At 41.0% G+C, this 112613-nt stretch overlaps 3 protein-coding genes across 7 annotated transcripts; 1 reads left to right on the plus strand and 2 right to left on the minus strand.

The window, feature by feature from the left end:
* Positions 1-20772: 20772 nt before the first annotated feature.
* Positions 20773-61308, minus strand: LOC124140897 (acyloxyacyl hydrolase-like). 3 transcript variants are annotated; one of them, XM_048397623.1, is made up of 19 exons: positions 60931-61308; positions 55824-55980; positions 55121-55220; positions 54610-54663; positions 54354-54421; positions 51711-51771; positions 50605-50675; positions 49345-49393; positions 48878-49021; positions 48246-48315; positions 47316-47432; positions 43066-43102; positions 41899-41973; positions 41335-41410; positions 40166-40321; positions 37161-37220; positions 36588-36690; positions 23432-23508; positions 20773-21435 (listed from the first exon to the last, which is right to left on the minus strand). In XM_048397623.1, the coding sequence occupies exons 1-19, from the start codon at positions 61121-61123 to the stop codon at positions 21307-21309; spliced, it is 1797 nt and encodes a 598-aa protein (XP_048253580.1). In that variant the 5' UTR covers positions 61124-61308; the 3' UTR covers positions 20773-21306. The 3 variants fall into 3 exon arrangements, with proteins under 3 accessions (XP_048253580.1, XP_048253578.1, XP_048253579.1); XM_048397621.1 differs by lacking the exon at positions 43066-43102 and adding an exon at positions 43137-43173 and having other exon boundaries at positions 60931-61305; XM_048397622.1 differs by lacking the exons at positions 20773-21435; positions 23432-23508; positions 43066-43102 and adding exons at positions 31015-31660; positions 32300-32376; positions 43137-43173 and having other exon boundaries at positions 60931-61307.
* Positions 61309-64965: 3657 nt separating this feature from the next.
* LOC124140865 (anillin-like) lies at positions 64966-86900 on the plus strand. 3 transcript variants are annotated; one of them, XM_048397626.1, is made up of 18 exons: positions 64966-65088; positions 68793-68937; positions 69786-69920; positions 70200-70356; positions 71067-72396; positions 73392-73476; positions 74796-75700; positions 76363-76439; positions 77126-77270; positions 78192-78330; positions 78837-78992; positions 80155-80327; positions 80790-80865; positions 81691-81800; positions 82358-82444; positions 83147-83254; positions 83652-83824; positions 84854-86900. In XM_048397626.1, the coding sequence occupies exons 1-18, from the start codon at positions 65071-65073 to the stop codon at positions 84984-84986; spliced, it is 4152 nt and encodes a 1383-aa protein (XP_048253583.1). In that variant the 5' UTR covers positions 64966-65070; the 3' UTR covers positions 84987-86900. The 3 variants fall into 3 exon arrangements, with proteins under 3 accessions (XP_048253583.1, XP_046364627.2, XP_048253582.1); XM_046508671.2 differs by lacking the exon at positions 64966-65088 and adding an exon at positions 65180-65727; XM_048397625.1 differs by lacking the exon at positions 64966-65088 and adding an exon at positions 65180-65727 and having other exon boundaries at positions 74838-75700.
* A 6866-nt stretch (positions 86901-93766) lies between these two features.
* LOC124140866 (T-cell activation inhibitor, mitochondrial-like) lies at positions 93767-111635 on the minus strand. Its single transcript, XM_046508672.2, has 9 exons — positions 111503-111635; positions 106058-106196; positions 105204-105327; positions 103596-103830; positions 101967-102190; positions 101433-101524; positions 99870-100114; positions 97763-97894; positions 93767-96110 (listed from the first exon to the last, which is right to left on the minus strand). The coding sequence occupies exons 1-9, from the start codon at positions 111529-111531 to the stop codon at positions 95864-95866; spliced, it is 1467 nt and encodes a 488-aa protein (XP_046364628.1). The 5' UTR covers positions 111532-111635; the 3' UTR covers positions 93767-95863.
* Positions 111636-112613: the final 978 nt, after the last annotated feature.

Consider the following 112613-nt stretch of genomic DNA (forward strand, 5'->3'; position numbering starts at 1 on the left):
AACAAGAGATAGGGTTGATGTACAGTGATTGATGGGTATGGGATTAACACAAGGATTACTAAGAAGGAATGTATGGGAAGCCAGTGGGGAGATAATAGAAGTTATGCGTCCGCATTACCGTACATTGCTGACAAAAGATTCAGTGAATGGTTCGGTGTTTTTTATATCTTTTATGAAAACGTTACAATTCGCTCTAAAAATTTCCCTTCCTTATCAATAGACTACCAGGATTCATTTCCGTCCCTGTGAATCCCAGAATCGCCCTGGTTCTGGTTCTAGGTTTGTCAGCACCGTACCCGTGCTCGTGGGTTTCACCAAAGTGGTAAACGTCCGAGACATGCATCACTTCGGGCTTTCCTGACACTCCGTGATATAACTGGAATACTGTGCGAAGCGGTATTAAACCCAACCACTACAATAACTCACTCAGAATAAAGTGTTGTCTGTAAAAAAGGGTGGACGTTCTTGAAATTATAATCAATAGATATGACTAGGTTTTGTGATTTGGTGGTATTACGCCGCTTTTAGCAATATTCCAGCAATATCACGGCTGGGCAGACCTGAAACTGGCCTCCACACATTGTACCCATTTCGGGAATCGAACCCGGGTCTTAGGCGTGACGAGCGAACGCTTTAACCACTAGGCTACCCGACCGCCCCTAATCGGACAATAGATTCAATAACAGTGAGTGAGTGAGTTGGGTTGGGTTTAACGCCGCTTTGAACAGTTATGTTACGAACAGGTATGGTGCTGCCAAACCTAGAATCATAAACGGGGCGAACGGGGATTTAAACCCACAATCGTAGGTTTATTGTGTGCCCAACGGACGCAACTCTGCCCAGCGAATTATAGGCCATTGGCGACTAGCCACCAGTGACCCAGATTCCATAACACGGCATAATGGGGTTAATGGCAATCCTAATCTGAGGTGTTGATTGCAACAACCAAATACCATGTTCGTGTAGCCTAAGAGATGTGTAGACGTCAAAACCATAAAAATACTCTTTCGTATCAAATACAACACTCAATCAAAGAAAACATCAAGAATATGGCTCGTATTTACATTGCGGCTTTAACTCATAGAGGGGACGAGATTACATGTTATTTCTATGCAAATACACGCCTGCCCTCGCTCCATCTGAAACATGAACGCCGTCAGATGGGGATTCCTCGCGGGTTCCAGGGCACATCGTATCATCAATATAAAGGTTCTTTTTTTCCCCGGAAATTCTAAACTTACGGTTTACTTAATCTTCCTTGTGTCAGACATTTTCCTTTGACATACACATATGACTATGGTGTGAGCTAATCAGTAATGGGTCATCGTACCCCGACGGCATGGAAAGTTCCTCATGTTATTGACCACTGGTTCGAGTTCTGTTGCTTTGCAAACTGGCTTAATACGCTGAATTTAAAAGTGAGTGAGTGAGTTAAAATTAAACGTCGCATCGACATTATTTCAGCCATATAGCGACGAGACCAAGTCAATGTATTCACAATTTAGTTATTTATGCAAAATTATATTTAAAAACAATTTATGAAACATTTTTTATCATGCTATATTTAAAAACAATTTATGAAACATATTTGAGGCTTAATTTAAAAGACGCTCATCAGTTCTGAATTTAAAAGACGCTCATCAGTGCAATGCTGTAACCGCGTTCATTCATACTTTCATTTTTTAGCATTTGTTTGTTGTTAAACGCCGTACTCAGCAATATTCAAGCGATATGACGGCTGTCTGTAAATAATCGAGTCTGGACCATACAATTTAGTGATTGACATCATGCGCAATTGGGATACGATGACATGCATCAACCAAGTCAGTGAGCTGGACCACCCGATCCCGTTAGTCGCCTCTTACAACAAGCATGGGTTGCTGAAGACCAATTCTAACCCGGACCTTCACGTGCCTTAAAGCTCTCAACGCTACTGTCGAACCAGTTCGACAGATTGTGTCACTAGCCGTGTTGCTACTGTCGAACCAGTTTGACAGGCGAATAGCATAAGGACACCCACAGACAAAACTCGCCATATCTATTTACGTCACATTGTTACATTTAAATTTAGTTTTAAAATGTTTCGGCCAAACTTCTCGGCACACAACTACCAGAAACGGCCATTGTTGACTTTTGGCACGTCACGTTGAGCGGCAGGCAGTCCGATATTTTCTTTATAATGTTATCATTTTTCACATTCGATCATAATTTTTTGTTTGCTGACGAAAGGAAAACACTCAAGTTCCTTAATATTCTAAAAATTAGCAATTTTCGATGTAATTAATTATGAACAAAAACAATCTGAATCGTAACATCATCGATTGGATGGAACTTGTACAACCATAGCAACGGCGGTAAACAAACAACTCCACATGCAAAGTGATACCGAAAGACTATTACAATAATTTTGTTACATCTAACTTAATTTTCTAGAGTTATTGACACGCATGTACAAATCTGTGTAAAAAATATCTCATTTTTATAGAGTTTGCAAATGATTTCTTTTGTTAAACTTTCGGACACATTGACAAGCCGACAAACGTCAGTGATACGTTTGGGCGTGGCCTAACTCGCGATTTGTTTAGTTGAACAAAGTCAACAAACACTGCAAATAATGACAAATAATGGATGATACGCAAAATCTGAACTGATATACATTCTAGGTAAACCATTCAATAGCAAAATAATGCAGTTTACGAAAAATAATCAAATACTTACATTTTAGCTATCATTTCTGAAACCGGAAGCACGTACCGCATGACACATCGAAACAAAATATGCAAAAGTTGGAAAGCTATCATCCCAAAAATTCCGAAAAAGATTCAAATTCAAAAGAAAATACACAATTTACTATTTTTTGACAACTGTTTACTATTTATTTATCTGGATAGCAGTCTTCACTCCTGTTTGTTTCATATTAATTCGTGATTGACGCCAGTGCGTAAGTCTAAATCCGAAACCATAAAGGATTCCACGCTCGATGATTTGAAAATTATTCTCTGAAAACGACCGCAGCGGAGAGCGATATAATATATATTGATATGCCATAAAAATAACAACAGGATATTGTTATTGGTCTGTCATTGTTTTTGACAGGATTGTTTTTAAAACGTTTACTCCCCTTCCCAAATCTTCAGAATTGATGGATGTAGATACACTTCAACTGGATGAATGTAGGGCCTATGTGATTTTGTACCCCAAAAATAATTGTACCCAAAATACTTGGTGATTTTGTACCCAAGAAAACTAAACTAAATCTGTACGATTATATTTATTTTTGCATGTTTATTGCAAACAGTGAGCTAAACATTATGTTAAAACATTTCATCAAGTTCAGAATATGACTAACCTAAATGTACCTGGTCCTTGAGTGAAGTCAGTCCACATTGGCACAACTCAAATTGGTTGATTGTGATAGGAAAGTCATAAATTCTTGTCACTGGAGAGGAGGCCAGTAAATTGGTAAGCCATAAGTTAATTGTAGATCTAGTGGGTTTTTTGCAGAAAAGTGATAATAAATTAACTTTTTTAAACAAAATGCCACGCGTAAATTTGAAACTACAAAACAGAAATACAAAAATATTCTGGGCACAAAAGCACATACCTGTTTGGGTACAAACTCTCATGACATTTTAGGTACAGAAAGCACATGTCAAATGGATTTCGTAAAACAATGGGATAAAACAAGATTTCTAATCAGTGGAATTCCATTTCACATTTTAAAACATGTATTTGTTTATGTAACCAAGATCAGGTAGACGGCTCATGTTTTGTCCTAAAAGTAGAAAAGAAATCTGAAAAATATGGACACCTCAGAAATGAGGGCTTTTAAAGTTATAATTCTATCTAACTTGTCAGATGGTTTGACGTTCGTCCATCAAAGAAAAATCCTTATGAAATTTGGAAAATAATAATTTATGACACTGAAAATTTCAAGCACTAAACCTAAGATTATTCAAGGAAGGACAAATGTGGGTTTTTTTATTGCAAATGCATGATGGCACTTTAATACACGCCAACTGAGGAACTTGTGACACACCAGCTGATGAAGTTTGATACTGTGATTGCATATACAAGGGAAATACAGGTTTTGCAGCAGTACACGTATGCGAAAATAAACCATATACATCTGACAAAGGTAATCATGTATACAGGGACATTTCTTTTCACTCCACCCAGAAGGCTGAGACACATAGAACATAAGGACCTACACTGACTGGATATTCAGAAACCCATCAAAATGATCAAGGGTGTCAGATCCTAAGCTGGTGATGATCTGCATTTATTTTGAATTTTTGTACATCATACTGACTGATAGATGGAAACCTGTTGATCACATTTCACAATGGTTCATGTTCCTTTAGGGGACATGCATGTGTGCCACTGTCAAACACACGAGAGCATACTGCAACAAACCCGAAAGTCCTGCCACACTAATTACACATTATTTCATTGGTGAGAACCCTGAAAAAATACATAAGGTAGGATATTTCCATGTACTTTTCTCCAACAGAACGGAACTGCAAGAATTGTCAATGTACGTATATGTGCCCCATTCATTTTTCAAAAGATAGCATTCTCTTATAAATATATATACTGAACAGCATTGAAAACGCACCACCATGAAAATGGATGTATGTTTATCCGGGCTTAAGTCATATGAAAAAATATAAGTGAATGAGTAATATACGACGTACTGGACAAAGCATGAAGAACAGCTCGTCAAAACACATTCCTAAATTTTTTTGAGCGAAATCGCCAAAACGCAACAAATTGCGTGTACATCATGGAAATCGTGTTTTGTTTCACGGGAAGCATGCAGAATAGGGCTATAAAAGACAGATTTTTAAAAGCCACATCACTTGTTGCTGCAGACGTTTAAGGGTACTGACACAAGAAATGCCAAGATTAACAGCAGAGGAACGTGAACGTGCCTTGGGCATGCTTGAAGTTGGTACGTCAAGTAGAGTCGTTGCACAACGGTTTCAATGCCATCATTCAACAGTCCTCAGGCCACTGAGCAGATACCAGCAGACGAGAACCACCAGAGATCGACCACGTCCGGGTCAACGTCGTGTAACTACACCACGTCAGGATCGCCATATTGTTCGTCGGCATCTTCGTGATCGTACACTTCCGGCTACCAGGACTGCAGCAACCGTACTAGGCCGACGGAATTGATCAGTGCTGACACCGTACGTCGACGTCTCCGCTTAGCAGGGCTACGTGCTCGACCTCCATATGTTGGACCCATACTCACTGATCGACATCGAAATGAACGTCTGCGTTGGGTCAAAAAGGCATCGTCATTGGAGATTGCGGCAGTGGCATGGTGTGCTGTTCTCTGATGAGTCCCGTTTTCATTTACGGAATGTTGACGGTCGACTGCGAGTGTGGGTCGAACGTAACCACAATGACTGCGTTGTACAGACAGATCGATGGGGAGGTTGGGGGGGAGGGTGTCATGTTGTGGGGCGGCATGAGTCATAACCACCGAACAGAGCTCCATGTTTGTCGTGGAAGAGTTAATGCCCTTTACTACAGGAAATACATATTGGCAAATCACGTCATCCCATTCTTTCATCAGCACCAGGATATGCACACCTTCTAGCAAGATAATGCAAGAGCGCACACAGGACGTGTTTCAACACAGTACCTAGCGAACAATAATGTGCCTCTGTTCCATGGCCAGCCCTGTCACCCGATCTATCGCCAATTGAACATCTATGGGATTACCTGGGTCAACGCCTCTCACGTCGTCCGCAAGTACAGAACCTGAGAGAACTTGAAGATACACTACGTCAAGAGTGGAATGCCCCAGAACACTATTCGCAGACTTATTCGATCAATGAGAAGACGTTGCATGGCCTGTGTTGCTGTCAATGGCGGACATACCAGATATTGACTTTTCATTTTAACCCTATGTGTCTTCCTTACACCGATGACGTTATTGTAATTACTGTGTGGTATTCCTGTTTCCTTTGTCGTCTTTCTTAATAATCCGTCTATGTCTGTTCTAATCAAAATCGGTCATTGCTCAAGTTGTTTTTGTAATATTTCAAGATTTATTGCTGGTGCGTTTTCAATGCTGTTCAGTATATATGGCTAACTCACCAGCCAACCTGGTTCTTGTGATTAAACAAACAAAGGTATCATGTACTGTTAAAAGAAATTAATGTATCATATTCATATTACAAAAATATTTAAGAATTGTTTTTGGGGGGAAACAAACAACTTCATATACAAGATTAATTCCATATGAGTTGTGTATATAGATCTATAGGTTCATAAGGATTTTATCTATTTCTTTATCTTTCAGGTGAAAGATCACAATTGTTGAATAAAATATGTTTAAACTAAAGATAATAATTAAAGTCTGATCAGTTACACTGTGCTGGTGCATTGACCTGTTGTTTAATATTTAGTATCAATACACATAACCATTGTGGGAAAATATAGCTACTAAAAATAAAAATATAACTTAATATTTTAGAAGCTGTGAACAGATGTTAATAATTAAACATTAACAAATCTATCATCAATACGCAATCATGGCGGTCACTATATTGATGGAATAAATTTTAAGATGTTCCGGGAATTGTAAAATCATGCTACAATCGATAAATGTATTATAAAAGGAAAATATCTTTAACTATCCCACATTTAATTACCAACTAACAATGAAAATATATATATATAGAATTTTGTTGATGTATACATCACGCACCTGCGTATAGCCTATCATATTCGGCATCGCATAAATGCTATTTTGAAACACGTTTTGTCACGCCTATTTTCGCGCACGTGTTGAGGCGGGTGATCATTGGCGATCGACGATTTCTATAGACTTATTGCTTCACACACCTAATTATTATAGTACAACAACGGATGTAAACAAAATCATGAGCATGTACATCGCAGATACATGAATCATATCACTTTATATTCAACGTAACATGGAATGGTGATCTTTACATATATAGTTCAAATAAGAGATACCGAGAAACTTGCATGTGGCGTGTTGATTCATCTTCTCCCGTTTCCGGGCCACGGGAGCATGCAAGGTCAAACGGATTATAAAATACGCCAATTATATCGTGAAAATCACTTTGGAATTTCATATTAGTGGTGTATACTGATAATATGTTGTGATTTGTGTTTATTCTGTATAATACAGGCGAAATATTTCAAAATTGACTGTAAATGTCTTGTTCCAAAACATTATCAGCAGACTAGATCTACCTCTGTCTGTGACATCACATCCGAAATATTGCTGTCAGAATTTACGATCTTTATTTTCGTTTTTCTCTCGTCATATTAACCGGAAAATGACAAATGAAACAATCTTCGATTGAGAAGATCGTCAACTTTCCCCAAAGCATATACATAAAGACAGTGTCAACTTTGTTGATATTAAAATAGCATTTAGGTATGCCGAGGTCGGGCGAAGCGCGCCATGTTTGATGTTCGAACGTCTGCTGGCATCATGACACGGTATTTGTATTTTCGTATATCGTAAATATTCAACGAAACCACTTGAAATTAGGATTGGTGAATATTTATGAGTCATTTATTGTTTCCTGAAAATTTATAACGTAACGTATTAGATTAACTCGAATGTTCGTATTTCTGCAACTGACATGATGACCTCGAAATTTAGTTTTTTTTCTGTTTAACGTTTGAATAAAAAATCTACTGAAATGGAAATGTTCATAATTTACCATCGCGCTGTTATTTACCAATAAAAAACATCAAATATATACCCAGTTAAAATTAAGATATCGGAGATCTGATTATTGAAATCAATTTGCACAAATTTAACGATTTAAAAAAGTTCCTAACATGAAACGCAAACCACCATCAATAACGTAATTCAGGCAAGATCACGAAAATTTACACATTTTGAGTTCGTTTTGGTCTTAACCTTGGTATGATTGAAAAAAATCAGGAATATTTTACGTAGTAATGTGTATTTCTCTATCAGGAATAAATGTGCAAACTATTTCTTCAATTGGACCCTGTATAATGAAGCACCGACTGTTTGAAATCACCCAACCCTCTTCAGAGCGCCTTATGCTAAAATTCATCCAGCAGGCAGGGCTAAGAAGTGTGAAAACAATTCCGCAGGCAAAAGGTTATTATATCGATTTGAAAATCATGGACGACCCAGGTAAACCCGTGTTGACCAAGGTATAACCCAAGGTATAACCCAAGGTAACCTTGTAACCTATGTAATGACATGTCCGGACTGATGCCGATTTATAGTGCTAGCCCACTGAGATTCCATGCCGCAGTTCAACATGAATACCCAACTCAGACACAGTATACTGACTCCGAGCCGACCAGTCCTTGTGTTAGCCCCTTAATTCCGAGCGCCAGACAAAGTAACAACAAGTACCATCTTTTAACGTCTTTTGGTAAGAAGCGGCCGGGTATCGAACCCCGCTCTCCCGGCGGACACTGTACCACTAGACCACGGAGGCGGTCGCCACATGAAGAGAGATGGAATAGCTGAAGAGTGTAAATCCCCCTGATGAGCATGGGGTATGCTGGATGGGTACCTTGAAGTATCAGTGTGCATGATCCGCGGATGGATTCAAGCTGCGAAATGTATACTGAGGAGCCAGCCAACTTGTATGCATGGCTGCTAGGATCGATCAAATTCAGGCCCGACCCGTGAAGATCCGGGGTAGAATAGGTCTTCAGCAACCCATGCTTGCTGTGAAAGGCGACTATGCTTGTCGTAAGAGGCGACTAACGGGATCGGGTGGTCAGGCTCGCTGACTTGGTTGATGCATGTCATCGTATCGTGTCCTCCACCATCTCCTTAGTCAAGAAAGACTGCCTTATGGCATCCATTGACTTAAAAGATGAGTGTTACTCAGTGCCCGTTCACCAAGATCACCAGAAATATTTGAAATTCACGTGGCAAGGACAACTGTATCAGTTTACCGAGCTCCCGAATGGACTTAGTTGTGCCCCCAGATACTTTACCAAGATTCTCAAAGCACCTTACTCATATTTACGGTCGAAAGGTCACATGAATGTTGGTTACATTGACAATTCGTATATCTCGGGTGATGACAAAAGTGAGCGTTTGTGCAAGAAACAGCGGAACTGTTCACACGTCTCGGGTTTATCATACACCCAGTGAAGTCGGTTATGATACCAACGCAGGAGATTGTGTTCTTGGGATTTGTTATCAACTAAGTCACGATGACTTTTTCCCTCACGTGTGCGAAAGCTACCAAAATTCAGTCTTCGTGTATCAGGCTACGGAATAAACAATTCATCACAATATGAGAAATAGCTGAAGTAGTGGGTAATCATCTTGTGGCAAGTTCCCAGGCGTCAGGTTAGGACAGCTCTATTACCGCCAGTTGGATAACACCAAGTCCAGAGCAATGCGGGCGTCAAAAGGCAACTATGATTACGTCATTTCTCTGCCGGACTGTGACAAGTCCGATTTGAATTGGTGGATTAATCATGTTCCCACAGCGTGCAAACCTATTTCCGTTGATCCCCCGTTACTTACCCTCACGTCGGACGCATCAAACAGGGGCCGGGGGGGGGGGGGGTGCATGCAACGGACAGTCCACTGGGGGACACTGGTCACCTGACGAGGCGGACTTACACATCAACTACTTGGAGTTATTAGCAGCTTTCCTCACTCTTCGTACTTACTGTACAAAGATTTCTAATTGCCACATCAAACTGTTGATTGATAATACAACAGCGGTTGCGTACGTGGAAAGAAACCAACTTTGAACAAATAAGCCAGGGACTTATGGGAGTGGTGTTTGTACAAGGACATTTGGCTCAGTGCTGCACATCTTCCTGGTAAGCCTGAACTATAGACTTAAGAAGTATGTTTCTTGGCAACCGGATCCGGATGCATATGCAGTTGACGCATTTTCTATATCATGGAAATCATATTTCATCTATGCATTTCCACCTTTCAGTCTGTTGAACACTGTACTGAAGAAGACAGAAGAAGACAAGAGCAGCGGTATACTGATTGCCCCAGTGTGGTCTACCCAGCCGTGGTTCCCTCGTCTGCTCTGGCTGATCAAGCATCCTCCAGTGATTCTACCTCCAGTACGATAGGTTCTCCTCTTACCACACAACGAAGGCACAACTCATCCCCTAACAAAAATGAAAATGGTAGCCTTTCTCTTGTCCGGAGATCACCCCAGAGGAGAAACGTATCGCAACGAGCTACCGAAATCATTCTCCAGTCCTGGCGAAAATCCACAAGAAGACAGTATGACTCGTACATCAAACGCTGGCTTCTCTTTTGTGGTAAAAGGCAAGTTGATTCACTGTGTCCATCTGTGACGAAAGTGTTAGATTTCCTGTGTGAACTTTATGACGACAACTTAGGGTATAGCGCTCTGAATTCAGCTAGATCAGCGTTATCATCTGTGATTATCTTAGACACTGGTACCCTGGGTTCTCATCCGCTCATAAACAGATTTATGAGAGGTGCGTTTCAGTCACGCCCAGCTCTTCCTAGAAATACTGTTACCTGGGACACTGACACTGTTCTGACATATCTGAAAACAAAGTCACCTGTGAAGGAACTGTGCTTGAAAGACTTGACATTGAAAGCTGCTACTCTTTTGGCTCTATTGTCAGGCCAGCGACTGCAATCTATACATGCTTTAGATATTAGAAATATGACTGTTTCCTCTGCTTGTTGTAAGTTTAGAATAGGTAGTTTAGTTAAGCAGGCTAGACCTGGTACTCATCTAAGTGAAATAACAATTCCGGCCTATGCGCCTGATAGGCGCCTGTGTATTGTGACAGTGATGCGTGAATACCTGGACAGAACACAGCCCTTGCTCATTGATGAAACTAAGTTGTTAATTGGCTACACTAAACCCCACAGGCGTGTAGCAAAGGACACTGTGTCAAGATGGGTGAAACGTGTACTCGAGCTGAGTGGTGTGGACATAAGTATATTCAAACCACACAGCACCAGAATGTCCTCTACAAGTGCTGCTATGAGACAGAATGTGCCTTTGCAAACCACTCTGACACAGCCGGGTGGAGTGGATCCTCCACATTTACCAAGTATTACAACAAACCTGTAAATAATCACTCTGCATTTGCTTTGTCAATTCTCGATAAAAGTTCTTGTTAATGAAAATTGCTCAGTCACATCATTGGAAGCTGTAAATTATATCTGAAATTAATTCAATTTTGTTTATCAGTGACTGTTTGTGGTTTGTTTAAAACCCTGAACACTTTAAACATCTCACGTGATCATGTACTACGACGTGATTGGTTGAAATATAATTGAAAATAAAACGAGACTTACAAGTAAGTTGAAGTTTGATTAAGATTATATGAAACTAATCACAAGTATAGGGATCACGTGCCCACCCTACTACTGCAGTAGCTGTCTCCCACCCTGTGTGGTTACAGGTTTCAAACACTTTAAAGTCTCTGACCTCGCTTTCGCTATCTCACGTGATCCCTATACTTGCGATTAGGTTCATATAAACTAATCAAACTTCAACTTACTTGTAAGTCTCGTTTAATTTTCAAACCTCTATGGCCTCTTGTATAGCAGCGCCGTGATGTTCCGGCTCATTAGCTGCTGTTGGGTGAGAGGATGGGGGTTTGAGTCCACTATGGGGGACGACGTAAGTGGCAGGTCGTCTATAATCGTAAGCTCGTACCCGTGTCAGATGATGTTGGTGACATATGGGTCCCCCAGGATCTCCCAATTCTGCCAGAAGCGACTCAGTCTCACACCTACTGGGGTGTCGACAACCTGGACGGCTGGGGGTGGGAGGTCCCATTCCTTCCTGTCTGGCGATTCACTTGAGGTTCCTGCGGTCGGCGTTAGCTCCCTTTGGGTGGCCGCGGCGGGACTGGTATGCGCCTGAGGACTTTCCTTTCCCCTTGCCTCTGCCCTGAGAGGTTGAGGTGGAGCCCCGCCCCCGAGTCTGGAGGGTGTCGGGTTGTGGCAAGTAGGAGCCAGACTGGGACGCCTTAGCAAAGGCTGGCTGTAACACCCTGGCCAGGGCCTTGAGAACCGTCTCATCACGGGCGAAGGGTGAGACCCGGGAGTGTGTCTTGGATATCTGTCCATTAAAAAGGTCAGAGCCGGACCAACGTTGACGCAAAAGGTCTCTCTTGAACTCTGGGTCCCAATTCGACAAGGCAAGGTACCCAAGGCGTCTAGTGGTAGTGAGTTCCGATCAGAGCGGCGCGCATGTGAGAGCGCATCTGTTCCACTTGTTGTTGGAGGTAGGATACAACCATAGTTAGATGGCCAATCCTATGGGTAAGTCCGATAAGTCCTGCAGTATAGCCCTGGAGGAAGACGCCATCAGTGAGAGAGGTTCAGCGTGTGGCGAATCTCGGTTTCGACGTAGGCGAATTTGCTGTCGGAAACTTGGACTGAGGTGGAGCGGTTCAACCCACTGTTATGGACACATGGTGTAACGCATTCTCGACACTGCTGAACAGTAATGTAAGTGACACGAGTGACGTACGTCATCATGACGTCATCGGTGACTTGTCAACATCGAACTCCACCCATGCATCTGGACTTAACACGGATATATCCATGGAGGAAGTTCACAGTGCTCTAGTTCAAGCAAAGACAGGGAACGCGTGTGGCTTTGATGATATTCCAACAGAGGTCCTTAAAAACGCAGCTAGTATGCAATTTTTATATACACTATTTAACATGTGTTTTAGCTCAGGGAGGATTCCAACATAGTGGGGGAAAGGCATTATTAATCCAATTCCTAAGACATCGACATCTAATCCCAGAGATCTGCTATCATGTCGAGGTATAACTCTGACAAGTGCCTGTTATAAACTGTACTGCAACATCCTCAACAGCAGACTAACTGACCACGTGGAGACGTGTAACTTGCTGGCAGACCAACAAAACGGTTTCAGGAAAAAAAGGTCCACAACTGAACACATATACTCTTTAACTTCACTGATTGAATCCAGAAAGAGTATGAAGAAACAAACTTTTGTTGCTTTTGTGGATTTTAGAAAAGCATATGACTGTGTCGATAGAGCTATTTTATGGAAAAAAATAATACAGAGCGGAATTGAAGGCAATATGAATCATGCTATTGTATCTTTGTATGACTCTGTACGCAGCTGTGTAAGATTGAATGGAGTTTGTACAGAGTGGTTCGAAGTGAAATGCGGGCTTCATCAAGGTTGTTTGCTATCACCCCTCCTTTCTAACATTTTTATCAACGACTTCATCACCCGTATCGATCAGCTTTCACTTGGTGTCCAAATCAATGAAGAATATGTAATTGTTCTTGCCTACGCAGATGACGTCGTCCTTCTAGCCGAGAATGAACTTGATGTTGGACTGTTTAAACTCGTGGTGTTTAGAGAACAAGATGACAGTATATCAAGCCAAATCCAAGGTTATCCACTCCAGGAATCCTGCAACTCCTAAGACAGAATCTACTTTTCTATGTGGGGATATTGAACTGGAAGTATCAGACCGTTACACTTATCTTGGACTCTTTCTGACTAAATTTTTAGACTATAGACAGATGGGAAAGTTGGCAGCAAGTTCAGCAAGCCGAGCACTAGGACTCCTCATATCTAAGTACAAAGTGATGGGAGGAATGAGATACCAGACGTACACTAAACTCTACGATTCTATGGTCTGGTCTATAGATAAGTATGGAGCTGCAATCTGGGGTCAGTACAACGTGCCAGCTGCGCATGCCTTAGATAATCAAGCCATGCGGTTCTATATGGGACTCAACAAATACGAGCCAAATATAGCTCTGGTTGGTGATATGGGATGGATTCCACCATGTGTGAGACAATGGAAAAGTGTTACGAAGTTTTATAAACGTCTAAGTTCCATACACCCTGAACGGTCGTTATCTAAAGTTTTATCTGGAGCAACACCCAAGCAGAACGTCGCAAGCGGAACTGGAACAAACGAATGTGTGATAAGTTGAGGAGAATGAACCTAGAACATTTTATCTCTCTTAGCAATAATTTCCACACCTGTTTTATCACATTTGAAATACGTGCCAAAATCCAGAAGAGTTTTAAAGCCAGCTGGCAAACTGATGTACAGAGAACTCACGGCAGGAGCAGTGTGGGAGGAAACAAGTTCAGGCTGTACAGATTTTTTAAGAGTGGTATTTGTGTTGAACCATATATTTTGAACTCGATTCCCAGGAGTAATAGAAGTGCCTTAGCCAAATTCAGAAGCGGAGTAGCCCCTTTAAACATAGAGAATGGACGATACACAAATACACCGGTGGAGGAGAGAACGTGTTTTTACTGTAGGATGAAGTTGAGGATGAAATCCATATTTTACTACACTGTCCCCTTTATAATGATATACGTTTTACCCTCTTAAGTAAATGTGTGGATAAATGTTGTACCTTTAATGATTTTACAGATGTACAGAAAGTAAGTTTCATCTTAGCCCATCCGGATGTTGTTTTTTTATTCCCCCAAAACCTGCAAACTTTTAATACAGAAGCGGAAACAAGTTATATATTGTAATCGGTAATGGTTTTATTTTGTGTATATTTTATATTTCAATGGTATATTTTTTATGCTTTTAGTTTTTTAGTGATAACCTTTTATATGTATATAGTTTTATGTTTTGTGTAAAAAAAATTAAGTTCATATATTGTCTCTCGTAACCCTTAAAGGGTGGCTCACTTTTTATTGTATTTTGTATAGCATATTTTTACCCTGTAATTGTGAGGTGAGACTTAAATAAATTATCTGTCTGTCTTCGATCCCGTCATGCGGTGCATGTCCTCATCTAAGGAGTGAGCGTGGTCCGCAGCTTGAAGAGAGTGGACTGGGAAGTCATCTCGTCTATAACGTGGGGTCCTGAAGGACGGAGTCAGTGATAGCTTACTGAAGTCCTCATCCAGAGCTGAGATCATGTCTCTCATCAGTGGGTAAGGAGGGATTGAGGTTGGGTCAGCACGGATGGCCGTCTTGCTATCGACCTCTAGGCCGGGCGAGGGAGCGATTGCCTCCAATCTGTCTGCCAGCCAGTCTGCGACTTGGTCAAAACCCAGGTGGGACTCGCCGTCCGTGGGGGTGTCGTCATAGCAAGGGATGAAGACGCCCTCCGAGGAGTCGGATCGATAGCCACTGGAGCGTCTGCGAACCTGGAGCGGCTCCTAGATCTATGATCCTGTCGATAAGATCTGTTGTCTTTCCGACGTGAAGACGTACTTGGGGAAGCCGAGTCCGCGGAGTGACGAGAGGTAGAAGGCGTCTGTGAGGTCGGCCGACGCGGCGGAGGCAGAGGCGCGGGCGTACATAGGCGCCAGCTGAAAGGCCGCTTGGGGAGTCGTCCGCAGAGGCGCTATTGGAGGCGCTTGTAGAGGCGTCTGTAAAGGCTGTCTGGCCTGTAAGAACTGAATGTACTGTAGGAGAGAGGCGTCCATCATGGGCGTCTGTGCCGTAGGCGGGGGCGCCTGTGGGAGACCGAGCGTCTGTCCGGAGGATAGTATAGGCGCCGTCTGGTACGTGAGGTACGGGTGTCAAAGTCGTCGCCGCCGTAAAGATAGACGTTGTTGTGGACGTCAAGGTGCTCTGGGTGGAGACTGCGACCCTGGGGTCCGACATCAAGATAGCAGTTGAGGTCGGGGGGGGGGGGGGGGGGGGGGGTCATCCGAGATGGCCGATCTTGTAGGCGAATTTTCGGAGAGGTCTGACATCGTGCGCCGGTGTTTCCTGGCCTACTGTGTTCTGCGTTTTTTACCTACACGGATATACTGACTGAAGGCTGTGGTGAAAGCTGTAGACAGTCTTTACATCCACGACCCTGGAGGTATTGAGATGTACGATTAAGGCACAGGGAGTGGGGATCCCACGCCGACATATTACGCCGGCACTTTGAGAAGGAGGACATGATATCTGCAATGAAGCAGTGTCAAATCACAATGCGTCCCTGCCCGATTATGCATGCTATAATTTGTTTATCCCACTATGTGGGTTTATGAAACAAATATTTCGACAAACGTAAGAAAACATACAACAAAACAAACAATACTTGCGAGCATACGCCAATCGTGGGGTACCAAGCAAAAAGAATATAGAACGCAAACCAGTTCATTAACTACTGGCCACGTAAAATATTCAAGATGGCTACTTGGAACAACAAGACACCTGGCATTATGTTTTCTTTTGAGAAAACGCCCGTAAGTGTCTAATAACGTTATGCACATGTTTATCAAACATAGAATGTACAAAAAACAAACCGTAGGTACAACACAAAGACAAGAAAACATTAACTCAAATAGCAAACACGTGAGGATTTGAATCAGTTTATGCTACAGTGAAAAACAGGTCTTCACTCATCAAGTGACAAGAGTAATGTGAGGATTCGTGACGTCACTTCTTTGGTCACGAAGAACCAAAGAAGTGATTGGTTGGCCTCTCAGCTAGTCGGAGCAACTTCTTCAAGCAAAGACCTTCACACAGCGTTTACTGCAGGATAAGTAAAAATCCAAGAAAATACTTGCAGATGTATTCGCAAAAAATGTGTGTAACCTATACGTTTACAGGCAAATCATCTACCTACTGACCTGTCGTTCTTAGCTTAGCGAAGATCCGGGAGGAGAATAGATTTTCAATAACCGATGTTTGCCGAAAGAGGCGACTATGTTAGTCGTAAGAATCGACAAACGGGATCGGATGGTCACGTAATAACTTGGAATTTCAAGATACTAAGTTGAAATTTCAAGATACATACTAAGTTGAATCCAATTTCAAGATTATAACTTGAAATTTCAACTTAGCATCTCAGCATTTCAGGATACTAAGTTGAAATTTCAAGTGATTATCTTGAAAATTCAAGATGATTATCTTGAAACCTCATGATGATTATCTTGAAATTTCGCTTAGTATGTATCTTGAAATTTCAAGATCGTATCTTAAAATTTAAGAGAAAAAAACAAAGGGCCCTTTTTTTTATTTTAGCGTCTACCAATTAATAAATTCATAGTTTATATATACAAATGATTATTATTAGAATACTTGCCCAGCAGGTGAGGGAAGCATATGTAAAAATAACAATCGTGACAGGCAAAAGGTGTTTGTCATTCACAGGTTATATTCATAGGCTTAAGCCGAGCCAGGTAGCATATAAAAGAGGGTGGATGCACTTGCCACCGTGAATGCTGAAGGGCCATGCACCTTTGAGCATTTGACATTTTCTGACAAGTAAGATGCCATTCCGAAAGACGGGGAGCAAGAACGGTCTTCATGATGTCTTCACAGTTGCTGTCATCAGTTTGCTGGAAGAAGAATTCAACTCTGCCGTATTCTCCAACATCAGAAATATATTCAGGTACGTGCTAACATGTACGGAAGCCTTTTAGGGCCATTTGGGTTTTTTAAAAACAAATGGCCCTAAAAGGCTTCCTCAAACATAAGACTGAATTGAAACTTATAACTTTTGAAGGAGAACACCTCCTGCATATGATAATATAAAATGTTCTCGTTTAAAAAGCGAATCTTAGCCTCAAACAGTCACCCAACTCACAGAACCTCACCAACTGATCCCCATGTTGTCTGTTTGTTGTTAAACGCCACACACAGCAATATTCAATCTGTAGGACGGCGGTCTGTAAATAATCGAGTCTGGACCACATAATCCAGTGATTGACATCATGAGCATCGATCTACGCAAATGGGATACAATGACATACAGGTAGGAGCCTGACCACCCGTTAGTCGCCTCTTACGACAAGCGTAGTAGCCTTTTACGGCAAGCATGGGTTGCTGAAGACCTATTCTACCCCGAATCTTCACGGGGCCCCCATTTTGTAATCGTATCAGTGACTAATATCTGAACTATAAGCATTAGGTACTGAAGTCAAGTCTGACCCGTAAACCCACAAGCACGGGTATGGTGCTGACAAACCTAGAAACATAATCGGGGCGAACCGGGATTCGAACCCACAATCAAAGAGTAGGGACGCAACTCTGCACAGCGAATCGCGGCGCCTTAGAAGACTGGGTCACCCATGCCCCTCATTGCATGACCGTAAATCTACAACGACCGTTTCATATATATATATATTGGGCTAGAATAGGTCTTCGGCAACCCATGCTTGTCGTAAAAGGCGACTATACTTGTTGTAAGAGGAGACTAAGGGGATCGGGTGGTCAGGCTGGCTAACTTGGTTGATGCATGTCATCGTATCCCAATTTCGAGCGTGGCTCGATGCTCATTGGTTGTCAGACTCAATTATTTGACTGCCGTTATATAGCTGGAATATTGCTGAGCGAGGCGTTAAACAACAAACATCAACATCATCAGATATATATATATACATGTATCTTCAATGTGTTATGGTCATGTGCATACTGTGTTTCTTACCCACAGAGATATATACAGTCAGAAATTGGAGAACATCCTGATGGCTTCTGGCTCCAAAATGGAGGTGAAAATCAAATTCCAGGCCAACAGATACTTAACTGCCAGTCCTGGGGAGATATCCATCAGTGGCCTGACGTCAGAAGATGATGATGCCATTGTCATTTTAACAGACAGCTCTAATGTGCAAGTAGGGAGGGACATTATGAACAAGATAGCGAAAACAAATAAGGTTGGAATCTTGTCTACACAGATGAAGATAATAGATGGTGGACATGGATCGGCCTCAGTCCCATATCCTTGGGAAATTACAAATAGAGATACGGCAAATCTATCGCCTCTCTTCATAAATACTATGACAACGGACGATCAGCCCCAGCAGACAACCAATAACAGAAATACAGATAAGTTTGAAACAGGAAATGACAGAACTTTAGCTGCAGGTGTTCCGTCACCTTCAGTCAGAAGTTCCGGAAGTGAGCTAGATGTTGTCGCCGACAGGTGCTTCCGCCGACGAAACACATTCTCGACACGTAGTGCGGTCAAGCAAAAGAAGAATGGTAGAACTACTGATTCGAGTAGGTCCAAGTCATGTGAGAAGAGTCTTGATGATATCTCCGATGTCTGCTTCAGGCGACCAAACATGTTCTCTCCTCGTAGTGCGGTCAAGCAAAAGACGAATGGTAGAACTACTGATTCGGGTACGTCCAAGTCAAGTGAGCAGAGTCTTGATGATATCTCCGATGGCTGTTTCCGGCGACGAAACACATTCTCTACTCGTAGTGCGGTCAAGCAAAAGAAGAAAGGTAGGACTCCTGATTCGAGTACGTCCAAGTCACATGAGCAATGCGAACTTATTCCTGGTAACATCCCTGAAATACAGAAGAAGGTATATGGTACAGTTAATTCTGGGCTTTTAATTAAGTCACAGCTGGAAAGAAAGTCAGATCACCCTTGCAGACAATCCTTTGATGAATCGAGCTATGTGGACATGATGATGAACCTACACTGTCAATTGGTCCAAAAGACAACGGACATGGATGGGAGATTGGCGAAACTTAGCGATGAGACATCTCGTCTTTTCCCAGTGATGCCAACAAAGCGAAATATGAAGGAACCTGAAAGCACGCTTTCTACACTGAAAGTGTGGAAAGCACCATTCATCGCTTGTGCGCAGGTATTTCATGGGGCTTCAGCGTCCGAGAATAGCAAGACTGAAGTTTGCGAACAGCTGACCAAGGACCAACTCAACGATAAGAAAGAGATTTGTCTTAGCAATGAACGAAAGAGTGATGTGTCTGAAAAATACAATTTTCCAAAGATATTAATGAAAATGCGGCAAGAAGAATCGCAAAATAAGCAACCAAGTATCGAGTGTGCAAACCCTCGATCAAATGCCTCTTTGCCTGGTGTGGGCGTTTCTCTGAACAGTGTTGAGTTTGTGGATATCTTTGAGAATCTCTGTCAAACAGTGCGACAAATGGCCATTTCTCCCATCTCTCGCAGAAGAAATACCGATACTTCTTTGATTAAAAGGCTTTTGAAAAACATTACCAAGAAACGAAAAGTCACGGCATGATTTTATATCCTGAAGTAGTAAAAGATGTAAATTTGTAAAGTGTAGAATTGTTTCCTTATGATCTTTCAGCATGGACTGTACAGTGTAGTTGATGAAATTGTAACTGACTGTAATTCAACTTGTATAGCGTGCGTACACTGTTTTGTAAATAAATGATTGTATTATACATTTACGTCTCTGTGTGTGTGTGTGTGTGTGTGTGTGTGTGTGTGTGTGTGTGTTGTGTAAGGTGGAAGGAAAATCATCCTCCATGACAGTCGTTGACGCTTGCCGCTTTAGTGAGTGAGTTGGGCTTGTGAAACTCACGAGCAATGATAGAAACATAATCGGGGCGGACCTAAGTTGCTGGCGTGCCCAAGGGACGCAACTCTGCACAGCGAATTCCGGTGGCTTATACGACTGGGCCGCCCGTGCCCTTCTTAATGAAACCCATGAACATGGTTTTGGTGTTGACAAACCAAGGATCATAATCGAGGTGAATCTGGTATTAAAACCCATGAGTAGCGCATATCCCTTCACGGGTAAGGGACGTAATTCTGCACAGCGTTTACTGGACCGCCATGTTTCCAAATGGATAAATGAGAGAAACAAATGTTTTAATAAATGTGGGATGACATTTGTAAACTAGTCAAGCGTGTGTTACTATATACGTGTTGCACATGTACCGTCACGCCAATGTAGTATTACACAAGAAAGAAAGAATGACTGAGTATTGTTTTACGCCGCTTTTATCAATACTCAGTGGGAGCAGTGGGATAAAGAAATAATGATTGTCTAATGACAAGAAGTCCTAACAATTAACAACAAAACACAATCATGTTATAAGGAAATATTTTAAATAGAATATTCCGTGAAGTCACGTGTGCACCGGTCAAATGGTCTATCACACATGTTGCATATGAAACGTTATGACATAACAGTATTGCAATAGAAATCACAATTCGTTTTTATTATCAGGGCAAACGAAATTAACGTCTTTCACAATCACGGGTATGGTACTGACAGACCAATGATCATAAACTGGATTCGAACATACGAGTAGCAGATCCACGGAGCTACATAAAGGGACATAAATCTGCTCAACGAGTACCGGCGTCAGCTCAAGGAGCTGCCTATGCCCCTTTATAAAACACATAATCGTTTCTCAAAAGGGCCGATTATATTTTGCTGTCTTGAACAAAAATCTCAGGCTTGTCTTGAAAATAAATAGTCGTTCACTTAATAATGCCCCAAACTGTCAGTAATGATGGTCTTAATGCATACACACACCATCAACCCGTACCCCTTTATCTTAAATATACCATTTAAAGATGGCGGGTTAATGCAACCGGAAGTGACGCCATCTTAACCCTCAATATCCGCCCTGGTTGCCGAATATCCTCTGTATATTGGCGTTGTTGGGGTTGAGCTGGCCCAGCGCTGCAGGACTCGTCTGTTCAATGGCCTCCCAAACCGCGGCGGCTATCAGGGCCTGGCCTTGCTGTCAAGTGAGACAAAATAGTTGGTTATGGTGAGTGAGTGAATTTTCAGCAATAATCAAGCCACTCTTCAAAACGAGCATGGATATGGTCCTGACAAAACTGAAAACTTAAAGGACACGAGATTCGAGCCCCACATCGAGCCAAAGGGATGCTACTCCGCACAACGAATTCCAAGGCCTTAGACGACAGGGCCCCTGTTATTAAAAGGGCAGCGATGAGTTATTTATATACCGTATTCGACGTAATAAGCACCCTGGGCGCTCTCAAAATTAGAAACAGGGGGCTCATATTACAATATTATTTTGGCGAAAAAAAACAGTTGAAAGTTGAAAGATCGTAAATTTCGAGGTTTATGCTGACAGCCTGAAATGTTTATATTTAATTGCCCATAATTACAATCTCATTAAAATCCGATCTAAGTTCTCGCTACCGCTAAACAAAAATCTGATAACATCCTATTACGGGTCACGTCAGAACGACCTTTCGCGAACTTTGACTGACCACTGAAATGACTAACAAGAAGTCGACATGAGCCAATTAGAAAGCAGCTTTCCCGAGCTTTTCGGCACTCGTTTCAACCTGGCGACTTCCATTTCAGACTATGCTTGAAAAATATGTTTCCACAGTTGTCGATTAAAATTTTGAAAACTGAACAAACGAACATTCCGGAATGTCTAATGGAAGGTTGAGATTGCATGGCAGTGTTTCCCACGTACTGTGCAACGCCTCCTCCGTTCAAATGTTTATCCCACGGAAGCGAGAGATAGACGATAATTTTGACGGAATCAGTCGCACAGGCCGAAACTGTCGTTCGGAATACCCCGTGTTAACATTTTCGAGGTTGCATGATTACAAAACACATTCCGACTTACACTTTCATGATCTGGTAAGCGACGCTTTGATTGGTCGGATGAAAGGTCGTTCTGACGTGACCCGTAACGGGATGTCCTCAGATCTTTGTTTAGCGATAGCGTGAACTAGATCTGATTTTAATGAGATTAGCATAATTAAGGGTGCATATAACACACGAGTGCGTATTATACACGAATAAATAAGTATTGTGTACAGTGATCAATCGGAAGGGGTGCTAATTAGGATTGTACACTAGCCAATATATTAGCAAATATCGCTTTGGGCGCTTATAAGAGGGGGCGCTTATTACGTCGAATACGGTAATCGTTTAAACCAAAGCTGTAGACTCTTCAGAAACATGGTACCAACCCGTCCTCGTCAGCATCTCACACATAGTTGAATCAACTCTCACACATGGTTGAATCAACTCTCACACATGGTTGAATCAACTCTCACACATGGTTGAATCAACTCTCACACATGGTTGAATCAACTCTCACACATGGTTGAATCAATTCTCACACATGGTTGAATCAACTGATTGTGTGACAATGAAAATTATTTTGTTTGGTTAGACCGAGAATTAATGTTGTTTAAGGTCGCAGTCGACCATGGCGACCTATAAATAATCGATCCTGGGCCAGACAAACCAGTGATTGATAGCAAGAACAACCATACATGTCGTCAGTGTACGGTGACATACAATCAGACAAGATACACAATGTAACCACACGAACATATATTTTGTCGCCTCTCACCTCAAGGGTACGATGGCTACGATCGATCATATTCAGGCCCGACCCGTGAAGATACAGGGTAGAAAAGGTCTTCAGCAGCCCATGCTTGCCGTAAAAGGCGACTAACGGGATCGGGCGGTCAGGCTCGCTGACTTGGTTGATGCATTTTATCGATGCTCATTATGTCAATCACTGGATTGTCTGGTCCAGACTCGACTATTTTACAGACGGCCGTCATAATAGCTGGAATATAGCCGAGTGCGGCGTTAAACCACAAACAAACAAACATATTCAGGCCCACGTGATATTACTGCTTCGTAAAACAACATTCAAATACTCGGAATAACATAATGGTGTATTCTTTCAACCTTTTCGTTAAACGTTAAGCTAACAAAGGTGTACTTACCTGGTTGGCATGGAAACCATCCACAGGTTCAATAAGTTGCCATGGTTCCCCTCCCTGTTTTTTCCACTGATTCAACACTGTAACAAGACGTGTGGGTGTGGCTGATTCTGTGTAATGGTTCCAGTTTGGTAAAATATTCTTATATTATTTTGACAGTATTCAGTCATATGACGTCATATCCGCTTAAAGCGGAAAGTGTGTGTGTGTGTGGGGGGGGGGGGGGTATTCAGACCAATTTTTTTCTCAGCTAACTGCTGCAAAACCAGATGTTTATTTAATCGAAAGTGTGAGTCAAAATAATGTTTTTATAAAAAGACACAGAGCAAAAAAAGTCATTTTAGTGGAAGCCAAAATATATTTCCAAGAATATGAGGCAAAAGAAAAAATCTTCAAGAATTTTGGGAGATAATTTTTTGTTTTCCAAGGCCGTAGTTAACTTTTCAGGACGGGGTGGGGGGTGGGGGGGGGGGGGGGGGGGGGGGGGGGGGGGTGGTGGTGGTTGAGGCAAATATTTGTACAAGTATCACTTGTCCCCAACTTGATTCAAATAAAACTTTTTACTATAAAAAATCCCCCCCCCCCCCCCCCCCCCCCCACGGATGGCTACGGCACTGTTTTCGATAAATATCAAACGGTCGTTCCCTTAGTCCTTTACAGTACAGACACTCTTCCACAAAGTGATCTTATCGCTACGATTGCCGTACGTCTATGCTAAAGTATGAGGGTAACGTTCATCTTCTACGGTGATCGGTCCGTGGAACGGGCCCGTGATTCACTGTAGTGTTATTAAAGTAATTAAATGCTAAAAAAAAAACAAAAAAAACTTTTTCATATTCATAAGAAAGCAGAGTCGAATGTACGATTCCGACAACATCATAAGCATCTGTTAAGGAATCACTATCCCATAGTAATGAGACCAGGGCAGGGCCCACTTGTACAAAGCGGTCTTAGCGCTAAGACTATCGTAAGCTTATGTTAAAGTATAGGAGTTACGATCATCCTAGCGCTAAGATCGCTTTGTGCAAGTGGGCCAAGAACTGAATCGTCAGCAGAATTTTACCATACACGTTACTAAGACATCATAGTAAGGAGCGACGTCCGAAAGGAAAACTGATTAGCATTTTGGTGAAATGAATTGTCTTGAAATCTTCATGGAACTTTGAAGCGAATGCAAGAATATAACCATGTGAGCAACATATACTCACATTATATCGTTCATGACGTCATGATACTGGCAACTAATACTGTTGTATATTTGTTTGTGTGTTTGTTGTTTGGTGCAAAGGATCATCCGATCAGTGCAACGACAGGCATGGCGGTAGGCCAAAGTGTCGCGTTCATGACAGAATAGTTTAGCATTAAAACTGTTTCGTATTCCGCCTGTCTTGTGTTCATTTTACATATGATTAAATTTGCGTTGTGTTCCTTGTAATTCCTTCATTCTTATAAGCTGAATTGGTCACGTGTTATTGCATTCATTTCCCAGTGAAAGTTTAACATTAAGCCACGCCCACCGAAGTGGACTACTTTTGTTACTACTGAATGTCGGGGAATCCCAGTATTACAGTCGAGGGAAATCCCTTTCTGCTCATGTGTATCGTCATGCACGGGACATGTAGCGAATGCAGGTCTTAGACCGTTACCACTTTGGCACGGGTTTGGTGCTGACAAACCAAGAACCAATAGGGCCGGACCGGGATTTTAACCCCCAAAATTATTGATTTCCGGTTTGTCCAAGGGACGCAACTCTGCACAGCGAAATGCGGCACCATAGACGACTGGGCCAACCTGAACACAATGATCAGCACCGAGTACCCACAGGATATAATAATATAAACTGATTCTTCTCACATGTCTCAATTCTGGTTCATTTATGCCAGATATTGATATATGAGCTGAACATATGATAATCCCAGTTGAGCTTCAGGTTCCAGACATGTTTTGAAGGCTGATATATTATAACTACCACGAACTGCGCCTGAATTCCCATGACACGAAAACGACGCAATCCTTTGAAAGGCATAATTGAAGAGGTGAGGTGAAATGGGGTTAAACGTCGCGTCCAAGATTGTTGCACTTATATAGCGACGTGCATGCACGTGTGTGTGTGGCTGCTTGTACTAGTCCGGACTGATGCCGATTTATAGTGCTAGCACACTGAGATACCATGCCGCAGTTTAACATGAATATCCCACTCAGACACAGTCTACCGACTCCGAGCCGGCTTAAGCCCTTTAATGCCGAGCGCCAGACAGGGTAACAACAAGTACCATCTTTTAATGTCTTGGGTATGACGCGGCCGGGGATCGAACCCCGGACCTTCCGCCTTCCGGGCGGACGCTCTACCACTAGACCACGGAGGCGGTCCACAATTGAAGAGCTCATCGTAGCAAGTGGTCATTGTAATATGCGCGGGCCCAGACCAGCTGTGGTAAAGCACCATGGCCTTTGGTCATTTGTGACTCTTGGAGAGGGACGCTTTAAACTATTCACTAAAAAAAATGATTGTATGAATTGATTTGTTTGTATCAATACTGATCAGTGTTAACAAAAGCTCTTTCCATATTCATAAGTAATCGAGTCGATCGTTCGATTCCGACAATATGGTGAGCATGTGTTTATGAATCACTATCAAATAATGAAGACACCAGGTGTTCGCGGAAAGATGAGCGTATCCTGCCCCACCGGTGGCACCCGTCACAAACACATGCAAAGGTAAGTCAATTGTTCACCTGAAAAACACAGGAACGTGTGGTACAAGTCAAAATAGGGAATTGCATCAGTTATCATTCTTGTCACTGATGCGTCAAATTTGGAAATGTCTTCCACATGCCTATCTTAAAACTTTTGAGAGCTTTACCGAGGCGTTTTCAAACTTGAAAACTGTTTTTGACACAAACATTACACACATTATGAAACCGGTACTAGGCTGAAACACTGCAAACAGTCGCCGAAACACTGCAAACTTGTTTGTTTCATTTTAGCCACCATCAAACATTGGCGTATTCTTTCTTTTGCCCGTTAATGTATTAACAAGGTACATGTACGTAAATAGTTTCTCTCCCCCCACGAACTGATCGAATTCTACTTAATATATGGCTAAAAAATTCTACCTTTCTCTTCTTAGCTCTGATAAAAGAATTAGACCTTTTCGTTCTGGATATAATTTCTTAAACTCCATACGTGCTGAGGACTAGATGCCTTATGACGGCCAGGTGCGTTATATCGTATCATTTCTTAGGGAAGAAAACGTATTTCAATATAGTCCTTGTCGATATCTACCTTTATCTTTATCTACCTATATTCTTTTCTGTCTATTTAATTATTTGTTGTTATGGTGTATTACGTGTTGAAGTAACAAGCACTGTACCATGTTGTGTATCACGTGTTGAAGTAACAACACTGTACCATGTTGTGTATTACGTGTTGAAGTAACAAGCACTGTACCATGCTGTGTATTACGTGTTGAAGTAACAAGCACTGTACCATGCTGTGTATTACGTGTTGAAGTAACAAGCAGTGTACCATGTTGTATATTACGTGTTGAAGTAACAAGCACTGTACCATGTTGTGTATAACGTGTTGAAGTAAACAGGCACTGTACCATGTTGTGTATCACGTGTTGAAGTAACAAGCACTGTACCATGTTGTGTATCACGTGTTGAAGTAGCAAGCACTGTACCATGTTGTGTATCACGTGTTGAAGTAACAAGCACTGTACCATGTTGTGTATAACGTGTTGAAGTAACAAGCACTGTACCATGTTGTGTATCACTTGTTGAAGTAACAAGCACTGTACCATGTTGTGTATAACATGTTGAAGTAACAAACACTGTACCATGTTGTGCATCACGTGTTGAAGTAACAACAAGCACTGTATCATGTTGTGTATCACGTGTTGAAGTAACAACAAGCAGTGTATCATGTTGTGTATCACGTGTTGAAGTGACAAGCACTGTATCATGTTGTGTATCACGTGTTGAAGTAACAACAAGCACTGTATCATGTTGTGTATCACGTGTTGAAGTAACAAGCACTGTATCATGGTGTGTATCACGTGTTGAAGTAACAACAAGCAGTGTATCATGTTGTGTATCACGTGTTGAAGTAACAACAAGCAGCGTATCATGTTGTGTATCACGTGTTGAAGTAACAACAAGCAGTGTATCATGTTGTGTATCACGTGTTGAAGTAACAACAAGCACTGTATCATGTTGTGTATCACGTGTTGAAGTAACAAGCACTGTATCATGTTGTGTATCACGTGTTGAAGTAACAACAAGCAGTGCATCATGTTGTGTATCACGTGTTGAAGTAACAAGCAGTGTATCATGGTTTGTATCACGTGTTGAAGTAACAACAACCAGTGTATCATGTTGTGTATCACGTGTTGAAGTAACAACAAGCACTGTATCATGTTGTGTATCACGTGTTGAAGTAACAAGCACTGTATCATGTTGTGTATCACGTGTTGAAGTAACAACAAGCAGTGCATCATGTTGTGTATCACGTGTTGAAGTAACAAGCAGTGTATCATGTTGTGTATCACGTGTTGAAGTAACAACAAGCAGTGTATCATGTTGTGTATCACTTGTTGAAGTAACAAGCACTGTATTATGTTGTGTATCACGTGTTGAAGTAACAACAATCACAGTATCATGGCGTGTATCACTTGTTGAAGAAACAACAAGCAGTGTATCATGGTGGGTATCACTTGTTGAAGTAACAACAAGCAGTGTATCATGGTGTGTATCACTTGTTCAAGTAACAACACGCACTGAATCATGGTGTGTATCACGTGTTGAAGTAACAACATGCACTGTATCATGTTGTGTATCACGTGTTTAAGTAACAACAAACACTGTATCATGTTGTGTATCACGGTTGAAGTAACAACAAGCACTGTATCATGTTGTGTATCACGTGTTGAAGTAACAACAAGCACTGTATCATGTTGTGTATCACGTGTTGAAGTAACAAGCACTGTATCATGGTGTGTATCACTTGTTGAAGTAACAACAAGCAGTGTACCATGGTGAATCACGTGTTGAAGTAACAACAAGCAGTGTATCATGTTGTGTATCACGTGTTGAAGTTACAACAAGCACTGTTTTATGTTGTGTATCACGTGTTGAAGTAACAACAAGCACTGTATCATGGTGTGTATCACTTGTTGAAGTAACAACAAGCAGTGTATCATGGTGTGTATCACTTGTTGAAGTAACAACAAGCACTGTATCATGGTGTGTATCACTTGTTGAAGTAACAACAAGCAGTGTACCATGGTGTATCACGTGTTGAAGTAACAACAAGCAGTGTATCATGTTGTGTATCACGTGTTGAAGTAACAACAAGCAGTGTATCATGTTGTGTATCATGTAGTTAAGTAACAACAATCACTGTATCATGTTATCATAGATGATTAACTTGACATACGATTCCCTTATACACATATGGTTATCTTGACATAGGATTCCTTCAAATATAGATGGTTAACTTGACATACGATCCCATCATACACAGATGGTTAACTTGACATACGATCCCCTCATACACAGATGGTTATCTTGACATAGGATTCCTTTATACACAAATGGTTAACTGAACATACGATCCCTTCAAACACAGGTGGTTATCTTGAAATACGATCCCCTCAAACACAGATGGTTATCTTGACATACGATCCCCTCAAACACAGATGGTTATCTTGACATACGATCCCCTCATACACATATGGTTATCTTGACATACGATTCCTTCAAACATAGATGGTTATCTTGAAATACGATTTCTTCAAATATAGATGGTTAACTTGACATACGATTCCTTCAAACACAGATGGTTATCTTGACATACGATCCCTTCAAACACAGATGGTTATCTTGACATACGATCCCTTCAAACACAGATGGTTATCTTGACTTACGATCCCTTCAAACACAGAAGGTTATCTTGACATACGATCCCTTCAAACACAGATGGTTATCTTGACATACGATTCCTTCAAATATAGATGGTTAACTTGACATACGATTCCTTCAAACACAGATGGTTATCTTGGCATACGATTCCTTTAGATAAAGATGGTTAACTTGACATACGATTCCTTCAAACATAGATGGTTATCTTGACACACGATTCCTTCAAATATAGATGGTTAACTTGACATACGATTCCTTCAAACACAGATGGTTATCTTGACATACGAATCCTTCAAATATAGATGTTAACTTGACATACGATCCCCTCATACACGGATGGTTAACTTGACATACGATCCCCTCATACAAAGAGGGTTATCTTGACATACGATCCCCTCATACACAGATGGATATCTTGACATAGGATCCCCTCATACACAGATGGTTAACTTGACATACGATCCCCTCATACACAGATGGTTATCTTGACATACGATCCCCTCATACACAGATGGATATCTTGACATAGGATCCCCTCATACACATATGGTTATCTTGACATACGATCCCCTCATACACAGATGGTTATCTTGACATAGGATCCCCTCAAACACATATGGTTATCTTGACATACGATTCCTTCAAATATAGATGTTAACTTGACATACGATCCCCTCATACACGGATGGTTAACTTGACATACGATCCCCTCATACAAAGAGGGTTATCTTGACATACGATCCCCTCATACACAGATGGATATCTTGACATAGGATCCCCTCATACACAGATGGTTAACTTGACATACGATCCCCTCATACACAGATGGTTATCTTGACATACGATCCCCTCATACACAGATGGATATCTTGACATAGGATCCCCTCATACACAGATGGTTATCTTGACATACGATCCCCTCATACACAGATGGTTATCTTGACATATGATCCCCTCAAACACAGATGGTTAACTTGACATACGATCCCCTCATACACAGATGGTTATCTTGACATACGATCCCCTCATACACATATGGTTATTTGACATACGATTCCTTCATACACAAATGGTTATCTTGACATACGATCCCCTCATACACAGATGGTTATCTTGACATATGATCCCCTCAAACACAGATGGTTAACTTGACATACGATCCCCTCATACACAGATGGTTATCTTGACATATGATCCCCTCATACACAGATGGTTATCTTGACATACGATCCCCTCATACACATATGGTTATTTGACATACGATTCCTTCATACACAAATGGTTATCTTGACATACGATCCCTTCAAACACATATGGTTATCTTGACATACGATCCCCTCATTCACAGATGGTTATCTTGACATACGATCCCCTCATACACAGATGGTTAACTTGAGATACGATTCCTTCATACACAAATGATTAACTGAACATACGATCCCCTGAAACACATATGGTTTACGTAGCACACCTTTCCCTGAAACCACAGATAGAAACGTGTTGCGTGTTCCCCGTAAATATAGCGGTGACCTTGGCAGACGATCCCAGTAGGTTAGAAAGAAACGGGCTAACGTTAAGGATCAGTGTATTTCTATGATATGGAGACACCACATGCTGAAAACAGCATCAGCATGCAGGGCTAATAAATACACAAAACAGACATCCATACATCCAACTTGACTTTATATACACGAAAGACAAATATACTAAATTCCATGTACACTATTAAAACCTTGACCCGTCGAGAAGAACTCTATATCACAGTCACGCAGTTCAGACAGAGACCATGCGGAAAAGCGATAATCCAAACGGTACCCTTGCATCGTTTCTGAATTAACGTGCTCCCGGTGTGTGGGTAGACATCGATCGCTCATTCCAATCTCTGGCTTAATCCACAACGAAGCATACATTAGCGTGCTATATTTAGCATCACTGGTGTTTTCAACTCATGTCTCAACTTCAAGCGTTTGGGTATTGGTCGCTGGCTTCCTTGATATTATAATTCAGAATGGTGTATTATTGATTGTCCGTCATGTGGAGTTTCCTGAGAGGTTTGGACTAAAAATTGTCCACTGGAATCAAAGTTTCGCTTATACGTCGACAGCATCTACAGATGTCGTAATTGCCGCGCTGTCGTCGACCCAGATCGCCCACAGCGTATCCTCAACACAGCGAAATCTCAGTATCCGCCCTGGTTGCCGAAGATGTCATGTATCTTGTCGTTGTTAGGGTTAAGAGATCCGATAGCGAACGGAATGTTTTCCTCTACATGTTTCCATATCGCAGCCGCATATAAGGCCTGTCCTATCTGAAATATGTAAGACGAATATGTGTCTGCAAATATCATCGGTATCACAGGCATTCTACGCCGACGTCCAATCATATTAACTGGGCACTGGTGAAGGCATCCTCGATTAAGCTGTGTATTGTCTAAATTATATTATGATATTACTGTTTTTAATTCATCGACGTCAAGAATAGACGAACACCCATTTCCAAAGACGCGGTGACAATTTCAGGAATGGATAATAGAAACAGGTCCCCGAGGAAACATACTCCTTGTATGACTCAATGCATACGACTCTGGTGTATGTTTGTTTGTTTGTTGTTTAATGAAACATTCAGCAATATTCCAGCCATATGACGGCGCTCTGTAAATAATCGTGTCTGGACCAGACAATCCAGTGACTGACATCAAGAGCTTCGATCTACGCAAATGGGATACGATGACATGCATCAACCAAGTCAGCGAGCCTGACCACCCGATCCCGTTAGTCGCCTCTTACCACAAGCATAGTCGCCTTTTACGGCAAGCATGGGTTGCTGAAGAACTATTCTACCCCGGATCTTCACGGGTACTAGAGTGTATGTCTTAGAGTGTATGACACAGAGTATATGAATCTAGAGTTCATGACAAATCTTATATAAGTGAATATCATGTACGTACCTGGTTAACATGGAAACCATCTATCGGTTCAATGAGTTGCCATTCTTCTCCGCCCTGTTTTACCCAATTAGCAAACTCTGAAACCACGTGACAATATGCCGTTATCCAAATAAGGAGCTAACACGTGTTAGATCAAAGGATAGACAATACGAACAGAGAGAACATGCACGTGCGTTAGCAAAGTGTAGCCAGAGTATTAACGAGCGTTTACTCCAATGCATCCATCCAAAGCGTTAGCACAAGCGTTGCTTAATAGAACGATTTTTTATTCAACTAATGCTAAGCTAATCGCCTCACATTGATAATTTACCGAACGCTTCAAGCGACGGCTCATTTCGCACAGTGAGCAGTGAAGCAAAGTGTTGTGAGTGAGTCAGTGAGCGTGTCAGCCTAATGTGGGAGGAAAGCCCGAAGTGATGCAGTTCTCGGTCATTTACCACTTCGATGAAACCCACAGGCACGGGTATGGTGCTTACAAACCTAGAAACATAATCGGGGCGAACCAGGATTCGAACACACGATCATCTGTTTCTGGCGTGCCCAGCCACTTTGTTTGTTTGTTTGTTTGTTTGTTTGTTTGTTTGTTTGTTTGTTTTACGACACACTCAGCACTATTCCAGCTATTTGACGGCGCTCTGAAAATAATCGACTAGACAATCCAGTGATTGACATAATGAGCATCGATCCACACAATCGGGATACGATGACATGCATCAAACATGTCAGCGAACCTGACCACCCGATCACGTTAGACGCTTTTTACGACAAGCATAATCGCCTTTACGGCAAGCATGGGCTGCTGAAGACCTATTTTAACTCCGGATCTTCACGGGTCCAGCCACTTTGTAACATCAGTTGTATGTCAGTACCATTAACATAGTACAATGTCGAAACTAAGCCAGATCAATAAGCCTTACTTTTTAACTGAATAGTAAATGGACTCTCTGCAAATTTCGTTTTAACACTTTATTTTTTTATGATTGAAAGAGAAAGCATTGGTGTCCTAACAATTAGATTTAGCTGTCAAATGTCAAGAATCCGAAATCTTTCTTGTTCCAGTGAAATTCCTATATTATTTGTTGTTTAACGCCGAACTCAGCAATATTTCAGCAATTTGACGGCGGTCTGAAAATCATCGAGTCTGGACCAGACAATCCAGTGATTGACATCATGAGCATCGATCCACACAATGGCATACGATGACATGCATCGAACATAAGAGAAAGCATTGGTGCACTTACAATTAGATTTAGCTGTCAAATGTCAAGAATCCGAAATCTTTCTTGTTCCAGTGAAATTCCTATCGTGGTAAATTAGTATGCTTGCAAGACGACACTCAACATGCGATATTAATGTGCGTGGCGTTTCGCGAAAAAGTACCGTTACCATGGATCCGTATGCGGAGTCAACATGCAGTTGCGGTAAACCGGGGCAAAAGAAAGCATACACCAAGATTTTACCAACATTCAAACGTTATAAAAACGTTACGAGAATGAAAACAGCCGAGACACCGAAACTTTGAGGTCCAAATTACAGCTATGATCCCCTTATCAAATACATCCATATCGAATAAAAAAAAATTAAAAAATGTTTGTTTCATTTTAGCCTCCATGAAATATGGGAGTATACTTTCTTTTGCCCCGAAGTTTAGTTTATTAGAGATACAAGCAGGGCTCCAGATAAGCTGCGCATCTGCGTTAAATACGCATCATAAATGCAGAAATACGCAGTAAAATAAAATCCAAGCGTATCAAATACGCAACGAACATTACAGATTCGCTACAAAAATAAAATGTGTGCGTATCATCAAAATATTGCGAAGTAACCCTGCGTATTCGATTAGCAAATCAGCAATTTATTTTAAAATTATAAACGGACATTCCGTCAACCTTGCCAAACTCCACGATGACAGTTACATCTTGATCATTTGCCATCACACTTTCTTGTGGAAGTATCGTGGTATTTTTTAGACCTATAAAGCTCTCGAACCCACACGACACCAGTTTGCAGGGACGAGATGAATAGTGTTTTTAAATATTTAACTTAAATACCCACGTGTGTAAAAACTAGTGGGTAATAGAAATTTGAATACCCAGATAGAATTACTGATACCAAATGATTTTAAAATGCATGGGTAAAATACCCACAACACCAAAAGCTTATCTGGAGCTCTGTACAAGAAAAGGCACCTAAAAGACAGGGAGGTCACAGTACATGAACTTAATGTATCTATGCGATTGCAAAATCTTTAATAGAGATAAAATTATTTTTTTATTGCACTTCCCATATATCAATTTTATCTTTTATTCTTCTAAGACATTATCTTCATTTTTAAAAATGTCTTCTTTTTTTTATTTTAACCATGGAAATATTTTAGAATAAAGGGCTGAAAATCAATCATTAAGAAAAGAGGTTTTAGTATAAGAGATGCACTGTATGGTATTAAGGCAATAAATGTGACCCTATGTCATTCAGCAAGCTAGAAAAGAAAGGTGGTTTATACCGCTCAACGATTGCTAGAGTCAACTACTATGTATTATTCAAAGAGTTCATGGGATTATATGAATTTCTTTCATACATGTTGAATGGCATATTCGTTTGACTCAAAATGTAAGGAATGTCAAGGTCACAACAAATTTGTTCCATGTAAACTGTCGGGCAAAAGGAAGTACACACTTAAAAATTGGATTTGACCATTAATTTACAAACGTTATCAAAACGGTACTGGGCTGAAAATGGTCGCCGAAAAACGATAAAATGAAGGTCCAAAACACAGCTGTGATTCCCGTATCAAATGCATCACCGTCGAATAACCATTTCTTGTTTCTTTCAATTTTAGCCACCATCAGCCTTGGGGTATATTTACTTTTGCCCGGCAGTGTATATGTGTGCAGTCAGACTAAGAATGTGAATTGATATGATAGACAAGATTTAGATTAATTCAGCAGCAGGTTAGCAGTGTGGTTTAGTACTTCTACTGAACAAACACTCATGCAGCTGTCAGTTATCAGCTTGTCAAAATTGTTCAAAACAAGTTAAGCATCTGTTGTTATGTTTCGGGAGGCTAAAGCATAGGAGTGAGTGAGTGAGTTGGGTTTAACGCCGATTTTAACAGTATTCCAGTTATATCGCGGCGTGTCAGCTTAATGTGGGAGGAAAGCCCGAAGTGATGCAGGTCTCAGACGTTTACCACTTCGGTGAAACCCACGAGCACGGGTATGGTGCTGACAAACCTAGAAACATAATTGGGGCGAACCGGGATTCGAACCCACAATCATAGGTTTCTGGCGTGCCTAAGGGACGCAACTCTGCACAGCGAATGGTGGGACCTTAGACGACTGGGCCACCCGTGCCCCCCTAAAGCATAGGAGCGTCTCCCAGGGGTTAATACTCGACAGCAAGTAAATACCATTCTTCTGTGCACATATACGGTACAGTTAAAGATATTTAAGTTATTTATAGTTTATAAAGTAAAATAAAATAAAATTTTAAATTACGAAGGGCGTTCAATAAGTTTTGCAACTTGGGCATTTGTGTTCACACAAACAATGTCAACTTGTGGCAGGTGTGACACTAGTCATAACATCAGATTGACACGTGTCATAACAAGTTCCAGACACAACAATAAGTTAGACGTGATGGCTTCATTCACCTAAGGGTGGTCACAATCATGGATTCTCTCAAACATGAACAACGCGCTGTAATAAAGTTCCTTATCATGGAGGGATGCAAAGCAAAAGAAATCCATGATCGCATGTGGCTGCCATATGTGAATGTGGATTCGAACAGTTAAATCACCCACCCTACAGCCCAGACTTAGCCCCCAGTGACTATTTCCTGTTCCGGCAAATGAAATCTCCCCGCACGTGGAAGACGCTTCCAGGATGAGGGGGACATAAAGGCTGCCACAGAGGCGTGGTTAGAGGGCCAATCTGCGTAATTCTATAAAAGTGGTATTAAAAGCGTAAAAGACAAATGGAATAAGTGTATTGAGGTGAATGAAGATTATATTGAAAAGTTAAAGTGCAAAAGATATTCTGCGACTTGGTCTTATATGGAAGTTGCAAAACTTATTGAACGCCCCTCGTACATTATAAATGTTAAAAGTGAAATTTAATATCCAACTGTGTACATTTTGAAAAAACTGGATTTTCAGTGCCTACAAAAATACAATACCCCCACCACACAGCACAAAGCACACACCGCACACTGCACACCGCACACCGCACACCACACACCGCACACATTCCTAACCCCACCCCACCTGACCCCACCCCACCACACCTACCTTGCTCAAAGGGGCAGTCCATGTACGTGACGTTGAATGAGGAGAAGGCGGACTTCTCGGTGGTGGCGATGTCCTTCAGGACGTTGCTCAGCTCGGCGGCACGCTAAACGAGAAGACTCACAAGCCTATAGGTGAGGTGACAATAGTTATGTACTTATATAGCAATGTGCATGCACGTCTGTATGTCTGTCTTTTCGCCTTAATAGCGTGCGCCAGGCAGGGTAACATATACCATCTTTTAACGTCTTCGGTATGACGCATACAGATAACAGTATATGCCCCTTTTCGATATTGCTATTTACTATACGCAGTATAGTGGTTTACAGTAAATGTTTGTATACAGTAGTGCGGTTATAGAATCTGCCGGTGTCACGGCATTGACGACATGGCAACAATATAAATAGCCGTGCTATACTGTTGATTGTATCAATAAACGTAAATAACTAAAATAATTTCTAATCACATTTTTAATCCAAAATTCAGAGCAAGTTCATAGGATATATTAAGTTGTATAATTTTAGTATTTTGAAGTAGATGAATATAAACTAAGTTCACTACAAGCAGATTACGCACCACGGCAGTCATATTCCTGATAGTCTCATTCGTCTGTAGCCAGCCCCGACATGGCGATACCTGCAATATAGTATCAAATCAAAATAAGATTACAATTCCACTTTTACAGTATATTCAATCTCAATAAAATCAGATCTTAATTCTCGCTACCGGTAAACAAAGATCTGAGGACATCCTATTAAGGGTCACGTCAGAACGACCTTTCATCCGACCGGATCATGAAAGTCACAGTCGGAATGTGATTTCTCATCATGCATCCTCGAAAACTTTAAAACGGGGTATTCCGAACGATAGTTACGGGCTTAACGACTGAATCCATGCAATCTAGGCCATATGTTAGCCATTCGAGAATGTTCTTTTGGTCAGGTTTCAATTTTTAAGCGAGAATTTGTCAAAATATGTTTCGAAGCGTAGTCGCCAATTTGAAATTAGTGCCGTAAAGCACGAGAAAGCTGCCTTCTGATTGGCTAATGTCGACTTCTTGCCAGTAATTCCATTGGTCGGACAGAGTTCGCAAAAGGTCGGTCTGACGTGACCCGTAATGGGGTGTCCTCAGATCTTTGCTTAGCGGCAGCAAGAACTAAGATCCGATTTTAATGAGATTGACAGTATATATGAACAAGTCAGCACCATCCTACTTATCCGACCTTATCCAGGTATATCAACCATCTAGATCCCTCCGTTCTGCTGACAGACATCTCCTTGGTATACCTGAGACAAAACTGACAAGATCTGGGCAGAGGTCATTTGCCTTCAGTGCTCCAGCTCTGTGGAACCATCTCCCATCACATGTGAAAGAAGCAGAAACTATAACAATTTTCCTGTCCCGTCTCAAGACATTCCTGTTCAGCCTCTTTTATAAAATCTGCCACATTTATTTGTCTTGTATCTATGGCCTTGTATCAGTGGAGTTTTGCCCTCTTTTATGTAGCGCTGTGGACATTCGCCTAGTGTATGGCGTTTAGTTACAAATGTATGGGTGTTAAAGGCAAATAGTGGTGAAAATTATATGAATGGATACCCGAAAATCAGTGATGACACAAGGTGTGCGCGAAAAGGGTAAGCATGTCCTGCGCTACCCTCAACTCACACAATTTGCAATAAAAGTGTTTGTTTGTTTGTTTCTTTGTTTGTTTGTTAACAAGTTAACTACAACACAAACAAATATACATAAGGTCATAACAGAACATAGTCCACAGCAAAACCTGTGAGCACGGGTATTGTGTAGTTTATCTCACAGTCACTAAACCATAGTATGTCCCCTTCCTCCAGCCCTTAATGTAATTCTATACCCTAAGTGAAGCAAGTCTAGATTGTCCACAGGTTCTCACTGGGGCTCCCTTTCAATTTCCATGGAGTTGTTTGTTTCGGTCAACATTCTATATTTTTAGAGACTATGCGTAAGTCAAGTGTATTGTGATGACAGTCTGTGTCATGCTCGGGGCTGATCTGGGACTCAAACCTACGGTAAGTAGATCCTCACACGACTAAGGGACGCAACTCTGCATAACGAGTGGACCACTGTGCTGCACGTGCCTCCCCAAAGACGTGACGTTCCGGATTTAGTTTATGGTGATTTATGTTGTTTATAATGTGAATTATTAATACACGTTTTGGTTAATGGGTATTTTGCTTCTGCGCTAAAAGCATTACAACAGACGAATAAATCACATATAGCCAGGCAAGATCCCCCGGGCGCATGGAGCAAATAATGCCTTGTGTCATATTCTGATAACATATATCAATTCGTTCCCACATACATATCATTAGCGATGCCATTGAATTACTTCCGGTAAATGGACGTCGCTCTCAGTCATGGGTATATAATTCTACCATGAGGAATTTTATTTAAAATATGGCCATTAACGATCATATTGCAAAGGATCAATTTGATTCCTTATAAGTCGCAGAAATTCAATGTTATTGACATGCGAAACAATTCGGAAAAAAAACAGGTTTTCTATTTCTTACCATTAAATTTGATCTGTTGATCTTTGATAGTCACACATCAGCGTCGGTAAACAATTTCGCAACCTACTTTCAGCCATGCATAGAGGTGTGTGAATGAATTGTGTTTTACGCTGCTTTTAGCAATATTGCAGCTATAACAAGGCGGAGGACCTAATCCTGCACGGGAACCGCTTTGTAATGTCACCCATGAAATACGTATGACTCAAAGTCCTAACAAAGATAGTTTAACCGTTTAATAACGCGAACTTTGAACAGTGATATTGAATCGTTACCAATTGAATCTCTTCTGAGTCAAAACAGGTGAGAGTGAGCTTTTCCAGCAATATCACAGCGGGGAACACCAGAATGGACTTTACACATTGTACCCAAGTGGGGAATCAAATCTGGACCGTCGGCACGACGCGATACTAGGCATCCCTCCGCCCAGTAAAAGCAGGAAATATTGCATAGGAAGGATTCATAAATTATCAACATCGTCGTCGTCGTCATCGTCATCGTCATCATAATGACACCATCATCATCATCATCATCATTATTATTATCATGACACCATCATCATCATTATCATCATCACCATCATCGTCATCATCATCATAATGACACTATCATCATCATCATCATTATTATTATCATGACACCATCATCATCATTATCATCATCACCATCATCGTCATCATCATCATCTGCTCGTCGGACATCACAAGGCCGTTAATAGATCTTAAATTGTGCGTGTTGCTTAAAGGCTGACATTGCGACCACCCCAAACATGCCCTTTTCTGAAACCCGGTGGGGAAAATTCCAAGCTTTGAGCATTGCACCATGACAGAACCATTGACGAGGACAAGCAGCGCCTAGGATCATCATGTTCACTCTATGTAGGAGTTCTACAGTAGATGAGATACACAAACGAGGTCGGTTGCATCAGCTACTGTAGGGGAAGTGACACACGTCGTTAAGCGCCAGACGAGGCTTTTAACGTTATTCATCATGATGAACGTGTCTGTTGACTAAACAATCTCACAAAGTGCACTCACGTCAAGGCAGTTGAGGAAGTCGTACAACATGGAGTAGGTGAAGTCGTTGCGATAACGTCCCAGAGGGTGTATGCGGTCGTGGAGGCTGTTGTAGAGGATGCGGGCGTCAGCCAGGCCGATCAGGAGCACGTGGCTGTGCATTGGTAAAACTTTGTCCTGCGGTTAAAGATGAACAGTTTATAATAAAATATTTAAAGTAAGAGTGTATATGATCTGGGGGCACGGGTGGTCCAGGCGACGCCCAAATGTGCAGTACAGAGTTGCGTCCCTTTGGGCACACCAGAAACCTATGATCGTGGGTGTGAATCCCGGTTCGCGCCTATTATGTTTCTAAGTTTGTCGGCACCATACCCGTGCTCGTGGATTTCGCCAAAGTGACAAACGTCCGAGACCTGCATCACTTCGGGCTTTCATCCTACATTAAGCTGACACGCCTTTATGTAACTGGAATACTGTTCAAACTGGCGTTGAAAGCTAACTCACTGTGTATGTTCTATGTGAGTGAATAGTGGTATGAGATATGCCAGTACTAATATGGCGGTCTCCATGAAGAAATGACTCCAAACATTCTACCAACGTTTGAAATCAAACTCGGGCATTGGGCGTGACAAGTGAACGTTACAACCAAGAGGATAATCCACCGCCCCAACAATATATGAAAAAAATAATATTATAATATATATTTAATTATCTAAACAACCAAAATCTTAGACGTTTACAGCTTTGAGGAACCACGCGAGATCAGGTATGGTACTGACAAACCAAATCATAATCTATGCGAGTCTGGGGTTCGAACCCTGCGACTAAAATCGTCAATTTGTGAGGTATATAATCCCCAGCTAGAAACTTCAGCTTAAACCTTCGTCTTGCATCCATTGTATTCTCGCTTCGCTTCTGTTATGATAGATACCCCATTTGTCACTGTAACTTGGTTGGAAGTGACGTCACCGTCGGGTCCCTCTTATCAGCAACTTCCCACATACTTTCTATCGCACGCTATTTGATTGGACGGCTATTTTTAGCTTCGAGTCATTCGAGCCAGACTCAGTGCGAAGCCATTGTAACAGATGGGTACAATGTTTTTAGTATAATAAAATGGAGGCATGATACTCGAGGTAATGAAGGATGTCAAAACTACTGGTTCATCCATTTGTTAATAACAGACTCACGAGGTATGCAAGCGTCGTCATGGTGTGGTTACGCATCTCCGCCGGTGTTGTCATGTCGGCGAATGTGTCCTCGTGACTGGATTGAAAACAGAGAAAAAGAATTGTATTCGTCATCGGTACATACCCATCACTTACGTTACTGACACCTATTGCAAATTTATTAATATGTACCTATCTAAAAAGTCATTGAGGCATCGTCATCATCATCATCATTATTATCATGACACCATCATCATCATCATTATCATCATCACCATCATCATCATCTTTTCGTCGGACAATACAAGGCCGCTAATAGATCTTAAATTGTGCGTGTTGCTTAAAGGCTGACATTGCAACGATCCCATACGTGCCCTTTTCCGTAACCTCGTAGAGAAAATTCCAAGCTTTGATCATTGCACCATGACAGAACCATTGACGAGGACAATCAGCGCACCCTGAGACTAAAATCGTCAGTTTGTGAGGTATATAATTCCCAGCTAGAAATTTCAGCTTAAACCTTACACACAACACCTATTGCAAATTTATTAATATATACGTATCTAAAAAGTCATTGAGACGTACCCGTTGCACACATCGTTTCCCACAAGGGCGTACAGAGTCAGTAGAGGCTGGTCCTTCACAGGATTCCGTGACAGGCTGCAAATATACGACGTACATTATTGTAATGCCAGGTGAGTGAGTGAGTGAATATGGTTTTACGCCGCTTTTAACATTATTCCAGTTATATCACGATGTGTCAGCTTAATGTGGGAGGAAAGCCCGAAGTGATGCAGGTCTAAGACGTTTACCACTTCGGTGAAACCCACGAGCATGGGTATGGAGCTGACAAACCTAGAAACATAATTGGGGCGAACCGGGATTCGAACCCACAATCATAGGTTTCTGGCGTGCCCAGAGGACGCAACTCTGCACAGCGAATCGCGGCGCCTTAGACGACTGGGCCATCCGTGCCCCCTGTAATGCCAGGTAAACACACACTTTGTGTGCTGTATGGGGTAGGGAAGAAGGGAAGGAAAGTTGCTCCAAGGTTTGACAAAACAATGAATTATCCGATTTTGTGGCTGAAACCTACATTTCTCCAATACATCTTACACAACGTACATTTTTTAAATGCAGAAATACATTTGTTCGTTTATGAACAATTCAGTCAAATTCAGTCCTCTTAAACGTCGATAAAATACTATTATTATGTATTATATATTTTTCATACGAATATATGTAATATATTCAGTCAGTATTGAACAACATATATTTAGCAGTTGTAGTTAGTAGTAGCAGCAGTAGTAGTAGTAGTAGTAGCAGTAGTAGTAGTAGTAGTAGTAGTAGTGGTAGTAGTAGTAGTAGTAGCAGTAGTAGTAGTAACAGTAGTAGTAGTAGTAGTAGTGGTGGTGGTAGTAGTAGTAGTAGTAGAAGTAGCAGCAGTAGTAGTAGTAGTAGTAGTAGTGGTAGTGGTAGTAGTAGTAGTAGTAGCAGTAGTAGTAGTAACAGTAGTAGTAGCAGTAGTAGTAGTAGTAGTAGCAGTAGTAGTAGTAGTAGTAGTGGTAGTAGTAGTAGTAGTAGTAGTAGTAGCAGTAGTAGTAGTAGCAGTAGTAGTAGTGGTGGTGGTAGTAGTTGTAGTAGTAGTTGTAGTAGTAGTAGTAGTAGTAGTAGTAGTAGTAGTAGTAGTGGTGGTGGTGGTAGGTAGTTGTAGTAGAAGTTAGTAGTATGTCATGTGGTGTTTACATTCACCTTTTCTGAATACTGAGCATGCCCTCAGAGTCGGCACCTGGAAATACATGACACATCTTTAAAACTGTTACCTTTTTTCAATGTCGATCATCTTACCAGATCTGGCTCCTGAAAATGAAGTGAAAAGAGAAATAGTTTTTTGTGGTAGCCAGTGGTCACTCAAAGGCATTTATCGCCCGTCCATAAGGGGAAAATTCAAAAGATGAAAACAATACAAGCATGTAAAGAATCATATATCAGATATTATCAAAATTAAAGCACAAACTACTTAATAAAGTATATGTTTGCCAGGTAAAATAAAGAAAAACAAATAAATGAAAGATTTGATGTGGGGGCATGACAAGTCCAAGGGTTATCGCCCCTTCCGTTTGTACATTGTGAAGGACATTTACATTGCTGGACTTAGGGAACAGACAAGACACTCAGGAAATAACATCATTTTAAAGTAAACAATGATTAAAGTAAACACCATGAGTAGTTTTTTTACAGACTTATTTATTATGTTAAAAGATGTCGATCTTGATAACTGCCCAACTAGTTCAGTCAATCTACCACTAAAAATGACCCAACCTAGACCAAATTGCAAAAGAAACGAAAGCAATTATTTTCGGATCCGTAATGTGTATTCTACACCATATCAAAAGATTAGACGTATGCAGCTGGTGCAACATATTTTAAAAAGTGTTTCCATGGCAATTGCAACACCCTCTGAAAAGAGTGAAAACTGTGAAAAAAATTGAATCAATCTGAATGTTTGTTCAGTCAAACAACACTTCTAATTTGAAACAAAAGCAAATTTGTCAAGGTTATAATAAGGTGAATTTCAATATCAAAAGCTGGAATTGAAGTATTGTTGTACTTCTGTTTCTGGCATTGATAGGTCCTATTTTTTAATGATACATGATACACAATATGGTCAACCGACTATTTACAAGTGACATGGTCATATCATCTTCCCGAGGCAAGAGAGCTAACTGACTTTAAAAGTCCAGTTTCCACCCTTGCCGAACAAGACTGGAATTCCTTGGCTCGATCGTAGCGCCACCAGTGGCTATTACGAGTAATGTCCTTTCTATGCCTCTCCTATGGACCAATCAGATTCAACCTCTCGTATCACTAGCATTTGCTTCAAACAAAACGGTGGCGCCCAGTCAAGACGATCTGATCGATAATCAAGATCTATATTGTGATCAAACGAGTCTTATATCGCGAAGTGCATCAAATCACGTGAGCACCTTGATTAAAAACATGAAAAGATATAGAAAATATCTGTTGACAACGAGTTAGCGGTGCACAGGCTTTTCAAATCCTGAAGTCGACCGAACTATGCATGACACTTTACGAACCGGATTTCGATTTCGGTGCGCGATTTTGATTGGACTATGCATAGACTCGTTAGTCCAGCCAAAATGTAACTCCATAATACCAGCCTAGTTCGACAAGGGTGGAAAATGGACTTTTATAGTCAGTTGACTCACTTGCCTCGGGAAGATGTGGTCATATATGACAAGACAGGATATTTCATAACAAATTATATTCCTTCAATCGTTAAAACGATTTCTAGTTAAACACTACACCAATGAAAAAAAACATTTCTAGAGAGCCTTCATGTTTCCATTATATATCAATCTTAAATGCCAATGCCAAGGTTAAATATGAAAACAGAAATCTGAAGAAATTTTGATACAAGAAAATGATTGTCAGAAAAAACATAGATATTCCTCATACAATTGTAATACAAATTTAAATGTAACCTGCATGTCTTGTATGACTGGTGGTTCGCCATTGTAGCATACCCCATTTGTTAAGCAAGATCAGGAGTGCGGATTCCGCGGAAGAATTGATCCCCAGTACCCCATGGTTGCTGTAGGAGGAGGCCAAAGAGGATTATTTACAGGTAGCCCTGGTGAAGCTTTAATGTAAATCTCGCACGCACGCATGCACGCACGCACGCACGCACGCACGCACACACTCAATCAGCCATATATGTGTGAAATTCCGTGTCATTTCCCGTAATGATCCCAAGTTAGAATAGGCCTCCAGAAATCGTAAGGGGCGACCACATGGATGGTAGTTTTTTATGTTAAAAGATATTGATCTTAATAACTGCCAAACTAGTCCAGTCAATCTACCACTAAAAATGACCCAACCTAGACCAATTTGCCAAAGAAACGAAAATTATTTTCGGATCCGTAATGTTTATTCTACAACATATCAAAAGATTAGACGTATGCAGCTGGTGCAACATATTTTAAAAAGTTTTTTCATGGCAACACCCTCTGGTCAGACTCGGTGACTCTGTTGGTTGGGTGTTATTGTACCCCAACAGCGTGGGTCGTTCCTCACAATATCGATCACTGGATTATCTGGTCTAGTATACATTGTAAGATAGGTTTTAATACTTTGGCTAAAGGAACCCGAATTCAAGTTGAAAACGATCGCCTAAAATCTTCTGACGGTCAGAAATGATGTATAAAACACGTTTTTTTATGATAGCACGAGATGCATATAGAGGTAAAGAAACCAAGCGGTTGGATCCCAATACATTACAGCTCAAAAAAGCACGTGAGAAGAAATGCAACGTTATTGGCAGAACAGACCGCATGTTGCTAGAGCGCTTGGGCGCAGCGGCCTGACCATTGCTAGGCTATTTGTGCGACACCACCAGCTGGGTATACAAGGGACAGGTCACGAAGTAGTCATCTTACCAAGGCAAATGAGTTAACTGACTGTTTTCACCCTGGCCGAACTAGACTTGAATTATGGAGTTATATTTTGGCTAGACTATCGCGTCTATGGATAGTCCAATCAAAATCGCGTAACAAGATCGACATCCGGTTCGGCCGATTGCAGGATTTGCAAAGCATGTGTACCGCCAAATCTGCGACAACAGATATTCTCAAAATTGTTTCATGTTTTTAATCCATGTGCTCACGTTCTTTGATGCATTTCGCGAAGTAACACCCGTTTTATTACAATACAGATTGTGATTATCGATCAGATCGTCTTGACTGGGCGTCGCCATTTTGTGTGAAGCAAGTTAGCACCCTTGCCGCGAGAAGATGGGAAGTGGTAGATCGCGCGTGGCCACCCAACAGGAGGATCGCCATCTGCACACGTTCCATCTGCGTAACCGCTCCCTACTGGTGACGTCGTCGGCGTTGGCGGTACTGGGACGCCGCATCAGCGAGAACACACTGTCAAGACGATTACGTGCTGCAAGAAATCGGGCCGAGAGGCCCCGTAGCACAATAGCCTTGACCCGTCAACGTCAGCCAAATAGACGTCGGTGGTATCGAACTATGCGACGTGATTGGCCAAGGGTGCTGTTCAGCGACGAGAGCAGGTTCAACTTCTTCCATCCTGATGGTCGGATGCGGGTGAATTGACGGGGTATCCATGGGGTGTCGTGTCTGTCTGGACGCCCGGGGAGGCCACTCAAGATACTGATGCCATTACCAAGGTGCCATGGAAGCGTTCAGAAGCGTTGTTATCAGACTTTGGTCATTTGTTTTTTGTTTGTGAAAAGTGACAGTTATGACCCCAGATGTGGGTACCCCAGTTCCCAAGAGCCATGAAATTGTCTTTTGGCTTGTTGTACCATAAGTGATTGAACTTCAAAATATATTTCGAATTAAATGTGTATACTTTCTCGTTTTCTTTTTATAAGCTGTCCAAGTCGATGTATACTTTCTTTTGCTCAGTAGGATAGTTGCTACGTGTACAACTTTGTATTTGTCTCTCTTTTTTTGTTGTATGTGTCTCATACAGCTGGATTTCATTAAAACCTCATTATAACGCTAATGCGGATTAAATGCAAATGAATTCGCTCTTTCGACATGTCTTAGGCTGATCTTTTTTATATTCCTTCCTAATAGACAACTACAAATAAGATTCCTGTGTTTGTTTCCAAATCTGATGTCTTGAATGGGTGTTCTTTGTTAATGGTTGGCGGCATAGCGAGATCTCTAATGGCCATGTTAACGTAAATAAGCAGGTAACTAATCATTTGGTGATTTGTTTTCAACAACAAAAGCTTAAACGTCAGTTTTCATTCATCCCCAATCGCAGTTTTCCGTTTCATACACGCGGTGTCATTTGGCAAATTCCTCTACTAAAGTTCAGAACACAGAAGCTACTACGAGTTGTGTCCCTTAATTATTCAACTTGAAGAAGGGTTCGTAAAATCCGCAACCTGTTGGAACTGGATTTTATACTAAAAGTCGTGCATAATTAAAGTCAGGACCTACCATTGACGGCGATATTTTGGTAATCTCTATGGTTACATCGGTTCCTGGCTGCAAGTCTCAGATACAGCGAGTCGATTGGTCCTTGGATTACTTCCGGCCAACTGTTGTTACCATGACCTTGAATAACGATACAACAGTGAGATACAGATGGTTAATATGATAATGAGTGAGTTGGGTTTAACGCCGCTTCGAACAGTATTTCAATTATATCACGGTGTGTCAGCTTAATGTGGGAGGAAAGCCCGAAGTGATGCAGGTTTCAGAAGTTTATTACTGTCGTAAAACCGCGAGACCAGGTATGGTGCGGACATACCTATAAATAAAAGAGACGAGGTGGGATTCGAACCCACGATAATAGGTGTCTCTCGTCCCCCAAGGGACGCAACTCTGCACAGTGAATTACGGCGCCTTAGCTGACTGGGTCACTCTTGTCCCAGATGTAATAATAAAAACTAAGACAAAAACAATAGGATGATGCTAACATTCCCAAATTTGATATTCTGTATACATTTTTTTCACTGAAATACAATCTAATAAACCATTATTTTAAACCCAAATCATTGCTGAGTAGTATTTTTTTAATATTGGCTGGTAGTGTGCACAACCACCAGTGTCTAAAGTGATGACGTAAATCCTGATGGGGTATCGTGCTTGAAGCGAGGTTGCCTAGCTCTGGTTGCTGGTGACTCATAGCCCGTGTTTTAAACAGTTGTAGATAATAGTGTTATGCCCAAATATGTCAACTTGTCCTCGCTATATGGCTGAAAAAATGCCGATGCCACATTAAATTTTAACTCACCCACACAATGATAACGCCATATTAGACATTGGAGATTGAGCTTGTTTCTTTACTTTACTTTAACATAGACTTACGACTGCGGTAACTCTACGATGGCTTTGTGGAACGGGACCCAGTATTGTATGTCTTACCTGTGGCCGAGGACATCTGGGGCCAGTCAATCTCGTTCTCCAAGATGAAGGGTAAGTGCTTGAACACATCCTGGGGATATCAACATAACACTGTTTACTACGGAAGCCTTTTAGGGACATTTGGTTTGGTTTGTTTTTTCTTGAAATTTCAAGATTCTATGTTGATTCCCCACATGTTTACACTGTGTGAAGCATATTTGTGGAGTACCCCGCGGTGAAGTTGCGGGAGTATTGCCAAAAGTGTCGTAAAGTCTTATTCACTCACTCACTCACTCACTCACTCACTCACTTATTAAACCATTATGATGTGTTCACGCTAATGCTCATGCAGTTGATGCCAGAAATTCACTTGCCATTCTGAACATCGTTTTTAACACGTAAAACGGACGGAGCTATAGGTCATTATGCAAAATAAGAGAGAAATTGTATATCAATCATAACATAGTGTAGTCGGAGAAATCACTCGAATCTGTTCAGTCCGGAAGTAGAATCAACGAGCTCCGAAGTAAGCACCTCGTTTGATGCTACTTCGGAATTAACAGATTCGAGTCATTTCTCTGTTACATAATTTACAGGCAGCCGTTGTATAACGGCACTATTCCCGACTCGCGAAGATGATCACGTGTACATACAAAGGACAGTTTCCGTGCGTCCATCCACTCCTCCGGGAGGTGAAAGTGAGCGCTAATGGAGTCCCCCAGTACTGCCACGCCCCGCTGTTCCGTTCCCCCACACAACACCTCTTCGTAGGTCTTGCCACTCGTGGGGTCGGATCCCTGAAATAGGAGTCAATCAGATGTTTGTTTGTTTGTTTGGTTATTTGTTGTTTAACGCCGAATAGTTCAGCTATATGACGGCGGTCTTAAATAATCGAGTGATTGACATCATGGGCATCGATCCACGCAATTGGGATAAGATGACATGCATGTCAATCGGCTTATGACCAAAGTCAGTTATACTAGCATGAATATACAGTAATAGGGTAATAAAATGCTTTCTCTAAAACATAGTGTTCATCCAGAAATTGTCAAAGTGAAAGATATGCATCTAATATGATAGCTTAGGGATCATAGACACATGGATTATATATTGTACTTACGTAAATTCCGTTGCAGTTAGAATCAAAGGCGACGTCGTTCATGACTGGTCTGCAGAATAAAAATGTAGTCTATAATTGTTTGCTTGTTTGTCAGTCACCAATAGTCCGGGTGTATCATGGCGATCTTTAAAAAAATCAACTTTGGGTCAGACAAACCAGTGACTGAAAGCATGAGCATCGCCCCACGCTGTTGTTGTTTGTTTGTTGTTTAACGCCCCACTCAGAAATATTCCAGCTATATGACGGCGGTCTGTAAATTATCGAGTCGGGCCCAGACTATCCAGTGATTGATATCATGAGCATCGATCCGAGCAGTTGGGATCGATGACAAACTTCAACCAAGTCAGGGAGCCTGACCACCCGATCCCGTTAGTCGCCTCTTACGACAAGCATAGTCGCCTTTTACGGCAAGCATGGGTTGCTGAAGACCTATTCTACCCCGGATCTTCACGGGTTCCCCGGCAGTAGAAGTATCTTGACAGATCATGTTGTGTTGCTGTACAGAGTTGCGTCCCTTGGGCACGCCAGAAACCTATGATCGTGGGTTCGAGTCCCTGTTCGATTACATTTCTAGGTTTGTCAGTACCATACCCGTACTCGTAAGTTTAGCCAAAGCGGTAAATGTATGAGGCCTGCATCACAACCTCCAACAAGTGTAGTTTTGGCAATAATTCTTTTTTGGCAATAATTCTATTTTAGAATGTCCGAACTTTAGACCTCATAGGACAATGTATGTACATAGTAAATATTACACAAGACCTTAAGACATAAGCTGTGTTTTTGTTCATTATTGCAAAATGAAATGATTGTGTTTTAAGAAAACTGAGCATGTTTTGCAATAATATTATGATAATTTATAAGTCCTGTATTTAACGTATGACCATTTATTAGTTACACATTTATGTCATGTATGTAGTATTTATTTGCCCTGTCGCCTGATTGAAAATGTAATTTTATCTTCATATGCCGTTGTGTACGGCCTGAATATAAATAGAGGTGTGTTCTGTTCTTGTCTATCGGAGACTTTCCCCGTGAAGACGCCGGGGTAGAATAGGTCTTCAGCAACCCATACTTGCCGTAAAAGGTGACTAACGGGATCGGATGGTCAGGCTCGCTGACTTGGTTGATACATGTCATCGATCCCAATCACTGGATTGTCTGGTCCAGACTCGAATATTTACAGACCGCCGTCATAAAGCTGGAATATTGCTGAGTGCGGCGTTAAACAACAAACCAACCAACCAACTATCGGAGACTTACCTGGCGCCTGGATGTCTGTCGCCGTTACTGTCGTCACAATCACGTCCTCTCCACGACGTGCCTCGCAGCGTCTGTAACCAACCGTATGGACATTTAGTGTGAAAACTGAATATACATTTTACTAAACTATGGCGGCTGTCGTATCGTGTTATCGCCATGTCGTGTCGCTCTACCGCTCTGTCATTGCGTGTTATCGCCATGTCGTGTCGCTCTACCGCTCTGTCATTGCGTGTTATCGCCATGTCGTGTCGCTCTACCGCTCTGTCATTGCGTGTTATCGCCATGTCGTGTCGCTCTACCGCTCTGTCATTGCGTGTTATCGCCATGGCGTGTCGCTCTACCGCTCTGTCATTGCGTGTTATCGCCATGTCGTGTCGCTCTACCGCTCTGTCATTGCGTGTTATCGCTATTTCGTTTTGGGCTGTATCGCAATATCATGTCGCGATTTCGCAACATCGTATCGTACCGTCGCTTGGGTGCGATTTCGCGTGGATATCTCAGTGCGGTATGGCGATGGCCCTAATCGGCCACCATACTTACCGTATTTCCTCTATTAGACTCAGGATTCTAATAGAGGCCGGGATCTAATAGACGCCGGGTCCTAATAGACGCCGGCCTCTAATAGAAGCCGGGTCAATTGTATGGCGATGGCCCTAATCGGCCACCATACTTACCGTATTTCCTCTAATAGAAGCCGGGTCAATTGTTCGGTGCAAAAAATAGAAGCCGGGTCTCTAATATACGCCGGGTCGATCAATTGATACAATTAATTATCCCTTTTTGGGACCTAAATTCGTGGTCATAGTGAAATGGGGGTATTAATAGAAGCCGGGTCTCTAATTGACGCCGGGTCAAAGGCTTGTCCGAAATATATAGAAGCCCGGGCGTCTGATAGAGGAAATACGGTAACTGTCGGGCAAAAGAAAGGGAAACCATTCAAAACAGGATTTGACTAAAATATACAGCGTTACAAAGCTGAAAACAGCCGCCGACTGCAAACTTACTCCAAAACACAAGTATGATACCACTACCCAATACATCACCAACGAATATCAGTTTGTTTCTTGTCTGTACGAAATTGTTACAGATACAATGTGAAAACCCACCTCTATTGTACTGAAGCCATCAGTGTCGACATCAACACCTGGATCGTGTTTGTCGAAGATGCTGCAAAATATTCATTGATGTTTTTTTACGGTATAAAAAAAACATGTAAAATAAAAATGGGTTTTCGTGCGTCAGTGCGTGCGTCCGTGGAAACCACATATTATATTCATATCCGTTATTGCATGTGGTCCATATTCTTGTACATATATCAACTCGTTAATACGGACACTTTCATTGTAGACAAATTTGTCCTGAAGAGCAAATCGACGGACGATACATTATATGCATAAAAATACAAATATTTTTTAACAAATAATTTTTTGGTCCGGCTTCTAAAATACGCAACCGCAGAAGAATGTATGGGTATCACCCATGTGATTATAAGACTGAATGAGTGAATATGGTTTTACGCCGCTTTAAAGGGGCACTGATCTAACGGAATTCCCCGGACTGGTTGTTGCCTTTGTTATTGTTTTTTCCCCGTGAGTACCCGGATGATACGCAACGCAACTGAGCGTGACCAGAGACTGGGCTACCGTCTGCAAGGACAGCTAAATAAACTTGGAGGCTGGAGGCAATATTTGTTTTACGCATTTTTGCATAAACAATGATTGGTTAACCGGGATCTATAAAGATTTCGATAAAGGGCGCATGTTAATTAATTTCTTCAACCTAAACAAACAGACAAAAAGAACGGCGGAGCTCATCGGATGTCGTCATTTGGAAATACCCCAGATGGTTATAGTTTAATACTAAAAAAGTATCCATGCAGTGAAAGCATTTTCGGATTTCGGATTGCGTCGATAATACGATATCTACTCCCTTGTTGTCATCCTAGTTTTCTCGTATAACCCCTACACTTGTGTATTTGTCGTCATTCACTTGATGCTCAGTTAATGAATTTATTACAGGTACAATTAGTGGTAGCACCACTTAGATTACCTGACAAAGGTTCCCATTTGGCATTTATTGTGTCTGGGGTAATTATTCAATCTAAATCCAGGTTTGAAGTGAGGTGAAATGTGTGTTATGTAATATGCACGTGGCAGACCAGCAAGAGGTTAATGATCAGTTGATTTACTTTTTTTTGTAAATCAACGGATCGTTCCTAGTCATCAAAGGATTAACAGAAAATACGTTGATTGATTAATCACTGTTATTTTGCACAGTGGATATGTCAAAAGTGAGTGTTTACATGTCTAGGTTTACTAAAACAAAGGGAATACACTCATATCATGGCGTGAAGTGCCGATGTAAAAACAACATACTTTGTTCAAAGGGTTAACTGATAATACGTTGATTGATTGATCATTGTTATCTATCACTCAATGGAATTTTTAGGAACTGTGGACGTTATGAAAATAGTTGTCACGTGGGCTTTCTCAGCTGACCCTTGAGACTTGACACCTATGAGAAACACCTGAAACAATCTACGTGATCAGTTGAGAAACGGACACGGGTTAAAATATCCCCAAACGATATATATTTTTAAAAATATGTGATTGTTACAGAGACACATGACATCGAATAAGTTTCTTTGTACAGCTGCAGACGAGTGGGATATTGTTCCTTTGTGTGGATATTCATGGATACATTGCTCGAACAAGGAAGCTGCCTAAAATTTATACACATAAATTTGGTAGGTTGTAATTATGGTATTTGCATTTTGTTTTCCTTCATTTGCTGTAGCATTGAACCGATTCGTCCTTGTTTCTCTACGTCTTGGTTGGGAAATTCTTCAATGCGCGATAGACGTTGTTTTCACAGACCTTTTCCTTTGTAAGCGTGTATATATTACCGTCAATTTGTAAAACGTGATTCTCTCAGGCAATTTATAAAATGTGTAAATATTTCAGTCATTTTGACTAAAAAATCTGTCCAGATTGATTAAGACGATTAAAAGGGCCTACAAACATCACAACTGATTATTATGTAGGATTAGAAGCCAAACAACATAGAAATGTACTTTTCAACGTAACATTTTCAGTCTCTTGGTGATGACATTAAACATCAAAATGTTTGGAATTCGTTATCATAATAATACAGTCACTTTGTAAAATAACTGAATATTTAGGCGTTTAATAAATTTGAAAATGTTACATATTTTGACAGTAAAAAGATATACACACTATATAAAAGAAATGCTCAGGTGAAATATTTACTTTGTGTTGCAAGTCAAAATAGTGTAAACGAAAATCGCTAAATGTGTCTTATCAAAACTTCGTCACCATTACCGATGCTACCCACAAAGATACCTACATTTCCTTATTATCTCGAAAACTGTATTTCATTTTGTTGATCAATGTGACCATACGCCCTTATTACTACCCATACAAGAGACTAATGCGCTTACGAATGGCGCAGCAGAGGTCGCGAACTAGTCTAGATTTCTGCTATACATCCGGGTACTCACTGGGAAAAAACAATAACAAAGGCAACAACCAGTCCCGGGGAATTGCGTTAGATCAGTGCCCCTTTAAGCAATATTTCAGCAATGTCACGGCGGGGGACACCGGAAAATGGGCTTCACACATTGTACCAAAGGGGAATCGAACCCGGTTCTCCGGCGTGACGAGCGAACGCTTTAACAACTAGGCTACCCCACCGCCCCTTTGATTATAGGAGGAAATATAGGTTCATACTTATCGATGTAGTCGCAGATTTCCTTGATTCCTGGGAGGTTGCAGATGTCGGCTTTTTCAACGGAGAGCTGCAAACGTATTATTTGAGTTTCGGTAAGCTGTTTGAGGGTTCAGATAATACATTACTGCCCATTGAAACCTCCATAGGCCGGACCTCGCCGCATATAGAGGGCCTCACAATGAATCCATTATCACAAAATATGTTTTTTATGATATAAAAATTGAAGTCACTGAAATTGTTTTTAGGTTAACTTACTCCATGCTGTTTCATGACTTCTCGGCGCTTGCGCACACCGAACTCAAATCCTGTCTGAAAAATATAGGTAAATACCATTTAATGTGAAACAGCAGTAGTTTGGGTGGATTATATAAATAATGATCAATAATGCTACACAAGCTCCTCCCATTCTTTTTTCAGTCCGTTAGTGGGCATTGCTAGGTTAGCCTATCAAATGCCACGGAAACACTTGCAGTGTATATATATATGTTCCTAATAGTAACTCACCGCGAATAGCTGCATAATTGAGCAATAATCAGTCACTCACTCCCTAACAGTAACCGTACGTAAAGCTAGGGTTCCGGACTAACAGGGTTCTGACTAACGACGCTTCATCGTATCGCACTTGTAGCATTGATGATGAACCATAAAGTCCAGATTAGCGGGGTTTTCCAGTTTTGGAATTCTATTTAACACTGGAAGTGGTGGGTTTTTTTCATTTTCATATAAACAAAAGGTTCTTGTAAACACTGAACCCTAGTGTTGTTACCGATGGTGAGGGGTAGGCCTGGCAGCGTTGATGGCCGGGGTCCGTGTGGCAGAAGGGGAGGGCGTGGCAGATGGTGTCAGGGTTCTCCTCCTTAGAGATGCTGCAATAGACAACAGCCTCTTTACCACGCCGTGGCTAACACACTCAAACAATGTATCTTTACATCCCAAGTCACAGTGAAAAAAGGGAAAGTCACTTTTTACATATTCGTAATGGCTCAGAGGGGTCTAAAGTTCTAAAATTTGTGGGTTTTTTCTAGTGTCATCTTTTACTTATATGGTGATTGTATAATCGAGTTGGTCCATGCCTACCAGTGACTACAAGCGGTAAAAACGATAACGTCATCGGTGCATGAAGACAAGCAATCATCCAAGTGTGACCAACCTGATCAACATCTTCCAACCTTGAGGATTGTAGAGATGTACATGCATTACCCAAGGGCAGTGTTTTATATACAGTTGAACATGTGGTATACAAGACCAATACTATAATATATACACATGTAAGAGATTCTGGGGCAGAAAATGTCAATTCGTATCGCGGGCTTTCCTCCCACATTAATCTGACACGCCGCGATATAACTGGAATACTGTTAAAAGCGGCGTTAAACCCAACTCACTCACTCACTCACTCGCTCAATTCGTATTGAGGGTCTGCGCATGTCTATACTCCACCGCACATGCGCAGAGCTCAGGTTACGTACAATTCAGGAAGAACAGGTCCAACAAAATCGGCGAAGGCTTTGCAAGCATTCTGGAACTTGGTCGGTAGGAAGGAGCAGAGTCGGTCCAGAGCCTGCACTGTCGTCTCGTTGTAGATCTCCGAGAGCTGCTCCACCAAGGAAATCACGACCGTGCATGCTGGAGGGGGAGACAACTCGAGATTTAAAGGGGCTCGTGTCTCCGATACGTTAGTACATAACATTTGCCGAAATTAACTCTGATTCTAAAGGGGTTTTTTCCTTTGCATAGCCTTATTTCATTAGCTATTTCAATCTTACACAATCAGGATATGATCACTGATACGTAGGATATAAGGGTATTGTTGGGTAGCCTAGTATGTTAAGCGTGGGCTCCTCATGTCAAGATTCGAGTTCGAATCCCAACAATGTGTGAATACAATTCGGTTTTTCATCAGCCGTGACTGTAGTCGAGTGGATGGAGCGTCTGTTCGGAGAGCGGAAGGTCGCAGGTTCTATCCCCGGCCGCGTCATACCAAAATACGTTAAGATTGGTACTTTTTGTTACTCTGCCTGGCTCTCAGAATTAAGATTAAACAAGGCTCGGGTTCAGTAAAGCTGTGTCTGAGTAGGTTAAACTGTGTTGGCACTATAAAACTGACCTTAGTCTGGACAAGTACAATCAAAGGAATACACACACGTCGCTATATGGATGAAATTATGTCGATGCGACGTTATATTTTAACTAACATCTGGTAATGGTAGGGAGCATGAGACAATTAGCACCCCACACCCTGTTTTTGGCTTACAAGCATGTTTGTTCTTGAAGTGCACTAACACCACCTTTTCCAAAATTCTGTATCCGCGCTTGAAAGGCAATGATTGGATACTGCAATTCCACAGGAACCTGATATTTTATCATTTTATCGAGGATTCCCCGCGGTGTCCACGCTCAGTGCGAGGAGCTGGTGAACAGTTGGGATTTGAGGAGGCGTCTAAGGCGCCGCAACGCTCTGTGCAGAGTTGCCTCCCTTGGTCACACCAGAAACCTATGATCGTGGGTTCGAATCCCGGTTCGCCCCGATTACCATACCCATACATGTCAGTACCATACCCGTGCTCGTGGGTTTCACCAAAGTGGTAAACCTCTGAGACCTGCATGACGACGACTATCCTCCCACATCTAGCTGACACGCCGTGATATAACTGGAATACTGTTCAAATCAGCATAAACCACACTCAATCAAGCAAGCACTTAAATATACTCATAAACGACCATTCACATCTTCTGCCAGTCTTCAAATCCAAATCAAATCTAATTTAATTTAATAGTTGGTTCGTTTGTTGTTTTACGCCGCACACAGCAATATTCCAGCTATATGACGGCGGTCTGTAAATAATTGAGTCTGGACCAGACAATCCAGTGATTATAATCATGTGCATCGATCCACGCAATTGGGATCGATGACATGCATCAACCAAGTCAGCGATCCTGACCACCCGATCCCGTTAGTCGCCTTTTACGACAAGCATAGTCGCCTTTTACGGCAAGCATGGGTTGCTGAAGACCTATTTTACCCCGGATCTTCACGGGTCTTTTTAATTTAATGAACGTCTGGGTGGGTGAATAAATGATCGATTCGGATGAATGAATGGGTAGACGAATGAATGAATCCGGGTTGGTATGTATAGTCTGATTTATTGACTCAAGAAAAAGACCTGCACTCTAAACTTGTGTGCTCTCATATTGAAAACTGGACGCGTCCATACGCGAAAACGACTGTTCTGTTGAGGATAGCACGTGTTCTATTGCTGAAGGCCCGTGATCTGGTGTAGAACACGGGCGTGTTTTGATGGAGTCAAGCTACATGGCATCTTCTTGGTGAGAGATACAGTTTATTAGACCCGTGAAGATCCGTGTTAGAATAGGTCTTCAGCAACCCATGCTTGCCGTAAAAGGCGACTATGTTGTCGTAAGAGGCGACAAATGGGATCGGGTGATCAGGCTGGTGGATGCATGTCATCAATCCCAGTTGCATGGATCGATGCTCGTGATGTCAGTCACTGGATTGTCTGGTCCAGATTCGATTATTTACAGACCGCCGTCATATAGCTGGAATATTTCTGAGTGCGGCGTTAAACAACAAACAACAACAACAACAACAACCATTTATTACATATTTGTCATGGAGGTTTTTTTAAGCATGCTATAGTCATGGCGGTGCTATAAAACCATCCTTCTTGGGGAGATTTACCCAGAAGAAACACCCGCGGAGTACAGACCTCTCACTTTTTTTATTCTTAACTGGATTAAAAGATATATTATAATAAGTAGGCTGATAATCTATTTTCTGTCAAATTATTTAATACTACCATTTTTCATTGCAATATTTGTTAACTTTCTATTTCCTTCATTTTCCCGCGTTTTCATGGCCTCGCTTTGAGAATGGCAAATGTGATGCCTTAAACTGGCCGATTAGAGAGATAAGCACTCTCGTCAATGAGATATAGCTCAACTGCCCCAGGAAGGCAGAGAATAACACACAAACATGGTATCCTGCTATGTTTGCTTAATTATTTACATGTTAGTTCATTCGTTAAAGAATAACCCCAAAAGAATATGCTTCAATATCTTTTGAATGTAATTGTCACATTTAGATTGAAACGTTATGCTAGAGATTATCACATTTAGAATGAAATGTTATGTTAGGGATAACAGATTGTTTATGTAACATTTTGTAAATATGCTTTTAAATGCACAAGGATACCATGTATGAACAACAATGTGATACAACTTTTACAAACTGTAAATATCACAGATATTGTTTTCATGCATTTAGAAAGATGTTCTTATGTTACAGTTCTATTAACTTCAAGAGACATGTTCAGTGATAAAAGAGGAAATAGAGGTTATTTACTGTGGATCATTAGCATGTTGAAGCGTTTCCAATATTTATTCGAAGCAGTTTTCCGAGACGGTAGTGTTCTGCATATTGTCCTGGGTACCGTTGTACAAAGCTAACGTTAAGGTGATCGTAACAGCCATACTTTAAAATAGACTTACGACTCTTGTAGCGCTAATGTTGTTTTGTACAACGGCACCCTGGAACACTTTAAACGTGTTCTAAAAGTGTTCTAAAAGTGTTATATCTTCAGTGACATTCATGTGTTCAATCTAGTGTTCAGAGTGAGTGAGTTGGGTTTAACGCCGCTTTGAACACTATTCCAGTTATATCACGATGTGTCAGCTTAATGTGGCAAGAAAGCCCGAAGTGATGCAGGTTTCAGACGTTCATCACTGTGGAAAAACCGCGAGAACGGGTATGGGGCTGACATACCTAAAAATAAAAGAGACTCGAATTCGAGTCCACGACCATTGGTTTCTCTCGTCCCCAAGGGACGCAACTCTGCACAGCGAATTGCGGCGCCTTAGCTGACTGGGTCACCCTTGCCCCAGTTGTGATAATAAAAACAATAGGATGATGCTAACATTGCCGGTGCACGGTGTTTCAGCTTACTTTGGGAGATAAGCCCCAAGTGATGCAGGTCTCAGACATCTACCACTTTTGTGAAACACATAGGTTTAGAGTGTCGGTCTTTGTCTTGAATCAATAAATCAGACTACATACCAACCCCGATCCATTCATCAAACCACCAATTCATTCATTATTATTGATTGATCTATACTGGATGACTTGCAGAATACCTGAGCGAACGTTTATGGGTATATTTTATTCCTTACTTGGTGAGTGAGTGAGTTGGGTTTAACGCCGCTTTTAACAGTATTCTAGTTATATCACCGCGTGTCAGCTTATTGTGGGAGGAAAGCCCGAAGTGATACAGGTCTCAGACGTTTACCACTTCGGTGAAGCCAACGAGCACGGGTATGGTGCTGACAAACCTAGAAACATAATCGGGACGAACCTGGCTATTGTTCAGAGGAAAACCACTTGGCTTCAGAGTGTGAATTTACATATGTTCTTGTGGTGAGATACAACCAAGGCATCATAATCACCCCATCAATTTTGAGCAATACATGGTCCACATTAACATGGATGGGCGTAATGTGTCCATTTTCTCACAAAGGTTATTGGGTTATTGGGTTATCAATTATCACACGTGCTTAAATAAGTTATCACTGTTTATCTGTTGTCATGAAACCAACACAAGCCAAGGTTTGTGATTATTGTGTATCTCGGATTCTGTATTTTGTATGTACTCTGCCCCGCTTGCCCTCTTAATCAGTAAGATTGAAAATACATGACACTTGTTCTATCTGTATATGCACGTGTATTATTTTTGTGAGGAGCACAATATAGTTATTATTTCTGTATTTAGTTATGGATTTGATTGTTTGGTTTGTTTGTTGTTTAACGCCGCACTCAGCAATATTCCAGCTGTATGACGGCGGTCTGTAAATAATCGAGTCTGGACCAGACAATCCAGTGATTGACATCATGAGCATCGATTCACGCAACTGCGATACGATGACATGCATCATCCAAGTCAGCGACCCTGACCACCCGATCCTGTTAGTCGCCTTTTACGGCAAGCATGGGTTGCTGAAGATCATTTCTATCCCGGATCTTCACAGTTCATTTAGTTATGGAAAAACACTTTTTTTCTGAATATACACTTTTTGACAGAACTTACTTTCAGTCTAAATGGCACTTTCGTTTTCAGAATAATAAATAGAACGTTTGTCTTTTCTTGAAAAAAGTCAAATCCTCAATTTCTTTTTATAGTTTGACGAAAGACATCCAGTCCTTTCTAAAGGAGCTACTGGTGTAGGATAGTGGTTTAAACGTTCGCATGTCATGGGTCGATTCCGCGTGTGGGTGCAAAGTATGAATAATATTGGTGAAAACGATTTAAAACTCTTCCTAACACTCTTATTTCGGTTTTTTGAAGTGGTAAACGTCTAAGACCTGCATCACTTCCGGCTTTCCTCCCACATTAAGCTGACAATACCATAGAAAGTCCACTCGTTTCGAAAAAATGGTATTTAACGAGGATGAGTGTAGTATTCTCTATTTATACACCGTTCGGAATAAATAGGTTTCACTGCATGTATTTCCTCGAAATAAATGAAAAGTTAACTGTAGGAATGTGATGGAGTAGTCTATATTACCTGCACAGTTAGACCCTCCGTTGATGGACCGATATCCCGGCCCCCGAGCCCCCGAGGCCGCACCCCCAGACAGACAGCAGAGTACCCCCAGGACGACAACGCACACCGTCAGCTCTCGGCCCATCTTGGCGATGTTCTGTTCGATATAACTACCATGGATACTGATAGAGGGTCCAGTACAGCGCGTGGTCATATGATAACGCGTGACTTGAGTCAGCTGGACCTGTCTGTAATAATGATTTTGAAAAATGAAAGTCCTATTGAATCGTATTTGTGTGAATATAGGATTTTCCCCTTGTAGTGACGTGTGCGTTCCTGCATGTCTGTGTTCAATGGCAAAGTTTACGAACAAGGAAGACTTAAAGTTGTAGACGGAAGCAGTGTGACGCGTCACTGCATACCCTGTACACTGACACATTTTCCGGACACGGTATGTGGGTAACGGGGTCAACTGGCACCGATACTAGAATGCGCAATCGCCCGATTACAACTGTTTTGTTGAACCTACGTCAAAACAAGAACGTTATGACAGTGTCACATCGCAGCCATGATATGTATATATATATATATATATATATATATATATATATATATATATATATATATATATATACATACATACATACATACATACATACATACATACATATATATATATATATATATATATATATATATATATATATATATATATATATATGTTGTATGCAAGGACAGCGTTCCATTATAAGACCACTGGCATTCAAAGCTGCCCTTGTCCGTCAACCAAACCCTTCTGTGAGAAAACGTGTGTGGCGCATTTTGTGCTTTAATTAATATTATCTGACGCTATCTGTGGTAATAAGAACCCATCTAGGGATAATTTTGTATCCTTTACGCTGAGTCATGTTTCCGTAATAAAACCATAATTATGATGATCACATAAGAAGTAATAACTGATAAAACGAACGAAACCCTTGAACATCCGGGGTAGAATTGGTCTTCAGCAACCCATGCTTGCCGTAAAAGGCGACTATGCTTGTCGTAAGAGGCGACTAACGGGATCGGGTGGTCAGGCTCGCTGACTTGGTTGATGCATGTCATCGAACCCAATTGCGTGGATCGATGCTTGTGCTATCAATCACTGGATTGTCTGGTCCAGACTCGATTATTTACAGCAGTATTCAAGCTATATGACGGCGGTCTGTAAATGTTCAAGTCTGGACCAGACAATCCAGTGATTGACATCACGCAATTGGTATACGATGGCATGCATCAACCAAGTCAGCGAGCCTGACCACCCGATCCCGTTAGTCGCCTCTTAAAACAAGCATAGTCGCCTTTTACGGCATGCATAAGTTACTGAAGGCGTATTCTACCCCAATCTCATTAAAATCAGATCTAAGCTAAACAAAGCGATAGCGAGAACTAAGATCATCTGATTTTAATGAGATTGATTCTACCCTGGATCTTCACGGGTCGGGTCGTGTAAGTATGTACTGAACCTGAAGAGGTAAACCTATACCTACACAAAACATATCTTTGGCTCTTTATGTGTAATATTTTAGAGAAACAGACTCGCGTTGGTTTTTCGTTTCGATTACAGGATGCATAGCAACTGATCAATATCATAGAAAGCCGATTCGTTAAATCTGGACATATAACCCGTGATTCCCCGTAGCCAGTCGGTTATTCTCTAATTGTTCTAATTCTCAATGTATTATGTTTGTTTGTTTGTTTGTTTGTTTGTTTGTTTAATGCCGCACTCAGCAATATTCAAGCTATATGACGGCGGTCTGTAAATATTCAAGTCTGGACCAGACAATCCAGTTATTGACATCACGCAACTGGGATACGATGACATGCATCAACCAAGTCAGCGAGCCTGACCACCCGATCCCGTTAGTCGTCTCTGAAAACAAGCATATAGTCGCCTTTTACGTCAAGCATGGGTTGCTGAAGACGTATTCTACCCCGGATCTTCACGGGTCGTGTAAGTATGTACTGAACCTGAAGAACTAAACCTATACCTACACAAAACATACTTTTGGCTCTTTATGTGAAATATGTTAGAGAAACAGGCTCGCGTTGGTTTTTCGTTTCGATTACAGGATGCATAGCAACTGATCAATATCATAGATTCGTTATCGGTTATTCTCTAATTGTTCTACTTCCCAATGTATTATTTAATATCAACGAGTGTGATAAATATATGACTGTGAAAAAATGTTTCGTGCTGTAGGATGTTGTGGAGTCTGACATTACGACTGCCTTGATGAGTAAAGTCTTGGAATCCAACCGAATCATTCTTTTTATCATGGCTCGAACTGCCGGACAAAAGAAAGTATTAACTTGAAATTGAATTTACAATTACTATAGGCTGAAGATAGTCGCGGAAACACTGCAAACTCAAGGTCCAAAGCACAACTATAATACCTGTGTCAAATACATCCCCATCGAAAAAAACAGTTCTTGTTCGTTTTATTTTCAGCCACCATCAAATGGGCGTATACTTCCTTCTGCCCGGCAGGTTACTACTGCGGCGGTAGGTTTGCTGTGTTCCGCGGCGACTGTTTTCATCCAGTGACGTTTTGATAACATTTGTAATTTTGGGTCAAATCCAATCCGACTGTTTAGTAGGATATATTTATAGTATTCATGAAACAGTCTGTAAAGCATCAATAGCATAAACTTCTCTTGTTTTGTTTACAAATCAAGTCCTGTCACGTGATGTGCAAATAAACTTGTTTACACGACAGTGGCGTCATGCTAAGTCCTTCCTGTGCCGGAGTGTGAGACTCCCCGAATATAATTATCCCGATATCCATGGCCCTGAGGGTAACTTTATGCAATAATCAACACCTGAGCCCTGAAGTAGTATAATTAGAGCACCGGTGTGCTTCCGGGCACATGTGTTCATTGTCATACAATACTAGTATATATAATAGAAAACATACTTGACTTCTTTTCTAATATTGGAAAATAAATGAGTTTGTATACAGGCGATTCAATTAGAAAAGTATAAAACAGGGTGTTTTTGTACGTACATGATCGGAGTCATCTGTATGCGAACACTTAACAGCGCAAGCAGATGTCAATGTTTCTTTTATTTCATTCGCCAAAATTTTCAACAGCCTGTTATTATTTAAAGGAATGTTATTTATGACAGGGATAATTTAAATAATCTCAACCTCCAAAGGGTAGAAATATTTTAAAAACATTCTTTACAATTTTACCGAGTGTACGACAACATTAATGTTTCACGTATCAATCGAACTATGGTGTCAATTTCCATGACGTCACACTTGACAACATTCACAATCACGCAGTCTCTGCATCGGAAGAGTTTGTCCGAGGCCAATGTCGTTTTGTCACAAAGGCGGATGTAGGAACAAAACGGACTTTAAATAGATTTTTTAGTGTTAGTAAAATTAACTTTCCCACTGATGCGTCATATTGTCTTTCGCATTCCAACCCCAATTTTAATGTATCAATGTATAATTTCCTAATTTACTGACTATCTGCATGCTTACTGTACCGTATGTCGCAAACTCGTGCGACTGCGTAATAGATATTCTAAATATATGTGTCATTTTGGTTTCTTATCCTTTTTTCATATCACGTTTTATTCTTCGTGGTGTCAGGTTACTTTGATTTTTAAACGAAAGAGAATATAAAATTCTCCTATCAACCTACTGTAAACAACAAATTTATTTTATATGGCACATATTGAGCTAATTTACGCGATTCCTTAGCTGCGACTGATAGCCGTGCTTTTAAATCGGTTATTAAATTTACTTCTATGTACATGTACTTCCCTACTTTGTCAAATACCTCAGTATCTATTAAAAGCCTGGGGTTACGGAAGTGATACTATTATAAGTCACGTGGATTTGTTATTATATGTGTTATTATGAACTTTTAAAGTTTTCTCGGTTTTGATTGGTTAATCCTTGGTTAGGATGACTTGGCATGTCCAATGAGATTTGAAACTTTCGCAACTTGTTCCGGATTGCATACGGTTCCGGTTTGACTCATCGCGAGACTGCACGAGATAGAACGTGACTTTAACCGCCAATTTCAAAATCAAGCTGGGAAGCTGAAAGTCCGAGCTTCTTGTTCGAAACTGCTCGGGACGCCGATGTTTACAAACAAAAGACAATGGATCCTTACACCGAGGTAAGTTTTTCACGTGCATGTATATGACTTCTAAGCTCGTGCAATTACGCACATACATGTAAGCTCCAGACAAAATGAGCCTTTCAACTTCAAGTGGTGACGATCATTTTTGCGACTGGGGCATACGACGAAATACCATGGCCACCTTTTGAGAATTTTTACTTGCTTGCAGCCCGGTCGGCTCTTTGTGTTGCTGGGCACATTTGTAGACTGTGGTCTTATCATTATTGGGGTCTGAGTATTCCTTGACATATTTTACCGTTGTCCTTGAAAGATTCAGTTTGAAAACTAAGAACTTTAGATTTGATTCGCGACGATCGGGAAAATTGAAAACGCTCATAAACCTCTGTCGTTTGGAACACTGTGATTTTTCGTTTTTGCTGATTGTTTGAATCTCAAGGCTGGAAAATCTCTTACACACCTGTCAAGCAATCAGAAGAGATAAGCCCCGGGGCATGTAGATTTATTTGAATGTAGACAACCCGTTGAAAAAGGCTGAACTTGTTTGCATAGCATTGATTAAAATATCAATGAATCATGGAGGAAATGGATTGTCAGACTAGTTTTGATACTAATGTTGAAATAGACATCAAAGTAACAGTGATTGATGGAGATGACAGGAGGGATGGGGACTTGATGGTAAGTATCAGGTAACAGGAGATACAATAACACATACACAATAGTCCGTCCATGTTAGATTTCTATCACAATCACTAATCTTTGTATTGTGCCAGTCCATGCATTTGTTGTAGATAATATTCATAAATTGTCTTCGTGTGTGTTCCTTTCGTTAATTCATGAAATTCAAGGTTTGACATGTTTGGTTAAAACTGACACTATGACAGACTCGAATGCTAGTTAATCGTGTGTTTTGTAAATACTGTGGTGGTAAATGGGAAGTGTTTTTTTGTAGAGGGCATACCAGTCGAATACTAATATATGCAGGTTTGAAAATATCTTTTTAATTTGAACATGTTGGATACTGTGGTACAGGGTTAGACACAGCTGGTCTTATCTAATTAGACTGCGGGTCATTTAGCATGTTTTAGGACCAGTAGCCTAAATTATTTATGGACCTGCGAAGATTTGGGGCAGAATAGGTCTTCAGCAAACCATGCTTGTTGTAAGAGGCGACTAACGAGATCGGGTTGTCAGGCTTGCTAACTTGATTGATGCTCATAATGTCAATCATTGGATTGTCTGATCCAGACTCTATTGTTTACAGACCACCGTCATATAGCTGGAATATCGCTGAGTGCGGCGTAAGCAACAAACAAACTAAATTATTGCTGTAATATGACTACATTTGATGTGATAACTAGTCCCTAATTTTTTCACTGTTCTTGGCCTAACAGACATGTGGCTGTGTAACAATACCCTGGAAAGAATCGGTATTCACCGCTATCTGGTATTAGTAAATTATGGCCTCAGAATTGATCATTATGTATGTTTCAAACAAATCCAATAAACATGGAAAAGGTTGTATTCCAGTACACATGAACATGTGTTGACCAGTGAGTAAATTGCTGACTGTGTAAATATTAAAAGGTTGGTAAGACTTCCGCCCGTATCCCCCCTCAAAAGTATATATTATTAAAAGGATTGAGCAGCAATGCATACATTTATAACCTTTTGAACAGGGATACATGCTGAAGGCAGAGGTTTCTATGTATGCTATTGTCAAAATTCAAATATTTACCTCACTAACATTTGTTTCCCCCATCCAAAAATATACAGGGAAGTGCCCCTGTTTAGTATTACCTTATAATGAAATAGGTGCAGAATTGAATGGTAATCTTTCCGCCCAAACTCAATACATATGTATTGACAAACTCAGTCAGCTCTGCACAAAAAAAAGATAATTCAAACACCACAACATTAAGCAGCGATCAGATCACATACATTGTTGTAACTCAACTTTCAATTAAGGCAGTTACTAAGTTTAACCATGATACAACTGTCAAAAGTTTTATTTATTTATATATATATGTGTATATGTATACACACACACATTATATATATATATATATATACACACACACACACACACATTATATATATTATATATCATGTATATACTAATAGACAGATTATCGCAAGGTCAGCAAGTTAAGATAATAATCATGATCAAACTGTGCAGTCTCACTATTATAATATATTTCAGTTATTGTTTACAAAACATTTTTATGACATTTATCATGTTTATCAAGTTGATAATTGTCATCTAATTGTAAATTGAGCAACCTTTAGATTAAACATGTTTTAAATTTTGCTTGATAGAAAGTAATACATGATCCTTGATTATCTGGGGTATGAAGCATAATAAAATGTGAAATATGATACACTGGATACATTAGCATGGTCCATGATGGACAGAGGCCTGTCACTGCAGTCCTAGACGAATTCGGCAGTAAAAATATCAATATTCAACAACCATTTCCCTCTAAAAAATTAATACCAACTCATATGCATTATGTCAGTGATATTTATGTATGGTCAGATGTAAACATAGTTCATCACGTTCATGTAGTCATAATACTTCAAGATCATTTAAAAGTCAGAATTATTTATTTAAATTTTTGTTTTATTGTGGAGTTCATATTTTGTAAGTTGTATGTTCTAATCACCCGTTAAATGTCTGGGCATCATCAATCAAGTGCAGCATTTTATAGAAAAGTTTGTAAATAATAAAATTGGTGTATTGATTGATAAACAAAACAGGAAAATTCCGTAATTTTTCTGCAATTCTGTGGTAGGTTACATTTTCTGCAAATCTTTCCGTAATCGCAGAAATCATCTCGGACTGTCACAGTATAACGCTGAGTGCTAGACATGGCCTGTAACAGTGATGTCCTAGTTGTTTTTCTTGGTCAGAATTTCTGATTGTCATAATCATGTTAATACAAAATCAGTGTCCAGTTTGTTCATGCTGTTGAGATACATCAACATCTTTGTCATGTTGATCATAAAATTTCAAAGTTAACCTGTAAAATATAGACTTGACATGGTTGATAAAGACTTTTGGACATTATCACACCATTTTCATATCACAAGTAGTGTTCTGTCGTGGCAAAAATAACTGCAATGACAAATGTACATGATAGGGCTTTTCGATACACTCACATATTCGGTGAATCGAACCGTATCCATTCATGAATTGAATTTCTTATTCGTGGCCTCTACAATCAAATACTTATCATGCTTATGAATATGCAAACATGTACATTTAATTACCCTGTACCTAAAAATATCCATAGGAACATATTATATGCATAGATTTCTTCAAAGACAACACTCTTATAATATACAATTTGACAGTATTGTACATGTTGTAGTCACTGGTCATTGTCGCATTTGAGCAGATACCAGTACCTGGATAAGTGCAGTATATAAATGTATATATAATATATTAATAATTAACAAACCATGTCAAATTATTAATGTTGTTAATGTTTGACTGAATATAACAAATAATGCTTAAACTGCTGACTTGTTAATGTATTCGTGAATTAATATTCGTATTCGCTACCCTATATTCGTCTCATAGTGTATTCGTTGTAGCCCTAGTGCATGATATAGGAGATGGGACCTTACAGCTTCTTCATTTAGAAATCACTGTTGCCATGGTTACAGGCTTTTGAAATAGTCAACATTGAACACTCAATTATCCGTTAGAAGTCATAAGTTAATCTTATTTTTGACAGAAACTGATTGAGAGGACCCGGCAACGGCGAGAAATGCTGAACCAGAAGCTAGGCAAGACTCCTGATCCCACCCCCAGGAAGCGTCGTACACCTCTCGGAGAAGACACCACAGACAACATCATAGAAGATCCACAGCAGAATGATGGTAGGCGACCACATCCTTACAATTTTTTTAATTAGTTTTAAGGTCCCCAGTGTTTGTCGTAGTCCTTCTTGAAAAAGACAAAAATGTTTACTATGTTTACATTTTCTGTCAGCTTCATTCAGTTCCAATTTGTAGCAAAATTGAAGCATTGAGAACTGGTTCAGACTTAAGCCCTCAAACGCTACCAACCTGTGAGATCCATGGTAGAATAGGTCTTCAGCAATTCATGCTTGCAGTAAAAGGCAACTGTGCTTGTCGTAAGAGGCGACTAACGGGATCGGGTGGTCAGACACGCTGACTTGGTTGATGCATTTCATCGATCCCAATTGCGTCGATCGATGATCATGAATTGTAACAGGATTGTCGGGGCCAGACCCGATTATTTTCAGACTGCCGTCATATAGATGGAATATTTCTGAGTGTGGCATTGAACCACAAACAAATGCTACTAGTCAATGAGGACTACCATCAATGGATTTGTACTTTTCCTCACCACAGTTTACTGATCTCAGGTGAGCATGAATTTTGAAGGTTGTGACCATGAAAACACAGGCATTGCTACCCCATGCAGAAATAGCTGTGGTTCATCTGTTAGTTAGATACTGTGAGTCAGTTGATACTGTTACACTTACAGTATTCAACATGTTCAAAATTAAGGGGAGTGTCATTGAGGTCTTCTATATTTGAATTTAGCGACCAGCTGAATCTTTAATGTGTTACAGTATGGTTATGACATGGATTTTCATGTTTAACTTTGGACAGTGCCTAAGCTGAACGTTGTGGGAAAGTAACCTCTAACCCTTGAATGCATTATTCTGAAACATAAATTGTCTTTGTGTTTTTGTCAGAATCCCCAAAGCGTCAGTGTGTACGTGAGACTGAGAGAGAAGTGAAAGAGGACACCCCAGCTATCACTGGCGTGCGTTCACGACTGCAGCAACTATCTCAGCAGAGAGATGATTGGTCCGACAACCCTGATGCTGGTACGTCACACTCACACCTATTGAAGGAGAGGGTCTTCATCCCAAAAGATTTCTGCAAATAAATTGTTGATGTACTTGCTGGTTCGTGTATCTTACCATTAGTTCCAACTGGTAATAAGAGGCCTGTTAACTATTGAATAACATGTTATCAAATACAATGTGATATATATCTATCTATCAAGTTTTGTATTAATTTTGTTTTGTTTGTTTCACTGCTGTTGCAAGAAAGACTTCCCTCATATAAACAATTCTCACCCCTGATACTATTTAATTGTACAGCCAGTCCAGTACCTGTTCCGAGGAAAAGCTTAAGCAACTGCCTGGATGATGAGAACACCCCCAGCCAGCAAGCGCCGCCGTCACGCCGCGGCCGACTGGCTGCACTCGCACAGAACATCAACAGCTGGGAGGAGGATCTGAGTCAACCCAAGATACAGTACGTACAAAAACAATCTCCTGAGAATTTTGCAAATGTCCAAATTAGTGTTTGATTGGCATTAACTTAGAAGTTGGTGGAACATGAAGACATGTTTTTTTATGCATAACAGCTGCTTTATCAGACCTGTGAAGATCCGGGGTAGAATAGATCTTCAGCAACCCATGCTTGTTGTAAAAGGCGACTATGCTTGTCAAAAGAGGCGACTATCAAGATCTGGTGGTCAGACTCGCTGACTTGGTTGATGATGCATGTCATCATATCCCAATTGCGTGGATCGATGCTCATGATGTCAGTCACTGGATTGTTTGGTCCAGACTCAATTATTTACAGACCACCATCATATAGCTGGAATATTGAGTGTGGCGTTATACACCAAACAAACTCCTTGTCATGCTTATTATTTCTAAGAATTTGTCAGGGTTATTCTCGCTGCTTCATAAGGTGAATGATGCTGTTGAAATTAAGTTATTGATGCACGCTCACGCAAGTTTGCCAGTTGGATAAAATATGAAGAATTCTTAAGCTGTGACTCCAAGGACACATAAAACAGTGAGGGAAACATATCTGTGTGTATGTGGTGGGCTCTTCACTTGGGTGTGAGGCATTGTTCACCTGTTTGTTCAAGGTGTTTCAAATACCCGGATTCTCTCTCGTTTAAAATAGCTTTTACCTATTCACTGATGTAGAGATGTCCTGTTCATTTGCAGGAAAGAAGAAGAGCCGAAACCAAGATGGCAGCCCCCAAGAGCTCCATCAGAAGATAGAAGCAAGTCCAATGCCCCACAATGTCCCCCCACTGGGGTACAGAACTCACCCAAGAAGTACCGTGCACCCCAGCCCCCCACATCTGTTCAGCCCGAGATGGCCAAGGTATCCCCCGTGAAACCTCACCGTGCTGCTCCCTCCCCAGTGAAGTCCAAGCTGACATTTGGTAACCTGTCTAACAGTAGCATATCCACACAGTCCCCATCAAGAAGAGTTGAACAGAAAATGTCCTCTCCCCTCACCCCACAAGTGCGAGTCCCGCCAAAACCCGACGACAGACGTCTCACTGCACAGATTCCGGTGAATGTCCGGGGACTGAATGAATCTGATGGGGAAAAGACTGATGACGAACCAACTAGCAAGCCTGTTTCTGAGAGATTCAACTCGTGGGCCAAGAAAACCACTTGTGAAACGCCAAAAGCCAGCAAATCTGTAGACCCAACACAGACACCTGTCTCAGCCAGGATGGCAAACTGGGAGAAGAAAGTAAATGAGACCCCAGCTGCCACGCCAACGGTCACCAAAGTCTTACACACACCTCGACAAATGTGTACCCCAGCTAAACCCCCAAATGCACCAGATGCCACAGTCAGCAAGGTCTTGCATACCCCTCGACAGATGTGCACCCCAGCTAAGTCCCAGAATGCACCAGCTCGACCTATCAGTACTCCATCAATGGCAGCTGTGAAGAGCTCCCAACCGACACCAAGGACGGAGAGACCCGTGAGCATGGTATCTGCAGGGTCTGATGATCCGACCACCCGATCTGTATCAGAGAGGATGGCGAAATGGCAGGAACAGACCAAACCTCCGCCAGTTGAGGAGGAGCCAACAGCTTATTCCGTCAATGCACGTATGTCGGCATGGGAACACATGTCATCATCGAACCAGGTGAGCTACATAAAGAAGGTGAACCCTGGTGAGCAGCCAGTATCTCCTCAGAAGTCCCCAGCCAGACCTCCTCCCCCAGGGTCGGCAACCAAGAAAGGCGTGACGCCCAGCAAGGTTGTTATGGACGCCATCACTGAGCGTGCCCAGCAAATAATGGCCACGTCCCCTGCAAAGACATTGAAATCTTGTCCCTTGTCGCCAAACAGCGCTAGCGGGACCATGAAGAGCGTGCACCAGCGCCTCATGGAACAGACCCACAACAGCAGCAAGAGCCAGGACATCATGGAGAAGCTGAGGGGGGAGCGGATGGCGGAGCTGCAGACGATACAGAATAGGTGGAAGAATGGCATCCTGAAGGAGGACAACTCATCCGATCAGCCAGTGAGTAGCAGCGATAGAAACTAACATTTTTACTTCACTCATCCTTATGATGATAACATTTAGCAAAACCCTAAGAGCATCTTCCCGAGGCAAGAGAATTAACTGACTATAAATGTCCAGTTTCCACCCTTGCCGTACTAGGCTGGGATTATGTAGTTACAATTTGGCTGGACTAACGAGTCTATGCATAGTCCAATCAAAATCGCGCACTAAAATCGGAATCCGGTTCGTAAACTGTCATGCCGAGTTCAGTCGATTGCAGGTTTTCCAAAGCATGTGCATCGCCAACTCGTTGTCAACAGATATTTTCCAAATCTTTTCATGTTTTTAATCAAGGTGCTCACGTGATTTGATGTACTTCGTGAAGTAAGAACCGTTTTATCACAATAGATCTTGATAGTCTATCAGATTGTCTTGACTGGGCGCCACCATTTTGTTTGAAGCAAATGCATGTGATACGAGAGGTGGAATCTGATTGGTCCATATGGGAGAGGCATAGAATGGACATAACCCGTAATAGCCACTGGTGGCGCTACAATCGAGCAAGGGACTTCCAGCCTAGTTCGGCAAGGGTGGAAACTGGACTTGTAAAGTCAGTTAACGCTCTTGCCTCAGGGAAAGTTGCCCTAAGAATAGCAAGTATCTACTGGTCCTTATGATACCAAAACTATTGCCAATTTGGCAAGGACTATAGGACCCGTGCCAATTTCTGTCGGAGTAGCAGTAAATGTAGCAGTTCATAAGTCTTATTTTTCTCTTTATGCATATACCATCAATTCTCAGATTGTGTAGGTCCAGCATGTCTAAACATAATTTGTTTTTAAGTAATATTGATCTCTTTTTCCACCTTTTTTAGTTAATTTTTGTGGATATCCGTATTTATAATCCAGAGAGGGGAAAATATATTGATAACAGTTGTTACAGAACAGCCATTTATGGCCCCATGTTTCACTGTATTTATGCACGTTATGTGTAAATCATATTCAAATCCATAGGCTTCCCAGGCCTCTGCTAATGGCACCACTCCCACAGTGGCAAAACAAGAAAAGAAAGAAGCTATCCGGGCCAAAGCCAGGGCTGGTGAGTCTTCACACTTGAGCTGCTACACTTGAGCTGCTACACTTTACTTGGCTGAGGAATGTTTGCGACATATTGTTGAATTGGCTTTAAGCAACATCCCATTCAGGGCACACACTTGCACAAATCGATCTTAGCGCTAAGACTATCGTCAGCCTATTTTACAATGTGGGAGTTACAATCATCTTGGTGCTAAGATTGCTTTTTGTGCAAGTGGTCCCTGGTATTGTTTTTAGATATTAGTCATAGGCACACATTAAAATTCATAGGGATGCAGCCTTAAGACATGTAAGAAGTGATGTTTGATTTCCCACAGACTGTATTGTGAGGTGCCGACCAGTGACAATGGGTGTGGGTTTACTGGTACTTACCTGCAGTACCATTGTCTACATGAGGAGCACACCTACATACCTTCCTTTATTTTAAGTTGGCTGAAATTAGAACCACATCTTCTAATCCTGGGTACAGAAGGGTTCTTCTTAGTCCACAACATTTAATATTGACATGGTATGACACTTGCTAATAGTTTTGTTCTTGGCTCAATTTGAAAAGAAACCCCTTCCAAATGATGTGTTAGGTTGAAACTTAAACAAAACCACAGTCCACTTGTATTTGTCCATAATCAAAATGCAGGAATCTGCTCTTCTTTCTTAAAGATGGCCACTTCGGTACTTGTATTAAATATGGTGCTGTGTGCTTGCAGATAATCTTAATTCTAACACATGGTACATCTGACTTTTAAAGCTTTGCTTTCCTCACCTGTGCACCTATGATCATGTGAGTTAGCCTTACACTCAATGGACTTCGTGTTTTGACTGACTATTGATGTTTGTAGACCAGATTTCTTTTTCATAAGGTTTGCTTATAACATTAGCGTGGTGTCTGGGTGAAATAATATTTATCAGGACTATTTATCAGGAAATTAAACGGGAAAGTCAAGGGTTCCTTGTCATAGCACTGGTCTTAAGAGGTTAAATTTCTGGGGGCCCTAGATTCAAGTACTGTGAGTTAAAAGCCCGGGACCCCCTTATTTTATTGACTTGGTGATTTAAAAACTAAGTATTGTGCAACAAGGGATTGGTATAGATCTACACATTAAGAAGTATTTACATCTTTTTGAAAACACTTTGTGTTCAGTTCATGAAAAAGGGTAGCAAACAGTGAATTTATTTTTTATTTGATATGCTAATTATTTTATTGTATGAGTTTAATATAACTGCTAAGGTCAACTGATCCATAACTATACAAAGTGTCACGTTATCACTTTCGTGTAGTTCTTGCACTGCCAGCTTTCTAACATCGCTTTTCTCTCAACTGCACAGAGTTTGACAACAAGCTAGCTGCCATGGGATTTGACCTTTCAGATGAAGGCCAAAACATGGCTTCCTTCAACTTCAAGGGAGGCAATAATCAACAATCTTACAACCAGCATGTTGCCGAAGAGAAGCAGTCTTCAACCGGACAGCCCCCTGCTGGGTTTATCCCCCCTCCCCCACCCCCTCCTCCATCAGGGGCAGCACCCCCACCCAAGCCACCATCTAATCACGGCCCTGCTGCATCAAAACCCCCAGTCCCTCCAAGTTCGGGCCAACAAGGGAAAGGCACTAGCATCTACAGAATCATCTCCCATAAGGGCAATGCTCCCGCTCCGAGGCCGTCACAGCAACCTGCTGCAAGTCATGCCGTACACAGACAGGCTTCCATCAATAGCCGTAAGGTCCAGTTTGATGACAGCTTTGACAGCACAGACGAGAGCGAGGCTGTGAGAACTTCATTTGATGACGACACTGAATCCCAGACAGACATTACAGCGCCAGAATCCGACTCGGAACCGGAAACAGAAGATGTGTCGGAGTCTGAGATGGAGGAGGTTGTGATGAGACGGAAACCTGTTCATCAGAGTAGGCCACGGCCTCCAGTGTATGAAGAGGATGATGTTAGTCTCAGTGCATTTGTTCCCGATTCTGTGCGCAGAGAGAGCGTCCTGCCCACGGGGCCGGAGGATCACAGACGGAGCTTCACCAGCGAGACGAGCGTGGACAGTTTCGAGGAGCCCCATCACACAGCCCCCAGGAACCCCTACCGCAGCACCTCCAACCTGCGACAGATGGCCCAGGACAGCTCCAGCAGTCTTGCCAGCAGCGTAGACAGCAACAGGGATGACATTGATGATCTCCTGGACGAGGCAATGGACTCGGACGACAGCGGGGCGCCTGTTCCTGCACCGGTAAGTGCACTCAATCAGGTGTGATTTAGCTTTCGATAAGATGATGGCATATATTTTCGTGAATTTTCAACTTTGAATGACTATTCTTCTCTATCACATAATATCATTGACAATTTTTGGAGGGGTCTTTGCGGTACAATTAGCATGACTATCAGTCCTAGAAAAGGCACCCATCTGAGAATGGTGGTTTACATGCTTACTAGAGCAGATGGGATGCATGAGATCGGGTGGTCAGACTTGCTGACTTGGTTGATGCATGTCGTTTCCCAATTGCGTAGATCAGTGTTCATCATGTCCATCACTGGATTGTCTGGTCCAGACCTCCTCTCATAGCTGGAATATTGCTTTGTGCAGAATTAGACATGTTAGACAACAAAGAAACAAAGATGGGATGACTGAGGAGAGATATGGTTCATATATTAAACTCTCATTTATTTGCCTTTTCAAACATGTTTAAGCCGGATATATTTGGGAAGCCATCATTAAAGGAAGTATTAATGAATATGGTGTCAGATATTCATTAACTTGTGGACTTTTAAACATTACATCAATTATGCCCTGGAAAATATTTGAAATATTTTCCCCCTTACCCTTCCCCTTCCCAATGGCCATGGGTCACAACATCAGTGGTCTGTTGAATAAGTCACAACATTGTGTTTCAGCGTCGGCATCACCACCAGACCCGGAATGAAACCGATAGAAGTCTTATATACAGTGTCAGTGCCTACAGGTCCAGCAGGTGAGCTCACTTCCTTTTCTGGGGGCACAGGTGGCCCAGTCAAGGCGCCTCAATTTGATCTGCAGAGTTGCTTCCCTTGGTCATGCCATTAACCTATGATTGTGGGTTTGAATCCCAGTTTAACCTGATTGTTTCTAGGTTTGTCAGCATCATACCCATGCCCTTGGTTTTCACCAAAGTGAACAATGCGGACTGGTGAAAATAACAATTCCTATCCCTGGTGCATGCCCTGTCATACCCATGATACCCCTAGCCCCCGCCTTGAGGTGGTGAGGTGAAATGGGGTTTAACGTCGCGTCCAAGATTATTGCACTTATATAGCGACGTGCATGTACGTGTGTGTGTTTGTGTGGCTGCTTGTACTAGTCCGGACTGATGCCGATTTATAGTGCTAGCTCACTGAGATACCATGCCGCAGTTTAACATGAATACCCCACTCAGACACAGTATACTGACTCCGAGCCGACCAGTCCTTGTTTTAGCCCCTAAATGCCGAGCGACAGACAGGGTAACAACAAGTACCATCTTTTAACGTCTTTTGGTATGACGCGGCCGGGGATCGAACCCCGGACCTTCCGCTCTCTGGGCGGACGCTCTACCACTAGACCACGGAGGCGGTCCCCCGCCTTGAGTCAAGCTTAGGGTCAGCCTCCCACAGTTTCCAGCAACTTGTTGTTTATCTCCAGGCACCTTCAAGCTCCCCCGCCAGCCAAGATGATAATATCTCGTCACAGCAAGTACGTGGACAGTGATGTGCACGAGGAGGATGTGGCCATGCCTCGTCAACCCCCGCCTCAGGAACAGAGGAAGTCCGTGCAGGAGCGGATACAGGTGGGTGCACGGTTTTACCTCGACTTACAAGAGTGGGGGATCAGGGGATCCCAATAATTAATTTTAAGGTCCTTGCAGGAAATATGAAGGCCCTGTAGATTAATGAAATGTAGTGTACTGTACGTTCAGATAAATACTTATGAGTCGGGAATGAATAAATGATCATGTGGACTGTGGTCATGATTGATGGATGAAATAACAGACACCCATGACTTCTCTTGATGAGGTGTAGGTACAAGGAACATTATTGTGCATCCCTCGGGACAGATTATATTTGATATTTTCGTCCATTCTCTGCATTTGTGCGTCATGTTAAACCCAGTAGGTGATGTTTCTTGTCCCGTATATCATACCAACCCCAGATGTATGCAATGAATGTATTTTCTAGCAGCATGATTCCCTGTTTGTGAAGGTTGGTTGGCATTATCCGACAATATGTCCGGAACATACATACATTAGAGTTACGTTCCTATGAACCTGGGGGCACGGGTGGCCCAGTCTTCTAAGGCGCCACGATTCACTGTGCAGATTTGCGTCCCTTAGGCACACCAGAAACCTATGATTGTGGGTTCGAATCCTGGTTCGCCCCGATTATATTTCTAGGTTTGTCAGCACCATACCCATGCTCGTGGGTTTCACCAAAGTGGTAAACCTCTGAGACCTGCATCACTTCGGGCTTTCCTCCAACATTAAGCTGACACGCCACGATATGACTGGAATACTGTTAAAAGCGGCGTTAAACCCAACTCACTCACTCCCTGTTTGTGAAGGTTGGTTGGCATTTTCCGACAATATGTCAGGAACATTTTGTTTTACTTACTGCCAGAACAGGCTGGCTGACCCAACATTCAAGACTATTTCACTTAGTTTTCCACGTCAGGATAATGTGTTTGAGCCAGCATTTGTCTCTCTTGTATTCAGGAGCTGCAAGAGCTGGTTCAGCAAGAGCAGAGCGTCATCATGCAGACCAGCAACGCCCTCAACCAGTGCTGCAGCAAAGACTCCTACTTCGCCGGCTCACCAGAACAAGTGGAGTGTAACCGAGTACTGCTTGTGGCTTGTACGTAAATTCAGTGTATTCAGCTCATCTTGTCAAATAACATGGCGATCTCATCCATGACCAGACATGGTTAACAAAGCCACTTTTTCAATTACAAATGTGTTCTGTTTTATATTATCGAAATATGTTGTAACTGAAGGCGTTATTTTCCTCTAAGAAATTGTTTTTATTTTGTTTGAATTACTAATTTGAAAATGAACATGATGATCCCCTGTTCCTAAATAAGCTGTTACACTACCCAACAGTGGTTGGTGCTTTTCCTGTTATCGTGAATGCGATCCACATGAGGGGCGGTCGGGTAGCCTAGTCGTTAAAGCGTTCGCTCATCACGCTCAAAACCCGGGTTCGATTCCCGACATGGGTACAATGTGTGAAGCCCATTTCTGGTGTCCCCCGCCATGATATTGCTGGAATATTGCTAAAAGCGGCATAAAACCATACTCACTCACTCACTGTGATCCACATGATCAGCATCTATTGCTTAACTGAATGATGTTTGGTTGCAGGTCAGAAACGCCAGTCATACATGTTGGAAATTCAGAGACTGAAGAACACAGGCAACCTTGACAAAACTGGCCCAGGCCCTAAGGGTTCTCTCACCCTAAATGACATCCGTCTTCCTCTCAAGAAAGAGTTTGTGACGAAGATTGGAACATCACAAGGTATGGCCTCAATTGGTTGATACAGATACATTCATGATTTGATCACACAAATGTATTTATAAATGACAGTGTTGACATGTGAAATTGTTGATGCTATGTTTCTGTTGAGTTCTGGATATGGTTGTGTATTCACTTCAGCCTGTTTAATGTATTTGATAGATATGTGCTTTGTCTTTATTAGTCGTTGGAATTGATATCAATCTCATTGAAATCCGATCTTAGTTCTCACTACTGCTGAAAAAAGATCTGAGGACATCCCATTACAATTCAAGTCAGAACATCCTTTCATCCGAGCAATCTTAGTGCGCTTACCAGAACATGAAAGTGACAGTCGGTATTTTATTTCTGATCCTGCAACTTCAAAATATTTAACACAGGGTATTCTGAACGACAGTTACAGGCTTTATGACTGAATCCACACAGTCTAGGCCATCTATTAGCCATTCCAGAATGTTTGTTCTGTTTTCAAATTTTTAATCAAGAATTTGTCAAAATATTTTTCAAAGCGTAGTCACCAGTTTGAAACTAGTGCCGTAGAGCACAAGAAAGCTGCCTTCTAATTGGCTAATGTCGACTTCTTGTCAGTTATTCCATTGGTCGGTCAAAATTCGCAAAAGGTCGAGCTGAAGTTCAAAGCTTTGTTCAGCAGTAGCGAGAACTAAGATCTGATTTTAATGAGATTGGAATTGATATTGACCTCAAAATATGCTTGAGTGAGTCATGCGGTTGTTAAATGGCTGCTTGTGTGTATACATAAATAAATCACACATCATGGATCATTGCTCATACTTTCAGCCACTTGTTTATCTGGTCAAAAGTCCAATACTTGAGATACCAATGATAATTGATAGTTATATTGCAGACTGCTACATATACACATGATATAAACAAGTATCATCATTGACTCGTTAAGTCGGTGAACATGACGACTAGCACCTTGTTCTCTAAACATGTTAAACTTGTCACACGTTACAAATCAAAAGCTTAGTTTTGAAAGTTTGTATCAAGTTGTATACTTGGTGCTGAACTGTCTTAGCTTGCCATCATGTGTACTGAGGTACTTTGCTGAAGATTCAATGATGGTTTCAATATTTAGAGTCATTATGTATATTATTCTGCAAGGGTCTTGATGTAACCAGTGTGATCTTCTTGTGTCGTGTAGATAACACAACATACTACTTCATCATCCTGATCCGCAAGGACACACAAGTGATCTGCACTCAGATGCTCTCTACTCACGAGCCCATGATGCGAGGCAGCCTCGACTTCCCCAACCTCATCAAGATCAACGGCATCACCGGTGACTTCAGGCTCGACCTGGAGATCTATGGCATGGTGAGTATGGCTGACTACTTCAGGAGCTAGATAAATTGACAGCTCCTGAGGTAATTAGGTAGATACTCACTTTACAAACATTAGATCATGTTGTAAGATGTCAGTGGTCATCATGACAGTTTCTATAAGAATCTAGTAACACTGGTTATTGTGGATTTGTAACCTTAACACATGAATGTTTTGTGGACTTCATTTTTATTTGTAACGAAATGCAGGGCTGGATGAAAGGGCAAGAATCAGCCCTGAATGATTGGTACAAAAATGTAAAAAGTTATTATCCATAAACGTTTCATGTCTTTACATTCTTCCATCTTGTAAATGTCTGTCAAAGACTTGAGAACAAAGAAACCAGGCACTATCATGAAAGTACTGGTACAACATGGTACAATTCGACTAATGTTCGTATTACAGATGCAAAGCTACATTACCAGAAAATAAAGGATTATGTTTCTCACATTTCAGTCTGTTTCCAAGGAAATACTTACCAAAGATAAGAAGAAGCAGAAAACACCCAAGAAGTCAAAACATGGAATAACATGTAAGTCTGGTATTAAGCCAAGGTGTCTCAGCGACACATTGGTTATAGATCTAGCTGAGCAAGTTTCTCTCTATCAAAGACACTGCTGCTTCTCTACAGATACTTAGTGTATACCGATGAGTGAGTGAACGACAAATATATCTAATCCCCCGGGAGTGGTTTTTCATGTTGCTACTCTGGTGATAGAGTAAAGATGTAACAAGCTGATGTAGCGGGTGACTTGGGAGTGTTATCTGTTATTTAATAGTTGAAACCCTTGGTGTGGGTTGGCACCAAACTCCTGCCTTTGGACCTTGCCGCAGTTATCTAAAATCTGGGGGCGGTTGGGTAGCCCAGTGGTTAAAGCGTTCGCTCGTCACACCGAAGACCCAGGTTCGATTCCTGACATCAGTACAATGTGTGAAGCCCATTTCTGGTGTCCCCTGCCGTGATATTGGTGGAATATTGCTAAAAGCAGCGGAAAACCAAACTCACTCACTCACTATCTAAAATCTGCATCATTTTGTCTTTCAGTCATTAAGCTCACCACCATGCCGCCATACTCCATTTAAACCATAAAACCTAAAATTATGAACACACAATGCCATTTAGAAAGTGGTTAAATGTTATATTTGGGATAACACTTTCTTAGTAAAGTACAGATTCTCGTACTTTTTTGGGTTGAGTCCCATCCAGGATTCGAACCCACACTGCCCGGGTGAGGCACCTACTGATATGCCATGAATTGTTGCTCACACCCTCAACCACTGAGCCCCCTCCAGATCCGAACTTTTCCTTCCTGGTAAGTGTCAGTGGCCCCTTTTGACGGACTGTTTGTGTTTACAGTACAAAGCCCCGGTGGCCCGACGGCCGTGAGAACCACCAGCTTCAGCCATATCACAACCGTGCCCATCACCATGAAGTCACTGGACAAGACCTGCTTCAACCTGGAGAGGGTGGGTACACCATCAACATGGATAATAAGATTGTGTTACACATAGGGGCAAGGATACTAACTCAATTATACTTTTAACTTCGTGTTTGTTAGCTCACTTTATCGATCACTGGACTGTGGTCGATTATTTTCAGGCTGGAATTTTGAATGTGGCATTATAACAACAAACGAACAAAAATCACCCAGGTTCACTATATGAGACTCATGAAGATCCGGGGTAGAATATGTCTTCAGCAACCCATGCTTGCGCGATGGAGACTATGCTTGTCGTAAGAGGTGACTAACGGGATCGGGTGGTCAGGCTCGCTGACTTGGTTGATGCATGTCATCGAACCCAATTGCGTGGATCGATGCTCGTGCTATTAATTACTGGCTTGTCTGGTCCAGACTCGATTATTTACAGACCGCTGTCATATAGCTGGAATATTGCTGAGTGCAGCGTTAAACAACAAACAAACACTGTATATGATTGTGAAGCATTCACTAAGATGTCTGCTGTAGGCTTAATGCCAGATTCTATTTGCTGGACGGGTACTGATGTTGCTATGTGTGTTCCAGCTCCCCTACCTGTCCCCCCTGCACGGCAGCATCTACCTCCGACTCAAGTGTCTCATGGAGGCTAATGTGGAAGAGAGAGGCTTCCTGGTAAGTCAGTATGTTGTAGACAATTCTTCCCGCACCCCCTACTGAGAGAGGATTTTGATGTTTTGGACCCCTTCCTTTCAAAAATGCTTGATCCGCCCTTGAGGCTAATGGCTGACTGGAAGTCAGGCATGTGGGTCATGATTACATGTGACATAGGGATTCCTGGGAATTATACTGGTCCCCAGCAAACCACCTTGTTGTAAGAGGTGACTATTCGTTGCATGTCATCTTATCCCAATATTGTGTCAATAGGTGCTCATGATGTCAGTCATTGGTTGGTCTGATCCAGATTTGATTACTGACAGACTGTCATGTAGCTGGAATATTGCTGAGTGCATGTGTTTATTTATACTGGGTTATGATGGTATCATAATGTACAACATGAACTTTGGTTTCACCACAGTGGTAAACATCTGAGACCTGCATCCCTTAGGGCTTTCCTCCCACATCAAGCTGACACACCGTGATATAACTGGAATACTGTTCAAAGCAGCATTAAACCTTCTCATTTGCTCACTCACACACAAACACTCACTCACGAACTCACTCTGGCTGTGTGTTTTGATGAAGTGGAGCAGGCCAGTGAGAGTTATTTTTAATGTCAGTATTATCTACCTACCTCTAAGCTCCTGATTCACGGGAGTAAGAAATGGTTTTATTTACCCGTCTATTTTTTCATACCTTGTTGATTATTTTTTAAAGACGATGTTTGAAGACGTGAGCGGCCTTGGAGCGTGGCATCGGCGGTGGGTGGCTCTTGCTCGTAACAAACTGTGCTACTGGAAGTACCCTGATGATGAGAACCGCAAGGTGGGTGTGGTCAAGCAGTTCTGTGTCTCTGGTTATAAATGTGTACACCAAAGGATGGTTCCTGTTGTTGCCCTGCCTGGCGCATGGCAGTAAGGAGATAAAACAAGGACTGGTTGCCTGTGAGGCAGGATACTGTGTCTGAGTGGGGTATTATCCATGTTAAACTGCTGCATGGTATCTCAGTGGCACAATGAAACCAGCTTTTGACCAGACTATTATAAGTTACCACACACACGTGTGCATGCTTGTTGCTTTAAAGTGAAATTACCTTGAACGAGATGCTTAACCCAATTTCACCTCACCTTTTATTGGATTTGTGAAGGCATTGGGTCAAGAATTTCTCAGCAGACACTTGGATAATAACAGTCGTATAAATACAATAAATGTTTTGTTATAGGACCCAATGGGCATGATTGACTTGAAGCGATGCATCACAGAAAAAGTTGGCCTGATTCCAAGGGATATCTGCGCCCGACCCAACACGTTTGAATTGATGACAGTTCGCCAGCCGCGGCATGGAGAGAGAGATACCCTCGTCAGTCGGACGTACAACACCATGACGACCATCAGGTAAGTTGGGATACACTGTTAGCCTTACAGTCGACCTTATATTAGACAAGGTGTCCATAGTGATCCTCATACAAACCAGCCTCGTACTATAATAATAGTGCCCTATAGTATGTGTTTGTGTACTTTCTTGGGGATTATAAACCTGGTTTGGGTAAGTTTCAGTACCAAGTAATGTCTTTTTGAGACAATCTCATTCGAATCCTATCTTTTACTCTGATACAATGCCTCTGTGTTAAGATTGGATGACACTTTCAGAGTTGTTGGAATGTGGACTGTTCTGACATTCTGATCGGCAATTGATGATAAATGAGCCTACCTCTGTAATTAACATTCAAAGTATTGATCTGTGGTTCTAAGGACATAGATGTTGAAATTAACCATGGGGGTTGACAAGTCCTGGTACACATGGGATGCTGGGTCAGTATGGACGTCAGGGCCTCATGCTGACATGGGTATCAGCTGGGCAGGCTCGTGGCTGAATGCAGGTCATAGTGCCCCAAGGACATCATTGCTCATGCTTTCAGTCACTGGTTTGTCTGGTCAGGTTGACTCGTTCCATTTCTGTCATTGCCTGGTCTCCCTCTTTTTTTCTCTCCTCCTCCGCCCACCCATGGGGATTCCAGGTCAGAACATGTCCCCAGCAACTTTTGCTGGTTGTTAGGGGTGACCAAGTGGACTTGTGGTCGGGCTTGGGGACTGTTGCTGGTGTCATTGCACCCCAATAGCTAGACCCGGGTTCAAATCCCGACATGGGTACAATGTGTGAAGCCCATTTTTTGGTCTCACTCACTATTGTTCACAATATCAAACACTGGATCATCTGGTCCAGACTATGACCAGATTATTTACAAGCACTAGAAAATTGCTGAGTGCGTAGTAAAACCATAAACAAACAATGCATGTTTCATCTTGATTTACAAACTGTAATATTACTGTGGCGTTAAACATTTGCTCACTATCTGGAATCTGCTTCATAGCAATCTTTCTGTTTCTGTTCATGAAATACTAACTGTTGTTTCCTTCTCACAGACACATGATGTCGGCAGACACAAAGGAAGAGAGAATCGTCTGGTGCAACAAAGTCAACCGAGCTCTTGCCAATATCCGCACGTGGCACTCGGATGCCCTTCCCCCAGTAAAAATCCCGAACAAAAACTCCTAACTGTGATAGCAGACATTCAACTTGCCAGGATGTGTCGGTGTATGTGAGAGTGAGAGACAGTTATCTCCCTTGGGGACATCAGGAAGAGACAATTGATCTGTGGAAATGTCGGTCAGCGTGGACATTGTGAGACTGATCCCTACAGAGACAGCTGTGTATTGTGATTGTGTGGTTAGGGATGAACCAAGATGCGGCATGCTGGCTTGTTCTGCAACTGTGAACGTAACATTGATGAAATGCTGGATATTAACTATTGGATTAAATCATGTAGCTCTTAACACAAATACATACTTAACTAACATAGGATTGGTTGTAATGTAAATGCTTGTGCCAAATAATAAGATCACTACAGAACAAAACATTCTTAACTGACAAAACATTGTAGTCATTCTTGTCAATGGAATATTGATTTAAAGTAAATTCTAAGACATAATATGATTATTACCTCAATATTTTCATTTGCATAATTTGAGTACAATGAAAAACGTAAACGTTGTAAGTGTAACTATATATACTGTAATTATTATCATGTATTTATGTATTAAAATACAAATAATCAATATAGTACACCATGTATTCTATCTGTCTTAGATTTACTTCTCTCTGTCTAGTCTCTCTACTCATTCACGCCTCTCGGGCATCTTCGTCTTTCCATTACTGTCTTGGGCTGTAACGATACACTTGCTGCAATACGATACACATCTCTTTAGTGGGTCATTGTACAGTACACAAAATCTTGACACCTTAGGCTTAAAAGAATTGGTTCTCCGGCAATGGCTTTTGAAAATATAGTGAAGGCGGGCGGTTGTCTTTTTTCTTTCTTGGGGTGGTTCAAACTAGTATGTAACTAAATAACAGTTGTGTAACCACATAAACAGTATTGTAAAATCAACCTGTGAAGGGGCCTTCCTACATAAAAGTATTCCTTGATGAGTAAAATACTGAAATACAGTATTTGACCACCTTTGAAGATGGAATATATAAGGATTTTTTGTGTGTGTGTTTTCATAATGGAAAGAAAAACGAAACGTGCTGTGAACTTTATGATGATGCGGGCAGTGCCTGAGAACCATGACTATTTTTTTTGTTTAGCATTAGAAGAATAAATGTAGCCTCAACCCAAACATTTTAGAAACTGTCGTCAATAGAAGTGCCAATGCCTGCAGACTCTTGTACATACCATCATGAAATAAGTTTCATTTTCATACCATGCCATGCAAGTGTATGTTCTTCGAATATAATGATTTTATTTTTATTTATTTTTTGTGGAAACAAAAAAAATTTGATGCTCTGTGAATGGTTACAGTCCTGCTCTCCTGTCTGTGTCAGTCGATGGTCAGTATTTGTGATATAGCAAAGAACATCAAACTATGTGACGTCAATCAAGATATGTGTATTCAAGTGTATTTACATATTTCTGTATGATGGTGATATTAAAACAAGAGTGTTTTGTGTTGGACACTGTTAGAAACGAGTGACCATTGTAACCTTAGAATCAGCTGGGCTGTAGGTCAAAGGTTAGATGAGGTTTCATAAGACATGGACCAGAATTTGTACAGTTCTGTAGTGTTGTATTTCAGATTAAGAGAAACATTGAACACTTCAAACTAGCTGTAGTATGTTATCCTGTCCTTGGACATACACTGTTATAAATCATTACGTTATCTGTTAAATGTCATTTAATTTGAGTGTGTGATATTATAAATAGAATATTCTTCTGTCTTGCCAAATACTAGTTTTTCCAAGGTCATGCTTGAGCAGAAGACGGCAAGAATATCCTAATAACATTACATACTTTTGATAGTGCTGCTTAAACATGCATACACCTACTATACACCATGTGCAATTTTAGTTATTTAATGTTAACATGTATCATGATATCGTGGATATGGAATAAATTCATACAAAACATGATGTGGTTGTTTAGTAGTTGTTTGTGGGTTTTGGAGCATGGTATGCCTGCTTGGGTAACCTCCCAATTGTCGGACAGTCTATACCAGGATTAGTCAAGGATGGTTAGTCAAGCAACAGTTGCCTGTTTACCTTTCATTAAAGTGGAAGAGACCAAAAAAACAGATATTTGGAGGAATTTACAGGAGAGTTTAATTATGCACTTTTAATCATAAAATCATACCAGAAATTAAAAAAAATTGAGGTCATCACCAGAAATCTCATATTTAAACTATTTACTGGATATATTTATTCAGCTTTAATGTGGAACAAATAACACTTTTTACTATTTCAGGGTAATGGTGATCTGTTTTGTATAATTTAAGGCATATACAGTTTACCTGGAACTGTGCCCAAGTCACCTTGTTGATTATGTATATCTTGTGATAATGGAGGGAAGGTGCATCCAGGCTCAGAACCATGTCTTCCAGCATCCTCTGATGGTGGCTTAATATCCCAGATTCTCCATCAGGCCATATTGCCGTTCACGAGATCTGCAATTCTCATTGTCAGTCAAGTGAAGCAGGACACGTTACTAGACAAGAAACATCACACCTTGTGCACAATATTGACTGTCGGTAATCAGCTGGTAATTGGGAAGAGGTCACCATGATAGTTTAATTATTGGTTTAATTATATGTCAAGACCACTTGACTATGAGTTTGACAGTGGTCATTTTGTCCTGAAGCTTGTCCTTTGTCACATGATCATGTAATGTAGCAGGAAATCCGGTATTGCTATCCAGTATTGAAAGTCCTGTTTCCTCCCTTGCCGAACTAGGCTGCAATTATGGAATTATATTTTGGCTGGACTAACGAGTCTATGCACAGTCCAATCAAAATCGACATCCGGTTCGTAAACATGGATTTCAACGTGCAGATTTCAGTCGACTGCAGGATTTGCAAAAGATGTGACCCGTTAATGTCTCATGCCATGACAGATTAACATAACCAATATGAAAGAATAGGGTGATCCTTAACTTCTTTTGAGTAGTATATATAAATAAAATCTAGAAACGCATACAAAAGCAAGTCTAGCCAGCTCAAGCTAGCTCTGTTCCACAGTCATGTCATTTTGGGGTGAGGACCAGTCTGAAATAAGCATAGGGCATAGAAGGATATTGTGTAATGTAAGACTTCAGAGACTAAATGTTAGTCTAGACTTAAGTCGGAGTCCTGTTAATCTCAGAACGCCTGTAGGTTGCCCATGACGTGATTCACAAGACACACACACAACATTAAACAGTATTTATTAAATCATTCAGCACCAGCAACACACCCAACAACAAGAAACACCTGTCTTCGACATACATATACTACTCAAAGAAGTTAAAGAACACCAATATTTGGCATCACAGATTAAGTAGTCAAATGACACATCGACGTTTCTTCTTTGGAGTAGTATAGCATCCTGCTGATGGCCCGTGAGTGAGTGAGTTGGGTTTAACGCCACTTTTAACATTATTCCAGTTATATCACGGTGTGTCAGCTTAATGTGGGAGGAAAGCCCGAAGTAATGCAGGTCTTAGACGCTTACCACTTCGGTGAAACCCACGAGCACGGGTATGGTGCTGACAAACCTAGAAACATAATCAGGGCGAACCGGGATTGGAACCCACAATCATAGGTTTCTGGCGTGCCCAAGGGACACAACTGACCCTGATGTCATATCCTGTGAGATCATCTTCAAATGTAACCTTGAGTGATTAACCAACATTCTTCAAACAGATCACAGACATGTTTCTTTTAAATTGATACCAAATCATGCCCAATTTCATAACAATCAAAAACATTGCCAATTATGCTTCTGTGCATCTTCCCGAGGCAAGGGAGTTAACTGACTTTATAAACCTATTCATTGGGATCGCTATTAAGTAAGAGACTTCTTTCTATAGGCATTAAAACCTATTCTGAGGTTTTACTTTCCAGTCGGGTTAAATCTCATAAACAGGGACGTTGTAATGTCCCTGGGAAATTATATTATATCCTTGGGATTTTATATAATTTCCCAGGGATTTTATAGGATATTCAAGTCATATTTGCTATATGGTGAGCCCAGGAATTCCAGCCTAGTTCGGCCAGGTTGGAAACTGGACTTTTAAAGTCAGTTAACTCTCTTGCCTCGGAAAGATGACTTCTGTGAGAATCTCGTCCATGTGGATGTTTTTATGCTGTCTACATTTTGTCAACAAACAGCACATATTAAGCCCTCAGCTTGTCTCCATAATGCCCTAAACTGCTTTAACTGAAATGTAACTTATATTTCAATAAAACAAATGGCGTTCCAAGGGTCAGTAGCTCACGAGATTTGTGTTTCATGTCTGCAACATCATGTCACATTCTGAATCATTTGAACCACAGTAACATATTTTTTCACAAAGTAGATACAATTTATGGATAACAACTTCTTTAATACTGTAAAGGCGACGTTCATGAGGTATACGGATCTATACCGAAACGTCGCCTTTACAGTATTAAAGTCGTCAACTTCTAAGTAATGACTATCAAACAATTCATATTTTTTCACATCATCATTTTTTGGTAAACTAGACACAATTTATGGATAACAACTTCTTTAATACTGTAAAGGCGACATTTCGGTATAGATCCTTATACCTCATGACCGTCGCCTTTACAGTATTAAAGAAGTTGTTATCCATAAATTGTGTCGTCTACCTTGTCATCCGTCAACGTCAAGTAATGCCTATCAAAAAATTCATATTTTTTCACATCATCATTGTTTGGCAAAGTAGACACAATTTATGGACAACAACTTGTTTATTATACTAAATGTTATTCCAACTCTATGGTGACAGCAACATGTAATAAATATGTCATGACCAAACAATGCACTGGATGATATTGAGCGATGATCCACCTTTTGAGATACGCTGACATGCAATCAACCCAGTCACCGAGCCCGGCTACTCAATCCATCAAGTCGCCGCCTATGACAAGCACAGGTTACTGGAGACCAATTCTAGTGAGTGAGTGAGTTGGGTTTAACGCCGCTTTTAACAGTATTACAGTTATATCACGGCGTGTCAGCTTAATGTGGGAGGAAAGCCTGAAGTGATGCAGGTCTCAGACGTTTACCACTTCGGTGAAACCCACGAGCACGGGTATGGTGCTGACAAACCTAGAAACATAATCGGGGCGAACCGGGATTGGAACCCACAATCATAGGTTTCTGGCGTGCCCAAGGGATGCAACTCTGCACAGAGAATCGCGACCCCTTAGACGACTGGGCCACCCATGTCCCCCGGGACCAATTCTAACCCAGAATCCTTATGTGGTGCAAATATTAGTAAAAATTCCCACTTCAAGATTAGCTATCAGCTTCAAAGATTTTAATACTTAGTTTACATTATTGGATTGAAGCATATATACCGTATTCGACGTAATAAGCGCCACGCTCTAATAAGCGCCCACGGCGATATTTGCTAATATATTGGCTAGTGAACAATCCCAATTAGCACCCCTTCCGATTGATCAATGTACACAAGACTTATTTATTTGTGTATAATACACACTTCTGTGATATATGCACCTTTAATTATGGGCAATTAAATTCTGGAAAAATATATCTGTCATATATAAACATTTCAGGCTGTCAGCATAAACCACGAAATTTATCTTTCAACTAATTTTTTTTTTACCAAAATACCATTCTAACAAGAGCCCCCTATTTCTAATTTTGAGAGCGCTCTGGGGGCTTATTACGTCGAATACGGTACCTCAAAATTAAGGAAATAAGGACTTTTCAACCCCCAATTACCAGTTGAATGTTTTATTGCCAAACTGCATGCCATGGGCGCATAGTTGAAAACACTAGTCATCTCCCTGATACAAAATAACCACCCTTAAAATGCTGACCTTCCAAAGTCCTGGGCAGCGATCGTAGCACTACGATTGTCGTAAGCCTATGTTAAAGTATGTTAGTTACGATTGTCTTAGTGTTACGAAAGCTTTGTGGAACAGGGGCCCAGTTCAATAACAAAATAACAGTAAGTAGAAGGTGCACTGCCACTACAGGAGAAAATAATCCCATTATTTGTAAGGAATGGAGAGCTACGAGGATATTCCCCTTCCAATCTCATTAAAATCCGATCTAAGTTCTTGTTGCCGCTAAACAAAGATCTAAAAACTTCCTATTATGGGTCACGTCAGAATGACCTTTCGCAAACTTTGACCGACCACTGAAAGGACTAACAAGAAGTCGACATCAGCCTATAAGAAAGCAGCATTCTCAAGCTTTTCAGCACTCGTTTCGACCTGGCAACTTCCACTTCAGACTACGCTTGAAAAATATGTTGACACAGTTCTCGATTAAAATTTTGAAAACTGAACCAACTAACATTCCGGAGTGTCTAATATATGGTTGAGATTGCATGGCAGTGCTTCCCATGTACTGTGCAACGCCTCCTCCGTTCAAATGTTTATCCCACGGAAGCGAGAGATAGACGATAATTTTGACGGAATCAGTCGTACGGGCCGAAACTGTTGTTCGGAATACCCCTTGTTAACATTTTCGAGGTTGCATGAATAGAAAACACGTTCTGACTTACACTTTCATGATCTGGTAAGCAACGCTTTGATTGGTCGGAATAATGTCGTAATGGGTTGTCCTCAGACTTTTGTTTAGCGATAGCGAGAACTAAGATCTGATTTTAATGAGATTGTTCCCCTTCTTAAAACATCTCTATTTTTACACTTTGACAAAACATTCTAAAAAGCCATAAAACATGCAGAGTAAAGATCAGCTTGCGACGTAGCACGTGCACCAGCGGCAGAGAACACAATCAACTCTCCATTCCCTAAAAATATTGGAGCGCTCAAACAATAGAATGACATCACAGATGTGTTTTAATCCTGTGTGTTCCTGATATAACAGATTCCCCCATCATCCATCATGATAACTTACACAGACATTCCATCCTCCATTGTCTGGTCCACTATGATAAATACCCTGGACCCAAGCACCACCATCGGTAGCGTCGCACAGAATCTCTCTTGCCCATAAGTGGAACTGACCGGATGGCTATTCTTAATAATAACAAGTACATGTATCTCTTATATAAGCATGCAAACCTTCATTCAAGTAATTTCAGTAGCCTCTGAGAAAACCTGGCCCCATTTCACACACTGTGTGGCACACAGTATGCACTAAGTTGAAAGGTGATGGAGCAAGGGCCATAACTCTGTAAAATGAATGCGCGGCACCAATTTTCGAATTCATTTGAGATCGTGACCAGTAACATCAGTGTGTAAAATTTTCTTCCTCTAACTTGAACAGTTTTTGAGAAAATTTGTCCACAGTGAGAATTGGACGGACAAACTCTGTTCCTATATCCCCTACCTCACTTGGTGGCAGGCTATAATTAATATGCATATAATGTGCCAAATCCACGCCCTAAAGCGTGCTAAAAGCGCTACATTTTTACCCCGGTCAATGGATCAGTGTGAACTCAATTTTCTTTCTCAGCTCCCTGGGGATCATACAACCAAAGCTGCCTGTAAGGCGCCATATGGCTAACAGCACATTATGAATTCATCCTACTGGGTACCCATTCACTGCTTGGTGAACAGAGGCACATATCAAACAAAGTCATTTGCCTAAAGAGACATCAAATGTTTAACAGTCTCAAAGGGAGGCTATCACAGTGAATGTGTCCATCGTATTGATTATAAAAGAATCCAGATATACAACACTTACCGTATTCGACGTAATAAGCCCCCGCTCTAATAAGCGCCCACAGCGATATTTGTTAATATATTGGCTAGTGAACAAACCCAATTAGTACCCCTTCTGATTGATCAATGTACAAATGACTTATTCATTCGTGCATAATACGCACTCGTGTGTTATATGCACCCTTAATTATGGGCAATTAAATTCTGGAAAAATATATCTGTCGTATATAAACATTTCAGGCTGTCAGCATAAACCACGACATTTATCTTTCAACTCTGTTTTTTTTCAACTGAAATACCATTCTAATGAGAGCCCGCTATTTCTAATTTTGCGAGAGCCCTGGGCGCTTATTATTTCGAATACGGTATTATATAAAGGACGATGAAATCAGATCACATGCAATCATTGACTTATAATACAATTTACTTTCACACTTTGGCCACACTATATTTATCTTGTTTTACGAAATAACTTGCACTAAATGTTAAAAATATGCCAAAGAAATTTCTTCGTTTTGGCACATATTTGGTCCTACAGTTATGTCTGGTCTCATTTCTACATTCCATATTTTCTTTCATCTCTTTTAAGATTTGTACTAACTAATCATATCTACATACATTCACATTGGACCAGTTTCTAACACTACTATTCTTGTATAAATGCACACCACTATCACAACCAGAATTTATGTGTTTTTTGTTTGTTTGTTGTTTAATGCTGCACTCAGCAATATTCCAGTTATATGACGGCGGTCTGAAAAAAACTGAGACTGACTAGACAAGAATGGCTTGCTGAAGACCAATGCTAAACCAGTCCTGTTTTCTAAAACAATTTCCATACATTAGGGCTGGGACGGGTAACTCGGGTACTCGGGTCTGGTGGGTCCTGAGTAGAACCCGGGTACCCACAGGACTACCCGGACTCGTGGTGAGTCACGTGATATATATTGTTTAATGACAAAAACTCACCATAGCTCAATGGTTACACAACAAGTCGCTAATGTTCGCATTTCTTTCTGACGATGCACACATTCCTTATAACTTGTATATCTTTGAGTAAAGATAAAGCTTTCGTCAACTTCAGTGTGTGCATGATCTAATCGATTGATCCATGTACATGTATCTAAATAGTTTTTGCCAGGGCTGCGGTAAAACAATTCCGAATCAAACATCTTAAGTGGGTACCCAGGTAGGGTCGGGTAATAGGGGGTCAGGTACCCAGGTAGGGTCGGGTAATAGGGGGTCAGGTACCCAGGTAGGGTCGGGTAATAGGGGGTCAGGTACCAGAGCAGTAAACTTGGACTCGTCCCAGCCCTATCATACATAATCTGTACTGCATTTTGCATTTATAGTGTGTAAACATCATGGGTGTAGCAACACTGGCTGTAGCTGTTCAATATACAGGGGATATATATATAAATGTATTTCCAATTAAATATACTTGGGTAGATTATATTTCTAAGATTGTAATACTTTGCATTTTTTTTGGATTACTGCATAATCTTTTCTTGAAAAATGTCACAGCATATCATGGACGGATACAGAGGGGGGGTGCGGGGGTGCACACACCCTTTTTATTTAAAAAAATTTCTTTATTTCTGTATAAATTATCACCAAAGACAATAAATAGATCTTAATTGTGCACCCCCCCTTTTAAAAAAAGCTGTATCCGCCCATGAATATTAACAGTCAATGGGAGCGCCCCCATTTTAAACATTTGTGAACCTGTTATTAGCAGCCTAACAAACATACAATATACATTGAAAAATATTAAGTTGGACCCTTTGCTTTTAAATTCTTGGTTCTAGTTTGACATTGAATTTGACTTGGCCCTCTCTACATCTGGTCGTTAATATTTGTTGTTTGACACCACACGCAATATTCAAGCTGTATAATCGCTGTAAATAATCCAGTCTTGAACAGACAATCCTGGTTGAGATCGTGAGTATCGATCTACGTGATTGGGATACGAGGAAATGCCTCAATGCTGGTTAGGCAGTCACTTTACAATCACACACTGCACCAATCCTCATCTGAAATATTCATCAATTAAACTCAATGTTTGTTTGTTTACTTGTTGTTCAACGCCGCACTCAGCAATATTCCAGCTATATGGTGGCGGTCTGTAAATAATCGAGGCTGGACCAGACAATCCAGTGATTGATATCATGAGCATCGATCTAGGCATCCTGTAAGTCGCCTCTTACGACAAGTCAAAATGTAGAATGTAGAAATACGGTATATGACGGCAGTCTGTAAATAACTGAGACTGACTAGACAAGAACGGGTTGCTGAAGACCAATGCTTACCCAGTCCCATATCCTAAAACAGTTTTCTTACATATTCTTTACCGCATTGGGCATTTATGGTGACCAGACAAGCCAGTGATTGACATCATGAGTCAATGATATGATTCCTGATATCCTTCGATCTGTATCCATACCACTCATTTCACAAAATGCATTAGCTACGACCACATCAGATTGATAATTATCTAGCAGACTTTAAGATGATGTGGGCGGTACCTGTAAACCAAGACTATTTTGTTTTTTAGCCTAAGTGATTTAACAAGTGCGAGTGAAGCAATACAAGCATATGGAGGTCTCAGTTGTTTCCTCAGCTCTAAGACAATGTGGCAAAGGCCTCAGTAGTAACTTATCATTAATGATCACCGCTGTGCTAATGAGCAGAACTGATACACCAGGATGTCCTGTTGCATTACATATGAGCAGATGCTGTTTTCGAAATTTGTATATGGTCCAAGGTTTTACGCAATGTAGAAATGTTCACCCCAGTACAAACAACTGTATAGAATCCACGCAGAAAGAAGAATATGTTGCGTCCCAAGGGACACAAAATAATATTCATCGTGACAAATTCTTGACCAGAAATATAAAGTTCCTGTAATTAAAGAAATAATCAAAATCTACAAAACACTTCACCACTTGATTACTTTACAGGATCTTCATATTTCCTGTAAGTGAGTAAGTATGGTTTTACCCTGCTTTTAGCAATATTCCAGCAATATCACGGTGGGGGACACCAGAAATGGGCTTCACACATTGTACTGTCGGGAATCGAACCCAGGTCTTCGCCCGATGAGCGATCGCTTTAACCAATAGGCTATCCGACTGCCTAATATTTCCTGTAAGGACCTTGGAGTTAATTATCAGGGGTCCCTTGGACCCCCAGTTTTGTAGGTTGAAGAAAATCCCTGTATGGTCTCCGTCATTATCAATCATGTGAGCTGCTCTTCCAGTCCCAAGGAATACAGATTTCCCCATCTTGCATAACGGAGTAGAAGTGTGACACACGCAGACACAGCCCCTTCAGTGACACGCCCAGCAGCCACGCCTCGTCAACCAGCTTCTGACAACAGTCAACCATCTGCTGGGGAGTCACAGACTCATCCTTGGAAAGGGCAGATAACTCTAGTTCAGCCTGGCAGAATGTTACAACTTCCTGTTCCTGTCGAAGACAACTGGAAAATAAAGAAAATGTTCTACAGCACTGTAGCTCACCTTGTAATGATATTACATTTACTTTAGCAGTTTCAAATGTAGAAAAGGAGAAATATAATATCCTGTACGACCATAAACTAAAATCTAATATAATAAATTTAAACTTTAAAATAATAACAAGCAAACATTAACGTTTGTATTTACAAATAGTTGATAAATCTATGACACCCATGTCACAGAGAATGTGGTTGGACAAAATAACAAATGTGTATCAGTATTAGGCTTCTTTTGTCAACAGTTCTCAACACAACTGATATTTATACAACTCATATTTATGTTTTAGTTTTCACCTTGTGTGAACAGAAAGTAGAACAGCTTTACTTTGGTTAGACAGCAAGAAGCGTTCCATGACAATGAATTACCATTATCCAGCGCCAAAATATAATAACTTGACATGAATTACCATTATCCAGCGCCAAAATATTATAACTTGACATGAATTACCATTATCTAGTGCCAATATAATATAACATGACATGAATTACCATTATCTAGTGCCAATATAATATAACATGACATGAATTACCATTATCTAGTGCCAATATAATATAACATGACATGAATACCTATTATCAAGCACCAAAATAATATAACATGACATGAATTACCATTCTCCAGCGCCAAAATATAATAACTTGACATGAATTACCATTATCCAGCGCCAAAATATTATAACTTGACATGAATTACCATTATCTAGTGCCAATATAATATAACTTGACATGAATTACCATTATCTAGTGCCAATATAATATAACATGACATGAATAACCATTATCAAGCACCAATATAATATAACATGACATGAATTACCATTATCCAGAGCCAACATAATATAACTTGACATGAATAACCATTATCAAGCACCAAAATAATATAACATGACATGAATTACCATTATCCAGTGCCAATGTAATATAACATGACATGAATAACCATTATCCAGTGCCAACATAATATAACTTGACATGAATAACCATTATCCAGAGCCAATATAATATAACATGACATGAATAACCATTATCAAGCACCAAAATAATATAACATGACATGAATTACCATTATCAAGCACCAACATAATATAACATGACATGAATTACCATTATCTAGTGCCAATATAATATAACTTGACATGAATTACCATTATCTAGTGCCAATATAATATAACATGACATGAATTACCATTATCAAGCACCAAAATAATATAACATGACATGAATTACCATTATCAAGCACCAACATAATATAAAGACATGAATTACCATTATCCAGTGCCAAAATAATATAACCAGCCAATACACACCGGAAATGCATGGATGTATTTTGTGATCATAAATTACCATACAAGTTCTCTTCTCATGAGTGACCAAACCTAAACAGGATTTGGTTTAGGGCTTTTGTTTAATATCCAGCTAGAGATGCACATGCGTAGGATTTATGGATGTCTACAAACGTAAACAATTGTTTTGGGTGAAAATATAATCACAAGCATCTCTAATGTCAATTTTGGCAAGAACAATTTTAAGCTCACAATCAAACTTTCTTCCAATTGCAGCCTATGCTAAATCGGCCAGCGCCTGTCTGGGTGTTTCAAAGCCCAGTCAAATCTTACCTTTCCATGTCTCTGATGATCTTGTCTGCCTCTTGCTTGTGTTTGGCGATGTAGTCAATCAGGATGGAGCCAGGGATGGATGCTGGGACCAGGAACTGACCAGTAGGGCACAGAGCCAGGGGACCAGACTCTCTACAACAGATATGACATGGTCAGTCAATATTTCTCATATCAACCTGGGCCAGGATTAGGACCAGGAACGAACATGTTTGGAACAGAGACAACCGACCAGACTCTCTACAACACAGACATGACATGGTCAGTCAATATTTCTCATATCAACCAGGGACAGGATTAGGACCAGGAACGAACATGTTTGGAACAGAGACAACCGACCAGACTCTCTACAACACAGACATGACATGGTCAGTCAATATTTCTCATATCAACCAGGGCCAGGATTAGGACCAGGAACGAACATGTTGGTATCAGAGACAACCGACCAGACTCTCTACAACACAGTCATGACATGGTCAGTCAATATTTCTCATATCAACCAGGGCCAGGATTAGGACCAGGAACGAACATGTTTGGAACAGAGACAACCGACCAGACTCTCTACAACACAGACTTGACATGGTCAGTCAATATTTCTCATATCAACCAGGACCAGGATTAGGACCAGGAACTGACATGTTGGTATCAGAGACAACCGACCAGACTCTCTACAACAGATATGACATGGTCAGTCAATATTTCTCATATCAACCAGGAACTGACCAGTGGGGCACAGAGCCAGGGGACCAGACTCTCTACAACAGATATGACATGGTCAGTCAATAATACTCATATCAACCAGGGCCAGGATTAGGACCAGGAACTGACATGTTGGTAACAGAGACAACCGACCAGACTCTCTACAACACAGTCATGACATGGTCAGTCAATATTTCTCATATCAACCAGGGCCAGGATTAGGACCAGGAACGGACATGTTGGTAACAGAGACAACCGACCAGACTCTCTACAACACAGTCATGACATGGTCAGTCAATATTTCTCATATCAACCAGGGCCAGGATTAGGACCAGGAACGGACATGTTGGTAACAGAGACAACCGACCAGACTCTCTACAACACAGTCATGACATGGTCAGTCAATTCATGTAAACTGGGACTGGGGACTTACGTGTTGGGAACAGAGCCAGAGGACCAGACTCAATAATGCTTATTTCAACTGAGACCTGGAATTGACCAGTGGAGCATCAGAGGATCATAATTGAGCCAAATCTGAGGATGTCAACCCATGACCAGTTTATCCTCACAGTAAGCTTACACAGAGGGGTGTGCCACAATAGATCACTGAGTATCTTTGCCAAACTAGGCTGGAATTATGGAGTTATATTATGGCTGGACTAACAAGTCTATGCATAGTCCAATCAAAATCGCATAACAAAATTGACATCCGGTTCGTACACTGCAGTGCAGATTTTGGTTGATTTGCAGGATTTGCAAAGCATGTGTACTGTCAACTTAACGTCCACAGATATTTTCCAAATCTTTCCTTGTTTTTAATCAAGGTGCTTACGTGATTTGATGCACTACACGAAGTAAGACATGTTATATTACAATATAGATATTGTATATCGATCAGATCGTCTTCATTGGGTGCTGCCATTTTGTTTGAAGCAAATGCAAGTGATATTAGAGGTGGAATCTGACTGGTCAATAGGAGGGACATAGAAGGGACAATGGCAAGGGTGGATATTGGACTATTACAGTTAACTCCCTTGCCTCAAGAAGATGATCAATGGGTTAATGGTGCCCCCATGTAATGAAGGCATCTTATACAGACAACTTGTGAAATGTTGTCATACCAATGGGTTGCCCTATATCTCTCAATGTGATTTGCCAAAAAACACATTTTTCTACATTTACATTCACAAAAAGACTATTCATAATATATTAAATATATCGTCCCTCGCGAATTAATGTTGAAAGTCCCTCACCAAGGCTCAAAACTTAAAAAGAAGTATCAAAACAGATAATTTATTATTGCTCATAATATTATATTAATCCCTGAACCGTCTGTAAGACAATTTCAGCCTTTTGTACAGCCATTCAGAAATACTACAGATATTGTTTCAGCCAAGATTCTGCCACCTACCCCTCCACCACCAGCTGCAGATGTGAGAGGTCATTGTTGAACAGCTTCGTCTTGGCAGCATCCTGACATCGCCGGAGGGAGTTGAGGAGCTTGTTCAGCAACAACTCATATTCTTCTGCCATTACGAGGTGATGCTTCCGTTTCCGGCGCACGATCTGGATGTTATTGAGGAGCTGTGACAGCTTCTCCTCCATCAGCGGCAACCTCTCCAACACCGCCTCGTACGACCTCACCGACATCAACAGCTAGGTGAACAGAAGAGGGTCTTTTCAATGACTCTTTAGATGACATGATTTCAAAGATGATGAGTTGATATTTTGAAAAGGTAAAAGAAATTACCGTATTCGACGTAATGAGCGCCCTGCTCTGATAAGCGCCAACAGCGATATTTGCTAATATATTGGCTAGTGAACAATCTCAATTAGCACCTCTTCCAATTGATTAATGTACACAAGACTTATTTATTTGTGTATCATACGCACTCGTACGTCATATGCACCCTTAATTATGGGCAATTAAATCCTGGAAAAATATATCTGTCGTATATAAACATTTCAGGCTGTCAGCATAAACCATGAAATTTACGATCTTTCAACTCAAAATAATATTATAATAAGAGCCCCCTAATTCTAATTTTAGAGTGCCCTGGGCACTTATTACGTCGAATACGGTAATCTGGTACATTGCCATCGATGGCGGGTTCAAGACGATGTTTATTGATGCATGGCATGGTGGGTACAATGTCTAAGGGACACCACTCTTGTGGTCCCTATACGACAATGCTCATATAGCAGTAGAGCTACCTACTGTAGTTATATATACAACAAAGGTGACAAAGACTGTGTCTCAGACGAGTTTGTTTTACAATATCGTATTAATAAGATGTCATTTTCTTTTTGCTAGAACTCATAATAAAATGAATGTATAAGTACAATATTTGACTATAGTGATGCTATTGAGTATTAACATAGCCAAATGATTGCTTTACAGTTTTCTGAAGACATAGGGTCTAAGGCAATCTCATTAAAATCAGATCTTAGTTCTCGCTATCGCTAAACAAAGATCTGAAGACATCCCATTAGGGGTCATGTCAGAATGACCTTTCATCCGACCAATCAGTGTGTCGCTTACCAGATTATGAAAGTGACAGTCGGAATGTGATTTCTAATCATGCAATCTCAAAACTTTAACATTGGGTATTCCAAACGATAGTTACGGGTTTTAACAACTGAATCCTTACAATCTAGACCATCTATTAGCCATTCCAGAATGTTTTTGTTCAGGTTTCAAATTTGTGATCGAGAATTTGTCAAAATATGTTTCAAAGCGTAGTCGCCAATTTGAAATTTGTGCCGTAAAGCACGAGAAAGCCGCCTTCTGATTGGTCATTCCATTGGTCGGTCAAAGTTCGCGCAAGGTCGGTCTGACGTGACCCGTAATGGGATGTTCTCAGAACTTGGTTTAGCGGTAGCGAGAACTAAGATCTGGTTTTAATGAGATTGGGTCTAAGGGCACTTTTAAGATTTCATTTATTCATTATGGGACATTCTGACCAAGTCTAACCGTCATCCAGTAGGTAGGAACGTCTTCACTGCTGAGAATGATGTCTCCGTGGACAGATACACCCGTACTGTTACTGAACACCAGAGAACGCCCTGTAGAACACAACATTTACATACTATAAAAAACGAAAGGAAAAAAATCAGTGACGAGTAAAAATACTTACTTCTGTGTGCACAAAAAATACAAGATATACCAGTCAGCTACAAGCCTGGTGAGACCATTTTGACAAACATACCACACATGGCACTACATTCAGATACCTCTTAAAGATCAGAAAAGCAATTAATGAATTTCTTTTCAGGTGAACAATTGCCTTGCCTTTACATGTGTTTGTGATGGGTGCCACCGGTGGGGCAGGATACGCTCACCTTTTTGCAAAAGCCTGGTATCATCACTGTTTGATAGTGACTCATAAACACATGCTCATGATATAGTCGACTGCTTTGTGCAGAGATTTCTAATTGGATATGGAAAGGGTTTTGTTGCTTTATTACACATTGATTTGTATAGCCAGCATCTCTTTAATATACTCACCTTTGAGAATACCCCCAACTCTTTCTGGGTGTTCGGTATAAAGTCTGTAGAAACTTTTGACGCATCCCCTGAAATGGCTAAAGCCCCACACACTCTCCCAGCGAATGTCGGACAGCCCGATGGAGACCTGTAGAGCGCTGCAGATTCTGTCAATGTCCTCCTTTGTCGACTGAACAGACTCCAGGAAACTGTGCGACTTCTCTATATTTTTCAACAGCCATGATCTGAAATATCGAGGATTCAGAATCTCCAAGACTTTTCTTATTCATGATATTTCAGAGGGGGGTGGGGGGGGGTGTTCATCTCATTTTGACTAGATTAATATATTTTAGCAATATGTGGTAAAGTTTCAATGTTTTTTATGTGCTTTTTAACTGGTATAGGAAAAAATAATTCCACCATATAACCAGATACACTTCAGTTGTCTAAAGATGCCATGTGTTAAAGGTCATTACCAACACAAGTATCAGCTATAAAAAGATTCAGTCAGGAATAGCGTTGTTTGGTTGGTTGTTTGGTTGGTTGTTTGTTTGGTTTGTTGGTTGGTTGGTAAGTTGGATGGTTAGTTGGTTGGTTGGTTGTTGTTTAACGCCACAGTCAGCCATATTCCAGCTATATGACGGCGGTCTGTAAATAATCGAGTCTGGACCAGACAATGCAGTAATTGACATCATGAACATCGATCTACACAATTGGGATACAATGATCAACCAAATCAGCGATCCCGATCATGTAAGTCACCTCTTACGACAAGCCAGGTCGCCTTTTACGGCAAGCATGGGTTCCGGAAAACCTGTTCTGCCCCGGACATTCACAGGTCCAATAAGATAGTAGGGCAGCATGTGACACTGCACTCTTGGTGGAAGAATTCACTGCTGATTGGGGCATTTAAATTCAAATTGTTCAATGAATATCTTCCCCTATATTTCCAGGGCTGGCATTTCGGTAAGCCTATACTAACCCCAGGATCCATTCCCGTGGTTCTCACGATTTCAAATTACCCGAAATTAATTTTCATTAACATTTGACCGACCTATCAAACGTCGAGAGTAAGAAAAAGAAAGTGTGTTAGGGAGGACTTGCCACCATCAGTTTTAATAGACATCAAGACTTTTTTAAGTGCTTTCTTGTGCGTGTCGGTCTGTTGACGTTGTCACAAACTCTATCAGTCGTAAAGTCTGGCATGTTGTTGACATCGTCCGACCTAACAATAACGCTGATTTGTAACACGCATTCTGATTGGTCCGTTAGATAGAAAAGCGCTAATGGAAATCAAGGGCGGGTAATTTGAATTTGTGCAAACCACGCGATATGGATCCTGGGGTTAGTGTAGGTCTACTAGATTGTGAGCACTTGAGATATAGTGAATGAATGTATATTTGCAGTGATGGAATACATGTTCATGTGTACGGATGCATACTCCTCAAAAGAAGTGAAAGAATCGGGTGTACCTTAACTTCTTTTGAGTAGTATATATGTAATTTGTTTACTGTTTAAAGAACCGTCGAAAAGATTGTCCTTGATGATGTATATCATTTAAAAATACAACTGATGACAGAAAATTGTAATTATTACAGTGTTAAAATCTTAGTTTGTATTCAAGTGAATAAAATAAAACAATGATATAACCTGAGAGAGATGTCGATAGTACTTGAAGGCCTTGCCCTCGGATCTTGTTTCCCTGTGGCTGCATAGTAGGACGGATGCCAGTCGATTGGTCGGTCAGGCTGACCACTGGCTGGGGAGGCTTTGAGTGGCACGGAGCTGAGATAGTCGAGGGGGAGATGGAGAGAGCTGAGAACTGTCTTAACCGTGTCTCGTACATCACGGGATGCCAACGAAATGTTCACACTTTGTAGAGCAGCTGAAACATAGTAGGATGGCATCCAAATGATGATTTAGTTGAAGTCAGTAGTGTGTCTTCACTGTTTTTTAAACATGTTAAAAATTCATACTTTCTCAGAAAATCAAACTTTGCAATGCGCTTCTTCTATAAGTATGGAAACTGTTCTTTAAATTTAAAAAGAATCCATGCAGTAGTTTTTAAATTATTGGTCGCACAAACATTAAGGTAAAAAAAATAAAAATAATCCAAATATTGAAATCAACCTTCACACTGCATCTGTTCTATCAACGACGTATATAGATATATATACGTCTTTGGTCCTATTATTATATTGGTATAGAAAGTGTTCACAAAGTTTGAAAAGAATCTAAGTACATGTATAAGTTTTCAAGTTATATGTTCACACACAAAAATTTCCTCAGATAGGACATACAGACGGACAGAATTCCTTGGTATAACTATATATAATGACCTAAAAGGGCGTGGATATGATATACTAGGATTTAAAGGTTTCTTGCAGCCCAAGGGACACAACTCTGCACAGCAAAATGACGACTGGGCCAGCCATGCCTCGATACTCAAGTTGAACATACTGCTAGGAATCTTGGCTGTTTCTAGATTATCCTGCATGAAGTTGGGATATTTTCTCCATGTCATGAGGGCACTAGTGAGTCATAATAACAGGATACTTTTCTGTGCAGAAGCCATAAGATATGACTTGCCACTTTAAAACTACTTGCAAGTGTTGTTCTCTGAGTAATGCCATATTCAGCATGCAGAGTTGCTGCTCTTTGATGCATGGATGCACTCGTCACATACAAACACACACACACACACACACACTCACTGACACACACTCATACACACACACACACTCACACTCACACGCACGCACACCACACACACACACACATGCATGCACACACACACACACACGCATGTACACACACACTCTCTCTCACACACACACATGCATGCACACACACACACGCATGTACACACACACACACACACACACACACACACACACACACACACACACACACTCACACACACACACACACACACTCTCTCTCTCTCTCTCCCTCTCTCTCTCTCTCACACATACACCTATAATGCATCAGAGGACCCCCAATAATTAATTCTAAGGGTTCTTACAGGCAATATAAGGGTCCTGTAAAGTAAAGAAATGGTGTAGCATACTGTACTGTATACATAATTACTTTAGATCCTGTAGGTACAATGGATATTGTTGTGCGTTCCCCATATATTCTTTTTCTGCGTCCAATCTCAACATTTGCACATTGTGTAAAACCCTGACAGTCCATAGCGCTTCTCTATTGTGAGAAGTGTTTCTCAACCCGACAGCTGCTTTTTCAACTGCTACTTACGTTTCTCTGTTGGAAGTTGCTGCGGGCGAAAGAAGAACTGAAGCACAGTTGGATGAGCTGACCCTGACCTCTGCAGACAGGTGATATATTCGTGTAATCGTTTCAGGGACTCCTCATTCACAGACTGTAAACAACAAAGACAAAGTTTCATACATTCTTGTTAAAATCAGATATTTTATTCTGATACCATACCTCCCAGTGTGAAGAGCTGAGGACTCCATAGGGGTCACAACCGGTGAACTATCTTATCAGCCAATCAGCAGCAACTATCTAATCAGCCAATCAGCAGCAACATCAGCCAATCAGTTTCAAGGCTTGTAAATTATCGGTACAAGTGAGCAAAGCATATCTAATGTCTGTATATAAATGAACATAATTGTTCCGAATGCAAACCAAAAAAACTGTGCTATTACATTTTTGTGGATATTTTATACATCCTGTAGTTTCTGAGCACCAGGACTTTACAATCAATGATATATTTTTGTTCTGTGGCGGTTTCTTATGCTAAGATCAAAATTTCCGAAATGAGGTGGTAAAAAATGAACAGAAATCATTCTATAAAGCTGTCTACTGAGTGACTCTAGAACCCATGGCTTCTTCATTTAGATTGTCACTTAAACATCGATCATGGTTCATCTGACACAATCTTTTATGGATGTGTCCTCAGATAAGGAAGCAGAGAAGTTTCATATCACAGTAAAATATCTGATTTTAATAAGATCAAAATTCTATATTACCTGTAAATATAACAAGGAGATATTTATGCTTTCCATTAGTCAGACCAACAAGATGTTTAAAATTCTATATTTGGTATATCAAGTACTTTCATTGTAGTACCATTTTCTCATACGTACCCGCTCTCTTGGATATTTTCCAAACAGATCTGGATGCACCACAAAGTAGAATGGACGAAGAGCAGCAGCTGTCTCCTGCACATTGAGATGCCGCACTGTGACTTGAACGTGCTGGATCAACTTATTGTGTGCAATCCATCTGACGAAGAAAATATGTAATAATAACAATATACTAATATTGTTTCATAACATGGTAGCCGCCTCCGTGGTCTAGTGGTAGAGCTTCCGCCCGGAGAGCGGAAGGTCCGGGGTTCGATCCCCGGCCGCGTCATACCAAAACACGTTAAAAGATGGTACTTGTTGTTACCCTGTCTGGCGCTCGACATTAAGGGGCTAAAACAAGGACTGGTCGGCTCGGAGTCAGTATACTGTGTCTGAGTGGGGTATTCATGTTAAACTGCGGCATGGTATCTCAGTGAGCTAGCACTATAAATCGGCATCAGTCCGGACTAGTACAAGCAGCCACACACACACACACACGTGCATGCACGTCGCTATATAAGTGCAATAATCTTGGACGCGACGTTAAACCCAATTTCACCTCACCTCATAACATGGTAATACTGGTATTGTATAACATGTTGTTACACCAGTTGTAATCAATCGGGCACTTTCATACAAAACTGAGAATATTAATGAATTAAGCCCTCGCTTTCACAATCAAGCAACATGACTGACCAATCAGAAGAAGTGATACAGAATCCACCATTTTGTGCGACAACTTTAAACCTTTTGTCAAAGTGATGGATGTTTTAAACAGATATCCGACAATGCCACCAAGGAATATCAGTATCTCAGGAATGTAACATGATTCAATATTAGAAGCGTTTTCTTTAAATCCCCATAAGTGTTGATGACTGATTCGTGAATATTGTTGGGGGGTGAGGTTAACACCACTCTGGTGGTGGGTTAATTGAAGTATTTGAAGAAGTCATAGATGTACCATCTTCCCGAGGCAAGAGAGTTAACTGGCTGTAAAAGTCCAGTTTCCAAACTTGCTGAAATAGACTGGAATTTCTGGACTCAATTGTAGCGCCACCAGTGGCTATTACAAGTTTTGTCTCTTCTCTGTCCCTCCTACTGACCAATCAGATTCCATCTCTCATGTCACTTGCATTTGTTTCAAACAAAATGGTGTCGCCTAGTGTAGACTAGTGTGATTTTCAATACACTTCTCATATCGATTGTGAAGCTTTTCAATTCCAATCAGGAAGAAGTTTTCTGACGCCACCCTGAAAGACCCATTCACGGCAGCTCTGAGGTCATTGTTGTCGTCAAAGCACTTCCACGAAGATGTTCTTTCAGTTTAGGAAACAGGTGGAAATCACTTGATACCAGGTATGGAGGCGAATATGGAGGGTGAGGAAGCTCTTTGAACCCACAGCAGCAGCAGCCTTTGCATATCGAGAGGTGTGAGAAGAGGCATTGTCATAAAGTAGTAGAACTCCAGTAGTCAGCATTCCTCAACGCTTTTCTTTGATAGGATATCTTAGCATGCTTAGGCGATGAAACAGCCATCGGTAATCATCTTTTGACTTTCTAAGTAATCAATAAGGATCGCACCCTTTGCATCCCAGAATACAGTGGCCATAACTTTCTCCACTGATCTTGAAGACTTGAATTTCTTTAGTGCTGGAGAAGTGAAATAATGCCATTCCATGGATTGACGTTTTGACTCGGGATCATAGTGGTAGACCCATGTTTACCTGTTACTAATCTCTTTTTGAATTTGAATTGACAAAAGCCTCCTCAATTCACTCTAAATTTTCTGTGGCAATGTCAGTTCTTTTTTCCTTAAGATAAAAATTTAGAGACTTTGGGCTAAACAATCAGATATCTTGTAAATCTGAAAATGTTCCTGAATAATAGTTTCAATGGATCCAAGGCTTAGACCTGTGTCTTCCTCAAGTTCAACAATGGTAATACGTCTCACTGACAATAGAAGTTTTTCTATCTTCTTGATTGAATCTTCATTGATGGAAGTTGAGGGATGTCCAGACCTAGGGTCATCATCAAGGCTTGTTCTCCCAGCCTTAAACACAGCTGCCCAACGTTTAACAGTAATAGCTAGGGCTGTTTTCCCCATACACATGTGACATGAGGTCATGAATTTCTTGGGGAATACTTTTCTCTAAAGTTAAAAAACTTGATGCTGCTCGGTACTTATTCTTGTGTTCATTTGGCTGTCCCTATATATACAAAAAGCCGCAACACAACAAATACACTTGCACTGACCTACACAAACAATGTACTACATTGACTAGTTCACTTTGTTATAGTCCATAATTGAAAGTTCGTCAGGCTTAGAACTTTTTGACCAGCCCTCTATGATCTTTTGCTTTTTTACACATAGAGATGAAAACTCAAGGTAAATGTTCATCTACAGTGTTCCCTCACTATTGCACACTTCAATATAGCGCTAACTCAGTTTTAGCATTTGATAATGCATGGCTCCCAAAATTTACTTACATTTTTAATAAACTCAAGTTTTACAATGACACAATGTATTTCAATTTACATGCAAACAATTATTTAAGATAATTTGTTTGCATGTGACTCATTTTCCTCCACGACAAGAAAAGAAGACAAAGTTGGATGGGTTGTTTTTTTCACAAGACAACATGATTACTTGAAACAAGATAACGTAAACTAAATAACCTGTGTTCCCTGGTGAGGAACACAATGTCAGTTAAAATCCAGACCTAACTTGTAAGCTTTGAATAAAACAGAGTGTGTCGTACAATGACATCATCCAAACAAAGTTTCTTAAGAGACACATACTACATACCAGTAAATCTTTCAAAACTTAAAGAAAACACAATCTTGTTTGGTGATGTTATTTTTGACATACTGATTACAGATTCTGGCAAATCCAACAGATTCATCTGTAAAGTACAATCACATCTGGTTGCAACTTCGAGCTAAAACCTCCATTAAGACACAAACACAAACGCTAAAATTAGCAGAGTTATTCTCTTCCCCGACATGTGATCCTTTTATCTTGAAATTGATATACCGTATTTGACGTAATAAGCGCCCAGGGCACTCTCAAAATTAGAAATAGGGGGCTCTTATTAGAATATAATTTTGGTGAGATTAAAAACGATGTTGAAAGATGGTAAATTTTGTGGTTTATGCTGACAGCCTGAAATGATATAAAAGAAGAATCTGTGTGTATTATACACGATAGATATATTTTCGAGAATTTAATTGCCCATAATTAAGGGTGCATATAACAAACGAGTGTGTATTATTCACAAAGTTTTGTGTACATTGATCAATCGGAAAGGGTGCTAATTGGGATTGTTCACTGGCAAGTATATTAGCAAATATCGCCGTGGGCACTTATTACGTCGAATACGGTAATTGCAGCATAAATGAAAATGAAACTATTATTATAATATTTCACCCAATTGTGAAAAGATTATTCGCAGTTACATCTTAGTATTCATAAAGATCACTTTACCATGAATACACAATGCGATTTAGATGCCATATCACTTTACCACTTGCAGAAGAATAATGTAAAGCCATTAAGTGCAATGCGCCATCTGGCTGCTTTTATTATGTGTAACATACTCTGAAACCAACTTGTGGTCCGTTTCCACGATATGTGAAGAGAGATTTTACAACTGACTTGATGGTATGATTTGTGAGTGAGTGAGTTGGGTTTAACGCCGCTTTTAACATTATTCCAGTTATGTCACGGCGTGTCAGCTTAATGTGGGAGGAAAGCCCGAAGTGATGCAGGTCTCAGACGTTTACCACTTCGGTGAAACCCACGAGCACGGGTATGGTGCTGACAAACCTAGAAACATAATTGGGGCGAACCGGGATTCGAACCCACAATCATAGGTTTCTGGCGTGCCCAAGGGACGCAACTCTGCACAGCAAATCGCGGCGCCTTAGACGATTGGGCCACCCGTGCCCCCGGTATGATTTGTAATTTATTTACTTCAATACCAAACAGTTTCACTTAAAATTTAATAAAAAATAAATAATAAATTAAAATTCTGGGCAGCAACTAAGACCTTATCATCACACGTGTTAGTGTCTTCATTAAGGTCTTCCAGTCTTTAGTATGACATGACTATCTTTAAACACACAAGTCGGTCATAATGGGATGGGACTCAACTCAAAAGTACTAGAAATTGTATTTACTAAGAAAGTGTTATCCCAAATATAACATTTGTTACATTTGACCACATTCTTAAAAAAGGCATTGTGTATTTAAAGTTAGTTATGGCAAGAGTAATGTTTAATTACTGGGGCAGCCATCTTGCAACTGATACATGTTTCTCTGTTATTTGCCAGTTTGTCATAATTACCTTATAGGGCTGGGATGAGTCCAGTTTTACTGCCCGAGTACGCACCACCCTATTACCCGACCCTACCCGGGTACCCACCACCCTATTACCTGACCCTACCCGGGTACCCACCACCCTATTACCTGACCCTACCCGGGTACCCACCACCCTATTACCCCATCCTACCCGGGCAACCACCACCACATTACCCACCACATTACCCGACCCTACCCGGGTACCCGCCACCCTATTACCCGACCCTACCCAGGTACCCACCACCCTATTACCTGACCCTACCCGGGTACCCACCACCCCGTTACCCGATCCTACACCCCCTTACCCTCAAGCATATAAAAGTCAGAAAGAATGGGTGCATTGTCAGAAAGAAATGGGAACATTAGTGACATATAGTGTAACCATTGAGTTTCAGATAATTTTTGTTATTAAACAATATATCACGTGACTAACCACGAGTCCGTGTAGTCCTATGAGTACCTGCATGTGTCCTACTCAGTACCCAGCCAACCCGAGTACCCGAGTTAACCGTCCCAGCCCTACTATCTCAGCACTTGGGCAATATTACATTGTCTTAGGATTGGTTATGTTTCCAAGACTATTCACCATTATAATCTTACGTCCTTCTCATATACTATCTAAGTGTTAGTCTACGCCACTAACGGGAATGCGAAAATGTGCCCCTGGAGCCGAGAGCCGCGATGGGGTCTTAAAGTCAAGACATGGCCCTACTTGCTCCATCTCGGCCTGCTAAAAAGAGGGGGTACACATAATACCCATGTAACGATCAAAGTGACATGGTAGAGGGCGCAGTTAACAAGTAAGGTGTCTACATAAAAAGGTGCTTTTAGACAATTTGATCCTATCTGGAAAAACTACGACTGAATACAAGGATACTCACGAAATTTGGATATGGGCGAACTTCAAAGGAAAATTAACTTTCTCGTAGAATAAACACCAGTCATGTTAATCAAATAGTGTTCATTAACCAATATAATTCGACGATGTGTTAATTGGGAGAATGCATTTTGAAAACCTAATAGGGTTGGAAATGAGCGAAAACTGGGGCCCTTGACGTCAAGCGAAATGCTATAACAATTCTAAGGCATCTAAAATTACGAACCTTGCTCCCGTTAATGAGACTTTCAACATCCTTGAACTTGGTGATGCTGGATGGCATATTTACAACCTGATTGTGCCATTTGCAACAATCAAAACAATAAAGTTTTCAATATAAATACACAATCAAAGGGGCATAACTCTCAGTCCTGATGTCTTAAGGATGGCCGCTATTGTATTTTGCTATCTTCTTTCCGGCACGTGGGATATGTTGGAGAAGAAATACAATTTCATAAGTGTTTATGTCGTGGTCTGAAAATAATATATTTATCTTACCACGGTTTGCTGAATCTCACAAAGTCTCTCTCCATGAAAGTTTCACATACATGTTAGAATTAAATCAATACATGATACATAGAGAATCTCACCCGAGTGTCTTTTGATATCAAATATATCAACACGAGTTGATAAAAGTGGACAAATTCCGAGGCTTGCCGAGGATTTTTGCCACTTTTATCAACGAGTGTTGATATATTTGATATCAAAAGACACGAGGGTAAGATTTTATTTATCATCCAACATCATTCTTCCAACTTTTTCAATTTGTAGACAGTAATTAGCAGTGTCTTCAGTGTAAATAGTACTGCTAACAGCTTCAGTAGCAGAGCCATTAGTGATGTCATTTGATTGTGACGTCATGGTAACCAGTGACGTCACAATGGTCTTCAAAGCATTGTGATGTAATTTCATTGCAGCGATATCTACAGTGTAGATATCGCTTGATTTAATCCAAGCGATATCTCCTGTGGGAGCCAGTTTTGGATGATAAATACCATTTCTATATTAAGGCGGTCGGTCGGATAGCCTAGTGGTTAAAGCGTTCGCTCGTCACGCCGAAGACCCGGGTTCGATTCCAGACATGGGTACAATGTATGAAGCCCATTTCTGGTGTCCCCCGCCGTGATATTGCTGGAATATTGCTAAAGCGGCGTAAAACCTCACTCACTCACTCACTCACTCGTACTAATGTTGCTTCCTACTGATGAAAATGTAACTAGAGAATCTATATAATACTTATGCTACTCAAGAGAAGTTTAAGTCTTTTGGGTAGTATGTGTTGTTGACTCATTGATGTAACTGTGTGTGTATTAAAGTACGTGTCTTTTTAAGGAATA

Source organism: Haliotis rufescens, unplaced genomic scaffold, assembly GCF_023055435.1.
Source record: "Haliotis rufescens isolate VD_foot unplaced genomic scaffold, xgHalRufe1.0.p SCAF_17, whole genome shotgun sequence".
Classification (NCBI taxonomy): Eukaryota; Metazoa; Mollusca; class Gastropoda; order Lepetellida; family Haliotidae; genus Haliotis; species Haliotis rufescens.

What these genes read in the sequence shown, in the direction of transcription:
- LOC124140897 (XM_048397623.1), bottom strand. Translation starts at nt 61,123, where the DNA reads ATGACCACGCGCTGTACTGGACCCTCTATCAGTATCCATGGTAGTTAT. An exon ending in ATCTGCGACTACATCGATAA is followed by an intron (nt 51,772 to 54,353) that starts GTATGAACCTAT and finishes AATATTTTGCAG; the next exon opens with CATCTTCGACAAACACGATC. An exon ending in GGAAACGATGTGTGCAACGG is followed by an intron (nt 41,411 to 41,898) that starts GTACGTCTCAAT and finishes TTTTCAATCCAG; the next exon opens with TCACGAGGACACATTCGCCG.
- LOC124140865 (XM_046508671.2), top strand. Translation starts at nt 65,626, where the DNA reads ATGGAGGAAATGGATTGTCAGACTAGTTTTGATACTAATGTTGAAATA. An exon ending in CCGGGCCAAAGCCAGGGCTG is followed by an intron (nt 73,477 to 74,795) that starts GTGAGTCTTCAC and finishes TCAACTGCACAG; the next exon opens with AGTTTGACAACAAGCTAGCT. An exon ending in CCGTGCAGGAGCGGATACAG is followed by an intron (nt 77,271 to 78,191) that starts GTGGGTGCACGG and finishes TCTTGTATTCAG; the next exon opens with GAGCTGCAAGAGCTGGTTCA.
- LOC124140866 (XM_046508672.2), bottom strand. Translation starts at nt 111,531, where the DNA reads ATGTTGAAAGTCTCATTAACGGGAGCAAG. An exon ending in GCAACTTCCAACAGAGAAAC is followed by an intron (nt 103,831 to 105,203) that starts GTAAGTAGCAGT and finishes ACTATGTTTCAG; the next exon opens with CTGCTCTACAAAGTGTGAAC. An exon ending in ACTATCGACATCTCTCTCAG is followed by an intron (nt 102,191 to 103,595) that starts GTTATATCATTG and finishes TCGATATTTCAG; the next exon opens with ATCATGGCTGTTGAAAAATA.